Below are 138,065 nucleotides of genomic sequence, written 5' to 3'. Positions count from 1 at the left end.
GTAGCTATACGGTGGCATCAATCTACGGTGTCAATATAAAATGCACTGGAAAATCGGGCGCCTGTACGTAGAAGGCTCCCATTTTCAACGAAGGTGTATTTTAATTGTGGACGCATTCCTATGAAATTTCTAATTGCAGCTCCGTTCCTTTGAAAAGTTATAAGAATGCATTCTTGAAAACAGAAAAGTTTAGCACCGGTGGACGTGGTCGTCATACGGTGGTAAACCTTCACTGGCGATGCCCTTTTTTATTTTATCATGTTTCCTGTTTTTATGGTCGTTTTTGAAAAGAGGGTAAAACAGGCTGGGTGTATAACAGGGTGCCCGCCTGAACATAGCAGGCTGGCTCGCCAAGCACCATATGGTGTTCCGAAAACCAGACACAGAAATACAGGCGAGAATTCCGCGATTCTTTGGTGTTTCCGATGACCGCCGTTATAGAGCGGCGCTTTAACAGCAGAAAGGCGCGCGTGTGTATGAAGGCACTCTAGACTGCAGTGCGATCTCTTCCTTAGCACCTGTGTCGCCTAAAGCCCCTTTATGTCCTAAAAGTAGCGCAAGGTGCGTCGGTGCAACAAACACGTGCAACGTGCGGTCCTTGGGAAGATCATGGCGGCACAGCGCAGCACTGAGCTAGATTTCAGACGCCATGCATGTTCTTCCCAGAAGTGGTGCGCGTCCCGTGTTTCGAGCATTTCCACAACAATGAACGGCGCCACTTTTGCCGGGATAGAGGGGCTTTAGTGTCGCTTGCCAAGGCCTCCTCTTGCTTTGGGAGTTGGGATACTTTATTCCTTCAACTTGCTCCATCTGTATAGGTAGTCCCTCTTTCAAGAAGGGCTTCTTTCTTGCGCAGACCATCTCTCCGCCTTGCGCTTCGGCTCTCCCCACGGGAGCGATTATACCCAACCTTCGTAATTGCTCAGACAGCAAAAAAAAAAAAACTAGAGGATTTTTTTTTGTTTTTTTTTTGGGAAGCGTCATTGTTTAAAATAGAAGCAACATGAAAAAGCCGGCTGGCTGGGTGCTGTGCACAAAAACAGTGCGCTGCGCGTTCCCCCGCACGGCCGGGCCAGTCGGCGAGTGCAGTGTGGGAGGGCCCCAGGACAACGACTATTGCAAGCAGGGGAAGAGAGATCTCCCTACAAACACCGGCTCCCCCCCCCACCCCCCCCCCCCCCCCCCTTTTTTTCGGAGCTGCCGCGTCGTCCGCGGTTTACTGACACTTTGCTTTACTCCGCAATTTGTTTCTGAAATTTTGTGGGCCAACGTTGTGCCGTGATTTGGTGAGTAACCAGTCGCAACAAAAACAGAGCCACGTGCTTGCCCTTAGCCAACTACGTGGCTTTGCGGAGCTGAGCAACAACGGGAACAGGGGAGGAGGGGGGGGGGGGGGGGAGACCAGGGGGGCTATGTTTCACGTTTTGGACTCCCAGGAGACTAGGGAGAAGGAAGTGACGCAGGTGTGAATGAACGTATCTTAGCAGCACCACGCAACGCGTCATCAGCGACTCCACCAATCAACACCCAAAGAGCGTTGTTGACGTCACTTCCTTCTCCCTAGTCTCCTGGCAGTCCAAAACGTGCAACATAGCACCCCAGGCCCGAATTAAGGAATTTTGGGGCCCTGGGCTGTGGTTCTTCATGAGGCCCCTTTTACTGATGATAATACTGACTATGGATGACGGTGGTGGTGGTGGTAACGACCATGACGGCAATGTGTATATATTCCACCACCTTACGAAATACAAATGTGGTTCGTTTTATGACACACCTTGGGATGTTTCTGTATCGGTATTCAATGATTACGAAATTCAGGTTCCACTGGGTGAAAAAGAAGCAGATGCAGATTAGAGGCTCTTTTGGAACAAAATGCAAAGAAATGAATGATTGGGGAAAATGTTACGTGTCACGCACATTGAGCAACCCGTTGAAAGGTTTAATATGATGACTCCGCGTTCCTATGAATTTGTTGACCAGGTCTACAACCTTATTTATACAGTACGTGTCTCGCATAAATTCATCCTGATGTCCAGTTAGAGAGATGGCACATATGTCCCCCTTGTTGTCAAGTGGCGTGATTACTTGGGCACAAACGCAATAATCAGTAACCCAGAGGATACCCGCAAATTTCCCATTCCAAGAAAGACAAAAAAAAATCAATTTCGGTGCCCCTAAAGAGGCTTCCTCTCGCGAGCTAACTTGCCTTAGTTTTTCTTTCCAGGCGATGGCAGTCACTAAACAAACTTGAGACATATGAGAATCGGTCATCCCCTCAACTCAGAGCCAGAACAAGCGGCCACTAGTGCCCCTAAATAAGCTACGCTTCAGAGTAAGGACACTTGGCCATAGTGTGACTTAAAATTATGGTTGCCAATTATCTGAAGCTTTAACTGAAACCACAGGAAACGCTTTTCCGTCCTCCACAAATGTTTAAACAGTTTGTGTGACAAAGCAAAGCAATAATATCACATGAGCTTCCTAACACCGAATCTAATGCTGAGGAAGTCGCACTTTTGAATCATGACGATCGACAGCTGCGTCTGCTCTGCACTAGAGCCACTACTCTGCACAAGCACCAAAATGGCGGCGCCCACGGCAATGTCGGAGAACAGAGTGCCGATACTCTAAGCGCAGCTCATTTAGTGGGTGTAGCACGCGCTGGGGTTGGAAGAGTAGAGAACGTGTGCCAAGCTCCGGGCATTGTTAGAGTTCGGCTACTCTCATCACCACAGTGGTTAGACACGAGCCACTACCCTAGTGCCCGCCGACGCATTAATCGTTAAAGGGGCCATGAAACGATTTTTCAACTTCTTCTTCCTTACCTGTAATCCTAAACTCAAAAGCGAACTGAGACTTCACGTGGTCGTTACAGGCTAGGACACCGGTGCGATGTCTCCAAGTTTCCATAGTGCTTTTTTAAGAACACCGTAGAACTTGGCATTCGCAAGTTATGATAAGTTCCGTCAGGGCATTTATTGGCCACGAACGTGAATTCAAGTATTCGTCGACGAATTGATTGTTGACGAGCGCATACGTCCGAGCGACGCAGTTCTCGCGTCCAATGCGTGAGCTGGGGTCGGTGGACGTCAATTTGGCACCGCTGACGTGCGTTTGGCACCACAGATGTATTACAGTGAAAAGGCGGAGAGCTTTTGAAGGAAAGGAGGCACGAAATAGTGGGCAATATTTTCAAATGTTTTTACCAAAAGGCTGGCTTTTGACTTTCTACCCTCTTTTTTTTTAACCACTAAACGATATGCGATTAGGTAAGACCTAATTTAAATTCGTTTATCCCAGCCACACAGTTCTCGTGTCCAATCCATGAGCCGCGCTCGACTGTCGTCAGGTGTGTGGTTCCGATCCCACACATACGTCATGATTCTTTGCGAAGGCAAGACTGCCAAGAAATAGTCCCCTTTTATCCTCGCAATTTCACCACGACAAAGAAGCTTCTGAATCAGTGGCGGTCCGTGCGAGTATACTTGGGCCAGAATAAGATCAGTACGCCTCTCCAAAGTCATGAACATTCCAACCCGATATCATTTTATGACCCCTTTAATTAATGACTTGAACAATAAAGCAAAACATACAACAAAGTAATCTTGGTGGTTAAAGTATTTAGGGCTCAAACCGCCTCGTCCTCTTTCTTCTAAAAAGTGACCTCTCGTGTCCCAAACTAACAGACTTCTGCATACAAATAATAAAAGAAACAATTAACACTGAATGCGATTATATTATAGCAACCACTTTTATTTTGGGAACATTCATGCGCATCTCTCATGAAGGTCAAGGAGGTATTTTTAAACTTCTCTCTCTCTTCTACATGCTGTTTTAAGGGTAAAATGTTTCAATTAGTTTTGGAAATGGTCTTATTTCTTCAAAGTTCAGTAATTTAGAAGTTCATTTAGACCGATTACTCTAAGCCAGGGGTGGCCAGGCTGACCCGGCATGAGAGCCGCAAACAAAACCACTAAACTTCCAAGGGCCGCCTGAAAGAAAAAAAGGCAGAAGAAAAAAAAAAAAGAGGGGGGGGGGGGGGTCTAAACTTTTTTTTAGACCAATAAATGAAACTTGAACTACTTTAGATCTATCCGAGGCAAAAGCAGTCATACTGTACGTACGTATGGTAGCGGTAGCACAGGACCAAACCGCAGCCTGTCTCAATTCAAAGAGCGCTTCTTTTCTCTTCTTGGGGAAGCGCTCATGTGACTGGGAGGGAGGGGGGGAAGGAGGGGGTAGCTATACTAGGGAGCCCCGAGCCGCACTTTAACACACAAAGAGCCGCAGCTTGGCCACCCTTGCTTTGAGCTAAGAATAATAAGTCATACCTCAGATGCTCCTAAAAAGATTGCAGCGATCATATCACTAGATGGCAGAAAAGGTGTCTCGCAGTGCGACAATGACCTCGGCGCATTTTCTATATAGTCTTTCGATTCTGGCCCTTCCTAAGCCTAAATGAACGCGATAATAGACCAATCTCACCAAGCGTTCGACGCATGCACCAGGCAGCCATAACTTTAGTTCACAGGAGGCCCTCGGCAGTGCACGAGACTGTTCGTGGCCTGCACGCGCAACGCTCCAGCAAGGTTGTCGCACTCGCAGGAAGACTAAAGTTCCCTCGATGCTTTGCGGCAGCGGTGGCGTAGTCAAACTGGCTGGTGAGATCGGTCTATTGTCGGCAAAGCAACGTCTTTGGAAAGTGGATTGACTTGACTCAATCAGCCGGGTATTGATAGCACGCAGAGGCAGACAGCGTCCCGATCAAGGATTTCGTTGGTACCAATAGCCCTTTTGCTAACTTTCACAAGCACCAAGGTGCATGCTAGACTAGTGTAGTTATACGCGCTGCACGTACTGGCAACTGCGGTAGTAACTGTTCTAAAGCAAAAGCCTAAAACAAAGTTTGTCTTGCACGCGCGTTTGTCAAAGCCCTATTATGATTATTTATTTCGAATCTTTTGTACGGGGAAGGCTAGCGCGCGCGGAGCATAGAATTACACTTACAGCGTTCTCCTCGATGCTCGGATAATTTAATAATAAGTCTATTTCACTGGAACCGAATTACACGGTTTTCAATTTCCTTACGTGCTGGCCCACCATGCTGCCGGTGTACCGCCCAACATTGTACCACCCGCCTTTCACTGCTCACAGCTTCCTCGTCGTTTCTAGGACTAAACTTCGTCGTCCTTTTTTGAACTTGTAAGAAAATTTCAACGAGGCTTTTCTCCACTCCAGACAGCCAAATATTTAGAAAATTTTCAAACAAGGGTTAATTTAGTTTTACCTTAACCAATACCTGTGCCACAAGCAACAAAAAGCGTTTCTTAAGCTGAAATGTATGCCGCGCTGCATCGCGAAAACCCAGTAAAGGTGTATCCACACGACGGACCAAATTGCTGTTTTGGTCCGCGGGCCGCGCATCACGTGATCTTACGTCACCGGTTTGCGAGGTCCGCCGGCGGCCCGCGGCCCGCGCTTGTGAGAAATGCCAGCGACTTTTCTCGCCGGGACCTTGGCGGCGGACCGCGGCGTTTTTAGTATAATTGAAGTGCTAAGTGGCAACTAGCTGACTTTTGTTGTTTGAATTGAAATCCAAATCCAAAGTCGTGTTCTTTCGGCGCCAACTGTTGAAGACGAAGAAGAAGTAAGAGAGTAAGATTAAGGTTTTAATGGCGCAGCAGCAACTGAGGCCATAATGCGCCAAACAAAATGTTTATTAAAACTCAGCAAAACACATGCTAGACTACAGAAGATTTTTATAACTTGTGTAGATAACCAGTTTTGTTAAGAAAATTAAAAACTCGTCTAAGTGGTTTCTAAAGCACTGTCACCAAGTAAAAACATAGGATGAAAGGGTAGATAGTCTCTAAAAAGTTCAGGAAAACATGATACGCGCAGTTGATAAAACCTACACTCCCATAGAATGTGTAAAATTGTAAGTAATTCCCCACAATGGGCACAAAGTGCAACTTCTTCGCCACAGAGGAGGTACATATGCGTCAGACGTGAGTGGCCGATTCTCACGCGACAAAGCATAACCTCGAGACGACGGTTTCTGTGAAATGAACTTTCCCAGATGCCTATCATTGGTTTAATCACGTGGAGTTTGTTGTTGGTTTCAGTGTCCCATTCTAGCTGCCAAGTCTTTAAAAGAGATTTCTTTAAAAGTGGCTTAAAATCCTGATAGGGCAGGCCAAAAGATGCTATTGAATCTGTGGCAGATGTAGCCAAGCGATCCGCACTCTCATTCCCTGCAATTCCCACGTGACTTGGTACCCAGCAAAATTTGATATTACTTCCAAGGCGCAGAGCTCTGTTTACTTTAAAACGAACATGTTGTGTAAGTACATTCTTTGTGGAAACTCTGGAAGAGATAGCAGCTAAGACGCTTTGTGAATCGACAAAAATGACTGCGTTCAATACACTGTTATCCAGAATATGCTCAATGGCTAATAAAATACCATAGAGCTCTGCAGTGAAGATGCTTGCCATTGAGTCAAGCTGCACAGCTCTTCCAAAGCCACTAGAATAAACTGCGCAACCAACGGAACATAAAGATTTCGATCCGTCGGTGTAGTATTCGGCGCAACCGCTAGATATCCTTTCTTGCAAAGATAGAAACTCTTGCTGAAGAAACTGTGGAGCCACGGTCTTCTTACAGTATTTGGTAAAAGACCAGTCACAACATACGGGTAGCTCGTTCCAAGGGGCAATTCTCTCCATAGATTTTAGCAAGTTAACACCACTTGTGGAAGGGACAGGGAGGTTGAGAGAGCTACAAATACTTTGAACTCGAAAACCTAGGGGGCGCACAATTGTTGGCTTGTTCTCAAACAAATTACAGAACTGAGGAATTTGTAAAATACTATAAGCAGGATTTTTCGGATCCGAAAGCACTTTGTAATAATAACACAGGCTCAAGTACTGTCGGCGTTTTTCCAGAGACATTTGATGCGTGTCCACATACCAGCTTAATACGGGTGACGTGCGAAATGCCCTAGTGGCTAGCCGGAGTCCGAGGTGATGAACCGGATCCAACATCTTTAGAGTGGAAGGTCGTGCCGAACCATAAACAATCGCTCCATAATCCAGACGTGACCGAACTAAAGCATTGTACAAACGTAGGAGGCATCGTCTGTCAGACCCCCAAGATATATGTGACAGAACCTTAAGAATGTTTGAGGATCGCAAGCACTTTTGCTTTACTTCCTTTAAATGAGACTTGAATGTAAGCTTTTTATCGAAGACCATGCCTAAAAATTTATGTTCCTGCTTCACCGATATTTCTATGTTATTCAATTGTAAGATTGGGTCCAAAGTCAAACCTCGTCGCAGGGAAAACGGCACACACACAGTTTTCTCTGGGGAAAACTTAAAACCATTTTCATTTGCCCACTTGGTCATTCTGTTTATTGTGAGCTGCAGTTGCCGTTCACAACTGGAGAGGTTGCAGGACGAAAAAGATATTTGCACATCATCCACGTAGAGCGAGTATGAAACAGATGACGGTATAACTTGAGCCAGACTGTTTATCTTCACTGCAAATAAGGTGGCACTTAAGACTCCGCCTTGGGGGACACCATTTTCTTGTAAGAAGACATTGGATAAAGTCGAGCCTAATTGGACTTGAAATGTACGCTCACTTAAAAAATTCTGCAAGCAACGAAGCATACGGCCACGCACTCCACAGTTGTATAGATCTCGAAGGATACCATACCTCCACGTAGTGTCATATGCCTTCTCTAGATCAAAAAACACCGACACGCAATGCTGCCGATGTACAAAGGCCTCACGTATGACGGTCTCAAGTCGAACCAGATGGTCCATGGTGGACCGTCCAGCACGAAAGCCACACTGCTTAGTGTCAAAAAAGTTTTTCTCTTCCAAAAGGAACATAAGGCGGCGATTTATAAGCCTTTCATAAGTTTTCCCCAAGCAGCTTGTAAGTGCTATGGGGCGGTAGCTGGTAGCCAGAGAGGGGTCTTTTCCAGGTCTCAGCAAAGGTATAACATGGGCACTTCTCCAAGAATGTGGGAAAGCAGCAGCTTCCCATAGGTAGTTGAAAAAGGACAACAGGTGGGACAAAGATTCATGAGACAGGTGCTTAAGCATCTCGTAGTGAATTCTGTCTGGCCCAGGTGCAGATTGCTTTTTTAGGCTGAGAGCAACTTCCAGTTCACACATTGTGAACGGTCTATTGTATGCAGCAGAGTTGAAGCCTGACATAGTGATTTTCTGCTTCTCAGCGGTAGACCGGTACTTTAAAAACTCCGTACTGTAATTGGAAGAGCTGCAGACATGCTGAAAATGTTCTGCGAGGAAGTCTGCTTGTCCTGTTAGAGATGCTGAGATTGAAGGAAAAAGTGGAATCCTGAAAGCGTGGTACTGCCCACGAACTTTTTTGAGACGATCCCATACTTCTTTAGCAGTAACAAAACTATTTAAGGATGAAACATACTTTGTCCATGAAGCCCACTTGGCCCGTCTTCGCGTCCACCGAGCTTGTGCTCTTTTTTTCCTAAACTCTATCAAATTACGGAAAGTTGGATAGCGACGAAAAGTTCCCCATGCCGTGTTCTTTCTTTTCCGAGTGGAACTACATTCCTCATTCCACCAGGGCTTGCACCTCCGGGGAAGATTTCCTGAGGTCTGTGGAATTGAAGCAGAAGCAGCATTTATAATGCATTCTGTAACATAAAGCGTTGCATCCTCAGGAGTCATATGAAGAAACATGGAGGGATCAAGTGTAGCTTCTAGACCAAAAATAGACCAGTCGGCCTTTTCCAACTTCCATCGTGGAAGGCGGGTTGGTATCGATAAAACTGGTAAAACGCACTCTAAAATTATGGGTAGATGGTCGCTTCCAAAAGGATTGTTTAAAACGTTCCATGAAAAGCATGAAAGTAAAGATGGTGATGATAGTGATAGGTCAATTGATGTAAAAGTGTTGTGGGCAGCACTAAAAAATGTTGGTTCTTTCTTATTGAGCAGGCAGATTCCAGTTGATAATAAAAGCCTTTCAATAACTCCACCTCGAGAGTCTTGATGAGAGCTTCCCCACAAAGGATGGTGGGCATTAAAATCACCAAGAATTAAAAACGGTTTGGGAAGTTGTTTGATGAGTGCTTGAAGTTCGTGAAGATGCAGCGGAACATTAGGTGGTAAGTAGAGTGATACTAGAGCGATAAGGCGGTCAAGAAGGATGCGAACTGCAACTGCCTCGAGTGAAGTTTGTAAAGGAACTTCAGCACATGCCACTCCACTTTGAACCACCACTGCTACACCACCCGAAGGGTTTGAGGAATGGCGGTCCTTCCTAAAAACTTGTTGATGACGCAAAACCTGCGTGTGCGAATCAGTCAGGTATGTCTCCTGTAGGCAAAGAGCAACAGGACGGAGCTCATCAAAAAATGAATTGATGTCATCTATGTTACGTAGAAGGCCGCGACAGTTCCACTGCATAATGCCTATATGCTTAGCCAGTGCAAAAGTGAATATAAAAACTGGTAAAAAAGTAAAATGAGGTGACTATGGCTTAAAATCTATTTTTTTGCGCGGGGCATTTTTCTTTTTTACAGCCTCTTTCTGCTGGCCAGTAGAGTCACTGGTGGCAGAAAGAGAGGAGTCAGATCCAGCGAGGAAACTTTCCTCGCCGGACTTGGGTCCACCCTCGTCCATAGGCTCTTCAGGGGGAGCCGGAGGAAGACCCGGTGGGGTTGGTAGCCTTAACGGCTCACTAGGTCTCTGCTGGGTCGAGACGCGGGGTTGTCCCCGGCCTCGAGGAGGCAGGGAGGTAGGGGCGGCGGGAGGTGCCGCCCCCTGCTTCAGGGTGGACGTTGAAGGAACAGCGTCCACCGTGTGGTTGGGGCGCAGTGCAGCTGGCACCGCTCCCGTGGGCTTTAGATGGGACACTGACGAGAGACACACTCCTTCTGGAGGAGTCTGTGTTCCCGCCGACGCCATCATAGGCCGTGCGGGTCCCCTGCGCACGACCTCGGCATATCCTCCTTTTGATAACAAGGAAAAACGTTTTTTCGCCTCATGGTAGGAGATGTTTTCTCTGGTCTTCAGAGTCAATATTTCTTTTTCTTCTTTCCATTTCGGACAAGAGCGTGAGTAAGCTGGATGACGACCTTCACAGTTGACACATCTTGGATCATTCTCGCAACAGTCAGCGACATGCTCTTTACTGGAGCACTTTGCGCAAGTATCACTTCCTCGGCAGCTCCGTGACCCATGACCGAACCTTTGGCACTTAAAGCACCGCTGAGGGTTCGGCACATAGGGGCGAACACGGCACTGAATGTAGCCTGCCTTTATGGTCTCTGGAAGTGTAGTGGCGTCAAAAGTCAGTATAACATGTCTTGTTTTTCGCTCCACGCCCTCACGACGAAGGGTGATGCGTCGAGCAGCTACTACTCCTTGGTCTGAAAGGCCTTCGACAAGTTCCTCGTCAGATGAGTCCATTAGGTCGTCCTCTGAAATAACTCCTTGCACTGTATTAAGTTTACGGTGTGGAGTAACATTTACTTTATAGTCAGACACAGCATTGAGAGAAAGAAGGGCCTCACTTTGCTTTTTGGTGTTGATCTCAACTAGAAGGTCACCGGACGCCATCTTTTTTGCAGAGTAATCCTTTCCAACGATTCCTTCCAGTACCTTGGCGACCAGGAAAGGGGACAGTTTAGAAAGTGGTTTTTCCTCTTCGGAATGCAAGACAAGAAATTTTTGAAATTTTTCAGGTACAATGGATGTTTCGAGAGTTACTTGAGCTTCGGTGCGACCTCTTTTCAGAGGCCGATCAAGAAAGTTTTTGTTGCGCAGACCCATATGAGATGGGAGGAAAATTCAGTGCCCGGGTGCACCGCCCACCACGGAGCCCAACAAGGGGGTAGGTAATGTGCCATAGCAAGAAGGGCTTGGCTGACACAATTACTCTACCAGTGCTGCCCGGGCACTATACCCTAGTGTGGTTGCAGGGACAGGACCTGTTTCCACTCAAGGTTGGCCCTTGCCGCCTAAGAAGGTGAAAAAGGAAGGAAGAGAGTGTAGAAGAAAAGAGAAAGAGGTGGGAGGAAAAGTGAAAGAAGGAAGAAGAGGGTAGAAGAGGCGACTGACTGAATCATCCTGGTCGGGCCAAGCCAGGACACCCGTCTACGAGAAGCAGAGGTCGAAGCGGTGTATTGCCTCGCCCGGGGGGCCCCGAAGGGTCCAACCATACCCCGGGCTCAGCTCAACCACCAGGGTCCCCTTTTCCCCGAACACGGGTTAAGCCACGCACAGCCAGGCGTGGGTGGGTAAACCCACATGGCTCGGGGTTCACGGTGGCGCCACTCACCAAGCACCTACCAAGGCAGGTGCCCCCTGCGTGCGGGTATGGTGGCCCGCGTGGCTGGGGTCCGTGGTGGCGCTACTCACCAAGCACCTAGCACCTAAGGTGCAGGCGCCCCCTGCGGAGCTCGGGGTCCGTGGAGACGCCACTCTCCAAACACCTGCTTTCACAGGTGCCCCCTGCGGGGTTGAAGACGAAGAAGACGAACCTTTTGTTATACGACGATGGCGTCATGGTGCGACGATGCAACTTTTTACTTCATCGCGCTCGTGGAGCAATTCCCCGCTCTGTGGGACAATAGTTGTATGCCCTTTTCGGTTCACTTAAGTTCTCCTCTTCCTCAATAGTCAACGCCAGGCCTGTCACCGCGGCCAAACATCTCTTTCGTTCAACCTCCATCTTGGCTCCTTACAAATAGCCTCAAAGCAGCTCGCTGCATGCGTTTGGCGGAGCTGTGAGGTAGAGGGTTATAAAATAGACCGGCCCGTTCACTCTGTCGTCTGCTCTTTTGGTCCGCCGTGTGGATGCTCATTGCAGCCGGGCGACCCGCGGGCCTCGCATCACGTGATCAATCGGTCCGCGGCCCGGTCCGTCGTGTGGATACACCTTAACGCGCGTTTTTGGGTCCCCCCTTTTCAAGAACTTTTTCCACGGAAGCCAATATATTCGCTACAACCAGTAGGTGACACCAGCTACCACCCCATAATAAAACATGGCGCTCTCGCTCATTCAGTCCTCGTCAAACTTGGCTAGGTACTTCTAGGTACCTAGTAGGGAGAGGCGGTTAGCAGTTTAAAGCGCGAAACACACGTACGACCAAACCGTCCGATCCGACGTCCGACCGCGCAATACGACGGTCGGAGGCGAGGGTTTTCAACGCTCTCCGATGCTACGGAACCCTCTCGCCCCCCAAGGTCATTCCGGCAGTCCGCACGTCGGATCGGACGGTTTCTTCGTACATGTGTTCCGCGGTTAAAGTTAACCAGCTTCGAGCAGACGGGTAAGGTGAGTTTTCTGGGTCCGAATTATTGTGCAATACCACAATTAGCTAAATATTGGCCTAAAATAAGTAGATGTATTCATCTACCTTATTTTTTTTTTAATGTGTACTCCAACTGTCAATTTATCATTTAAAGGCTTATATATAGGATTATTTTATGAGTTTTTCTCATTTAGATTTACTTATTATTTTCTGGCCCTCGAGACAACGACAGATCCCCAATCCGGCCCCTTAGCCAAAATGTTTGGAGACGTACCCCTGATGTAGAGTACATTTTGACAATATCCTCATCGTCGGAGGTTGCTGCCCGGTGGCGTACTGACGTCTATATTTGCCCCCTATAGTGTTTATAAAACATAAAACAAATAAAGGACGTTCTGAGCAAGTATGGAATCCGTTTTTTGCCAGTTGATCCCACATACATTGTTCCTTATATGACCTTTCTTCTGCTGGGCCCGGCCGTGGTTGTGTTTGTGCACACACATATGTAGTCTTTAGATAGGATGATTAAACTTTAAAGGTCTTTAAAAGGCCTTTATGTAACCAGCGAATCAACTCGTCCTCCTAACTCTGCAAGTTCCCTCAGCATACGCTGGTTTGTCGATTATACAAGTGTATTCGATACAAAGGTCGTTCAATTTTGACCGAGACTTTTGTAAAGTTCTTCTCAAACTTAACGCTGCCGGTTGCTCAAAGCTAAAATGGTAATTGCAGTAGCTGGAATGCACGTTCGTCACTCAATGAGCAAATTTCGCTACACAAATCTGAGCTTCAGCAATGCAGCTGAGTATGGAATATTTTTGTGATTCATTATGAAGACGTAATGAAGGTCGCACGACCCTCGGGTTTTACCCTGAGAGGGCTGGAGAGTTTTAATAATATCCAGAAATATTACCTTTTTGACGGTTTTGAGCGCATTTTGAGGCAATTTCGAAATTAAAACTACCTAGATGATAAAAGTAACTAAACGAATACTAGAGGTGTCTCCTATCTTAATTTTAAGACCCTGACGGGAAGCTTAAATGTCTTAGTGTTTCAGTATTTGTGTAAATAAATTAAACAAGACCGTTTTCGCTAGATATATTTGCAATTGGTTAAACGAGATGGCGAAGCTAGCACCGAATCAACCAAATGCCCCAAGCCAGAGCATTTGTTGTTGTTGTTTTGACGAGCTTGCACGAACGGCGACTCGCGGCACGAGACCTTTGCTTGATACCGCCTATAGAGCCACTAAAGGAGCTTATTTAGTGGATCGAACACCGCCGAGGTCAGTTTTGCCGTTATGCCGGATAATGATCTGTGTGATATGTCTGTCTGCTGCACCACACAAAGTATAGGACCGATGAGAGGCGACGCGTGTATAGACGATTGCAAGCTGGGCGACTGGCCGCCGCCATGTCTCTGCTCGAGCAGGCACGCCCGTGCGATTACGAGCTTGCCAAAGCTAGGGTGCCTCAATGACCTTCTGTTTAGAGTGATGCCACCCTTTGTAGTACCCGATGCCGACAGCAAGCGCTCACGGGGAAAATACAAAGAAATCAACGAAAACAAAATGTCGCCATAGCACAGTCAGCGCCACAGACGCGTGCGGGGACACGCTCTTTCACGCGCTTGTGAACAAAAAATATATGTAAAAGTGGGAACAAAATGGCCAGATGTCTCCACCCTAAGCAAAGCGCACATGAAGGCACCCTAGCCAAAGCTACGTTCACCCGCGCGTTGCACGCGCTTGCACGCATGGGGCACCACTTGTGGCGCCATGCTTGCAATTGTCTATAAAGTAGTGATGCCATGGCAACATGCCGTGTCTTTGCCGCCGCGCGAAGAGCTTTCATTTTAAATTTTAGAGTTACCGCGGCCGAGGCCACGACCTATTGGGCAGGAGATCGAACTACAGGGGGCGCTTCATCAAGCTTGTTATTAGGGTGCCTACATGTCTCCCTGTTTCAGGGTGAAGACATCCATTGTTGCCTTGAATATGCCAGCGCGTGACGTTCTCGCGCATTTTGTGCGTGACCTGGGCGGTAAAATGGCCTCTATGCACTAGCCAAAGCTACGCGCTCGAGCTGACTGACACCGGATTGCGCGTACTTCAAAATGCATAAAAAAACGATTGGGCGGAAAAATGGCTGAGATGTCACCACTCAAGCAAAAGCGCGCGTGTGTATGAAGGCACTCTACTTGTTATACACACAGCCTGCAGTGCTTACTAACACAACATAACAAAGCAATTGAATCTCGCCTAGCACGGTCTGGGCACGAGCGCTTCACTCTGACCAGTGCTTTAGTTGCACGAGGAGCGGCCCTCGAATCGTCATCTTCGATTTCTCGGATCAAAAACAAACAAGAAAATACGGTTTGTTGTTCCCACAGCTGTAGCGTACCACCAGAGGCGTGAATGTTCTATTTCCTCCCCATATTGGAAAGGAGATCGAACAGTGCCACGTAACCTTCCTCTATACTGACAAAGTCTGGCAGATCGTCACGTGACACGGCCGCCGAAAGTGAAAAGGTAGAGCGGCAGACAAGAGGCATGTAACGGGCGCCCCGGGCTACCGCTTCTTTTCTCGTCGGGTTTAAAAACCATGCTTCGGGTCCTCGCCGCTGCAAAGGCTGTGTGCTGAACAGTAGACTCCCCGAGAAATGCTCTGTGCTACCAGATCCTCGCTCTTCAAATCTGCGACCGTGCACTCTATGGCTCCGTCCTCGAACTGCCAGGCTATGGTCACAATGAAGAGTCACACGCCTTCAGTAAAGCCCCTTGATGTGTTTGTTTGTCTTGCGGCTCTTGCCAGGGGCATCAAATCATCAAATCCTCTAATGCAGGAGCCCGTGCCTCGTGCGACAGGCCACTGTAGAGCTGCTATGGAGCGGCCCCTGAAAAGAAATTGCGGTACGGATCTCGCTCGTGGTCTCGTGGTACGTGCGTGTCTCTCGCGTTCACCAACAGAGATCGTCGGTATTTGTAAGAAACGCCAAGCGCTAGTTTTATTTAGGGACTTTAGCTCAGAGCGCTGGTTTGACTTCCCTGGATTCTTGCGGCCCGCTTCACATTTGGGTCTTTTCCTAACCTATCTTACGTTTGAAAAAAAAAAAAAAAAAAAGCTTTGTGGCGTATTTTGACGTAAGAGCTCAGGCCATATTACAATTAATTATCTATCTGTGCAGAGATGCCATGTTTTCCACATTCAGTACGTGCGTACGTGAACCAAGGCGGGCGTTGATGATGACCCCATGACAACTGTGAATGTAGTAATCCAACTCAGCTCTTTGTATCTATGGCGTCGTCTAGCTCAAAAGACGAAAAGATGCAAATTCAGCCGAGTAAGTGCTATGCATGACATGCACGAGGTAACGTCACGGCACCATGCCGGTGTGCATTCTACTTCCTTTTTCAAAAAAAAAAAAAAAAAGGAAAAAACATGGTACACAGTTTACGCTGTAAAATATACATGGTCAGCATCAAAGCCACCACAATGCCAGCTGGCGTGACTTCAGTGCACGTTATAGAACCACTGCGCTCGGGCCTTCGGCTTCGCTTGCACTTAAGGCGAAATAGAGCCACGAGTACATGCATGGACGCTTTAGACTCGCGCCAGATTAAAGCCGTCATTGCTGACTTTCTCTTGCCTTACCGAGATACCGAGCCTTTGAAACAGGCGCTGACGAGCCTTCGCGAAGGTGAATGTCGACCTGTTGCGCTCCCGGCCGTTGCAGCGGGTATAGACCTTTCCAGAAAAAGCTCTCTGGCCGCCGCCATTTTGCGAACAGAGCGACCCCTATCAGCCAGAAATTTCTGCCACCTGCCTGAGCTGTGGAAACCCGGTCAGCGCGACTCCGCAGCTGCATCGTGCCTTCGGAGTTCTCCGGCTTTTCTTGGAAATTTTTACTTTATTTGCCTGCTTAGGATGCGTACCCTTTGTGTGTTGTCTTCTACTGAGAGAACCAGGGACTACCAGGGCTCGTAACCTGCTCAGCCTTCGCAAGAAACGAAGAGAGCGAACGTCAAGCAGCCTGCGACGCGGGCAGTTCGACGTTCTTCGAGGATTATTTCCGTCGAGATAATCTCCAAAAAGCCTTCCCGGCTTGTGTTCCGGGTCTTCGCGAAAAAATAGCTGATAGGGTCGGGTCCGGGGTGTAGGGACGGAAGAGAAACTTTCGTTCATTTGCTTTGAAGCTGTGCAAAAAGCAGCTCCTTTCTACGTGTGCCCAAAACACGCCGGATTCCGTCCGATCGTCGTGAAGTTACTATCGTCGTCACTTTATTGGATATAGTGTGTTATTTGAGACCTTTCTCAAGTCCTGTTCGGATAACGCGGCACTGTGGGGTACGTACAATATATGTCGTTCGATTGATGAGACTCGTTGATTTTTATGTTTTGAATGGGGAATATGCATGCAGTTGGAATATCGTGTGTGGTCAAATATTTTCGACGGTTAAAACCTTTGTAGATTGACACGGCTGAGTGTATGGTGCCGTAAAGAGATCAACATAAAATAAAACGAACATTCCAGTTGCATTTGTTCTGTCGCTCACCGACTCACCAAAACAGCTTTCATTGCTTTGTTTTTGTTCCCAAAAATAGTAGAATGCATTCTTAAAAAAACGCCGAGAAATTCTATTCGCCATAGAACACAAAAGAAAAATAGAACACGGCAATTTAGCCTCCACCACCGTCTGGAAGTGCGCCTACGCAGGCTGCCACAGCCCACTGACGAGAAACTCCACAGCTCAGCGCAGTCGGGCAACACTGACCTACCCTCTCAAAACCAGGGACGCGCGCTGTAAATCGCTTCGTTCAAGACTGCCGCTGGAAAGGTCTCAAAAAGTGACCGAGAAGCGCCACTTCTTTACCGATCCGAAGGATGCTATGCTGATGAAGGTATTGCAGAGCGTGACCCCTTAAAGGGCTACTCCACCGATTTTTTCATTGTCTCCGATTTGCTTGAAATTTTGCTAAACTAACCAACAATCATCGCGAAAATAGTATCCCAAATATTAGGTCAAAATATTGTTTTTTCGCGAAGTTATTGAATTTACAGTTTTGGTCCTCACCGTGTTTTTCAAGCTCGAAGTCTCTACTGGCAACAATGAAAAAGTGACGTCAGTGGAAGGCAGGGGTTCACTCTTTGGGCAGTAGATTTCGTTTTAAACAGATTCGAAGCAGTTTCATGGTGTCAAATGAATGCTTGGGAAGCTCGCTGCAGTACCCGCGCTCCAGCACGGAACAAATGATTGGCATATACTATTTTTTGGCTGCTTGCTCGACTGGCAGGCCTGCCTGCCACTGACGTCACGGCCCTGAAAAGCGCGCGTATATTTGAATGTTGGTTTTTGCATTATTTTCATTTGCCGATTTCGCAATAACTATTATGAATTTCGCGATTCTAGATAGCATACCGGAGAGAGTAAAGGCCGGGGAGTCAGAAAATATAGTTAGTTGAGGTAGCTCAAAAAATCGGTGGAGTACCCCTTTAAAGGGTAACTACAAAGAAAAAAAAGTGTATTTTTAAACACCCTAATTAGGATAAACATGTCACAGAACAATTTTTCCGCCAAAAACAAAAATGTTTACAGCAATATTTATTGCGCCAGACTGATTTTAGTTTGCGGCTGTTTCGTCCGTTTCAAACTGCGCGCCACAAAGTTGGTATTCTACGTCACGGAGTGACGTATAACAGCCACTCCGCGCGCGTCGAAAGAGCGGGAGTTTCAAATGTGGAGAAATTGTGTCCCCGACTAAATTACGTCCTGTGGCGTAAATATCGCTACAAAAAATTTGTTTTTTCGTGTAAGATTTGTTTTGTGACATGCTTGTCCCAATTAGGCTGTTTATAAAAATCTTTTTCTTTTCTTTGCAGTTACCCTTTAAAAAATGTTCACGCACAAATAAAAAAAAATTTATGTGTGCGATTTACATTTTCGCTCGAGGACATTAATCGTCGTTATTCGCTCTTCATCAGTGGTCATCAATCGCACGTCAGCATCAACGCTAGCGGAGGATTCGCAGCGGATCTGGTGGAGCGCTTCACTCTGCGCGGAGAGCTTCTATCTCACGTAAAGCTCCTCTACCCTGCAGGAAGAGTGGCACCACTCACTGTTGTGGAAATGCTCGAGACACGTGCCGCGCTCCACTTCTGGGAAGAACATGGCGCCTGAAATCTAGCTCGGTGCTGCGCTCTGTGGCCACGATCTTCCCAGGGGCCGCACGTTGCACGTGCCTCGTGCATCGACGCAGATTGCGCTACTTTTTAATCATGAAGGGGCTGTAATCTCACCGCGACGGCAGCACCACTATTTCGCCGGCTACCACAGCGGCCCGCGCTCCTTCGGTGAATGCCGCTCGAGTTCAGTTGACAAAGCTTTTGGAGTGCGTGCACCAGCGAGACTTGAGCGCGACTCAAATCTGTACACGCGCACTCTTCACTTTTCTGAAATGACACAAGGAAGCTGGATTGGAGCCCTGGGTCACTCTGCTCGGAGAGCTCGCTGCCATTGCTCGCTGCATCGGTTTTGAAAGTGAAACGGAGGCGCGCAGCGTTGAGGCATTGCGCGTTGTCACGGCATCACTACGTCAATTAGCGGCGAGATGTTTTGGTGGCGCCCTCCTATGGTTCCCCCTTGTGACGTCATTACCTTGCGAACACCAAGTTCGATGGTGTTTGTAAATAGCATGGTGGAAGCCTGAAATCATTGCGCTCTCGAAGCAACACTGCAGCTAACACCGTCGAAATGAAATTTCTTTCATTCCTCTTATTTCCGTCGATGGTATACCCTTTCCGACGTCATAGTCAGCTTTTGGGCCAATCGTGGAAGGCCGACCACAGCGACGCTTTCGGTCGCGCACGTCGCCAACACATGCGCCGTCTCATCGCCTCAGACAAGCCTGTGAACAACTATTTCTTCTTCAACAATACGTCATCATACTCGAGTTGCGCCAACTCACTAATTGGGCCCCAGCCGGACGCTGACCGTCTTTCGACGCGTTGACTGGGCACGACTTCCAGCCGAACGTTTACACTGCTAGTTTATTTGAGCGTGTCGTTATAATGAATAATTAAAAACGAAAGGATAAAAACATAAAGACGTACTCGGACGACCACATTTTTTTCCAATAGCAACGACGTTTAATTCTGGTGACAAAAAATTTACGAAATTTTTACGCAGGTAAAGAGGGGGGGGGGGGGGGCGGGAACCGAAGGAAAGGGAAAACGCCAAAGACTAACGCACCACCTGGTGGCAAAACGCCACCAGGTGGTGCTCCAGTCTTTGACGTCCTAGAGAATTTCCGGTTTATAAAAGAATGAACAAAGGCCACCTTACCACCGCTGCTTGAAACGCAGATGAAACGTTTAACCACCGAATCTCCAGGTGAATTTCGCCAAAAGAACGAAGGAGTGCGAGATCTGTTCAAATGCTTCGAATATTCTTGTAAACCAACTTGCCTCCTCCAAGACGTTAAAGTCTACAGCCAAAGTCTCTCGCTAAAGGGAAATTGAAGCGATTCTATATTTGAGGAAAAACACTTCAATCGTCTTCACTTGGCCTCCAGGATCACGAATATCGAAATTGTTTTTCAATTTGGTGGGCGGAGGCTGCAGAAATTAGTTTTCAAAGTACCGCTGATGTCACTCCTTCCCAGTGTGTGACGTCATATTAGGAGTTTTCAGAATCTCCGTTCTCGCGCATGTACAGCGCCTATCAAAGCTATGCACGCGCGCTTTTGCTATTTTCAAAAAGGTCAGAAAGAGACATCATGACTGCCAGTGCGGGGTGGAAAGTTTTTCGTGTTTCCTCGCGTTTAGCTACATCTTCGTTAAAAACGAACGTGGCATTCAGATTTCCTGGATAGAAATATACCAGAATTCACCTCTAACTTTTTTTTTTTTTTTAAAGTAAGTGTTTCAGCTTCTTTTCAAATCTCCAACATTGTTGTCCGTGTAGCATTTATGCTCTCTAGCACTGGTGACAATTGCAAGCTTAACAGGCTTGCGAAGACGGTGGATCGGAAGTCGCTTGAAACGCAAGCGGCAGTTCATGCTTGTAAACAGCAAAATTGTCTATACCAAATGGTTAACGAAAGAAAAGTAAATGCAATGTACCAAAACTGTTTATATATGAAAGGCTAATGACGTCACTCCCCACGTCGCAAGCTGCCGTCGCCGCGGCAACTTGCGTAACTGTAGTCTTTACCGTGAAACGTATGCGGTGAGCGCTTATTATCGGGAGCGCTTTATTCTCAATTATCTGGTTCGGATGCTTGTTTTGTGCTTATTCTTTACTGAAACGAATGCTGTGCTGTATGTTGTATGCGTGATATGCATTTGTCGCTTCAATCGCTGAAGGTTTTTTACCAAAAGGATCGCCGACACGAAAAAAAAAAAATTCCCTCCTGCGAGTCATAAACAGCTTCGCTGTAAAACACGCGATAAAAATGGCGAGTAGCTCAGCAGAACGCTTTTGTACGAGAGACCCGCACAAGGCACCCTAACGAGAACTCGGGCATGCATCTTTCCACAAAAATAACTTTTGGCAGCTGACAGTTCAGATATGGGTGCGTTTGGCGCTGGAGTTTCTCGCATTCCAAGGTGGCAAGCTCGCTCCGCTTATTCCACGCTGGATCTTTTTTTTTTAGGAAGTATGATGGTGTTTTCCGCGTACATTGTATAACGATATTCTATGAAACGAGAAATAAATGAAGTCACTATGAAGGTATTTCTAATAACACTCCCAAGAATTTATTAAATCAATGAAGATTAGTCTTGATTGATGAGTTTGTCTGATATCTAAATGGCTGAATGACACAACAACTAAAAATGCACAACGCTCTCTTTTACGTTTTAGAGGAATCCCTGAACTCCGATGATGGCGTACCAGGTGTCACACTGGCTCCGAACAATTCTCATGGTGGTGGTGCTCTTGTGATCGAGATGGACTCCAGTAGCTACTACAGCAGCCCATCAGAGTGTCAGTCTGAGACAGTTTTACTCCCCAACAATGTGAGTCTATCGCTCTTTATATTCGAAGCCAAGTGTCTCAGCGATCGATGTGCTTTAGCAAACAGAGTCGTTCTTCCCCGTTCTTATCGGCTAATGTCATGACCTCACTGGCTGGGGAGCAACAACAAGGGGGTCAGAACTCGCCACCACCTGCGGAAGCTGAAGCGGTTTTGTGTCTTCATTTGACCCCTGGGATTTCGAATATCGAAATTATATGGCTATAGAGAGCAATTGAATAAGCCTAATGTCTTTAGCTATACCATAGACTCCTAACCGTGATGGGCAATGTGTTTATAGGGAATGCTACAGAGAATAAGCCGTAAAAATTATTTAACTAACCATACAAAAACATTTAAAGACATTTATAGCTAGTAGGTGATGGGACTATAGGGTGAGCTGAAGACACCCATAGAGGCGACCAATGGAAAAGTTAAAAGCAGCTGCAAACGTTCTAAAGCGGATTATAGAAGCCACATGATATTTTTGTATATCCTTTTATAATCAATCATCGTGCGGCTTACCTTGGACGCCGGCCAGCATCATCGAAAGGATCTTCTGACAAGTTACCCATGCACCAAGGAGCTTGGCGTGAGTGTACGGTTTCACTAGTACATCTCTGCTGCACATGCTAGCTAGCGTCTGCGGCAGGAATAATGTAAACAGCTATAGATGTTTACATTACATTGATGAACGCACGTGTAGAGTGCTGTTTGTATTATAATACAAACAGCACTCTACACGTGCGTTCATCAAGGCCTTATTATTTACTTCGAACATTTCACACAGCTAAGGCGAGAGGTGCAGCACGTGTACCTACACGTTCCCAGCATGCTCGTTGGTGCTTGGGTGTTTTGGTAAAGGTATACATTGAACCTAACTGGCAGAAGTTACTAATTACAAGAGAGTAACTCAGCATGCATTTCTTGAACAAGTCTCAGAAGACGTGCATGGGCTAATTTTTATTTATGTCTGCGAGGTAAATTGATAATTATCAAAATTCAACACTGAGCAATCATCACATTTCTCATTCTTTCTAATGGGAGCTCGTAAACTGTATCCCTTGTTATTAAAAAAAAGTAAGGGGTTTGCTAATTTAATCTCAGAATAGGACCATCCCTTCTAGTCAAGACAGAACTATACGATAGACACTTCACCTTAAAATAATATACCTAACTGGACATGAATTATATTATTATGTTTTAGTTTGATTGCCACTGGAGAATTTTAACATTCGTGCAGCGTTTCATTTAAACCTGTGGGAGGTTAACCTTCGTCACGGAACATTGTATAGGGACGAGGTACTCTGGTCATACCCGTCTCCAAACTGAATAATCGCCTTGCTTTTGTGCAATATTTTTTTATTTGAACTTTAGCTCAAGTTTGCAGGCATCAAATTTAAATACTCCTGTTGACAAGGAAACAAGATGACCTGGGAGGCTCGCAATGCCGGGCGGATAATATATGGCTTGTTACGTCAAAAAATAAAATCACGCGAAAGGGATTTATATTTAGATCGAAAATATATCTACTAAATGCATATATCTTCGCCAAATTTCTGCAGTTAAAATGGTTAAAATTTGTTATTTTTCCCAAAATACGTAAGAATTTTACGTTCACACAAACTTATGTTTACAGATCGGGCAGTCATGCAATCGAATCTTCATTCAGAGTTTTGACTTTCTAAGAACTACATTGTGTGTTGGCAAAACTTCCGGAAAAATTAAGATAAAATAGAGCGCGTGTAGCAAATAAAATAAAATTATTCCAGGTGATTATGTTTATAGATTGCTTCTTTCTTCAAGGCTCAAGCTCTCAAGGACTGCACGTGCGTATCTGGGTCGGACTACGACTACGTCGACGAAGGGCGAGAATGTGTGGTACGTTGGTGAATGTTAAAGAGAAGTTAATTGTTATCTGCAAAACATGACGTAATAAGGCAGACTAAACCAGAAGTAACCCTGTAAATAAAGTCCTAGTTGCACTGCACTCATATTCCGTTTATTCAACACTGCTCGTGAACCTAACTAAAGAAAAAAAAACAAAAAAAAAATCGAGGTACATCTGAGCACTTATGAGTTGTGAATTCGAAAGCATGAAAGCCGCTCGTCCGCTCGCTTTTTCGTCTGCTGCATACTTTTCGTCGCCGGTCGGTGCACGTGCTCCCCTGGTGACCTTGGACGCGCCGCCCTGATGAACACGCAGCGCCATGGGGTGAGCGGTCGTGGAAACCGACGAGCGCAGCGGCCAATGGGAGCCCCGTCGACGCGCGCAGCGGCCAATGGGAGCCCCGTCGACACGCGCCAGCCAATGGAACCGAAGGAAACTATCTGCCGTTTTCGTGCTTTAGACTGATGACGTCAGCACGCTACATAAGACAGTTAATGCTTTTGCATTAAAAATACACGTCCAAGGATGTACAACAATCTAAAAAGTCATAAGTTTTTTATGTTTTATTGGTTAAATAAAATAATCATGCACCGACAATTCGCGCAAAACAAGAGCGCGTGGCTTCTGGCTCAAAAACCTCGTCTGCTACTGCCGAGGTCGAGAACCGTCATACAAGCAGACTTGTACGTAGTTCAACTACTCTACTCAAGTTACTGTAGTTTAACTACTTTTCTGAGTAGTTTAGTAACTTTTAATTACGTTTTTATTTCGGTAATTAGTAGTTTACTTTAATTACTTTTTCTGAATAACTATTACTCAAGTTACAAATTACTTCCGAATTTTAACGGTTGTTCCGCCTATCAACAAACATTCCTGCACAGAAGAGATAAGATTTTGGAAGATCAGTTGAAATTTGCAAAGATGGGGAAGCATGTGGCGTAGGAAAGAAGGGGGGGGGGGGGGAGAAGAAAATGTTTTGGAAGGTTCGAAACCCGCCTCAAAATTTTCACAAGACCCCCCCCCCCTTCACTACAACACCACCGCTACGAGGCGCGGGGAGCGAACAGACACGACGCAAGAGAGGCCGAGTAACTGCGGGATTAGCGCCGGAGACTGGCGTTTTTCTGTCCCGAAGCTCAAGGAGACTTATAGGGCAACGCAAAGATTACTCTTTTGCGTTGCATTTCTTCCCAAAACACAGAATATGCAGATCTTCAAAGATTCAAAGATCGTTCGAGAGACGTATAGTAATTCGCCCAACGTTTTTATGGAAGAAATAATAAACAAGCAGTGTTGGAAAGTACTTTGCGTACATGACACTTGAAGTACTACTGTTTTTAAAAGTTGTACTGTACTTGAAATAAAGGTTCTGAACATGTACTTGCATTTTCCGAGGAAAGTAAAACTCCTGATTTCAATGTACATTCTCCGAATTCGAAAACAAAAAATGGCCTATCGCCGTGTGAAAACGCGCTCTTTCGAAACGTCGTCTAGTCATTTCTCTGAATGAAGTAATGGCGGCTATAAGACCGCAACAAATAAGTGCCATATAAATTTATTGTGTCAAACAACTCGTCAGCGAAAGTAAAACAGCTACTCTGCGGCGCCTTGACCTTATACAATATTTACTGCCATTTCAGTAACAAACTGATGCAGCTCCGATTACCCTTGGAGCAGTGCATACCGGTTAAGAAAGCACTGTATAGAGAATGAAAGGGCATCATGATAGATTGTGTTAAAAGGGCTTGTACTTAACCTTGAAATATATTGTATTTTTATACGTTACTTCAAGTGCATTGCACCCGGTGTCCTACTACTTTACTTGAAGTACCTAAACTCTAATTGTCTTTGTACATTACTTCAAGTAGTTTTTATATGTACTTCACGCAACACTGTGAACAAGCAATCACTGCCTAAAAAGTCAAGCTGAGACAGCTCTCAACCTCGAAGTAGAAATGACACATTCGCGCTACATCATTGAAAAAACAAACAAGGAAGTACAACACAATTAGGCACAAGAAGCAGAACCAGCTATTAAAGCATTTCTGTGAAAAAAAAACAAGCCGATTCATATTTGGCTAGCACAATTTAGCTAAAGGATCAAAACCTCTGCACTTTCTTTTTACCGTAAAAAAACATATAAAAGTAACTTCAAAAGTAACTTCAAATAGTAGTTCGCTACTTTTTACGGTAATTAGTAATTTTCTCAATTACTTTCTATTTGAGTAATTGCTACTCTATTAAAATTACATTTGACGTCAATACTCAGTAACTTAACTTAATTACTTTTTTTGAGTAACTTGTACATGTCTGCATACAAGGAAGAAACACGCGTCAGACAGTGTCTCAAGACTGTCTTTTGAATGACGTACTAGCAGTTCCAGTGTGACCGCGGCCAAAGAGCAACTCACCGAAACATCTCGTCATCAATACCACTAGAATTGCAAAAAGAAGGGGAGGGAGAGGGGGAAGGAGGGGGGGGGGGGGGGGGCAGGTGCCAGGTTGCAACGCATCGACCACGCCAAGTGGCAGAGCTCATAACCACGCCAGCACCCAAGCAGCTTTGCCCGTGCTGGAACAGTTGACGTCACGTCTCCCGTGATGTTCACCGCGCTCTTTAATGGCTGATCTTCGAGCGTTCGCTGGAATCGGTCCTTCGAAACGAGAAATATAGCCATCTGTTTAAAATACAAGCGTGCGATTCTCATTAGCAGGTAGAGTTGACTGTGCTTACATTATTTCTGAAAGTGAGAGGTATATTTTGCGAAACCCTCTGTTTCACTTTACGTCCGGTCGAAGCGGACGCTATACGAGCCATCTCAGTCCATGTAGTTTGTGTATACGCAGCACGTGACTGCGCTTCTCGAGCGTCACGGCGCTTCTTCCCGAAGATGATGGGAACCTCACACGGCCTTGGATTGGCTCCGATGGCTCGTAGTATACGCCCGGGCGTAAAGCTATTCACACTTTCACATCAGCTAGCTCTCTCTCCTAAAAACAAAGGGAGCTAGCTGGTGTGTCAGGAAAGATCCGGGAGCACTTTCGGTAGCCTTGTGTGCGAGATTGAAGGGCGATGGGGATCATTTCTGCTTCCTTGTCACAGTATTCCTCAAATGCTTCGGTGATCCAAGTTGGTACATGTGGCGACGGAGAGTGCACCGGGAAGAACTTGACGACGCACGAAGTTTCGAAGAATCCTCGCAAACAACGTAAGTATCGTATAGAGATGGACCTAAGAAGCTCCATTAATGGGATTGTATTTTGATATAGTTCGGAAGAAAGCCTGATTATCGTAGCCTTAGGCAAAGGCAGGCAAAGGCCGGCAAGGGCAGGCAAAGGCAGGCAGAGGCAGGCAAAGGCAGGCAAAGGCAGGCAAAGGCATGCATGGGCCTGCATTTCGGTATAGTCTCGAGTTAAGCATGATCAATACGGTAGTCACTGATAAAATGGGAACGGCAGGGTGTGTCTTTTGAACGCCTGTCCTCCAGCTCGCGCTTCATGCTTTCCGCCGTGCTTCGGCTGCGCGCTGTATCCCAAATTTGTGCACAAGACGCCGAAATGTTGTTGCAGGTAGGATGCTCGCGCTAGAGGCGAGAGGCTCGTCCATGCCGTTCTCAAGTTGTGAATGACTACACGCCTAAGGAGATGGTTTTGCGGTCTTCACACAATGTTCGTTAGACTTGGTTCTTCTTTTCGACACATAATCTCACATGAGATTTGACTCGTTTCGTTTCGAGCACGCGAAACCAGTTGGTTTGCTCACTTTAATCCACTTGCTTGAGGTGATAAGCATCGAATAATAACAAAAGAAACCTTAAAGCCGGGGTCATACTGCTTATACATCATACAAGAGACAGACTGCATGCAGATTGGAACGGGAGTCACCACGGAGATCCGTGCTTAGAATGCCGCATGGCAATGAGTTCAAGGTGGAACCGTGGCACGCGGCATGCGAACCGCGGATATTGCGGTAACTCGCATTTGCAGACTGTCGTTTGTGTGATGTATGAGCAGTGCGAACACAATCGGATCTCCTCTTGGTGCTCTCATACGTTTGTGTCGTGATCTCGGCATATTAAAAAAGTTCGATCATAATTTCAGTGAAGGCGCCAAAGCTACAAAACGACCATGTTGAACATTTGGCCTCAAAGTATAAGGACGAGAATTCCAAAGCTCGTATCGTCACACAGCGCATGTCGTGACGTCATGCCTTTTGCGCATCTTCCTGCGCAAGTGAGAGAACATTGTAGGCGAGGAATCGGTGATACAATGAAAGACTTGAAGGGGCGCTCGCGCTGACACCACTCGCAGAGTTCTACTAGCAAAGTTACGATTGTATCACTACTTTTCAAAGTAATTTATACTCTGTTTCACCTTATGATATACCGCAGAAAAGTCTACATGCGCGAGCTCCTTGCTCTAGGGCACATCTCGGCGGCACAAGCTCTCGTGCGATAAGAGCAGCTCCCAACGCTGAGCTCGCGCTTCGGGCCTTCTCTGCGGTACAACATAAGGTGAAACGGAGTATAGTATCTAACAAATACATTTTTATATTGACATTTAGTAGTTTAGTCTAAATACTTTTTCCCAGTAACTTCTACTCAAATTACAAACTATGAAAATTTAGTGGTAGATTTTGCTTATCAACAAACATTTGCGCACGCAAAAAGTTCTCGGGAAATCTGCTGATATTCGCAAGGAGGGGGAAGACCTCAAGTCACGACAATACAGAGAGAATGCTAACAGTACTTTACTAGGGGGAAAGGATCTCAGTGAGACGTTTGGACGGCTCGGTGTCACAACGTCGTGTTTTTTTGTTGTTGTTGTTTTTTTTTGGAAGGGCCGGTAACCAGCGCCATCTTTCCGTTCGGCTGCTTCGCCACTGGCCGCGTATTTGCAATGGTATGCGTGCGGTTAGGTCGCGTCGTCCTGGTCTTTTCTAATCGTAAAGTATTTTAGCGGGATTTCAAAATTCAGTTAAGCGGCTTTGAAGCTGTCGGACAAGGACACGCGACAGCGCTTGTGTGTGTAATTAGTCGCAATCACGCATTACGGCAGTGCAGAATTAATGTAAACTGGAGACGCCAGAGGCAGATTCAGCGGGCAAGTGAACAGTGAAGTAGTTGGTACTAAGCGTTTCAGCTTAGGCACCGACGCAGCCGACGCTGCGAAGTAATGGGACCAATCAAGCAGCGTCAAAAGCGCAAGTCACATGGCCTTTTCTGTTTATGATTGGTTCAGCGATGATAGAACACGCACAGAAACATAATGAACACCATGATGGCGCGCATTTGACGCTGTATACGATTCGTCCAATTAGCTCGAAGTGACGGCTACGTCTGGACTTGAACTGAAACGAAGTAAAGCTCAGTCCAGTGCTGGGCCCCCTTTTGCTTTGAAGGGCTACAAGCAACTGTCACAATAGCCTGTTTTAGAATAGTGTACGCAAAAAACGGCGTTGCCGCCATGCGCAAAATGGAAACGCGGTTTGGGCTCGGCGCGCGCGCAGTAGTGACGACGCTATTTCTTTACTAAAGCGGCAAGGCGGGAGAGTTGGTTCATGACTTCTAAAATAAAAAGCGCCAACAATAGACAAAGACTCAAAGGTTAGTTCAGTTCATTTCTTAAACAATGAGCTCTTTTACGTGTTTCAACGGCAACGTCAATAACGTCTGCGTCAACCTCATAGCTCTGTCAACATGTCACGCTCAATGCCTTTCCTCCTGCATCAAGAACGGTCAAACACCGGCAGAAGCAAAAACCTCTTCGGCTGCCTACAAGCATCAAGCGGCCATACCAAGCGATCTGTAAGATTTTGAGGTCTGAGTGCTGGAGGCAAGTGTGGTTCCTTCCCGACTACCTCAAGGCGCTGTGTTTGCGATAACGCTGCCACTACAGGATATCGAAAGCACCAAGAACACCTTCGACAGGTAGCAGAATTCCTGTGGCAACGCGTCAGACCAGGAATTCCCAAAAAACCTCGGTCGACAACTCTAGTAAACATGGCATGACAATTTGGGGAGATTCTCAAGAGCCCAAAGACGTTACGCGTATACTCTTGTTGCGATGTGCGCCAAAAACGTCATCAGTGTCCAGTGGAAGCATGCTAAATAATGTAGTAGCGTATTTTAAACGTAATCATCTTGGCTTATTGCAGGCCGATAAAGATGGAGGTTCTGCCGTGTTCCCGAAAGACATGTTAGAGGTCAAGTCTCGGGACGCTACCCAAAAGAACTTTAGACGTTGGAAAAAAGCGTCAGGCAATGCAAGACAAAGCACCTCGATGTGGTGTTCTCCGCAAAACATGGCCGGGAATCCGAGACATTCGCTTTAGTTCGATTGCGCGACGACACGTGGCGTCCAAGCCCGAGCGGAATTGAAGCCCTTCTATCCTGGGAAAAGTGGCGCCATTCATTGCTGTAGAAATGCTCGAAGCACGGGCCGCACGCCACTTCTGGAAAGAACATGGCATCTGAAATCTAGCTCAGTGGTGCGTTGTTCCGACATGATCTGCAGAGGGCTGCACGTTGCGCGTGTCCCTTTCATCGACGCACTTTGCGCTACTTTTAAAACTTGGTGGGGCTTACTCAGGAAGGAAGTGTAGGACTGTTTCAAAATGTCTATTCAAAACTATTTTCACGTCCATCACTAGTATTATTCGCAGCAACAAGTTTGACATCAACCATCAAAAATAATATTCACAAAGTTTATAATGAACACTTGTCCACATTTTTTCTCATGTCCACAGCCAGAACGCAAGTCCACAGCCAGAAAAGTCCAAATACAATCTGTTTGCTTTTGCCTCAGATTGTCTTGTGGAATCAGGAATACAGAAAATTGCGAAATTTGGTATGGAACAACTTCAGGATATACAGGTTAAGTACCTACAGCAAACAGTCAGATCTATGATGTACGAAGTAATTATAAACTCCCTAAAACAGTATTAGACAAAATATAAAAATACTGTCCCAGACTAGCGCAATATGTATAGTGAGCTACGCTATAGTAGCGTAGCTGACTATAGCGTAGCTACTATAGCGCCGCCAGCACCCCCCCCCCCCCCCCCCTTTTAACTGCTGCGCCGCCAGCTGTTCTGCTGGCCCCTTAGCAACGATGACCCCGTCGCTATAGAGCCACACGACGCGTCGCACCCAATGGGAATTTAGCCCTCGTTACACTCGTCCAGCGGGAATTTAGGTGGCGTTTTTTGCCGGCTTCCCTTCATGTGACAGTTAAAGGTTTCACATTAATACATGTTTAATCTGTTGAAATAGTAAATATTCGCGAAATTTTTTGAGCGGGAAATCCCTGATGGACCAACCATGTTTTCACGCTATTACAAGCTCTCATCAATGGGGCAAAAGGAAGTCGCCTCTATGTGACGCTTGCAAGGTCTCAGAAGACGCCGACCACATGCTTTGGGAATCTCCTAAATACAATTCGTTCAAAAGCAGAGATCCTCCCAGCAGCTTCCGGACCTTCGTCTTCCACTGGAGGAAACTGATGAGATTATTTTTTCCATGGGGCTCTCGAGCCCGCCGCAGACATATGCAGGTATACTGCTTTTGCGTTTTTTAAAGGACTCTGGACTTTTAGCACAATTTTAAAAGCAGCCAATTCCAGAACAGCACGTATGTGTGTGTGTGTGTGCGCGCGTGCGTGTGTGTGTGCGTGTGCGTGTCTGTGTGTGTGTGTGTGTGTGTGGGTGGGTAGATGTGTATGTGTAGCGACAAGTGATTACTAACACTGCCCGCCGGCTTTCCTCCTCTTTCCTTCCTTCCTCCTTCCCCGTCTATTGTTTCCTTTCTCTGCTCTTTACGTTTCCCTGTGTTTTTCGGACGGGACATCGTAGACGTTTTTCCCGCATGACAAACTCCGTCCTCTCTACTACTTTACGGAATTCCTCCTCCTCCTCCTCCTTGCAAGCTCTCGATTATTACAGAACTTCGGACCTCAATAACTCAACATTGAACATGAATTTAAAAAAAAATTATCTCCTGGAATCAATTCAAGCTAAGATTAATAAACTAATTGTATTTGACTTGAAGTGTTTGTAGCGCCAAGATTTTCTTCCTGGGAAGTGAATGTCATTGTCTCTTTTTCAATGGGGGTCTATGGGAAACCGGTTCATTGATTGAGGAAGGAAATATAATGGTCGTGTGGCATTGAATTTCTTAAAATAGGCGGGCTATTAGGTCAATATTATAATACTCCGAATGCAAAAAAAAAAAAAGGTTAAGCTGGGGCGCTTACGTGACTCGCGAGAGATGGCCTAAGTGGTAAGCCGCGGCGTGTCCCGGATTCTTGGGGATGAGTTCCGAGAGCTTGCCGATGATGCCAGATGTTATTGATGTTATGATTGTGGGTTTGATATTTGGTAAGTGTTGCAGAGACGTTTCGCTGGCACGAAGGTTTTTGGTTTTGCGATGGGTAGAGGTATGTACGTATTGCGTTCGACATCGTTGGAGGATGTATTCGTTTCGCAATTGTTTCCCACTTTACACTCTCAAGAAAAAAGGGTGTAAAAGGGCGTATCGTTACACCCTTTGTCCCATACAATACACACTAAAACTTCAATTCGACGTACAGCGCGCCCTACAGTCAAACAGACGGCCCCAAGTTTTACGAGGGGCTTGATAGCTATGTGCCACAACTTATCAAAGTAGCTAATGTACAGGTCCCGTCAAAGTAAAACGGAGCGCCGGAGCGGCAACCGAACTGCACCGCCGCGCTATCTAGCAGCGCCGGCTGCAGCTGATAGGTGCCGTCTGCGCATGCGCGCGTGCCGTTCGCGGTGTCCTCCGCCTTTCTTGTTTGATCCTCGCATTATCGGCGTCTCGAGTTGCCAAACGCTGTTCCGATAAACACCGCTAGGTGTTCGGCTCGGGCTCATACGGGGAGATAACACTAAAGGCAAGTGGGAGAGAGGGGCGAGTGTTATCGATGAGCACCGCCCCTTGTGCTATCAGGCGTCGATTTTAGGAAGAGCGTTGCGCCGCTCGAACCACCGATAACGTGTGGCTGGGAAGAAGAAAGCGGAGGCTCCAGCGGAAGGCACGTTCGCATGCGCAGATGTAGCCTATCAGTTCCAGCCGGCGCTGCTAGATAGCGCGGCGATGCAGTTCGGTCGCCGATCCGGCGCTCCGTTTTACTTTGACGGGACCTGCACGTTTTACTGACTACAAAAAAAAAAAAAATAATAATAATTGGGTTTTTTTTGGCCCTACTGCAAAACCTCGGTGTTTTCTTTATGTGGTCTTTGATACGTACTTTAGCTATTTGATAAGTTATATCGCACCGTTATCAAGCCGCTCGTAAAATTTGGGGCCGTCTGTTGGACTATAGTGCGCTGTACGTCGAAATGAAGTTTTGGGGTGTATTATATGGGACAAAGGGTGTAAAGGCACACCCTTTTACACCCTTTTTCCTTGAGAGTGTAGTTTCGAGTGGCGAAAATTGTCATTTACATTGTCGGCAGTGTTTTTCAAGAAACGCAGCCGACAATACGGCGAGCAAGTGTGTCAAAAGGCGTCTTTGGCGCATGGGGACGCAGGAATGGGCACGCCAATCAGAGGAAAACAGAGCGAACACGTAGGAATGCGCGATGACGAGGCAGCCAAGCTCGTGTCCTCATTGGTTGAGGTCGGGGCTAAACTAAATCACGTGGGCGCATTTGGCGGGTAAACAAACGCGCGAGGTGCGCAAGCAGCAGACGAACTTGCACGGCCGTATAGTTGCCTAATATCTCCCAACGCACAGAAAAATGAAAGGTCGTTGAGGCATTGAGGAGGCATCGCATCCCGGTTGCCGTTCGCGTCCGTGTTCCCCCATTTACCCACTTCTGGGGTCGTCGATAGTCCAAGTTTTCCGGAGAGGGGGGAAGTAAGAACGGAAGAGGCGGAGAGAACTCGGTCGCTGAAGCGGCCGAAGCATGCTAGCCCATGAGGGCAGGTTTCGGCGCTGCCATCGCTCCAAAGACTCGTTCACACACTTGCGTTTGACGACGACCGACTTCGACACGACCGTCTTTTTCTTTTTTTTAAGCATCTTGTGATGACTTACGAAAGGCTGCGCTGCTGCGGAGAAGGCTGTAACTTGTAAGCCTCTCAGGTCCTCAGAAGTCGCAAGCGTGTGAACGGGCCTTAATGCAAATGCGCTAAGTAGTTTGTCAGAAGGCTGTTTTTTCAGGGCTCTGTAAGCTTTTTTGTCTGCCTCAGCGACAGTTGGAATTGGACCCGAAACGCGAGGAATTCGACACGAAACGCGAAGGTTTGACTCGGGTGCGTTATCAACAGGCTGGCTAACCTCGGTTTTAGCGCGAAAAGTTGGCGTTTCTTCGTGTTCCTAAGCTCCCGAAGACAAGCACTTCTTGCAATTAAATCCCCCCCCCCCCCCCCGCCACCACGAAGGGACTTTCGCTCATTACAGGAGGTGTTGCCATTACCCATTGCACACTACATTCTCACCAAAAAGAGGCAACAAAATGCAACACTCGCTCCAAAGCTCGTGTGGTGCTCCTGTGCTTTGTGCCGTAGTTCAAGAAGCGCTGCTAAAAACCAACGCAAAGATGACCTCTTTGCGTTGCATTGCGCCCCAGAATTCAGAATATACAAGTCTTCCAAGATTCGAAGAAGGTTTAAGACTTAGCAATTCCCCCAACTTTTTGACATAAAAGAACACTAAAAACACGAAGACTGCCATCAAAACCAAGCTTAGAGAGTACAAAGCTTTATTGTAGAAATGGCACATCCGTAGTAGAGAACCCAACAAGAAACAATAAAAAATACTAAGGCACCGAGTAGCTGAACCTTCAGACGATAACGCCAAAAAAAAAAAAGGCTGATAAAAAGTAGCTTGAAAAAGTAATTCAATACTTTTTACGCTAGTCATTAGTTACTCAATTACTTCCCAAATGTGCAATTTCTACTAAACTCAAATTAATTTTGAGGCCGAAATTCACTCAGTAACTACTAAACTAGTCTTTTTAATTATACCTTGTGGATGTCTGGCTCGCAGCAACCTGTGACGTCGGGCAGAGCTTCTGGTGGATGTTCTAAAAGGCACGGAGAATGTCATGAAAAGTAACTTGAAAATTCCACCCTCTTGTGTTTTCTAAGCCAAAATGTTTGATATCCAAGGATTACGACAACAAAAATTACTTTTGTTTGGCTAGAGTTTTTATTTAACCATTACTCCTTGTCTGTAGTGCGCCCTACAGTCTAATAACTCTATTTGCGTAATTTCAACTTTGCCCTTTACCCGGTGTTTGGGATCAAATTCCCTTTCCATGTTCTGTCGATGACCTGCGGCAGCAGCCGAGGCACTGTCCATTCTGCTCTACACATATGACAAACAAATGCACGAAGCATTTCGATCTTCACTAAATTTAGCGGGGAAATTTGTCCTCCACATTTATCAGGCATTTTTTCGCTAAACATCCCGGTGTTACGTCACACTGTGACGTCATGATACACCATGACGTCACGTGAAAGTGTGAAGTCAGGCGACCTGATTACGGGACATCACGTCATGCGATACCGTGAGGTCACGTGCAACGGCAACCCTACATGAAACACGTCCGGCGTTGGGGATCCGGTCCGAATCCTAAGAAACATGGCGCTCGGGAATAAGAGCCGTCCCTGTAAACGTTTAGCGTTTCCTTCACCGCACAAGTTGCGTAAAGCACGAAACACATGTACGACGAAACCGTCCGATCCGACGTCCGATCAGGCAATACAACGGTCGGACGCGACTTGTTTGGTCGTGTCGCAACGTCGGAACGGCGTTGCGGCACGCGATGATGCGACCGACTGTGCAGAGGTGGTTCCGTGATCGGAAGGCTGCATGGGCGCGTTCAGTAGCGGCTCCAGGAGTCAAGGAGTCACTGCTCGTTCCGTTAGACGGCAAAAACCGACTTCCGGTGCACGTTACTCCGAGTTTTCGGAGTCAGGCTCTTGTGCACCGTCTCCTGTGCATGAAGAGTGAACGGAGCGCAGCATGACGTAATTCCGGATCGCTGACGAAGTTCCGGCGCTAAAAGAGAGACAAAAAATGGCGGAATAAGTTGCGTCGGTTGCGTCGGTTCTGTCGCGGGTGTGCGGTTTGCTCGCTTTTGTTAATGAAAAGTGCTCAAGGTAGGACGAATCACATTTCTTTTCCAGGTAAGGCTCTTTTCGGAAAATGCATTGGATCGTATTTGATTTGGTTTGAATACGCTAATAAACAACGTAAACGTTCACTTGACGACTTGTCTTGGTCGCCGTTGCACGGAAACTCGGTGAATGTCGACAATAGTCCTGTCCGCGCCGAGCAGAGCAAGGCAGGGTATGAACGTGACTTTGGTACTTTGGTAGCCGGTTGGACACTTACGCAGAGCGTGATCCAGAATAATGTTTTGTTTGCGTAGCTAAATCGGGGTGTACGTTGGCCGACGCTCGCGTCGGCCGACAAAACCTTGATCGCCGAGCGCGGCTCAACTTCCCGTGTGCATACGAATACTATAGAGTGCCTTCATGTGCGCTTTTGTAGGAAGTTCGTTACGAAGGGCAGAACAAACGTATGGCCGTATAAAGGTATCGCAACCGGCGGCGGTGTTTCGCCGAGCTCTTTATTTTGCGTGTGCTGACGACGTTTTTGTCGGTTTTATTTATTTATTTATTTTTATCAGAAGCAGCCTTTGCACCGCCGAAGGGCTCGATCGCATTGGATCGCTTCGAACAGCAGCGCTGATGTGTACAGTCACTCGCTTTTTTTAATCACCTTGTCAAGACTTCTATACCGGCGTCAAATAAAAGCGATCGTACTCGTCATCGTCTGCTTCCATTTTATTCGGAGACCGTCTGGCACAGGAAAGGAAGCGGAAATTGCGTAAAAGCAGCTGAGAAGCCGTGTTTTTCTTTTTATTGTCGTTCAGTAGGCGCTCCGAGGACTCCCACTCGAGTTAAGCGCGAAACACATGTACGACGAAACCGTCCGATCCGACGTCCGACCGCGCAATACGACGGTCGGAGGCGAAGGTTTTCAACGCTCTCCGATGCTACGAAAACCCTCTCCCCCAAGGACATTCCGGCAGTCCGCACGTCGGATCGGACGGTTTCGTCGTACATGTGTTTCGCGCTTTACTCCGTTCGGAGCTGAGATAGCCGCTACTGAACGCGCCCAATGACCACGCAGGTGGCGGGAACGTCATGAGGACGTCACGTTTTGGGGGCTATTCAGGAGCAAGGGTCCAGTTGCGAGTCCCTCTTCCTTTCCTTCGCATTTCCGGCGAGAGGAGGAGAGCCCGCGCACGGCTTTATTCTGCGCTCAAAATGGGAGGGGGAACGCGTGGGGGGCCCGTACCTTCCACTGCATTGCCAAGAAAAGTTGAAGTCAGGCAACACGCACTGGTCACGGAACTGGACGGAGCCGATCGGCACCGTCGGAACGACGCGTGGCAAGCTCGGTCGGAAGCATGTGTCTCGATTAATTGTTTGCGGCGAGTCAGAGCAGCGCTTGGACGTCGGATTGGACGTCGAATCGGACGGTCTCGTCGTGCATGCGATTCGCGCTTAATACCGAAAGCTACATGTCTCCGCCTAAATGTAGCGGTTCGGACCGGATGCTCAAGTTTCGAAGCCTTTCCTTCTCTAATTCGAAAGTTATAAGCTATTTTAAGAAACTTGCAATGAAAGAATGACGGCCCACAAAGTCCGCTAATACGTGGACATGAATGGCGCCGGCCGACCACATTTTCATATTTGAAGATGTCGAAAATTGGTTGTCACTTTTATATCCGATAACGACAAGCTTTAAAAAAGTTTTGGCATCTCGTCTAGACCATTAGCGTTACGTTTGAGCCGGGTCTGAGCGTTCGACGAAACATATATATTTAGGCAGGGGTTCTCAAGTATCGATATTTCGCGAACCCCTTGTGTATCAGCGGAGATGAAGGAGGACCCCGTTCGTGGTGGCGGGAAGTGAAATGTATCGGTTATATATGATAATGACTTATTAAATAGATATATCTAAGGGCTGTGTGAGGTAGACTTCTCTCATTTAAATACACTCGAGCAACCACATCCGAAAATTGGAACGTTTCTTCTCAATTTGAAGAAAAGACAACTTTTATTGCCGGGCTTGACTGACGAGGCAGGGCTTCGCGGACCCAGGATGCCTTGCGCACCCTTTGGTGTTCGCAGACCCCATTTGAGAACCACTGCTATAGTGTATTATCGAGATAAAAAGGGGGTAAAAAAACAGACGAAAACATTGTAATATTTTTTTGTTCCTCAGACACCCGGTAGAAGCATCGTATACTGGACGAACAAGGATCCCACTTACATTTCGTGAGTCTAAATGTGAGCCACTGCTATTTTATCTTCAGATTACAATCCGGAGGATGACCTATGCATGCAGTTGACGACGAAGGTAAATCAGGATGTGAGTTGTGATTTTTATTTTCATTTAACTACCGCACTGTTTATGAAGAAAACCTGAGGGTTGCCTTTTTTGCGGAGCACGCAGATTTCCAATCACCGCAATGGACAGCATGACTCCAGCTGCTTACAGGACAGAGATAACGTCTACGTGCAAAGATACCATCTGTGAAGATTGAATTTGCATGGACAACCGTGTTCTCCATCTGGTTATTCGCTATGTTATTTATGCGCAACGCAATGATTGGCTGTATATGTGTTTTGTGGGAAAGTAGGCGCAAGAGCCTTGTTCATAAATAGTGCGGCTATTACTCGAGTAAATACGGTAGTGGCCACCGAGAACGCATTTGCCCTTCCGGCAGCGCCCCAAAGACCAACCAACTACATTAGGGGGGAACAAATGTGTTGCTAAGAGCTACTCCCTTGGAACGCGGGCTCAAATTATGACTGAATTTACTTCTTGTTGAAAATTTAAAATATTATAACTTATTTCGTGAAAATAAATTAAACTAGAGTGGCACATGTAGATAGCACATGAATAGGTCTACAGGCATATGGTACTTAATAGGCAATATGTATAATGAATCCTAATATACAAGCGGCTCCAAATATGTCACCAAACGTCAAAGAAGCGATGTTTGGCTTTTTTTTTAGCATGAAATATAACAAAGCAGTTGTTTAAATAGAAAAAAAAAGCCATGCGTCTTGTTTGCATTTTTACCTATTTATAACAACCGACAGAACGGAGTACAAAAATCAAGCAGTCTAAAGGTTGCGTTTTTTTTTTTTTGCTCTACTTCAAAATTGTTGTGGAGTGCTTCGTCTCACCAGCGCCGAAGCCAACTGGTGAGAAAAAACACAATCTTCGGCGCCCCACTAGATGACGCTGTGCATTTCGCATATGCGCATATGGTCTATTCAAGGAGTGTCTTTTCACGTGACGGACGAAGGACATATATTCCGGCATTAGCCTCCTCTATGCTCACAAAGCCTGGCAGTTGGACGACGGAGCCATAGAGTGCCCGGTCGCAGATTTGGAGCACGAGGATCTGGCAGCACAGAGCATCAAAGAGCCATTTCTCGAGGAACCTGGACGTCAGCGCACAACTTTTCCAGCGGCGAGGACCCGAAACACACTCGTTCGCTCGGGCGAAGAGTGTTTCGGCGTCTCGCCGCAGCGGGGCGCCAGTCACGTGGCTCTTCTCTCATCCGTTGTCTGCCGCTCCACCTTTCCCATTTGGGCGGCCGCTTCTCGTGGTGATCTGCCAGGCTTTGCCAGTATACAGGAGGCTATGGTCCCGGTGACTCGCGTTCAATTCATAACGTAACGTAAGAAAACGTAAGCAAACGCGCCTGTGTGAACTAGAGTAAGGCATGAACTAACATTTTAGACAAAACCCCGAGACTGGGGGGAAAGAAGGACAACACAACACGAAGTCAACTTTGTGTTGTGCTGTCCTTCTTTCCCCCCAGTCTCGGGGTTTTGTCTAAAATGTTAAACCTTCACCAGCTTGTTTGCGCTCTAACTTTCTGTGCATGAGCTAACCTTTACAGACTTTCGCAAACCTTCTTTTCTCTCTCTCCCCTTAACCCAAATGCGGTTCAGCTACTGAAAAAGGACAGATTCGTAAGAATTGTTTTATGAGCATTTTAAGCGACACAAATAAAAGAGAAACATAGAAGATGATCACAGAGGGCCTCAGTCGTGATTTAGGAAGTTTATAAATTTCCCACTCTAAAAAAAAAAAAGAATCCAATGGAAAAAAAGACGAAAATATTGGCCAATCTTTCTTATTATTAGTAGAAACTATTACCTTCGGCCGCCGTTTGTTTTTCTCTTCCCGCATTTACATCTGCTGTATTGATATTCGATGTTTCGGAGCTGTTAGCGGATGACGACAGCAAAGTGACCAAACTAACTTTGTGCCGTTTTGTTCTCGACAGTTTTTTCCGGTCAGTCGTTGCCAGGTATATTGCCGAGGCTGGGGAGTTCGTCCTTTGAATGACGGAAGACAGTGCGTGGTAAGTATGTTTAATATATACACTAGGGTTCCTTGTTTTCTGAGTTCATTTTTCGCAAAATTCGTTTTTTTTTTTTCGAAGTTTATTTTTTGCCGAAAATTCGGAGTTTATCATAGTTTAATCTCGCATCGTTTTTTATTAAATATAAATAAATAATATCCGGGTGTAAATGTATGTTGGACAAAAAAATAAAATGCGATTGTATCAATTAATATTTTCTTCAGTTGTATTTGCCGTTGGTGCCGTTACTACTGGCAATACTAATTTGTCCTGCGACAAAAGTTGCACACAAGTGTTGCTTCGATAAATGTCGATACCTTAAAATCAATAAACTCCTGGTCCTGGAGGTAGTCGCTGGGAAGCTTGTATTCCTTCCATACTATTCCATCGGCCTACCGCGCGACCGCGCGAGGTGGAGTGGTAAAGGATGCAATAGAGAAGTTTCAACTGTCCCTCTTCCCCACTTTATGCAATCTTTATGCAAGGGAATGACATGAAGGTGTCATTCTCTTTCCCAGTTGGAAGTGAAACGGGGGCTTCGACGCAGGAATCTCCGAAATCCACCCGAAGCCGGACCTCTTTGGCCTTCCAGCCGAGGCGACGGCGGTAGCGAGGTCAACGAGCCGCGGGAAAAAACCAGTAGCAGGTGGCGTGTGACGTCAAATCTGACGAGCACCGACGTCAAAGAAAAGTGGAGGACAGCGGCATTTTTTGACTAAGGAATTTATGACTTGGCACTTAAAAACACACAAAAAATTAAAATTTAATTTTTTTTTAAGTTTTAGGAAGTAAAGTAACGGTAACGTAATTTCGTTACACGTCACTCAAAATAAGTAACGTAAGTACGTTACCCGTTACTTCTTTGGAAAAGTAACGAGTACGTTACTACGTTACCAAAAACAGTAGCGCGTTACCGGTAACGCAGTTACTTGTAACGCGTTACCGCCAACACTGGCTAGAACCCGCGTTTGGTCACTGAGAACGCAATGGTCGTTATCACACCGGGAAATAAAAGGAAGTTTTGCGCATCATTCATGCGCTGCGCGAAGTAGTTCTTACGAGATTTGGTCGTTAAAGAAAGGAACTTTGCTTTTAGCGTTTGATGCTTGTATATGTCTCGATGAAATAACGTAAAAGCTAATCTAAGACGCACCTACATATATTTTAATTCAACCACGAAGGGGAAAGTTAGTAACGTTCCGCAAAAGGCTGGACTTTTTTTCTTATTATACGATTTTTGATAAGGTTACTGGAAGTAGAGAAGGACTTTCGCAGCCTTCTAACTTGCTGCTTCCTCAAACCTCCTGATAATGCTTCCAGCCCTCGATTTATTTTCTTTACATGTGGAACCGAAACCAAGATATATGTATGCTTTGTTATAGTTACGAACGAAGGAGATAAGGTCTGTGTTCGGCAAGAAGAAACGGGTTGTCACGAAGACCGGCGTCTGCAGACTCGGTGTTTGCGTGGAAGCCAGTAAGTATAAAATGAGCCAATTTTCAGCCGCACCCTGTTGGTCATCATGCAATAGTCTAACGTCAGTTAGTCAAGATCAGGGTGTAAGATAGACAGTTGGGGAAACGGCCATAGAAGCGTACCGCAGCGCCTTGACCGGATTGTGTACTCGTCTGCTTGCGGGTACCTCCGATTTGCGACCGATGGCGCTGCGGCGAGAAGAAAAAAATCGGAATCGGATTTGCATGGAACTCTATGGGAGAGTGCGCAAAATAAACCGAGAGCACGACAGTCCTCTATTGAAAATCCACGAGAAACCATCTACGTCAGTTTAGCCGGTCGCCACCGGTCGCCCAACCGGAGTGAGGGTTCGCGGTGCTCCACATAGATGGCGCCACAAAAAAAGAGAAAACCGAGGGGGACACAATCTGGTCGCTCATTTGGCTCTTGTTTTCCCACCTGTCTATCTTACACCCTGGTCAACATGCAGATAGCGCAAATACGCAGCCAGATAACCTGGATCCTAGTATCGTTGAAGTCATCGAGTCGGACTTCTAGCTTCACCAAAACGCTCATTTAACAGTCTGTTACAACGGACGAACTACAGAAGAGGCTGCGCACGCACTCAGTCAGCTCACTGTGCGCTCATTTCCCAATGCGCAGAGGCGATTGAGGCATCAGGCAATACTTTGTTTTTTGTCGGCGCCAAGCTCACAAAAACTCAGAGACGGCCCCTGGCCGCAATCATCGAATCTGATCTCGGGCTCGAAGGTCCGAGTGCCGTGCAAAACTGTGACGCTGTGCTCGTGCCTCGTTCGGTGGCGTGGCCTGCCCAAAAGTTGCCCTTTTTTGCCACCAGCCCCACTAACTAGCAGCCGACCGAGGCGCCTCCTATCCACTGTCCTGGGGCTATAATAACGCCATTTCTCCTCTCCCTGGGAATGCGGGGAGGGAGTCTTTCACGTAGCCCTCACGCTTTGCTAGCCGGGGGCAATTTTCTTTTTGGTCATCTCTTGAACCCGCCATATCGCTGTCTTTGATAGCTCATGCCCACTCAAACGTTCACCGAAGGTGCCGAGGCGCTGCTCAGTTGTGTTCAGAAGTGTCCAGCAGTGTTCAGAAGTTTCCAGCAGTGTTCAGAAGTTTCCAGCAGTGTTCGGAAATTATATCTTGCTGAGTCGAACTTGTCAGCCTTCTAATACGTATTATTAGGAATGAAAATAAAGAAAAAAAACTTTTAGGCAGTGATGGAGAGGAAAAAGCTGAGAGCTCTGCATCATAATAACTGCAACCTAAAGTAAATTAAATCCTTTAAATATTGACTCTAACAATAAGAATTTGTGTTAAACGGAACTCAGTTCAACGTGACGCAGTGATATGAAATCCATAAGTTGTCACTTTGGAGAGCGAGCAACAATACGCGATACATAGCTGAATGAAGATACGGACGTCCCTAACCCTCTAGGTCGATGTTCAAACGATGCTTACCAGTGATCTCAATACCCGAATGTTGGGACAAGATATGCACCGCAAATGTTTCAGATATGACACCCTGGAGGCATCCTAAAGGCTGCAAAGACAGGAACGTGAAGCACGGCGGGAAGGTGAGAACTTCCGTTAATCGTAGTCTACAAGGAACAGCGAAAGAATGATATCTAGATGCTTCTCATTCGACTAATCTTTCTAGTGCAATCGACATGTTCCCAATTTCTTCTAAGCCTTATCGGAAAGGAGATCCAACCATCGAACCACTGGGAGTAAAATTGAGAACTACACCCATAAGGACACGAATTATTTGTTTGTGTTTCTGACGCAACGTTCGGCTGACGTGCACCGAACGTTGCGTCCGCGTTTGGATAAGCGAAGCAACCTAACGAAGCACGTCTCCCAGCCGGACGCTGGAACGGCCACTCATGGCCCGCCTTTGCCCTGCACCCGATCGACGAAGCAAATAGTCCAGAGGCATTGTGCAGTCTTGCGCACGTTAAAGGCTGGTTCACACAGCCCAGTTTAGTAAAGCCACGAAAGCTTACACCACAACTCACCGGGTCATCAATGCCTCATCATTAGAGGGGCACTAAAGCGCTTCTTGATCTCCTCGTTTTGTTATCATGACTCAATCTACGAGCTCTAAATATAATTAAAAAAAAACGAAATTACATTTATGCGCGGCCGATTTGCGTATTAAAAAAGTGATCAAAGATCCCAACACTTACCCTTGGCGCAGAACGGCAGATGGCGCTACCGAACCTTGCTGAATATGGTCGAACGACGGACGGTGCTTTTCAGCCTATTCGAGCATCTTCAACAATAAGGCGTTGTATATCCTGACTTATCCAAATACCGTCATCGTTTGATCTAGAGTTCCTGTATAGGTTCCCTACGGGAGCCAGAGTTGCGCGTCCGTTTTCCACGTGCCGTCGCGCCGCTATTCGCCGAGATCCGATCACGTGAGGAGCCGGATCAAGTCCCTTGCAGCAAAGTAGACGCTGCATGCGCCCCGGCGCATGTTCCCCTGCTTTTGAGCGCACCGCTCGCCTCGAACGCGCGGCGCCGCTATTCGTCGAATTCAGTCACGTGAAGAGCGGGATCAACATGGCCGTGCAGGAAAGACGGTGCTACGGAGATAACGCGCAACTCTGGCTCCCGTAAGGAGCCTATACAGGAACTCTAGTTTGATCGTGCATGCCGCGGGAGCTCCTATCGGATGCTGGTCAGGCGTCGCCATTTCTGGCTCATGGTGCATCCCACATCCAGACGCCTACACTCCTACTGGTCTGCTTTGGCTGCCGGTAATGTGCCGCCGTTTGCAACCACGCTCACATCGGTCTACTGCATGGTCTACTGTACATGCCAGCGACAAACTTGATTGGCGGCGACGCTTCGCCATTTTTGGCTCAAGTGCGTCCCAGCATGCACCAGCTTGGCGGTACTTGTTTATGAAGTTCATCCAGCGCTTTATTCAGTAAAAGAGTGCCTTCATATTCAGTAAGGTTTGGTAGCGCCATCTGTCGTTCATGCGCCCACGGTAATCGTTGGGATCGTTGAGAAATCTTTCTTTATATATACATATTGTGAGGAAGATAAAGGAGAAGTGTCGGCACGGGCGCGGGGCACGCGCCTGGTCGACCGAGGGAGATTCGGATCACACTCAACCGGCGGAACAGTTCCCTTTTGGCCATTCATTGCCATTGTAGTAATCTCATTAAACACCCTCACAATATCCCTTTTGACCATTCATTGCCATTGTAGTAATCTCATTAAACACCCTCACAATATATATATTGTGAGGGTGTTTAATGAGATTACTACAATGGCAATGAATGGCCAAAAGGGAACTGTTCCGCCGGTTGAGTGTGATCCGAATCTCCCTCGGTCGACCAGGCGCGTGCCCCGCGCCCGTGCCGACACTTCTCCTTTATCTTCCTCACAATATGTATATATATGCAAATCGGCCGCTCACAAATGTAATTTCGTTGTTTTTTTTTGTTTTTTTTAAGGATGTTTAGAGTTTGTATATTGAGTCTGACCATAAATCGAGGATCTCAAAAAGCACTTTTGGCTACCAGTTCAAGGAGATAGCCTGGCTCACGACATTTCAGACACGAATGTTTCCTTGAATTGTGCGTAACGTGAAGGTTGGTTCCTACAATTGTGTTGGTTGCGTTCGCAGCAACCGAAACGACAGCAGCGCAAAGGCTCTGGGATAAGTGTCCTCTGTGCACAACGTGGCAAGTGATGTGAAAATTGGTTTCGCGATGTAATCATGAGTCACGGTTGTTCCGGGGTTCTGGTCATTTCTGTTCTTTTGGTTGCATGTGAACGCAACCGTTGAAATGTGTGAATAGACCGATCTCACTAAGCGTTCGGCGCATGCGTGACGCTGCCATAACTTTAGTTCACAGGAGGTAGATGACCGTGCATGCGAGGGCTCGTGCACGCCATCTTGTGCTTAACGCACGCAGAGCTCCAGTGGGGTTGTCGCACGTGCGGAAAGACTAAAGTTCCCTCGATGCATTGCAGTAGCGGTGGAGTGGTGAAACTGGCTGGTGAAATCGGTGGTTGGGTAAACCAGCTTAAAGGCCGGTTCACACAGCACCATATTTTTTTTTATCGTTTTCTTAGGTTACGTTTACGTCATCCAAACATTCGTGCCTTGAATGTCGCGTGCCAGGCTATCTCCAGGAACGGGCACGGATGTCCCGGTGACTTGTGTCGTAAGGAAACTCAAGCTTTCGTAACGTAACGCAAGAAAACGGAGCTGTGTGAACCAGCCTTGACTAAAAAAAGTGATCGACTACAATTACAATTACTCTCGATTAAATAGCATTCAATTAGATTGCTTGATTGCTTGTGAATTAAAAAAAGTAACTCACTTTTTTATTACTTGAGGTATAGGGGATATTCACTCGACGACATAGTTGAGTGCGCTGCTCAAAGCGCATGCTCAGAACGAACTCGCATTAAATAGGCTACTACGACCTCCAATCTTGACGGTGTGGAAAGCACGTTGCAAACGAACCGTTTAAGCTCGCCGTCAACACGGGCTCGGCAGTCGCGCACACAGCTATGGCCGCCAGTGAATTATTAGCGGCGAGATGTTTACGTGGCGCCCTCGTACGGTTACCTGTCGTGACGTCATTACCGGTAAGAACAAGGGTATTTGTAATGAGCATGATGGAAGCTTGAAATCATTGAGCTCTCCAAAGCAACACTGCCAACACCGTCAGAGTTAAAGTTCTTACATTCCCCTTATTTCCGTCGATGAGAAATCCTTTGCTCACGTCATAACCAGAATTCAGCCAATCGTAGCAGGCCGACCACAGCGACTCTTTCGACTGCGCACGTCGCTAATACGAAACGACAGATTTCTCTGGCGGTTTGAAAACGGGCCTTTCATATTGTCCATTATTGGATTAGAATAACCAGATTACAGGCTGGTATACTTACTTTCCAATCGATCGATTTTGGTAGACCATCCTTCTGTACGAAGACATATGGTTCGAGGATTCCGTGGTATGAAACCTGTAGAAACGAAGTACGCCATTTAAAAGGGTAGGGGAAAATGGTAATGGTTACAAGTCATTTTAGTACTTCCAAAGCAATACAAATAATCAAATCGTTACAAAATCACTAAAAATGTAATTGATTCCGAGTAATTTGATTACTTGTAATGAGTACCGTACAAGTCTCTAATGATTAGGGAGTTTTAGGGAACCGTTTTTGCGCATCCGAGACGGCACGATGGGCTCTCCGGTACGAACTGCGCGTGTGCGCATATCTTCTGCTGTAGCACATGCGCAGTTCGTACCGGAGGGCCCACCACAACGTATCGGATGTGCAAAAACGGTTCCCTAAAACTCCCTAGTACCGTACAAGTACAGTACAAGTAAACACCGAGCTGTAGGAAAAGCAAGCTGGACAATGATCCCCCTTATACGTAGTAATCAGTGGACGCCACATTTGTGGGTGCTGTTTAGGGCGCATGCTCAGAACGAACTCACATCAATAGACTGCTAGGACCGGCACTTTCGATGGTGCGGAATGCACGTTGCAAAAAAACTGTGGAAGTTCGCCATCAGCACGCGCTCAGCATTCGCGCACACAGCTATGGCCGCTAGTGAATACTCCCTATATATAATGGGCCTTATCGTTTATCCTTTACCAACTTACAACGATACAGGGTACAACCGTGGGCTCTCTAGGGCTCTCTCTGCTTGAGCCGCCTGGTTGTTGCCGGCTGGCAAATTAAAAAAAAACAAAAAAAAAAAAAACAAAAAAAAAACGGGGTATGACTTTTAACGAATAACATCCCTATATACCTTTCATGTTTGTGTTCTGCCGGGAATAAGCTACATACAGACTTCAAAATAAGGACGGAAAATACGATAGATTAAAAAAAATAGTTTAGCATAGTTTCCCGTTAATATCTGTTTTATTTTTAATAAAATCAAACATACGTCTTTCGTCTGCAGAAAACCAAAACGCCGACCAGTGCACAAATATTGACTGCGTGTCTTCTTTCCGGAAGTGCACGCACAGAGAACCAATATCTGATAGATACGGGGAATGATCCGTGAATCACGAGAGAGATTGCATTTCCACGAAGCCCACACTCAGAGGAGTGACGCAGTACAACGCGTCACTCCTGCGAGTTAATTGTGTCTTTTCCAGTTAAACTAGTAACTGGTTAAACTAGCAATTGGTTTATAAAAGAAACCGAAAGGGTAGGTCCCCGTAAAACAAAATGTCTTGAGTTTGTCTGGGCAAATTTTTTGATGTCATCTATTTTCCAGGGAAATGTGTGGAACAAAATAGGTGATAAAAATTGAAAGACAAGCGAAAGATTACACCTGCTCGAATTGTGATCATGCTAAATTTTATTCACGGTGTGCGTTCTTTTTTCCGCTAGTTCCTACCGTTTGATACCTATGGTTCAGCATCCTGTTTGTCATGGAGACATCAGCGACCTTTGGGAACGGAAGCCAGTAACTGCGTGCTTCTTTCACAGATTCTTGCCGAGAACTGCACCAGCTTCTGCGATAATGGAGTCAAAGAAGAACGTGAGGAAGGAACTATTTGCGTGGTATTCCCATTCTTGACAGTAATTCAATTTGCGCATACACAGTGGCGGATGAATAGATGCAGTGTCTTTGGATTTTGCCATTTAATTTGACCGCGTGTCTCATCCCGATACATTTAATAAAATTCTGTGTATCCTTAAAAAATACTTAAATAAAAAAAAAAGTTTTTTTTTAGAGCCTACATGGGACAGGTACTTTTTAAAATTTTCTACGAAAAGTACTTATTTTTTCGCGCAATATTTACGCTGTTAGACGCAATTTAGGTGGAGATTACGGCCCGCTGTAATCGCCGCCCACAGATCAGTGGCCCCGCCCATTACTACTGGATTGGCTTGGCTGCTCGTCCGAACACGCTCGCAAGCCTATAGTGTCTCCCTGTCTCGACGTCCGGTGCATCTATAGTCTGGTGCCTGACAGCGCCTGCTAGTCGTGCGGGCAGACGCGTGGCAGCTTCCGGCATCGTCTGCTATTCCACCACCGTTTGTCATCGTCTGCAACGCCCGCAAGACGCGGCCGGCCATGGAAGCGGCGCGTCGGCGTCCGCCATAGCCCGGGTCCGTCTGCTATTGCGCCCCCGTCTCAAGACGTCTGCAACGCTCGCAGGACTCGACCATGAAAGCGCGTTTTAGCGTTCCATCTCACACAAGCCACTGTTAAATACAAGCGTCTGCTAACGTCTGTCGGTATGCGCTAGAAAGCGACCGAGAGGACTAAAAAAAGTCCTCTCGGTCGCTTTTTCAGAAAGATGAAAAGAGTGTCTTTCCAGCTTTTTTGTTCTTGTTATTTTTTTTCTATGGCATCCGCGAGCAAGGTGGGGGAGCGTCATGACGTACAATTAAAACGAGACCTAAAAATATTCGCTTTGGCGGGCCATGCGCGCTGCAAAACTTGAGAGCTACATGCCTTTTGAAGCGACGCGCGTCACTACTGCGTGATGCACGTAAAAGAACCCAGGCTATCGGTTGTACTGCCCTGGCTAAATTCCTCATCCACAGCTGAGATACAAGACGCCTACTTATTCTGAGCTTCTGGCTGTATAAACAAACACACAGAATTATTATTAAGCAAAATGACGGGAACATACCTAAACAAACTTGATCCGAGGCGAACGCCCGCGATTGCCTCCAGCCAAAAGGCTCGCAAATTGGTACCTGTATAGGTAAGAGCTGCGGGGACACTTTACGGGAACCGACATCTGTATTCTGCATCAACACGCGGAAACGAACAAATCAAGCCGGATCAATCAAAATAGTTGATGTGGGACGCTAGGCTTAATTAGGCCTGACACGAAAACAAGCAGCCTCACAGCGCTTCCCAAAGCGCGTAGTTGACACAGTTATTTTCTGCAAGCTATAGGTTGGTCGAGGAGATCTTCCTCTAAACACGTCGGTGAACGCAAAACGACTCGCACTCATAAAAGTAGACGAGCTCAACAAGGTACGCTCGTTGAGCGCGCCGTCACGCCGGCAGCCATGTTTGTTATCGTTCGTAACCAAAGCGGAAAAGGCAACCTCGGAATAGTTTTGAAAACAATAATGACTTTATCTAGATTATTTATTTATGAAACGTAGAAAAAAATATTGTCGATAAAAATCCTATGACGGCACGGAAAAACAATTTTGCAACGAACATTTCCCACGTCAAATATCGCTCTAAACAATGGGAGCCGAGAAACGGTGCTTAGCCCAAATTCGTCTTTCGTTACGCGGGCGGGGCCTAGACCACGCCTACCTCCACCTAAATTGCGTCAAACAGCGTAAACATTGCTCTTTTTGTTTTGTAAAAAAAAAAAAAAAAAAAAAGATTACATGAAATTATGTGTCCCATCTAGACCCCATAAAAAAACTTTTTAGTGTAAAGTGTTAAGCGGAAGGTGTTAAAGTGTTAACAATCATCAGAATTTATTTCTGTCATTTCTAGAAGCATATATACGATTGGTAGAAAACAGTTTGTGCGTTGAACAATGCAATATCAAATACCTTTATCAGACATATCAGGAGTGCATAAAAAGATCTTCTCTTAGACGGAGACAAAATCAATCATTTTACCGTTGATACAATTATCTGTTTAGATATACGGGCATACAACAATAATGAAAAATAAATAAAACATACATGAATTCTAAAGCTATGTCGTTTAACGATAAATAGAAACAACCAAAGGCAAGACTATATATAGGATGTTTTTTCTAGCCTTTAAATATTTTTTTAAAGCCGTAAAACCCACAGAAAGTAAACCAGATTTATTTGAATTTAATCGGATCTATTTCGTATAAATGAGATTTATTTCATTTTAATAAGATTAATATGATTTTGAATCATTGTAGGTAGGAAATAATTAGTCTTTCTTTACTAGATCTATATTTAAACATTACAAATTGATTGATCAATTTGTCCGATCATTAAAAAATACGGAAAAAATAGTCACTCTAAATTTAAAGCACAGTCTAATTAACAACCTCTTATTTTTGATATGCTAGAACAAAAGCTTTATTCACTTTTTTTCGCGTTATGATTAGCTTGCAATAGCACATTACGTAGCTGACAGATCAGTGGAATATAAGAAAGAAAAAAAAAGATAAACGTTGTCACTTGCTCAGAAAAGCAGCGCCTGTTGCTCGTGTTCTTCAGGTATAGATATATCTGGCTTGATAATTTTTTATTTAATATTTATATACAGAACAAATGCCCACAAAAAGCGTAAAATGATAAACGAAAAGTTTCAGAATCATTCTTGTGGGAATTGTTTGATATAAATCATCACATGCACATTTAAATCACAATTTAAATTATCTCGATTTTCATTCTCCACCCTGGACATAATATAGGGGGGGGGGGGGGGGGTTAATTGTCACGATAAGGGAAATGAAATAACTAAAATTTGATAATTAAATTTTTATTTGGTAAAAATCACCAGATTGCTACAATTAGGAGTTTGCTGAGCGTCATCAAAATCTGCTATATGTCAATCAATTTTAGAATGATGAGCGGATGATAAGCGTGCGATGGTGTTATCATCCGCGTTTTCTCCCTCCAGCCTTGTGCCTGTTGCATGAGTGGCAACTTCAGCGCTCCACCACGCTACGTTCGTGCTCCAAACCTGCCTATAATTTACTGCTTTAGTGATTTCTAAGGATACTGAGCAAGTTTCCGATTGGAACCATATGTATATTGTCACTAATTAAAAAGCTATTAAACAAATTCTTTACTCCGTTCACCTTAAGCTGCGACTAGAAGCTCCGCCTTCAGCGCGAGCTTTCTGCCCTTGCTAACACAATTAGTGTGAACGCGCAGGCACGCGCAACCAAAGCACCGTGGAAGCCAGCGAGCTCGCGCTGAAGGCGCAGCTTCTAGTCTCAGCTTAAAGGTGCCCTGAGGAGGTTTCCGAGATTGCCTGAATATGTCGATAACTGACTCTGCGGGCTCTAAGCATCCTAGACATCAATAAATCATAACAATGTGTGGCCGATTTCCCTATTTAAAAAAAAACCATGAGCCATTCAACCTTGTGAAGGTGAATTACCAGCGAAGCTGTTTAGCACGCGACACAGACGTGACACAGCATTTAGCGTATGCTCCATTAAAGTTTTCCAATTTAGCAGCATGATACCTGCGTCTTTTTGATGCGTTCTCCGCCCCGCGACGTTCGTCGTCTCGTCTGGTTTGCCGCGTACGCTTGACGTTTTAGACACGATCTCCATCGGTGGTGTTTGCCGCCAGCCGCCGCCGCTAACATTCTTGGTGCCGTTCCCGGCGTTGCTCTTCGCAGGCGCGTTGCTCTTCAGGAGTACTGGCTATACCAAGGAGGTTAGAAGTACTAGGAGGGGGCACGTTGCAATATCGGTGAAGCCTAGTCATAAAAAGTTTAAACGATTCTGTGCCCAGCGTGACCGCAGATCTCCCTGGCGATTGGTGCGCGTGACATGTCACGTGTGAAATGGATGGTTGATTGTAGAAGGACTCCTTGCAGGCTTGCGCGCGCTCCGTCCGGTAGGTTTTATCAGATCGAAGGCTAGACTGTGGTGTATTCTAGTAGCCTATAGTAAGACGAAGGCTAGCTACGGTCACGTGATGTGGTCACGTTGGCATGGTGAGTGAGGAGAGTAAGGAGGAAATTGAGAAAGAGGAGAGGCGTCAAGGGAGCATGGCTTGTGGAGGCTACGCGGCCGACGTCATGCCCTCTCCTACCCTTCTATTCTCCATGGGCTATACACTCCGTGCGACGCGACTGGCGCGCCGCCGCGCGGCCGGTACCGAAGGTAGGCAGTGAGCACCCCAGAGAAAACGAAACCGAAACCACGCCGCGTACGTTGGTACGCGTTGAAGTCGGAGTGGTGCTGTTGCGCTGGGTCCACAGCATGAAGTGCTGCCTGTGCTGCGTCATTAAGTGCTTCAATAGTTATGCGTCGTATCTCGGGGGGACAAAGTTTCACAGCTTTTCACCTCGCCGATGTTTTGTGGGACAGCGACAACGATGGAGTACCACGCGAGAAATTTGGTCTCCCGATCATGTCTGCCACTGTGTCGGCACGGCTGACATATTCTATACACTGCCGCTTTGCGCTCTGCGTTTGTTTTTGTACCATTAACGCCTACATGTGTCAGCGCCGATGGGACGAACTGAAATGCCATCCCACACCCGCGGGTAAGCAGTGCCAATTTCGTTGGAGGAATGCCCTCCAAAAAAGTTTCGTCCCCATCGTACGTGTCGATGATATTTCCGGACAAATATGGCACGCAATCTGTACTTTATGAAGAAAGATTTGAACGGTAAAGAAAGTGACAAATATAAATCTAAAGAAAACAACCATGAAACTCGGAATCACTGGAGAATCGGCGTTTGAGTATGGAAGTTTATGTGGTGTGCTTTCTTTCTTGGTCAGCCTCCTTTTGAATGTGGAAACACTGACACCCCGAGTTCTGTAGACAACATTTTTTTTTCTCGGCTTTAGAGCCACCTAACGCAAAGTGGTTCGAACTGGAAGTACCGTCCACTGGTCCCTTCCTACCTGTAAAGTGTGCACCTCCCACGATGAGTGATATTTTCTGACAGCCTTTGACGGTCAAAGCCAGTTCCCATTTAGTTACTCCGCCCAAACTAAATTTCCACTTGGTTTCGCTATGCCAACTATTTTTGTTATAATAAGTGTTGTGCCAAGTGACGGTCATGTCAAAGTACCTGTGGGCCGAAAATCAGCACCTCGCATAACACGTTATTACACAACAGCTGACCGCAAAAGCCCTTGGCGGCCAAACCGTGTGTTGGCCGACAACTTCGTTTTCTCGGCTTCGGAACCACCTTTCGTAAAGTTGTTTCAATTGGAAGTACAGTCCACTAGTCCCTTCCTACCTCTATCTCCACCTCCCCCGACCAATGATATTGTCTTGACAGCCTTTTCATGGTCAAAACCGGTTCCCCTTGAGTTACGCCGCCCAAACCAAATTTTCACCTGGTTCTCTATGCCACCTTTTTTTTTTGTATAATAAGTGCTGTGTCATGTTACTGTCAAGTCCAAGCACCTGTGTGCCCAAATCTGCACTTTGCACAGCCCGCTATAACACAACATTTTGGGTCCAATATTAGATATACCGTACAGCTTTATTTCTTTATTCGTTAGAAACAACTTTCACACCTGCTGTCTTAATGAAACTTGGCACACTTCGTGCAGAAACTTAGTGGACATCTCACTCGCCTCCAATATCATCGTTCCAGCAGTCCTACGTTTACAGCGACGAGCGAAATAAATTTCCCACTCAGAGCAATTACGGTGGCGGCCGTCTTGCTTTTCGGAAAATTGCTCCAACTCTTTTTTTGGCCGCAACTAGAGAAATCCCCCCGAATAACGACTAAAACTCAATATATAAGAAAAGGAGAACAGCTAAATGCCCTTCTTAGGTCTGCCCCAGCACCCATGCAACGCCAACATCAACGTATCGGCTCAAAAAGCAAAAGTTTCGTCCGTGCGCGCTTCCGCCGCCACAGCTTGGCATGCGAAAAGGCGCCGTAGGCTGCTGGACGCGCCTCACAGTCGAACGCTAGCTCCTCCGCTAGCGGCGCTGCGCGCGTTTTTCAAAGCGCCCCCTACAGTTCCCGCACGGAGTGTATACACGGCCTCCACATTACGACGAGAGAAGTGAAATAAACATGGCTGTATATACCCAAGCATCAAGGAGAATGCCGGGAATGGTGTTCCACGCGCCGCACGCGCCGGCGTCTGCAGCAGTAACTGTTCTAAAGCAAAAGCCTACACTCTAAAAAAAAAACGTGCCAACTAGCACCTTTTAGGGTTCTTTCGCTTGTCCAATGGGCGGCACCGTTAAAGGTGCAGAAAAGAACCCACAAAAAAGGGTTCTTTCTAATGAACCCTATTTCGGGGCTCTTTTCGGATCGTTTATTGGTTCTTCTTAATGAACCCTATTTTTGGTTCTTTTCAGAACGCTTCTGGGTTCTATTTAACGAACCCTATTTCGGGGGTCTTCTAAGATCCTTTTTTGGTTCTTCCTAATCAACCCTATTTCGGGTTCTTTCCCGAACCCTTTTCGGTGCTCATGATGAACCCCATTTCGGGTTCTTTCCAGAACCCTTTCTGGTGCTCTTAATGAACCCTCTTTCGGGTTCTTTCCAGAACCCTTTTTGATGCTCTTAGTGAACCCTATTTCAGGGTTCTTTTCGTATCCTTTATTGGTTCTTCTTAATGAACCCTATTCGGGTTCTTTTCAGAACGCTTCTGGGTTCTATTTAACGAACCCTATTTCGGGGGTCTTCTAAGATCCTTTTTTGGTTCTTCCTAATCAACCCTATTTCGGGTTCTTTCCCGAACCCTTTTCGGTGCTCATGATGAACCCCATTTCGGGTTCTTTCCAGAACCCTTTCTGGTGCTCTTAATGAACCCTCTTTCGGGTTCTTTCCAGAACCCTTTTTGATGCTCTTAGTGAACCCTATTTCAGGGTTCTTTTCGTATCCTTTATTGGTTCTTCTTAATGAACCCTATTCGGGTTCTTTTCAGAACGCTTCTGGGTTCTATTTAACGAACCCTATTTCGGGGGTCTTCTAAGATCCTTTTTTGGTTCTTCCTAATCAACCCTATTTCGGGTTCTTTCCCGAACCCTTTTCGGTGCTCATGATGAACCCCATTTCGGGTTCTTTCCAGAACCCTTTCTGGTGCTCTTAATGAACCCTCTTTCGGGTTCTTTCCAGAACCCTTTTTGATGCTCTTAGTGAACCCTATTGCAGGGTTCTTTTCGTATCCTTTATTGGTTCTTCTTAATGAACCCTATTCGGGTTCTTTTCAGAACGCTTCTGGGTTCTATTTAACGAACCCTATTTCGGGGGTCTTCTAAGATCCTTTTTTGGTTCTTCCTAATCAACCCTATTTCGGGTTCTTTCCCGAACCCTTTTCGGTGCTCATGATGAACCCCATTTCGGGTTCTTTCCAGAACCCTTTCTGGTGCTCTTAATGAACCCTCTTTCGGGTTCTTTCCAGAACCCTTTTTGATGCTCTTAGTGAACCCTATTTCAGGGTTCTTTTCGTATCCTTTATTGGTTCTTCTTAATGAACCCTATTTTTGGTTCTTTTCAGAACGCTTCTGGGTTCTATTTAACGAACCCTATTTCGGGGGTCTTCTAAGATCCTTTTTTGGTTCTTCCTAATCAACCCTATTTCGGGTTCTTTCCCGAACCCTTTTCGGTGCTCATGATGAACCCCATTTCGGGTTCTTTCCAGAACCCTTTCTGGTGCTCTTAATGAACCCTCTTTCGGGTTCTTTCCAGAACCCTTTTTGATGCTCTTAGTGAACCCTATTTCAGGGTTCTTTTCGTATCCTTTATTGGTTCTTCTTAATGAACCCTATTCGGGTTCTTTCCAGAACCCTCCTTCGTGCTCTTAATGAACCTTATTTCAAGGTTCTTTACGGATCCTTCTTTGGTTTTTCTTTATGAACCCTATTTCATGTTTTATTCGGAACCTTTCTTGGTTCTTTAAATCAATCCCGAGTTCTTTAGATTATGTTAGCGTTATTTTAGTAAACCATATTTTGTATTTCTAACCCTCTTTTATGACAAATCGTTTTTTTTTTCACATTCCTAGTTAGTTTTAGTAAATCGAATTTTGTATTTCTTACTCCACAAGGTGATTTTTTTTCTATCAACCAAAGTGTCTTTAGATTGCTCATTAATCGCTAGCACTGGGCCTTTTCGGCAGGTTGACAAACATCAGTCTGGCCAGCGTTAACACAGTTCATTCCTGTAGGTAATTAACTAGGTGACAGGCAGAAAAGTAAAGATCATGTCCATTCATATACTTTATTGAGGTCGCGAAAATTGGTTCTTCTGTTCGCAGTAAAAAAACTAACAAAATTTAAAACAGTTTTAAGACGAGACGGGTATCACTGCCAGCAATGGGCACACAGTTTCTACTGTCGTTCTGATGCCGCTCACTGTCAGGACACCGTCCAAAAAGATGTCAAATTTATTTTCCTGGAGATGGATAAGTGGCATCAGTGTCTGGACTTCCTAGAACAAGAAAGCAAGAATATAAACACATGTATTTTCCTCTGTATAATAATGCTGCGAGTTACTCATTCGCCGCTCTTTCAGATCAATTATAATTGTATAGGTTTCACTAAACATTTCATTTCTCGTTTAGCCTTACGCTCTAAAACATACCCGCAGATGTGATTTCCTTTAAAACATTTAGTGGGTCAATCATGTGCGATCTAGAGAGATCGCGGCCAGCGGATGACGAAGCGTCCCCTTCGAAGCCCCTTCGCTACAACACTGTAAAAGCGAAAAATGGCACGCAGCATCAAGTGTTCCCTTTCCAAGCAAGAAGTAGTAAAGGAAGAAAATCGGAAGTCGATGAGTTACAATATATGTACAGTATACACGTAAAACAATGCCCACCGTGCCACCGCATTTTCTCTGCTCTTAAAAATGCCCGTGGGTCCACTTCTCCTGAGAATACTCGAGGGGCCGATCAATGCAATCTACGAAGAAAGCTCGGCCAATGGAAAAGCTGAAAATATGTTTTGACTTAAAAATGAAGTCTGTAACGTGACAATGAGCATGAAGTCAGTACGTGAAACGTCATGCTCAGTGACATCTCTCGCTTCATTCATATGTCTAAACATGCTTTGGCCTTTTTATTCGCCGAGCTCTCTTCGTGGATTGGTGTGATTGGCTTCTCGAGAATTCTGCGGGAAAGTAGATGCACAGGAATTTTAAGCATGCTTCAAGAAACGTTGGTTTTACCCATATTTCATGCTTCTTGCCCTGTAGTCAGTAACAGGTTAAGAAAAAAATCTACAAGCTGGAGAGGAGGAAGCGAACAGGAGCTTGTAGGAAAGAGGAGAAACCTTCTCTCCATTTCAAGCGTCCGTCGGCTTTCTTCTTTTAGGTTTTTCTTAACCTGTCATTGACTTTCCTCGCTAATATTTTCTTTAAATTATTTTCAGAAAATAAAGCAATGATTTGCTTTATATTACTAGCTTGTATATTGAAAATATAACCCTGACAAGCTTGCATTACCGTCTGTGACAATGGACTATACTCGGGGGTGACTTGGGCAACTTTTTTGTCAATGTAATCGAAGTTAAAAACGCCCGCGCATCTTGAGCGCCAATCAAGGCTATGCAAACGCACTCTTCACTTCAGAAACGCCACAGAAAGTTCTTTCCGAGTGTAAGTTAACCCGGTCTTAAACGAATGGCCCCGATAAACGGTCATCAGTTCGTAATGAGGTAGTAAGTTAACCCAGCATATTTATGGTGGCCGAAGGTAAACCTCTGTGCCGTCGCAGTCTGAAACTTGTCATTGATTACAAAAACACCGACTAAAGTGTACCTTCAAGCAGCTCTTCGAGGTTCAGAGCGACGTTCTTTTCCTTTGAGGAACACCTGTGTAGAAGCTGTAAATCCCTCCCTCTTGGCTCTCATGTCCTCCGGATGTCTTTGCCGAACGGCAGTTTAACGTCTTGTAGTAACTGAAAAATAAACAACGAGTAGAGAGTGTTGCTGGTTTACAAAAGTACATTTATGCGCTATAGATTTGTACACACGGATTGTTTACACACACACACACACACACACACACACACACACATATATATATATATATATATATATATATATATATATATTAACTAAATGACCACTTACTTTCACTATAGTGGAGTAGGGCTGGGGGTCAATTAAAATAATTTCGATTTATGTTTTTTTATATTGATTAATTAATCAATTTATAGGTCGCGCTGATCTCCGGGCATGATATTGTATCTCAGGAAAGGCCTAAAACAACCGATGTTTTCTTTGACAAGTTTTTACTACATCTTATAATGGGTACTACACAGCAACTTGTCATTGTGCCTCATACAGAAGTAAGGCATGGCAAACATTTAAAATAAAATATCCGTACACATTCGTACAATAACATGTAGGAGCTGTGCAACGATTTTAACGTTGAAAGAATTGGCATTTTCTGCTTTTGATATTGTTCACTGTGTCACAAATGGCAGAAAACACACCTCCTTTCATCGCAATGTTGCGATTCCGCCGCATAATAGCGAGGCAAAACTTGGAATATTTCCCGACCTGCAGCCACGAGCGGCGGCCATGAGAAACAAGCGGCGTGACGTCACTTGGGTCGTTGTAAGAAAGATAGCAAGTTGTGCGAATACCTGCTCGATAAAAGGTAACTCTTTTTACAAATCTTGTCGTTCCAACATATATATAAATGCGTCAACACCCTGGTATCATCGACAACTTTTATTATACGGAGTTTTAGTGGCGCCATCTATCCTAGGTCCACAAAACCGCGAACAGCCGCCAGAAGCCGGAGGGGGAGGGGGACAGCGCCGGACGGGCAAGGACGGGTGGTCACGCGGTCGGCAGCGGATGAGTTCTCGCTGCTCGCTGATGGCTCTAAAGAGAGAACTTTTCCGGAACTCCGCGCCTACTCTAGTGACGTCACTGTGCACGTGACCCGGAAGACGATGCACGAGTTGAGAGGCGGCAAAAACCTGGATCTTTTTCATTTTTTTAAGTAAAAACTAGGGTATCCAGGCAAAATCTGTTTTCTGTAGTTCACTGCAGAAGTGTCAGGCATCAACTTCCACAATTATTTAAGCAAAGCCCTGAAATTGTTGCACAGCTCCTTTAAATAGCAACTTGCCATTGGGCCTCATACACAAGGAAAGGATGGCAAACATTTAAAATAAAATATTTGTACGTTATTTTTTAAACTTCAAAACCACTCTAGATAATAATCATATAAAGCACTTAAGTAGCCATGAGAGACAATTGTGTTATAAACACACAAAAAGAGTAAAATGAGTATTCTTCTTACTTTTTTTGTTTATAAGACTTTTCGTAACTCTAAATTCAACCAATATGCCGATTAAACTCACTTGATTGAGAGTAAAACAATAGTTAATGAATCGGAATGTTAAGTAATTCATTGCCTAGCCTTATTACGAGGTAAAATTATATCATTTAGCAGGTATCCAAAGCCTTTATCTCGTTCACAGGCGATAAAACGGGTAGTAAGGAACTTTTGAAGTTCTGATGACCTGTAAAAATCGCGAAAATTTATGACTAAATATAAAGAAGACAATATTTAATCACCATTCCGGGAATCGTCATTGCCGGAAATTCCTCAAGGACTGTGAGGACTCCAGCCTCGCTGAGGATCAATTCTTGGCTAGACTGAAACGTCCGCATCATGCGGTCTTGTATCAGGTCGACGTTCAGAGGCACTTTAGTTATCTCTTCTTTCATGAGCAAGACATGACGGCGAACGCTCACGGCGTCTTCATATTTGTCAGTACCAACGAATCCCTAAAACAAAAACAATTTGTTACGTTGATGCGCCGTTTACGCATGTAAGCTATTTACATAATAGTTGCAGCACTGACTATAGGACCAAGTAAAACAGTTATTTGTATCAAACATACGTCCACATTTGTGCAAACATAAAATGCACAAAAAGTTCGCGCTTGTCGATTTCCGCACAACACTCCGAGAGCCAATTGTTGCAACCTGCGAAGTCCGCTCAGCGAATGACGACGCGGAACATACGTTTAGACCAAGAAATGCAGTCTGCACTGTTACATTAAGCAATGCAAGCGGGACGTTTTAAATTCCTTAATGTCACAGCGCAGACTACATCTTTGGGTCTAACCAAATGCTCGGCATCGTCATTAGTTGAGCGGTGCCGTAAACTGCAGTGACTGGCTCTCGGAGTGTCATGTACCTGGCCGGTCAAAAAACAGAAACGTTTACAGCACCTATTCGCTCGCGTTTATTGGGGCCACAAATACGGATATATTAGCTAATTAAAGCCCGGTAACATAAGCTTTTACATTTACGGAGAGATATCATTGCTCATTTGATTCGCGCTGTAAATTCGAAGTTTTCTTCTTGAGATCTTTCTGGCGGAAAGCTTGAACTCAGTATTTTGTCATATTATATAAAGTCAGTATTGTAGTAATGAGATCAGTGTTCGCTTCAAAAACGTTTTTTTCTTGTGTAGTTTAATATACAAGACTGTCAAAATATTGTGTTTTTTTTTTTGCAACGTGCTTGTTTGGACAACTTTAAGCCAAAATAGCATAAAAACAAATTTCAAACGACAAGTTGCTTAATTAATAAGAAGCCGCCCCCTGTCCTACTTATTCTGCCTATGCATCAGACAATTTCCGGCCATATTGAGCACTACTGTACTTATAGCAATTTTCAAGATAAATTACAAATACTGCCTGATTAAGAAAAAGTTTTACCTTGAAATGATGAACAGGCCGATTGCAGTTCGTTTTCAAAAAGCCACCTGCAGACGTTTCCAATCGTCCATGTGCTCACGTCCGCTGACATGTTGCAAGTGATGGCTAAGAGGAAAGGGAGGAAGGTACTTCCTTCTAGAGCTTCAAACCCAAAGGGAGAGGAGGTCAAACATTGTTCCGATCCTCCACTCGTACGAGCGAGTGCTGGCACTCCCTCGAGCAACGAAGCTAGATCCTGTTGGCTCTATTGACCTTCAGCGACCCATCCCTGTCCACCGCTAAGCTGACAGCGTGGTGGGAGCTACGTGCTTGCCGAACCAATTAGTAGCCTGGTTTTTATCACCTGACAGATTTCTCAGCGGTTGTGATCACGTGGTACAAGACAGAAGGTTCACTGGTCAAACGAGCATGACGATTCCACCGAACTGTCAGCCTAGTGGTGAGCAGATTAGCCCCCGAAACGTCGCTTTTCCGTCCCTGTCTGCCAGGAAACAGGGCGATCACATCACCAAGCATGCCCGACAACCGTCGGTAAAATTGTTGGCGGTTTACTCTTTTGCCCAAAAGAAACACAAAATAAACAAGAGCGAAATTCTCGATTCGGTGTGACACCTTCCGGCAACGGAAACAAGCAACAAATTGTGTTGAGTAACGCGTGTTGGCCTATTTGGTGGCTGAGCGACTTTTGTGCCGGCAATACGACAACGCACCTAGATTCGATGATTCAGTGTCCGGTCAGTGACGCGTTTTTTTTTATAGGAATTTTCCAAAATAGAGGCCTGGAAAACAAGATTGAATGATAATGGAGCCTATTGTGGAACTGGAAAGAGAAGTGATAAAGCAATCAGACAGAGAGAAAAGATGTCGTTGACAAATAATTTTTATTCCAATCGGAGCGACCTCCGAACCGCCAATTGCCATTTCTGAACAAATATTAGCTCAGTTAAGCGCCACGTCACGCAAATGCTTGGGCGTGCAGTCGGCGCTTACCCCTTTTACACTAGAAATGGGATTCGAAAACACAGAACCAGCCCGAGAACAGAAAAAATGGCCCCGGACAAAATTGTTTGAATAGTAAACCCGGACAAAATGGTCCAAATAAATTTTGCTGTATTTTTTCTTGCTCCTTGTTTTTATTAGCTTTAGTCGGTACAATCCCAACATATAAAAACATAAATATTCGCATAATGCAATACATTTTTTTTTTGTGAAATAAGCATTTAATTACTCAAAGAAACTAGTTGTAAATGTGCGCTACGTATGGCTTCACTCGAAACGTCTTGTTGTAGCTCTGTTGAACTAACGAGGGAACTCCTTTAAAGTAAAACATTAAGTTCACAAAATGTAACTGTACCGTACCGATTCAAAGCTTCGAGCGGGATATCGGAAAGAGTTGTATCAAGCAGTCAAATAGTTGTTGTTGTTTGTTCGGAATAATAAAAAAGAGTGCAAAATAAACGGTACGAAGTCGAAGAAAAACAAACACAAGACAGGTGCCTGCCCTGTGTGTGTGTTTATCCAACATTGTCACGTCTATATTGAGCCTCTTTTTTTATGGTCTCTACAAAAGTTGCATTATAAGAGCATTGAATGTACGCTTAATAGAACTTCATAGTAGCTCCTCATTAAAAGATGAGTGTCTAAAAATCACTTCGGACCATTTTGTCCGGGGCCATTTCGTCCAGGGCCATTTCGTCCGAGGCCATTTCGTTCTGCATCCTACCATGCCATCTTGCTCGCGAAAACTACAAGAACAGCAGCGACCACGTCTCTGTTTTTTTTTCCTCATGCCGTACCATTTTTCTAACTTTTGGTGGGCGACCTCGAAGTAGCGAGCGGGGTTCACCGGCGGACGGAGCAGTCATTTTGTACACTGCGTTATTGTTCATAAATTTAAACGCACTACATATCGAAGTTTAGTTTTGCTTCACTCAATACGCACTTATAGAATATGCCTATGAGATTATTTCGGGGTATCGTTATCGTTATAGACATAACTGCCCCTTGAAATCTAAAAACCACCATTCACAGGCTGATTTATTTCTGAAGATAAAGATGACTGGAACAGACGACACTAACCTTCCGCGCAGCAGGATTTTTGATGGCACTCCCGGATTGGTCCCAACTCTATTTTTGCGGCTTGACGCGTGCCGCGAAACAATCAGAGGCGCCGTATTGAGACGGGCGGTGTCATGACCACAAGCGAGGATAACTGCATTCTATACTAAAAAAAAAAGACAAAAAAAAAACGTTTTTCTGTTTTATTTATCTTTCATTCATACGCGCAGTATATGTACATTGTTTAAACACGAAAGCAAGTTAAAAAATGGCTCTTGTTACTAAAAAAGCGCGACGCCGCTTAATCACCGTATCACTCATTCAACACGACACGCACTTTTGTGTGTGTGTGTGTGTGTGTGTTGATCAATCACGAAGTTTTACGCCTTTGCAAATTTGTATACAGTTTTTTTGGGAGGAAATAAAGTACACATTCGATTTCCGCAGGTACAGATTTCTTCAAATAAACTTTAATTCAATGACCCGTTTGGTTTAACAAATGAGTACCAAAGATTAGCTTTATACTAACATTTCTTACTAAATAAAACACGGCTAGCAGTTCCGTTTGCAAACGAACGCCAGTGTTCAGACCGGTGAAGCAGGTGAATCCCGGAGAAAAGCTCACCGGAGAAAAGCTCACCGGAGAAAAGCTCACCGGAGATAAGCTCACCGGAGAAAAGCTCACCGCAAAACCGGCGGATGCGGAGAAAAGCTCACCGGCCATTGAGCGTATGCGCAGAAAGGCTCATCGATATTTTTTCTTCTTTTTATGTGGAGGCTGTTGGATCGTGCGTAACATATATCAATTTATTATCATTAAAATTCGTCAGCTTTGTAAAAAATAAAATGTCCTCTTTTGTAATATTTGTTAAGCTTAATGGGTATATTGCTCCCAAATTAATAATCGCGGGTCAGTGTTTTTTGTGGCTTACTCTCTAGGCAACGAAAGCCTAACTAAAATGTTTGTGAACTTGAAGAACAGGAAAAAGTTTAAAAAAAGGTAATGATGACTGCCTAAAACCTAAAAATCAAAGGTGTAAATGCCAAAAATTCAAAAGTGCACGCTCAACACCGCGGTGCCTGAAATTCTCTTTGAAGCTTTTGTTAAAGGGGTCATGAAACGCTTTTCCAACTTTTTCCTGTTGTAGCTTTCCTCCTCAACTCATAAATCGCCCATTCCACCAAACAGTTAAAGAAGACGAAAAGAAGAGAGGCCCCTCTCGCTCGGAATCTGGTTTATGTAGCCGGACAGAGCCATTGTCCCCCTAGAAGATTAGCCCGTCGTTCAAAATTCAGACAAAAGTTGCTTTCCCCACCCCGTTCATCCCGAAGCTGACAGTGCTGTTGAAGCTACGTGCTCGTTGGGCCAGCCACACTTGCCACGTGAGCGTGGCAAATGTGGCTGCAGAGAATGAAGTCAGGTGATGAAAGGGAGGCGGCTGATTGGTCCGGCAAGCGCGTAGCTTCCAGCACAATGTCAGCTTAGGGGTGAAGGGAATAAGTGAGGTCCGGTTGCGTGTGACGTCAGTTTGGACCCGATGACGAGCTTTTGGGACCGCGGATGTATCACAGTGAAAAGGCAGAGAGGTCGCGAAGGGGAGGAGGTACGAAATAGTCCGCTCTGTTTTCAAATTTTCGCACTGAAAGTCGGGCTTTTGACTTTCTACCTTTTTTCTTTTGGTCCACTGAACTATGTGCTATTAGTAAAATCCCAATCTAAAATGATTTATCCCAACCCAAAAATCGTTTCATGGGCCCTTTAACATTTGAAAACAGGATAAAACAGTCAATAGGATATCGAGGCTTCTTTCTTCCACGGACATGCACGTTTTCTAGCCGTTCGTGCTGGTGTTTCCACAAGTTTCCTTTGTGTGATAGTGCCCTTCTACGGTGAGCCACTCATGACCTTCAGAGCGGCACACTGTCACCGTTGTTACCCGCGACCTATATACGAAGTAGTCTTCTGTAAGGTAGCGAAGTGGGTGAGTTGGTAAACGTTATGCATGATGAAAACTGCTCAAACGACGACGACGGAGTGAAGACAACAAACAAGACAGGACGAACCTGTTCTCGCAACTAAAGTTTTGTTAGTGAAATTAACATAAAGAATACAGCGTAGCCGACACTGATTACATTAACAAACATCTACTTATCTATTAGGCACTACACAATATTTGGACCTCAAGCGATTCACACACCGCTATTCATATTAGCTCGCAAAAAACAAACCTCTTTATCTGACAGAGCTACCGACGGCGCACCCTCAGCTGTCAATAAATTGTTGCCTTTTTTACCAGTGTACGATGTTCTGATTTTATACTTGCGGCTTCATTAATTTACAGAATGGGTGATTTCTAATTTCTGAGGAATGAGTAAATATGCCCAATGAACCTCAAGAATATTACAAAAACGTGGAGATATTTTTAATGAAGTGACGAATGCGAATTGTGTTAAATTTCCACGTTTTACGCAGAATCAAGCTAAGCTAAAAAAATATTGGTGAGCTTTTCTCCACATCTGCCGGTTTTGCGGTGAGCTTTTCTCCGGTGAGCTTATCTCCGGTGAGCTTTTCTCCGGTGAGCTTTTCTCCGGTGAGCTTTTCTCCGCCGCCCGAAGCAGGTGGCCCGGGAGTCAAAGGCATCGAAGCCTGCTTCATCTGTGGTCGGAGGCGAACATTATCTCGGCCTCGAATTGCACGCGACTTGGTAAATAACTACGACATTCCACCTCTCTAAGCTTTCAAGGACTTGACAGCTCAGACGGGCAGCTTTGTTTCCACAGAATGGCACACCCAATTTCTCGCGTGCAAAGCCTTTCGAGCCTGGTCATTGTGTCCCTCTATCCGGAAGAAGACTTAAAGGGGCACTGACACCCCAAAGGTCGTATTTATTTTTGTTGTCTAAAACGATGCAAGTTGTAGTCATAGACACGCAAAAAAAAAAAAAACGCATCGCGAAAAAAAATTTTCCCGCGCGCGCGCGCGCCTTTTTATTTTTGGCGTTTGATTTTCCCGCCTCTCGCATCCTCGCTTCTTTTGATCGGTGACGTCAAAAATCAGGAAATTTAGAAGCTTTGTAGGCGACATCTCTATAACATTTAATTACGGCAATCCTAAAACATGTTTTTTAACGCAATTGCGAACGCACTACGGCCCTTCTTTTTGAAATACCAAAAATCGGGAGTTCGTTGTGGTGCCGTCTCCTGGATTTGTATCCTCCAACGGAAAACAGGCGACACCGCTCAAAACCGGTCCGCCGCAACGCCGGGCGCTCGCTCCTTTCCTCCTCGCTTTGGGTCGCCATGGCAACAGCAGGGAGTGGTGAAAGGAAGTGGACTCTCAGGTGTCCTCAATTTTTGACGTCAAGGCACCGGCGCCGATCGCGCGGGAACTTCGAATTCGGCATTTGGAAATTGTTTTTTTACTTCACGAATACTGAATTCCCAAATCTCAAATTTTGAGGGTAATGTCCCGGCATCGTTTTCAATCGCTTCGGATAATAAAAAAAAAAAAATATGATTTTGATGTGTCAGTGCCCGTTTAAGCGACCTTCGTTTTCCAAAGATCGCTTTATCTCTTTCCTGGCTGCAACAAGAAGCCTTTTCGCTCTTTCCAGGCCGGAAACTAGCTCTGCATTTCTTTTTTTATTTTCCATGGGATGATTTTGCTTGAGAAAGCACGCTTCATAGGGATCTTCCCAAAAATCGGTTCTTTTTTAGCGAAAAGAACCCTTTTTTGCTCATTTGGCTCCTTTTTTTCTGAGAGTGTATTGGCATCTTGCACGTGCGTTGACGCTTTATTTGGTTATTTACTTCGAGTCTTTTGTACGGGAAAGACGTGCGCGTGCGGCGCGTGCTGCGGGGCGAGCGTAGAGTTTTTGGTCACGCACACAAAAAAATCACGTAACCCTAGCCAAAAACAGCTTCGCTGTAAAAGCAGTAAAAAATCTAATTTATCTCCGGCGATGGGAGGAACATTGTGCCGGCACCAAGGACGGCATGTGACCAATGAAAACACAACATTTTGTTGAGATTGCAAACGTTATTACAAAATGTTTATGCATTTCTAGATGATAGAAACAAGTAAGAATAGTCAAAAAATGTGTTTTTTTTTTCGGAGAGGTGACATAATGCTACAATAATTGTCTAAAAAAAAACTTTTTTTTTTTCTTTTTTTTTTTCTTTTTTTTTTGCGGGAGTGATGTGCTCGGTTGTTAGCTCTCGGCAGCTCGAGAGTCCGGTCTCTATGGGCAATGAGCCGCGCGCATTCGAGATATCACTCCGCGGTTCCACCGGTCGGAAGCAGTGGTCCTGGTTTCGGATACTTCTCCCATCGCCGGAAATGAAATCGGTGTGTTGCGATCGTTGATTTCCTTTTTAGTAGGGAAAGTGGCCGCGTATCGGCATGATTTAGGGATTTCTAGGATGCTTAGAGTCAGCAGAGTGAGTTATCGTCATATTTAGGCAACCTTAGAAACCTCCACAGGGCACCTTTAAGGTTGAACGCAGTATAGTTGACTATTCAACTCACCCTCTTATATGTCCCCCTGACCGTTTAACTCACCTACACAAGCCGGATTCGTGTAGGTTTGACGATTTTTTTTAAACAAATTTATAAAGAATTTAAGAACAGCCTGCATATATGAATGACACACACACACACACGCATGCACACAGAGAGAGAGAGAGACACACACACACACACACACACGCGCGCGCGCGCTTGCACCGTAATAACAAGCACACGCACGCGCGTGCTTGTTATTACACGCGCGCACTCGCGCGGTGCCCAATGCACGCGCGCGTGTGCGCGCGCGTGCACCGTAATAACAAGAAGATGTTATTACGGTTCAACTATAGTGTGCAATGCAATGTTCGCAATAAAGGGCTAAAAAACTTTGGGCACCATCTGCTTGTTGGACACGAAAAATAAAAATAAAAATTTCCGTTACATGATCATAATGTAGTAACCGCTCTTAGAAATTAATAATTCCTGATTTGTTTTGCTGACAGCGAGTGCCTAAGAGCTAGAAATATGTGCGATGCACGTTGTGGATAACAGTTACAATACTACATTTGTTTCTTGAACCGATGTATAATGAAGTAGTTCCAATGTTCTCATGTTCGCATAACGCATAACACTAAAGATAGAGTATGTGAAGCATTGAAAGCGCAGAGATCATGTAGACAAACACACGCAGAAAAAAAGAAAACAGTCGCAGGAATTTTTGACGTCGCGTGGTACCTTTGGAGGATTGACTCGAAGTACTCTTTCAAATACTTTGCATTTATTTAAAAGAAAGTACACCACAGGGCTACGCGCGCTCACGCCTGTACTGTCCTATAGTCGGTGACATGTAGCAGATGCTCCGCCTCTGCCGCGAGCAAGCTATTGCGCAAAGAATGAGGGCACATATATTCTGGATAGCATTTGTTCGAATGAAGTCAAATTGTTTCAAACGTAATCCGAAGTTTAAAAAAAACGAAGAAAGAGTAAACGTTTTGGATTCAAAAAAGAACAATTTCAATGGGTGATGTCAAAATCATTCACAGCTTATGATGTTCATGACAATTGTAAAGAGCGTACTTAAACGGGAGGTTCGAACAAGTCCAATAGGACTTCCGAATGCTTTTAATGAAGTATTTTGCAAAAGTTGCGATTATTGGTTTGTAATCTTAATGAGGTTTTGTTTATGTATTTGAATGCATCATCTTTGTATGCGCTTATTTAACGTCATTAAACCCTGTACATGACACTATTGCGATTGCAGAAAATAGAAAGCATCAGCACTGGCGTCGTTTTGAAACCCTTTTTCTTACGTGTTTACAGTTAGAGAAAAAGAGCAGCTGGATAAAAGACGTCACCATCAAGGGAATATGTAGAAGAGGAATGTGCATAAAAACGCGTACGTTGATATGCATTGCGATATTAGCACAATATTCGTTGATCACAGAGTGAGGGTGAAACCGTGAACTGCGCGAAAGAGGAGACGAACGAACCTAGAATACTCACACAACAAAAGACGAGAATGACTCCCAGGTAGTACCATTTCTTGCGCGAATATTGGATATTGTACGGGCAATCCAGAAAGTTAGGATTCTAAAATCTCGCTTGGAAGTTGCGGGCATCTTCCAGCTCCGATTCCCACAGACCCTGTCCCCGGATGAATATGACACTGCAATGCTTCGCTCTCGGCAAAAGGGTTTATTCACTCACTCATTGCCTTGGGGGGTTTCGGGATCGGGGGACGGTCATCAGCGAGGCCGCGGGAGAGCCCGCTGCCACAGCAGCTTCTCCGAGTCCCAGCGGTGGTCGTCCACACCGCGTCATGGGAACATCGTCGTCCAGGGTCGCTGTCCGGTCCGCTTGTCGAGTCCGCCACTCGACGTAGTGCCCGCACTCCCTGCGCCAGCGTCCAGCGCCGTCCGAGCTCGCCTCCGTGACCGGTCCCTTGTGAAGTCGGCAGCCCAAGCCCTCTTCCTTTGTCTCCGTTCCCCCTTTTAAGACCTTCCCAAGTCCTTGTCCCGCCGACCGTCCAATCGGGAACCTTGCTGCGAGCCGACCCTCCGACGTCAGCGCTGGGTGAGGGGGCGCTTGCCCCGTTCCTCCCGGAGAGCTCGGACGTTCCGCGACAGGACGGCGACTGGAAACGGGAAGGTCACAGGGAACGAAGGAGCGCCCGACAATAAGGCGGCGGGGACCGGGAAGGTCACGGAGCGCGGGGGAGCCAGGGAGAGGGACCCCACACCTCCCCTCCCTCAAGGCTCGGACCCCGGGGGGCTTGAGGTTGCGTGGTCCCCAGGACCCTTGGCAGGGAGCTCGCTCGGCTGAATGTCACCGATGACGACGAGCACCCTCGATGATGATGATGGCATCAAACCATGCAGGTCAGCGGTGAACGTTGATTCACTGGGAAGCTCGTGACCGACGGAGCACGGTCCACGAACTGGTCCGGAGCACCACAGCTCACAACACGGACGGGCACTCCGGCACACACAACACGCCGGCACTTAAAGTTCGCTTCCGTCCCTAATGTAACAGACAGGGATCGCGCAAAAACGAATAGCGGCACGCTATATGATCAGACAGCGCGACGAAACCAAAATCTTTCGATCGTTGGACATGCCACGAAATAAAAACAAAACTTTTCATTTCAATACTAACGGGCAGGCAATCATCAAAAACGTCACGCTACACGTTCAAGGGGTACATAAGAGGAAAACCATTCCTTAACTAAAAGGTATGAGCACTCATTGTATGCTCAAATCGTACATACGCCCACTATACAACATTTGCTCCTATCAAACTCAACCGCATTCTTTTAAAACAGTAAGCAATCTACCAGAGCGTCAGAACCGCACACCTCTGACAACAATATTAATCTCCAACACACTCGCGAAGAACGCACAAAACCTCAAAAACTAAGAATAACCTTCCGTAAAACAGAAACGGTCACAAATCCAGTCCCGTTCGCGAGGTGCGACTCGAAAAAACACGCTGGCAACGGTAGCAATCACCCAAGACAGGCACCCATGCACTCGGCGTTCGCGACACCCGAGCCACAAACACGCTACAGCCAAGCTACGCAGCACGCCTTCATCAGAAGGGGTAATCACCTTACTGAGAGGCCGTTGTTCCCTGGTACCGGCCACTTACACCAGTACAAAGGGAACAGTACCTTGATCGTGCGAACAGCAGATCTCATTGGACAGCCTATTTACACGGCTATGTCCGTAACGTCTGGGCATGTACCAGACGTTACCGCTTCACCGCTCGGAGGTAACCACCCAACAGGAGCGACGAGCGCGTAACGGCGGTCCGCACCCAACCCCGCACGGGCTCGACAACCGCGACAAGCGCATCGACGCACGTTAGAGTTCTTCCCCGGCCAAACCCCGACACCGCATAACTAAAAAGTCTTCCAGCTGATGTCAAGGCCGGCCGGGATCGAGCAATAAAGGTACGCCGTCAACGCGTCTCGCGACTCTTCGACGTTCTCGAATCGAGCAACGTGTCCACACACAAACGCAGTAGGTTACGCACAAAGCTCGCCCCCAGCCAAGTCAACACGCCGCATGACTGAAAAGTCTTCTTGCGACTGTGAGGACAGGCAGGGTTCGAACAATGTAAGTATCCCACACACGCACCTCTCAACTTCCGCGCAGCGAGCGCGATACCAAAATGCCAAATAATCTAACCGGCCAGTCTTGGAGATGGACGAGCTAATAAACTATATTTGCTCTGCATAAACAGTTACCGCAGCGTCGAAGTGTCTACCGCATTTACCGCCGCATTCCAACACCCGCTACCCATTCATGCAAAGGCTCCAGTTTGTACAGCGACGGGCTGACCCAACGCACAACAGTTATAGGCCGCCGACGGCCATGCCGCTGCCATAATTTCTAGGCTTCCCGGGCACGTACCCGCCGACGTGAACCGTACGTTTTCCCGGGCCAACCGCGCATCTGTACAGGATAAAACTATGAACAACTCGTCACATCATCGCAAGAACGCCACTCCCCTCGTGCAGGTTTTCACTGCATGAGCCCAGCTCTTTCCTCACCTAGCTGTCTTTTCTCCCCTAAATTTATAATTTATCTCTAATCCAGGCCTCTGCACGACCAATTACGCTCTCTACGCCCTCGCGTCCCAACGCGCACCAAAGCACGGCTACTGTATCCGGCGGCAGCGCAAAGCGCGCGCTTGCTGCCGCTCCTCCGGAGACGGAGAAAACGAAATGAAAGAGTAACTCCCGCCGCAAGGCTCAACCCTCGATATGGCGGTGTGAGGATCCGGAACCAACTGTGCGCGCAATTAAACGGAATCAACCTCACGACTCTACAACCAGAAACGCACGGGTCATGCCCATCGCGTCAGACTGGACTCCACAGAGCATTACACACGCACAGCCACTGATAAAGTGAAAACGGAAACTCTGTGGTTTTCGGGATTCCGATGCCCACGCACCGGACATCGCGTACCCGGCACGATTTAGTGGGCTGAGCCCCTAAATGTAGCCTCTGGCCACAAGGTACTCGTTCAAAGCGATCTTGGTCGGAACCACAAGAGCGTATCCGTACCTTAAAACGCTGTCAACTAACGATGCTCAAAACTGCGCCGACAGCTCAAGCAAGGCCATCTGGGAGCTAGCATGCGGTCAAACCGAGACGCTAGTCTCCTCCCGGACAAAATGCAATGCGGGAATAATTTCCAAACACAGTCCATGCAACCGCCATCCGCAATGGGAGCGTTCTCCACCCAAAGCGATGCCTCTTTAACGCGTCCGATCAGTAACAAGCGTTACAAACCATTACATCGATACGCGAACAAAGGCGGTTAGGCGCGTCACATCTCCCAAACCGTGAGCCGGCATCTTTCCAGCAGACATGGACGGCCGGAGGCGTAGGTGGGGGGACGCCCGACGCTACAGGCCTCGAGGGGTGCGGTAATTTCGACGCACAGAGCGCTCTTGCTCAGCAGGATCAACCTGCCAGCATCTAACCGGGCGCTGAACAGCAAATACTCATGGAGCGTCTCGCAACGGGGATAAGTGAATTCCGGACCTGCTGGGCAAAAGGGTTAATCCCTTAAAACAGCGGTCAAAATCCGCGCCTCCTAGTCAGACAGGCGATAATGTCAGGGCCTCCGTGCGGCGCTCCCGCAACGAAACTTCGTGCGGCGCTCCCGCGACAAAGATGACACCCAAAAAGAGCGCGAAACAATGCCCCAATTCAACCGGAAACAGGTTAGGAGTCGGAATGCCTGCCTGATCAAAAATCAGGCCCCACGTTGCGGCGCCAGTTTATGCGGGCATTTTCTAGCTCCGATTCCCACAGACCCTGTCCCCGGATGAATATGACACTGCAATGCTTCGCTCTCGGCAAAAGGGTTTATTCACTCACTCATTGCCTTGGGGGGTTTCGGGATCGGGGGACGGTCATCAGCGAGGCCGCGGGAGAGCCCGCTGCCACAGCAGCTTCTCCGAGTCCCAGCGGTGGTCGTCCACACCGCGTCATGGGGACATCGTCGCCCAGGGTCGCTGTCCGGTCCGCTTGTCGAGTCTGCCACTCGACGTAGTGCCCGCACTCCCTGGGCCAGCGTCCAGCGCCGTCCGAGCTCGCCTCCGTGACCGGTCCCTTGTGAAGTCGGCAGCCCAAGCCCTCTTCCTTTGTCTCCGTTCCCCCTTTTAAGACCTTCCCAAGTCCTTGTCCCGCCGACCGTCCAATCGGGAACCTTGCTGCGAGCCGACCCTCCGACGTCAGCGCTGGGTGAGGGGGCGCTTGCCCCGTTCCTCCCGGAGAGCTCGGACGTTCCGCGACAGGACGGCGACTGGAAACGGGAAGGTCACAGGGAACGAAGGAGCGCCCGACAATACGGCGGCGGGGACCGGGAAGGTCACGGAGCGCGGGGGAGCCAGGGAGAGGGTCCCCACAAAGTACACATTGAACCCGAACCGTAGTACGGTCATATTGGTCATTATTCTCCAAACAACTGACAGAGCTTGGCTTTGCTCTCTGTTTGATGGCTTTGGGTTTGAATTTTTGAACAAATACACTAATTAGGACTTTGAGATTGAAAAAATGAGGGAGCCTCTGCCGGTCCCTTATTGCAGAAAACAATGAAGTGTTCGGGTATTGAAAGCCAGAGATGCCGATACTCAGTGATCGCAATTACTTGCGTGATGTTTGTCTTTAGTTAATTTACATAAAAACAAACACTTTGAACACCAAGGCACGGTTTTACAATTTGTTTTCTTGTGCTTTATTACAAAAACAATATAGAGCATGCATTTTCTTGAAGCTCCCGCAAAAAAATAATAATAACAACAATACCAGCGCCATATAACGCCAGGTTCACCATTGTAGTCACATACATACAGCTTTGTATGGCCTGATCAAAACAAAACAGCGCAAAGACCAGGACGAAGTAGAAGAAACCACAGGACACAGCGCTGACTTTCAACTGAAGATATATTCGTGTAGGCGTCTGTTATAAATAGCAAACTTGCCACCAAAAAAATCAAGGAAAAAACACAAAAGATATATAACATGTCACGTTTTCAATACAACACTGTCAATGCTTTGCCCTCATCGTTCTAAAAACTGCCGCTCCTTATCCGAAAGTAAAAGTGACGGGGCACTAACATAATCAGGACCCAGTCGCGCAATATCACGTGCTTATATTATTTCCCGCGTCTCTCTGTCGTTATTCTTAAAAACCACTTGGCATCCCTCGAAGGCGGGAATGCACCTGCAATCGCTGCAGTGCACGCCTAAGTGCCCTGACACGAACGTTGTATCGATGTTCTCTGAGTTGCCCTATATAACGACGGCTGCAAGATAAAGGAATGGAATAGACCCCTCCTTGCACACAACAAACGAACTGATTTTGGTTTTTTTTTTTTTTTTTTTTTGTGCACACGATCTTGTTGTTAACATCTGAATTTACTTTTCTGCAAAACCCTGCCAACTTATTAGGTGCCGAAAACACAACCTCAACACCTACACTTCCCACTTTCGTCAGGTTATGTGAGATACCATAAAGATACGGTACAACGGTGACGTTTTTGCTCACTTGTCTAGCCTTCAGGGTGGAGTTATTATGCCTCTTCTTTAGTAAGACCTCAGCCACTGTAGTTAATAATAGATACACCGGATAGCCAGCAGTCCGGAGTAGAAGCTTGTTCATTAAAACTTATATCAACCTGGTTTGAGCACGACTTGTCCAGAGCATTTTGAAAACACAGGTTAACTATCCCTCGTTTTACAAGCTTAGAGTGCGCTGAGGTGAACGGCAGAAGTGGTTTATTGCTTCGTGGTTCTTATCCCCAACACATGTGAGCATCACAAAAGTGAAGACGGAGGTCTAAAAACCTAATGGAGCTATTATAGGCAGCTCATGCGTCAAAATGAGCGGTTTAAGGCTATCGCTGAAAGTAGTCAAAACAAACGAAACCTCTGCTCCGAAGGCTTTTTTGTCACAATCACACAACCAAATAATCATCCACAAACCTAAAACTTCTTGCGACCTTAGAACCTACAAGTCTTGTAACAGGGACTCTATTATAAAATGCGAGATAAATGTCGCTCAGCACGGGAGCTATGCACGACCCCATACAGACACCATTCTTTTGGATAAACACATTGTCATTCCAGGTCGCAAACGTCGACTTCAAATAAAACGCCAGAAGCTCTAAAAACTTGCTCGCACTAAGGCCTGCTTCATTTTGAAACGCCACATAGCCATGCCTGACAATGCATTCTTCAACACTTGCCATTAGCTTGTTATGCGGGAGTGAATAATACAGATCTTTTATGACTATCGAGGCTAGGCCAAAAGACTCCTGCTAGGATAGTCTTTTAGATACCCAATTATTTCTTCTGAATTCTTAACTCGAAATGGGTCATCTATCACAAGCACATTCAAACTCTTCTGTAGGAAGGCAGCCGTGGATTTGTGCAGCGTCCCATTTTCCGATGCAATGACACGCAGAAGGCAATCTACTTCATGTGTTTTGGCTGAAAAAAAAATAATTTTAGACTTAACCCTCTACATTTTTCCACAGATAGCGCAAGTTTATTTAAACCTGGCCTCTTCTAGCTTAACTTTTGAAAATGGCGCATCGTCCTTGTTAGAAAAAGTAGCATAGACAGCATCAGACGCTTTTTCCAAAAACATGCCCTTTGGTGCAACAACAAAGCCCCCTTTTTTATCTGCTGTTAGTAGCGACAGATTGTTATCCTTTAAAAAGGAGACCGTGCTCTTTAGAGGAATCTTATGACCGGAAGGCTTACAGTTCATGAAGACATACACTCCTTCAGACACACATCTTTCGGTCTCTGATTCCGGAGCTCTTGCAGAGACTTGCTTCACCATTGATAGAAGTTCAGGAGACGATCTCTTCGGCTCCACGGCGAACTTGGGGCCTTGGCACAGGACCCTTTCCACTTGCTTCGGGAGATCAGTTCCATCCAATTTGTGGATATTGTTTTCTGCAGCTGGAGTTGTCTTGGCCACGCTTGCTCGAAGGTGCAACAAAGCTTGTTGCCACAGAAAGTCAACAGTTCTGTCAAGTGTACGTAAAAATTCGCGCCACCGAGAATCACTCCTGTACGGATTGGCCCTTTCTTGAAGGCGGTATGAACAGGCACTCTCTGTAAAGTCGTGTCTGTCGTTCACATTCTGAACGGAGGATCCTGCGAACCCGCATTCCATGGCCTTGCGAAGGACCGTACGCACCAAACAAGACCCGGACTTATATGCGGATCTTGTTTGGTGCGTACGGTCCAAACAAGATAGATACGATCCGGACTTCGATCCGGATCCTGTCTGTCGAGCAGGAGTCTTTTGGCCTGCCTGCTCGATAGAAATAAAATATATGTATTATTCGCTCCCGCATGACAAGCTAATGACAAGTGTTGAAGAATGTAATGACAGGCATGGCTATGTGGCGTTTCAAAATGAAGCAGGGCTTAGTGTTAGCAAGTTTTTAGAGCTTCTGGCGTTTTATTTGAAGTCGAGGTTTTCGACCTGGAATGACAATATGTTTATCCAAAAGAATGGTGTCTGTATAGGGTCGTGCGTAGCTCCCGTGCTGAGCGACATTTATCTCGCATTTTATAATAGTCCTTTTGACAAAACTTGAAGGTTCTAAGGCTGCAAGAATTTTTAGGTTTGTGGATGATTATTTGGTTTTATTAGATTTTGACAAAGAGGCCTTCGGAGCAGAAGTTTCGTTTGTTTTGACTACTTTCAGCGATAGTCTTAAACCGCTAACTTTGACGCATGAGCTGCCTATAAATAGCTCCATTAAGTTTTTAGACCTCCGTCTTCACTTTTGTGATGCTCACACGTGTTGGGGATATGAACCACGAAGCAATAAACCGTTTCTGCCTTTCACCTCAGCGCACTCTAAGCTTGTAAAACGAGGGATAGTTAACCTGTGTATTCAAAAGGCTCTGGACAAGTCGTGCTCGCACCAGGTTGATATAAGTTTTAATGAACAAGCTTCTAGGACTCCGGACTGCTGGTTATCCGGTGTACATATTAACTGCAGTGGCTAAGACCGTACTAAAGAAAAGGCGTAGTAACTCCACCCTGAAGGCTAGACAAGTGAACAAAAACGTCACCGTTGTACCGTATCTTTATGGTATCTCACATAACCTGAGGAAAGGGGGAAGTAGAGTAGGTGTTGAGGTTGTGTTTTCGGCACTTAATAAGTTGGCAGGACTTTGCAGAAAAGTAAATTCAGATGTTAACAAGATTGCGTGCACTAAAAACACTAAGATCAGTTCGTTTCTTGTGTGCAAGGAGTGGTCTATTCCATTCCTTTATCTTGCTACCGTCGTTATATAGTACAAATGGGAAGATGCTTAAACGATAGACTTAAGAGAACATCGATACAACGTTTTTAAAGTCGTGTCAAGGCACTTAGGCGTGCACTGCAGAGATTGCGGGTGCATTCCTGCCTTCGAGGGATGCCAAGTGGTTTTTAAAAATAAGGACAGAGGGACGCGGGAAATAATAGAAACACGTGATATTGCGCGACTGAGTCCTGATTGTGTTAGTGCCCCCTAGCCGCCTCGGTGGCTCCCGAGGCGAGAGCGCCGGCCTTCGGATCCCCATGTGGCGGGTTCGAATCCCGACCGCGGCGCCCGCAATCTGACGGAGTCTTATTGCGGAGAAGGCGCCGTGTAACCGAGCTCTCGGTTGCACGTCAAAAGATCCCCAGGTAGTCTAAATTAATCATCGGTCCTCCACTGGGGCGTGCCAGATGCCCGTCGTTGGTTTGGCACGTAAAACTCCCAAATTTGACTTTGACTTCGTGTTAGTGCCCCGTCACTCGTACTTTCGGATAAGGAGCGGCAGTTTTTAGAACGATGAGGGCAAAGCATTGACAGTGTTTTATTGAAAACGTGACATGTTAGATATCTTTTGTGTTTTTTCCTTGATTTTTTTGGGGTGGCATGTTTGCTATTTATAACAGACGCCTACACGAATAAATCTTCAGTTGAAAGTCAGCGCTGTGTCCCGTGGTTTCTTCTACTTCGTCCTCGTCTTTGTGCTGTTTTGTTTTTATCATGTCTATATACTTACCAACTAGCCCAAACTTCTACGTTATTTAACTTTATATGGCACTCATATAACCTTATATGTTAACTTTTCAGGTGTATACAATTTGTATACGATCTGACATTTCCCAAATATGTAAATTGGTTATTTCAAGTGCCATTTTAGAGCGCAGCTCTTAGGGGCCCGTTTCCAGCCTGAGCGGCGTCGCCGTCGCCGTCGCCGTCGCCGTCGGCGTAACCGCGCGTTGCATGCAACTCAGAGGAGATGCAACAGGTTGCATGCAACCTGACAAGCAGCAGGTTGCATGCAACCTGTGATGCAGCAGCTCATAGGAGATGCAACAGGTTGCATGCAGCCTGAGATGCAGCAACTCAGAGATGTAACAGGTTGCATGCAACCTGAGATGCAGCAACTCGATGAAGATGCAACAGGTTGCATGCAACCTGAGATGCAGCAACTCAGAGGAAATGCAACAGGTTGCATGCAACAGGTCACGTGACTCCCCAGGTCACGTGACCCCCCGGTCACGTGACCCTGAGGGGGTCACGTGACCACTCTGAGGTCACGTGACCCCCTCCCCCGAGGTCACGTGACCCCCCCCCCCCCGATGGCGTCATCGTCACTGATAACGTCACCGGCATCCGCATCGTCATCGTCATCATCGCTGATAGCGTCATCAGTGACGTCACTTATGACGTCACCGGCATCCGCATCGTCATCGTCATCATCACCGATGACGTCATCGGTATCCGCATCGTCATCGTCACATGAGTGACGTCACTGATGACGTCATCAGTGACGTCACTGATGACGTCATTGGCATCGTCACGTGGCCCCCCAAGGTCACGTGACCCACCCACCCCCCTTACCCTTCCCTCCCCCTCCTCAAGAGCTGCGCTCAAATTCGGCGTTACAGGTAGTTGTAAACGGCTTTCACTTTTTTTTCTTTCACTTCTCAACCCTATTCTTAGGGATTTTGTTTTTAATGCTTCGCTAAACCCTTGGTATATTGAATATTCGCCAAAGGTTTTTTTAATGAATATTATTCATTCAATCAAAAACACCCTGCCTATCATATATCACTTTCTGATAAAACATTTCTCTCTTACAATGATCTTTAAACAGCTCCACTGGATGGAACGCTAGTTGTATGGGACCCTAATGTCAGATGCGCTGTTTATCAAGAACAGGTCACCACAACGGTAAGTTCTTAGTGTTACATGACTCATTATATTCTTGTTGGTGGACTTGCAAACACGCAAGTCCACCAACTTGCGTGTTTGCAATATATGGGTAAGTTTGGGTGTTTTTGTGACTTCCCACGACACAAATTAATGCTAATCGCATAGCAGCAAGATTCGATCATTATGCAAGATGAGATAATATACTGAACTGAGTTTCGTTTTTTTTTTAAAGTGCAGTAGTATTTTTTGTTTATTCGCTTAATGATGCAACAGACTGTATACAGTCTGTTGCATCACAAGAACTGCAACAACGGTGCTGTTTACAAAGGAAACAAAAACAAAGTTCCGCTCAATGCTCAATGCGTTTCGACGCAGTAGCTTGGACGGAGATTTGTTTTGTGGACGCCAGTCATTTAGCAAAGACTCCTGGCGGATGCTGTTCCTTATCCGTGACGCAAGAAAAATGTTGCTTTCGCACTAATTAAATATTGTGGTAAAGCTTTTTTTTTCTGGGGATTTGGAGCGGAGCTTGACCTGTAGTTCTCCAGTATTATAAGTCATTGCAAATACTGCATGGAGCATCGAGGATGATTTGCAGGTTTTCATTTGACTCCGCCACCGACGGCGTTAGGACCACTATAAAACTGCTTACGACGATAATCGATAAACCACACTGAGGCTACAGCTATCGGGCCATCCGGGGACATTCGCGATCTGCGTATGTTTACATCTATTTTACCCGTCATTTTCTCCCCATGTGCTCGAAAATATCCCGACAGTGTTATAACCTACCATTCCTCATATACACTGCGTAGATTTGATCTTGCCCGCTAATGATACAACGCAGATCGGAAGGGCTCCGGGTCTACCTCATAGATGGCGCCAGTGTGCCAGTGTTTTATCTCGTAAACAGTGACAGGCGGTTGGTCGGTTATACGTTCACCCAAATGTGTGAACCGGCTTTCAATGGTCGTAGCGTATACGCGCAGAGCTTGTACACATACGGCATATCAGTAATGACGACAACGAAAGTAATGAAGAGAAAAAATAGTAACAGGAGCATGACCGAACCGCCACCTTATGTTCTCCGAGATAATTTCGTCCTTTACCTCTCCAGAAATTTGCGGCTCCTATGTGCTCAATGTACTGCAGCGGAAGATTCAAACCGATGCAAGATGGGACACCCTGCGTGGTAAGTCTGCTCTTGGGTCACCGTAATTAATTATCGAACGTAATTACCGGTTATGAAGCTCTCTTTTGATTTATTTGTCACTTTGACGGCGACCATTTCATCATCACAGTCAAGTTTTCTGGCTTTTATGTGGATATGTATGTTGGGAAGTGGCATTTTATCGAATTAGTTTTAGTAAGCTTAAATTGCTGTCCCTGCAAATCTCGACCTGGTACTCTGCTGAGGAGAAAGTTGACAAGACACCATCGTATGTTTTTTTATGTTCCCCTCTTGTATTTATGTCTACGAAGCAGATAGAGGTAAAACATTGCAAAAGCACAAATAAAGCAAACAAAAGCGTAAAAAAGAAAGAAACTTGCAGGAATGTTTGACGTCACGTGGCACCTATCGAGCTCCGTGCGTCTCATTATCGCTTGGCAGCCAATGAGGTTTTGGCATTGGCTGATCAGAACGCCGATCAACCGGTCACAAAGCAGGAATCATTAACGTCATAAGCCACGCCCCGAGTTTCTTGAGCTGTCGGTGACTGTACACTGTCAAGTACTTTGTCTGAGCAAGCATTGGCTCAAAAACAAAGCACAATCCAAACATACACGCTGCAACTACTAAGAGCTCCTATAGATGGAGTGGCAGTATACTAAGTGCGCTCCACCGAGTAGCTGCTGCGCAAATTACAGGAGTCTGCCATATCGGATCCAGCCCCGTACCCAAGAGTTGAGAATCGCCAATGTTGTTCAATGGACGTCTGAAAAAGGTTAATTTAAGATTAACTATACAAGCGTCGAACCGATCAATAAAAACAGGGGGAATACTGGGAGCCTTTACATTATATTTTTTTCGCATCGCGTGATCATTTGTCGGGTATTGTGCGCACGCTGGAATGGGTTGTCTTAAAGGCTGACGAGAGCCGGAAAGGAGGAAACTCTTTCTCGGATCCTCCTTTCCATTCGAGAAAGAGGGAGACCATCCTCCTTTTTGTGAGTAGCAGCTCAGAGACCCGCTCCTGTGGGGAAAAGAGGGGAGAAGAGGGCGAGAGGGAGTGGGGAGAAGGAAACTGGGAACCGATTTTCTGCCCATCAGAAGGCGAATCTGTAGGTCGGCCTTTAAGTTCATTTTAATATCTTTTGCAGCTCGAGCGTTCGTTTGATTTTTGGTGGAAATCTAGAGTAAAGCGGCTGGGCGTATGCAGATTAGGAACGTGCATTGAGAAAGGTAAGGGACCAAGGTCTCCGTATTATTTTGAGAGACTGAATGCCATTTTGCGAATCGGAGAGAATGTTAGCAGATTTGGTAGAAGTTAGTGAAGAACGACATTAATTTATGACTGATTGATTTATTAATTTCAGTTATGCTCGCTGACGATAATCGAAAACCATTACTTCTTGACAGAGGTCGCTGCCGAGTTTCGCTTTATAATTGTTTGTTCATAACGAAAGTAAACCTAAGCGTTCAACTCTTAAATTCTGTGGATGAACTTTTGGTTTACGTCTTATTCTCCAATTATATTTGCGGTGCCCTTTAACTGAATCCTGATGACGATCATTAGGAAGTTTTAGAATAACGCACGGAATTTTAGCGCTTGCATTCCACTACGCAAGAGTGTTTTGGTATCCTATCTTCGCCGCGACGCAAAAGCCCAATCATCTAGAACTTGCAACGCCACGACGCCGCCAAGATACAGTCACAATTTTTATTTCACACAAAATGCTCGCTGTTTCTTAAAAAAAAAAAAACTTTTTTATTTATTTTTTTATTTAGAGTAAGATTTTAGATTGGATCAAAATGAGAATGCGACGGGTGCGGTCGATCGGTCGCGTACGTTTGCGTCGCCTCGGCAAGATACTTTCGTGTATATTACTGACCTTCGCACACCGTATACCTCGCCGAAAAATTTTCGCGCGTCGCAAGCATCAATTTCTGAAGGTTTCCAGCTGAACGTAGAAGTAAAAACCGAAGAGTGGAGTAAAAATCACTCCTTGGTTTTTACTTCTACGTTCAGCTGGAAACCTTCAGAAATCATGTCATACCAACCGGCTCAGCTCCAGGCAAGCATCAACTTGCCGGCAATCGTTACCCGCTTTACAGGTCTTCCAAACCGAGTGCAATGTCGTCCTACGTTGAAAATCGTAGTCGCGACGCCGGCGTCGCGCTGAAGACGCCGCCATAGCGGTCGCTGCCACCGCAGCCTCGGGGCCGCGGTCCTGGGAGCCACCCTTTTTTAACTGAGCTCGTCTTGGCTTTAGCCAACGTTTCATCACGAATCCTCCTTAGAGGAGCGCAAAGACTCTTTGCGTACGCACGCAAACTCTGAAAAATAGTGTACGCTAAAATAGCGCACGCAACGCGCAAACTGCACTTAGCGTTCGGCGCATATGCGCACTGGCGATGGCGCTATTCTTGTTATACGCAATATCTTGGCGTATTCTATTCTAAAACTCCCTATTATTGTAAACCCAGGCAAAGTTAGTCAACATTTTGTTTTCCAAAAATATTGAAAAGAATTCAACTGGGGTTCCTGAGAAGCCCGAAAGCGCTGTGCATGGGAGCTTTCTTTTAAATAAGTGCAGCTTATTTAATCGTCAAGCGAAAACATTTTTTTTTATAGAAACATAAAACAAGAAGCCGTGAATTTTGTCTTTATTTACCTCCTCTGTCAAATTAACAAACACGCTCGTTTGTTCACTTCAAACCCCCGTTAAATTCTTCATTAGACACAGTGTGGTTTGAGATCAGCATTTGTTCGCTGCATCGTATACCGGTGTGCGGTCGTGTTAACACTCTTGCGAGCTTTTCTAGAAGCTCGGGCCAACAGTTTTGCCAGCCTATATATATTTGACACACACGCTGCACGCGTTAAAGACACAAGGCTAGCAGTCGTACTGCACTGGCCAAATTTTTCATCCACTGTGGTAACAACACCGCCATATTCTAGCGCACTAAACTCGTTGTCTAAACATCGAACGACTACTTCGTTCGCAAAAATCAGAGTGCTGGAGTAGAAAACCTTTATGCTGATGTGCGGTGATCGTGCAATCAATCACTACGGCGTGACTCATATCAGGGACAACAGCTCAACAGCAGTACTGTTTGGTCATTGAACCAGTATAGCGAATCTCAATGATAGATAGATCCGCCGTCGATGAACAAACTTTCGCAACTAGGAATGACTCGAACCGGTCGAGGCTGGAGTTTGACCAGGTTCTCCTAAAATTCAACATGTGCGTATATGTAAAAAAAAAAAAAGGAATGTTTTTAGAGGGTTTTAGCAGCGAGCACGTGACATCGATTTCCACGTCAAATTGATCGGGGTAACTGCATTGGTGTATATGTCTCATGACGCCAGGTCACGTGACATCAATTGGCCAGGCAACTTTAGTGGGAGAACTGACTTAGTGTATAGCTCACGTGATGTCAGTTTCCCTGCTACATTTAGCTGGAAATGTACGGACGAACGGGCGGATAGAGTTTGGGGATGTGGGGGAAGGGGGCCGGGGGGGGGGGGGGGGGGGGGAGGAATCCCGGAAAAAAGTTTACCGCAAAACTGGCGGGTGCGCAGAAAAGCTCACCGGCCTTCGAGCGGACGCGGACAAAAGCTCACCGAACATTTTATCTTCTCATACCTAGACTGTCGGATCGTGCGTCCCATAATTAGAATTAGAACTGAATTTGTACTCCCTGAACTCGTACCATCAGGACTTGACTACATCCGAGACCATGGTCCTGATGACATGGCCGACCTACTCACGTATTTCGATGCGACTTACGAAAGCGGAATCTTTCGCACCTTCCGACAGCGGAAGGAGCTGAGCAGCTGACAAGGACCGAGCGCAGCCGACGCCCTGAGTTCCCTCTGGAGCTCTGGAATGTGATGGATGCTACTCTTCAAGGCAAGGGCCGCACCAACAACGCCTGCGAGGGGTCAATGCATCCAAGCACCTCGTTGGACATTGCCATCCCAGTGTTTTGACTCGAATTCCTCCAGCAAGACCAAGCAGTGGCCGTTGAAGTTGCTGCAAGTCTGTCGAGCAGAGCCACCCGCCAAGAAGACAAGGAAAGAGACAAGCCGCCTGCAGAACAGACTACGAAACCTCTGCAAAGAGTATCTGCAGCATAAACACCTTTTTGTACGTCTTGAAACAGTGGCTGACTGCATTCGCTTTTGAGGCAAATTGAGAATAGCTCTGTGAAATGGAAGCTGCCGATAATGAATTCTTTAATCTTTACGTTTATCCAATGTTCTGATTTTATACTTGCGGCGTGAATTATGGGAAAAAAGTGGGTGATAGCTCATTTGAGAGCGATATGCTTATAAGAATTCAAAAATATTAAAAATAAAAAAAAATTTAATAGTCTTACTAATTTTAATTTGGGACGCACGATCCGACAGTCAATGATAAGATAAAATTTTCGGTAAGCTTTTCTCCGCATCCGCTCTAAGTCCGGTGAGCGTTTCTCCACACCTGCCGATTTTGCGGTGAGCTTTTCTCCGGTGAGCCTTTCTCCGGTGAGAATTTCCTTCGGTGAGTTTTTCTCCGCCGCCCGAGGGGAGGCGGGGGAGGAGCGGTGGGGGGCAGGTTCCGTTTCAAAATAAAAACGTATGCTCTGTGGAACATCACAAACACAAACATAAAAAGGTCCGCTTCCAATGATACATTTTGACTTTAGTACTGAACATGAGCCAGCATATGTATGCAGTCGCCTCACTTATCTTCAACCAGTTTCGCCACTCTCGACTGCATGTCGACCCACAGACGCTCCGAGCGTCATTATGACTAAGAATAATTTCAGCTCTTTTTCGCTGACATGATTTTTGTCATTCCTTTAGTTTCCACAATATTTCAGCTGACGTTAAAAAATATATTAACGCTAGAAAGGCAGGCGAGTTGTGAGGAGTGGTATTTTACCTTCTTTTTTGAGTTTCGTGTATTCTAGCCTTTTTTTTTTTTTTTCTTAATTTCAAGGCGTTTTATTTATTTTTTTTTTTCGCGGAAAAAGGGGGGGGGGGGGGGTTTACAGATTCGGTGATTTCTTTGCGCCAAGCTTGGGTCTCTCTCATTCAAGGACAGCCTCAATTCGATATATTTCGGTTTTCCCGTACTTTGTTTAAACCAGCACGGAGATTAATTTTGGAGGTTCATCAGCAACTACAAAATATTAAAAAAAATCACAGTATCATACATAGAGCGTCACTGTATGTATTTTCTTTGTATTCTCTAACGGCTCGTTTCTTTTTGCCTTACAAATACGTGTTAGGTCCATCGGTGCCTGTCGCTCATCGCGGGTTCCATCGCGGCTGCGTAGCCCACAACGTCCACGTCGAAACAGGAAAGGTATGTATGTTTATCCTTGGAGAGGTTAATATATATATATATATATATATATATATATGGGTGATTTCATCTCAAATCGTGCAGGCAAAAAGGGTCGAATTTTTAATTTCGCCGGAAAAAATATATGTTATGTCAATATATGTTGAGACGTTGCCTCCTCTTTTACTACCTTCTGTTGTGTTCTCTTCCTGCCCCAGTCTCAGGTTTACAATCATGTTCATGTTATGGCGTCGTCTCTAAAAACGCAGTAGCCACAAGCTGCAAGTTCGTCGGATTTTTCGTTCTCGACTTACGAATTTTAAAAGAGGCCGCGGCGGAAAGCAGTGTTTTCCACATCCGTCGTGGGTCGGATGTTTCGCTCGATCTTCCGGCATGGATTTTGAGTCCACATTTTATTCACTTTTTTCAAGCATTCTGTGAGCACATTTGAAAGATTTTAATATCATGAAATAATTTTAGGCGTTTTGCTTTTTTTCTGTAAAAATGTCAAAAACGCCCCCTCGGTTAATTGTTGACGAACTGTGATAATTAAATCGGCTCTGGACCGTGGATCTTAGACTGACTGCATCTTTCTGGACTTTGCAAAGGCTTTCGATAAGGTAACACATAAACTACTACTATACAAGCTTAGCCTACTCAGTATTCATCCATATATCTTATCTTGGTTAGAGTGTTTCCTCACTAACAGATCGCAATTTGTAACTGTCAATAACAAAAACTCGTCATCGTCCCTCGTTAAGTCCGGTGTACCACAGGGTTCTGTCCTAGGCCCCCTCTTATTCTTAGTATATATAAATGACCTACCTACTAGCATTTCCTCCTCCATAAGCGTATTTGCGGATGATTGCGTTGTTTACCGTGAAATTACTAATGACTCTGACGTACACATAATTCAATCTGATTTAAATGCAATTTCTGCCTGGTGTGATGCTTGGCACATGAAACTAAACACTATGAAGTGTAAGACAATGAGGATTTCTCGCAAAGCAGCACTCTGTCCTAACTACTTCCTATCAAATAACATCCTTGAAAACGTATCAACTTACAAATATCTAGGTGTTCATATCTCTCCTGACCTATCATGGAAAACTCACACCGAATATATCGTTAATAACAGTAACCGCATGCTTGGATATTTAAGACGTAACTTTTCTCTAGCTCCATCATCATTAAAATTACTACTTTATAAAACACTGGTGCGACCAAAACTTGAATATGCATGCTCGGTCTGGGATCCCGGTACAGAAAGCCTCATATCAGCGCTTGAAGCCATCCAAAACCGGTCAGCACGTTTTATATTACCAAACTACCATCGTACATCAAGCGTCACATCCATGAAAGCTAGTCTCTCACTGCCCCCTCTTTCCCCTCGTCGCACTATCTCCCGTCTCTGTTTATTCCATAAAATTTACTATGCCAATTCACTCTTGAAAGAACAACTAATCAGTGCTCCCATCTACGTATTTTCTCGCCTCGATCACTGCTGCAAAGTTGGTATACCTACTTCCATTTCAAATTCTTTTTTCAAATCTTTCATCCCAAAAACATCTCGTGATTGGAACGGCCTTCCCTCACCCATTGCGTCCATTGGCGATTTTGTCCTCTTTAAAGAAGCTTTAACAAGTTACTATTCATGATCTGTGCCGGACTAACCATTTTCAGCGTTTTTTGTACTTCCGTTGCCCACCCCCTCTGTAATGCTTCGGCCCTGAGGGTATAATAAATAAATAAATAAATAAATAAATAAATAAATAAATAAATACTGGCGACCTACTTGGGTTACATCAATATTTTTTATGTCTACAGAGAGCCCGAAACACACTCTTTATATATATTATAAAATGTCACGGGCTGTATGAAATATCCTTTGCGGGAAGTTTACGTTAATGTTATGCAAAAACCAAAAAGTACCAAATTTGAAATCAATTTTCTCAAAATAACTATTTTTTTTATGTTTTTCTTATTTTTTTGTTAAAATGTAGATATAATAGTTGTCTATTTGAAAAGAAAGTCGAGAAAGTGTGTATTTTGTTTGTATGTTCTATATTTAAGCCTCAATATCGGAAAAAGACCTTGACGGCTAGTGACGGAGATTTGTCTCGCCTCCGGTCACGACGAGAGAAGAGGGGAAGGAGGAACTCCCCTCTCCTCCCGAGAATGCCTTTTGTGTGTCGCAGAAGTCGCTATTGTCCCCCTAGAAGATTAAAGAAGATTAACCCGTCACTCCAACTTCGTACAAAAGCAGCCGCTTCGGTGTCTGGAACGACTAGGCCATCCTCTCGACGTCAGCCTCGCCGTAGCTTTGCTCGTCCCGAGACGACCTACGTCACGACTGCGTTGGATGTCACGTGGTCTCCGCTGGGCCTTCCCGCCAGAGTGGGCCGTTTATAACGAAAAATACAGCCTACCAGGCTCAAAATACAAACGTGCGATTGTCATATACGGATATTTTGGATTATATTCAACCTATTTTTGAACACGACGGGAATATTTCAAATTTCGTTGAAGTATCCCTTTAAAGGGTTCTGCAATCCTATTTAAAGGGATTGTCCGGTCAAATTTTGTATTCGAGAAAATCATTGAATATCATTGTTATTGCCTCGAGAAGCATCGTACGTGCAATATCTGAATTTTATATGCCTCTCTGCGTGAGTAATTGAATTTATACTGCTCCAATCCCATTCTAGCGTAAGCGCTGCTTTCGCTGGCAACATTGAAACTCTGACGTCACAAAACACAAAGCGAGCAGGCGAGCATTTCTGTCTCGTCGTTTGCCTGCGAGTGAACGCCTCAGCGTGCTTCGTTTTTGTTGTTGTGCTCGACTTATTTCTTGGTTGGGTGAGATTTTTGTTGTGCGGTTGGGTGCCACAACCACCGGACAGCACATGTGAGCCAAGACATAACGTTCCACACTTTTCCGCGAGACGTGCAGTGACGAGCAAAGTGCATCGTCGCTGTGCGTAGGAACTGGGTTCCCGTCAAGATCGAGATCCCGCTTATGCAGCAATCACCTCACAGAAAAGAGCTACGAGCTGAGCTCTAAGCGGACAGAAGGCTCGTAAGCTGGGGTGCGATGCTGTGCCAACGATATTAAACTACGTTCATCCACTCCTCGCCCAAATCGGATCAATCAATTTGATTATGCAGCGAAACCGAAACTGTCACAGTTTCGATTTCCCTTTGACGGTTCTCCCGCTGGCCCTCTACAACGACTGTGAACAATATTTATTTTTGTTGAGGCCTGTCAGCCGGAGCGGTTGGCGCGTGTGTACAAGTTGGGGAAGGACGGAATGAGCTCAGGTGGACACAGAGTTTGAACAACAAACAATATATTTACTTGAAAACAAAAATATATATAAACATAAATTTCAAGGTTTGGCGCATCGACAAACAATACACAACAAAAAGAAAACCCCAAGGTTCCACAGGAACTTCACTAAGTATAAAATAGAAAGAAGCAATAAACAAAACGGTCGGCGCGCTACAGCGACACTACGGTTCAGAATACAAACAACAATGAAACAAAGGAACCAAGCCACGGACGGAGAGCAAATCGATATAAAACGTCCGCAAAAGCGAAGTCCGAAGTGTACGGACGGGTCTCACTGAAATCTGGTGTCGAAGTGGTGAACTGGCAGGAAGACTGCGGCGGTGACGATAAAGACTCAGAAGATATCGCGTCGCCGGGACGCCATTCCCGCCGACTTCACCCCGCAACCATGAACGTCTTGCCCCCTTGACGACCCAAAAAGCTCTGCACAAAAACCATCGGCTGATTCGGCTCCCCACGAAAACCGTCCCCCTCCACGGCGACGTATTTCGCGCCTTTGTCGGCGCCGAAGGCACCCCCGGGGGAAAGAAAAGGAGAAACAAACAAAACCGGGTTTCGTCTTCCCGTTTGTGGTCGCCGCAACGCAATTTGCCCACTGAAAAGGCAAATTGGCGAATGGGCACGGCGAGCAGCACAAAATCGCAAAGAAAAAGCTCCTGGGAGAGTCGGCCGGCGCCAGAGTTTGTGACAGAAACCAACAGCTAGGCCGTCTGGAAACAATGCCAGAACTTGTATTTAGCACGCTTGCAGCCCGATTCTCTTTGACCCGTGTGTGAAAATGGAGCGTGACTATACGATTAATTCACCAAGCTCGCCCAAGTCAAGTGACGACATGCATTTGAACGATTCGCCGTTTGCCTTCGAACCGCGGACATCGCCTCTGAGGGAACGTCCCGCAGCCTCATCACAGATCCAGCGGATCCGCCGACATGTGTACCCAGATACCTCTTCGTGTACCTAGGTGCAGCTTCAGAGGCGAAATCTGCATCCTTTGCCACCTTTGCTTTGCAAGCACCCCTAGTTCGATCGGTGGCCGTCGCAGTTGCACAGTTGTGTTTGCGCGAAACGCAGTGGCGTAGGCAGAGGGGGGGTTTGGGGGGTCCAAACCCCTCCCAAAATGCCAAAGCTACCCCCCCCCCCCCCCCCCCAAACTGGGCCCGCTCGCTCCCCTGCTCACGCAGTCGGTTTTGCACGAGGCACGGAGCAACGCGGGAGCACGGACCATCTCCAACTTGTATGCTTCCGGGAAAATTGCTTGTGGGGTAGGGAATGCTCAAATTAATAAAATATGCAATATTGCTTAATTCATGTTTATTCGATGGGATGCAAAACTTGATCTCAAATATAGAGAACGGATATTTCGAAACATTTGTGGGGTGAAGGATGGCAATTTCAACGCGAAATATGACAAACTATCCTCACTGAAATACACAGTTCAATCAACCCCCCCCCCCCCCAATGTGAACATAATAAAACGAACAGACGGTGATAATATAAAACAATGTCAGTGATGTAAGGAATAATAAATCAATTGTAAAAAAACAATCGCACTGTAAGCAACGGGTGGCGCTGCGCTCACGCACACGTTTTCTGATCAGAATTACGTGCTTTCGACTAGAAATTACCGCGAATAAAAAGGTAACTGTGACTAGTTATATTAGAATTCAATTTACAGGTCCTCTTTATCATCTCATTTATGCCAAGCGCCTACAGATTAAAATGAAGCCGCCTGGGCGTTCACGGGAAAAAAAAAATATCTCGGACGTCCTCCGCTTGAATTTTAATGTCGCGGTAAACATTCAAAAACGCTATACTTCGTTTCAGCTTAGGTACAGATGTAGCCGATGCTAGAAGTGCGAGCTCCGGGCTTTCAGCGTCTCTGCCGAGCACGCGCGCTCGTGCAATGCGAGCACTGTTCAGGGTTACATGTTCACGCCTGTAGCATCGGCTGCGTCTGGAATTAAGCTGAAACGAAGTACAGACCGAGCAGTCGCTCACTCGAAGTGAACGCTCTCAGGTATGTTTTCATCTTTCGTAGAGAAGAGAACGAGCGCTCAGTTTCCGCCGTTGTTAAGGGCAGAGTCGCTAGAATCTTAAGGAGACGATGGACGTTCTGAAATAGGGCCTCGGCCCCTCCGGACAGAGGGCGACCGCCTGTATACCGCAGACGTGACGGGCGCTTCACGTTTCTCCCTCTTGCATCGGACGCCTAAAATTTCCCTATTTTCGGCGAAGTTTCCCTCACTTTGCGAAAATCGTCGCTCACGGATGCGATGAAGTCTGTCTTGCTTTCTGCTTTATATGTCGAGGTGGCATCCGATGCAATTCGTTATTAGATTTATCTTTTCGTTGCACGGAACATTAGAAACTTGAAGAGACAAGCCTTCATATTCTCACTACGCACAGGCGCAAGGGTAGTCAAGTTCCTTTCCACGTTCGGCGTGTAGTTTGTTTGTGGTGCGTCAAGTCATTTCTCCGAGTGACGGAACGACGAGTTCGGACTGATGACTTCTCCTTACCCCGAGGATATGCTGCTGCTGCCTTTGGACCAGGCTGCAAGATGAAGCGGTCTAGCAAAGATAACGCTCTTTCCTTCGGCATCTGGTTCTGTAGCACGAATTTGTTAAACCTTTAATTGATGATAAACTTTGGTATTGTGATTGTTTAAAATTACCTTCGCCCTAAATAGGGGCCCCTGCTGTTAGTGCGTGGTCGGTTGCTCCTTATTTTCAGTGTTAAAAAAAAAATTTTTTTTGCTGCTTAATTTTTTTGTTTTTAAAACTATAGCTATCCTTGTCTTTTGTCTGGCCTTCACGCGTTGGTATTGCAGTGCTACTTCGAAAAGCGGAGGTAGTTGTGTGTTGTGAGGAAGCTTTTAAAGTTGGTGGGCCGCAATTACGACGACTGTAGAACAGTGAGCCACCCCGCCCGTATTCGTGTAAATGAAGCCTGCTCCGTTTTGAAAAATGACAATGCAGTGTGTACCGTTGCCCGTTTTATCTTAACAGCGCCTCCCTAATCTTTGCCTGAGCGTCCGTGTCGGCGAGCTCACCCTCCGTCATTTGGGGGGGGGGGGGGGGGGGGGGGGGGAGGGATGCCGTTGAACCCCTCCCGAAATAAAATCCTGGCTACGCCACTGGCGCCGAAACGGCATACGTTTGCTCGAAGCTTATGGCTGTTTGCGAGTAATATCCTGCTAAAAGGCGTGACTTTTTTTGCACATGCTTAGGAACTGCATTCAAAGAACCTTATTTCAGTAGGGTACACCCTAGAAGATTATATAATTCGAAACAAAATACAAGACATCCATCGATCAACGCTTATTACCCCGACCATCCGACAAAACTTTGCGTTCTGTGACGTCACGCAGCACCTACGGATGTCAGCCATTGACACTGGCGAAATTCGGGGTGCAGTTTCGTACATACGCTCATGAAAGGTTTAATTAATAACGGGAGATCATATATTTAAAATAAAAATAACGTTTGTCTACATGGAGGCTCCCTCGACACAACGAGCGCAAAAACTTAAGTACTTCCGGTTTCGACCGGACACTCCCTTTAAGCGTCTACCTTTTTTGCGGTTTCCACGTCTCTTGGGATTCGGGCAAGCCAGCGCGGGCACGGAGGGAGTAACTAAATATTACTGCGTCATATTTTAACAGGACGACGCGGAAACCTCCTCCACCGACGAGGGCGACCCGCGTTGCCGAAAGCGTGTGATATGTGACGTCTTTGGTCCTGGGCTTACTACTGGTCAGAGCCGCTAAAAGGCTTTTCTTTTAGTCGAGATACAAAATATAAGTGTCCCGAACCGTTTCAATTATGGATGAAAGTAGTTTTTGTTCAGTATTTTATATCAGAAAAGAAACAGATACAGTTTATAAAGTACGGAAACAAGAAAAGACCCGTCGACAAACCCGCCATCAAGCGGCGGAAAAAAACGGCGCAGACTAGAAAGGGCTAGTGGGATGAAGCGCAAACGAGCTGCGAGCGTAAAAAGGTCCCGGATGTACGGGGCGGCGCTGCGGTCATATACCGGCTCGAGGATCCGACCGGTTCCAAGCGTTCCGAAGGCTTTCGGCGCGGGCTTGGCTGGCGATTTGGCCATTTGGCGGTATGGCAGCGCGAAGTGGCTCCCGTTCTGAACTTGTCTTTACCCCGCGTTTGCTGTCGTTTGTGGCCAATGAAGTGTTATGCCGAATCAGTCTTTAATCGCGCACCAAAAGCAATGTCAGCCGACACCGCAAGGAACTTCTCATAAGGAGCGGAAAAGGACACACCAGCGTTTGTTTACCTAACTGGTGCACTTTAAGAGGCGATGCAAGTACATTTTTGTGGGCGCGGGTCCGGTTACGCAGGAATTCGTTTTTGTTTGTAAGACGAAGATAAAATAGTTATGGTTAGTGTCACGTGGCTAATAATACGATAATGTTCACGGGAATGGCGGAATAAATTCAGATGGTCACGCCATATTAAATTAAACGACGTGTAAATAAATGTGAAGATAAAAACTGTCTCGTATTTGTATTGTGAGTGACTAGTGAACCGCTCATTGCCAAATTTTCGTGACAAACGGATTGATGTGTGACGGCACAATATTGAACATAGTCACTTTTTATGGGATTGAAAAAAAAAGTTTTATGTTAAACTGATAAAATTTTCAAACACACTCAAAGTAAAAAAATAAATAAAGGTAGAGTTTTTATTTAGCATTGCTGCTTCACGTAATCACTTTAGGTGGTTTCATCTGAATTAAAATAACCTGAGGTGAACAAGAAACTCAATAAAAAAAATAAGCAGATTGAAAAAAAGTGACAGCAACCTTTATGACTAAAGTCCTATGCTATAATGTTCAACAAATGCATTACAGAGTCGTTTCGGGGAGTGGAGACGAACCTATATTTTTAATAAATCTCCCGACAAATATAGCGGGGAAACTGACTTGGTACAAAGATCCCGCGACGTCAATTTTCCCGCTAATTTAGTCGGAAAATTAATTGGTGCATAAGTCGCGTGACATCAATTTATCCGCTACATTAGCTGGAAAACTGAATTCATGTATAGGTCACGTGACGTCAGGTCATGTGACATCAATTTCCACGCCAAATTTAGCGGAGAATCTGAATTGATGCATGGATTACATGATGTCAAATTTATTATTTACCCCTAAATTTAGCGGAGAAATTTAATTCGTCTGTAGGTCTTGTGACGTCAGGTCACGGGGCATCAATTTCCCTCTAAGCTTAGCGGGGAAATTGAATTTGTGTTTAGGACACATGATGTCAATTTTCCCGTTAAATTTAGCGGAAAATGCGAGGACGGGCAAAATATTGGGAGGGGAGGGGGAGTATTTTATGCTTTAAAACAAAACTCAGTAACTCAGGGAATACATTGTATTGTGAGTTCCCTGAGTTCATGCTACTGCCTGGATGTGTACATATGTGTTCGTCTACGAAATCAACACGTACTTTTTGTATTGCAGCTCTCAGTGGCTGCATGTTGTCAGGTGGAATGTGCGAACTTTGTGTTCGAAAATCAAATGAACGGAACTTTGTGTCTGGTAAGCTCACATTGATTAGCGCGACAAAACCTTCAAATTGACGAAAATTATCATTATAAAATATTTTGCAAGCTCTAGAATTACGGCCCAGCTTTCTCGATGCCTTGTTTGAACAACCCCAAATTATACAATAAGAGAAGCTCCTAAACTGTCGTCATATTATTGATAACCTTACTTTTCCATGCAGTGTCGCGAATGGCGGTAGTCAGGAGGACCTCGAAGAAACGTAGGCTGTCAGTTTGAGATTTCATTGGAGGTCTCTATTTAATCTTTCCGATTATCAACTTCTGCTAACTTTTCGCTTTCTTTGAACCACGGTCATAATGCGGCGATTGTTCCCATTCGCTCACAACGTTGGCCGCCTCTCTTTGTCGATCGATTCTTTGATTTGTGTGCATGCGAGCAAGGCTGGTGTTAAGTTTAAATCAAATTTAATATTTATGAAAGAATATATCGTATTATTGTACAGTTTCTCGAATTAACAAATATATAGTCGACTTTCTCTAAAATCTCGGGTTTACAGCGTTATGTCCCTCTTTACTAAACAGCACTAATTTGCGAGTGTTTTAATTTTAAAAAAAAATGATTCGAGTCTTAAATTTTTTGTATACGAGTCCACTAATTTTCTAAAATAATTATAGGACTCGCGTGCCTGGAAGTTCGTTATGCTTCAGTAAAATTCAGCTTTTAATATTTCAGTTCAATCTAATTTTACCACTAACACGGCATTGAGGGCCCCCAGACGAAAAGCTGTCGTAGACAGCTTGAGAGTGTCTGAGTTCGTACAAGCAACAGCGTTTCAACTAGAAAGTATGATGACCCGTAGAGTGCTCAAATAATAGTTGGCATCATATATGTTTGTACAATACAGGTTTGACACTTTTGTCACTTATTGGAGGGGGCAAACAAACACGAAAAAAACGTTTCCGTATTTGCGACATAAACAACGTCCCAAGGCATATCACTCAATTCCTGGATAATACTAATAAAGAAAAAATCTGACCTTATTCCGCTTTGGTACGGAGCTCACGCTCATTGAGAAATATCAACGACATTAAATAGAAGCTTGCTTTGAGATCTACCCACTATCCTTCAATCATAGTCAATCAGCTCGGCGTTCCGTTGTCACCACGACCCCTGGCTATAGGAAGCAGACGAATTTGCGCTCCGCTAAGTATGGTGCGGGAGCATATAACTACTTATAACCAGTACCAATCCAACTCGGAGAGTTTCACGTGGCAAAGTGAGAGAATAAACAAAACAGTAGTGACTCGAATATACAGGGTATTTTATGTTTTGTTTAGGCTTTACAGAATTGTTGATGCGGACGATGCGGGCGAGTTATACGGTTAGGTGGACATAATATAGGGAATCGTAACGATGAATCGGAAAAAAGAATAGCCAAGATTTGTTAATTACTTTTTATTAGAAATTAGAAATTTGCTGAGCATAATCGAAAATCACTACATCAGACAATAATGGAAAAACTTGGAGCACGTGGAAAACACGGTGGCGCGCTGAAATTACAACTCGTGCAAGCGCAAATGTGCGAGAACACCGACAGCGTAGTGTTTCCGTCTCTTATCACCCGCGTTTTCGTACCACCAGCCTTGCGTCTATTGTGCGAGTGGTAACGTCTAGCGGCACCACCGAACTCCCCAGCGCTCACAGTCTCTCTAAAATTGAGCGATTTAGGGGTTTTCGTTGACGGTCAGCGAGTTTCTAATTGGAACCTTTCACTAATTAAAACGTTAATTAACAAATTTTAATAATTTGACTTACCGTGACGGTTAACCCCTTGTCTTATGTGCCCCCCGTACAACTCACCTGCACAAACCGCATAAGTGTGGCTTTCACGTTTTCTTTTTTTTCTTCAAACAAATATCTAAAGTTTAAAACAAACACCCTGTATATTTTTACAACATAGAGACAAAAAAATGCTAACTCTTGTTTACAAAATATCTCGTCTCTTCTTTCGCGTGAAAATGTTGAAATCAATATTTTATTCGCCATATTTATTTCATTGTTTTAGTATTTGTATTCTGCTTGTAGACTGGAACCCCGAGAATAAGTTAGCGTTTTTTCTATAGGAAGTATTCACTGGCGGCCATAGCTGTGTGCGCGACTGCTGAGCGCGTGCTGATGGCGAGCTTCAACAGTTCTTTTGTAACGTGCATTTCGCACCCTCAAGGTTGCCGGTCTTAGCAGCCTATTAATGTGGGCTCGTTCTGAGCATGCGCTCTAAACAGCACCCACAAATATGGCGCCCAGTGAATACTCCTTATAAGTGTTACGTGTTGATGTTATTTAAACCTGATAACACGTTTCGAATACCGAAATAAACTAATATTGCTTTAATTTGTTTTCAGCTACAGTACGATGCCTTCCGAACATTTTTAGGAAGATGGAAAAAAAGATACGTCATTGGCGAGTGCCATTCAGGAAGCTGTGTACTGGGGCGATACTCTCGCGTGATAGACGCACCCTGATCACAGTAATACCAAGGAGAAGCAAGAAAAAAAAAATGATTTTTTTGTATATTTTGAAGACACTCTCAACGCATTTCATTAAAATATCATCTGGGACATCACGATGCCTTGTGACGTTACGCCATATGACACCCTCATGTCACACTATCACGTGACGTCATAATGTAAAGTAATGGCCAACGTTAACATTAGATTAACTCAGTTATGGAACTGCTCATAGACGCTCCATGCACGAACAGTACCCCCCCTCATTCCCCACGACTCGCCTGGCGTCGCTCGGCGCGCCGCCGGACGGCTGCTTTGGTAACTGCAGTGTGGGATACGTACGTTTCAACGTTACTAGAACCCTCAGTTGGGGAAACTCACCGTCGAAACTGGGGCCGCTGGCGTCACCGACACCGAGCTATATACGACAACAGCGCCACTCTTTATCATTCGTCTGTACTGTGGTCACCTTGAGCTTTTAGAAAGCATGTTTTTGCGTAAAAACAAACGAATAAAAACTCTTTTTGTAGTAACTTTTATTGGGGTTTAGTTCTAAATGAGGGGCGCATGATGTTTTCTAAAATTTTAGTTTGCAAAGTTTCAGCACAATTAATATTGTTTTTATACAACCATGCCTCAGCGGTGATTTCAGGTAGCGATTTCAGGACCTAGGCGCGTCTTAACTTCGGAGGTATTTCGCGGCGCGTGCGCTTGGGAGATGGGGGTGGCACCCCTGAAACCGTATCTGTTTTGGCTCTGAAATGACCGAAAGCCAAAATAGATGTCACGTGCAGTTCCTCGATGGGCCGCTGCGGGAGAAATGGCGGCGTTGTGATCGCCATTAGCTCTGTCCGTCTATGCTGAAAAAAGCGGTGGAGAAACTGCATCGTGACGTCGCCGGTGGGAGGAGCCTAATCTCCATCGCCAACAAACTACATCGGAAGAGAACTGCACCGTGACGTGTCCGGTGAGGTCGCCGAACAGTGGCGATTGAGTTGAAACTACATCGTTTTTCTTTTTTTTTTCTTTTTTTTTGTTTGTTTTTTCCCCTACAGGGAATTTTGGAGAATCGCCGAGTAGGCTAGCTCGGAGCACGTAGAGATAAAGCTCGCGCTGCAGAACCCCGGGATCCTGGGCAAACGAGAAATCATAGAAGCCTTCCACATGGCATCAGGGAAGCACGGCACGTGTGTCAGTGATCCTTCCATTGCACTGAACAAAAAGGAAATTGAACTGCTGAGACAATACATAGCATAACGAGGCGGACACCAGCACCAGCTTCAAGTTCCCCTCCCACACCACAAAAACCGAACGTTTATCAGAAAACGGGAAAAACACCACAAAAATCGAAAGTCCACACATCTTCATGAAGACATTTATCATTATTTCATAGCGTTCGCTCCTTTTCAAACTCACGCATTGGGAAACTCATGCATTGAAAAGGAGGAAAAAGAAAAGAATAAACAGTTGTTAGTCTGCGCCAATTTGTGTTCGTTGTGTTTCTCCTCATATCAATGTAAACTCATCCTTTTCATTTCAATTTTTAGTCACGCGTTTGTTCAGTAGAACTTCGCAGCGCAGCACGTCTATCAATGTACAACCAACTAGCCCAAACCCAAGTCCAAGCTTTATTAATCCTGGGCTCAATCTCCGCACCTGCCCGTTTCGATCTGGATGAGCATCGTACCGGCGTGCGGTCGTGTATCACTACTGCGTGGTGCACGTTAAAGACCCCGGGCTAGCAGTCCTACTGGACTAGCTCAATTGCTTATCTACAGTGGGTAACAATGTCGCCCATGTTCAGGCAGACTAACCTCCTGCGGTATAAACAACTAACGACAAATTTTACTTTTTGACTATGTTTGACAGCGTTAGTGCAACTTCTCTCGTGCTGCACGAGAAAGAAAAAAATATTCCTTCGGTGGTTAAAATTTTGGTGAAGCAGGAAGCAAAAAAGAAGAAAAGAGAGTATTTCCCTCGAGTTGGGTTCGTGGTAGAAGAGGAGGAAAAAGAAAATCAGTTGTTATACTTTGTCTCACCTTATGATGTACCGCAGGAAAGGCTACAAGCGCGAGCTCCTTGCTCTGGGGCACATCTCGGCGGCACAAGCTCTCGTGACTTAAGAGCAGACTTGTACCGTACGCATTACAAGTAATCAAATTACTTGTAATCGATTACTTTTTGGAGTAATTTTGTAATCAGTTGATTACTTTTATTAGGTAGTAATCACAAGAGTAATCTTATTACTTTTTGAAGTAATAAAATTACTTGTAACCGTTACAATTTGTCCACGGGACACCCGCCCCCCCCCCCCCCCCCCCCCCCCCCGGGCACACGCGTTTTTTTTTTATGAAAGGACAAAGACAAAAATAAAATGGGCTTTTTTTTTTTCGAACGGGAAAAATAATGATTTTTCGGAGCTGTAGGAAACGAGGTCAATCTCTTTCCATGTACAGTTCCTGTGAAATGTCCGTTTTTTTTTTGTTTTTGTTTTTTTTTCGAGCTGCGACTGGGAGTGGGAAGCCCCAGGGAAGCTACAGTGCGTGACAAAGGCCATTCAGGGCGAAGTTTGAGGAAGCAGAATGTAGCTTTGTGAGTCCTTCGTTCAAACTAGCCCCCTCACGCACACACACACATAAATTAAAAAATTAAAAAAATCCTGCTTAGGGTACCTACTCGAAGCCCGTAGGAGAACCAGAACCGAAGATGCCTAAAGCGGATGCAAAATATAACAAAGGCAGTTGAAATATTTCCCCATTTCCCGTAAGTGGTCTTTGTGACAAGCAATGTTTCGAGTTGAGAAGTGGTCGGGGCGATCTCCTGGTAATGGATGCTACACATGATCCGTTTCAAATCCTGGAGCTGCTGCTCTTTTGTATAACATGCGAGCTCATCCACATGTGAATAATAAAATTAGCGACGCAAACTTTGAGTGACAACTCTTGCTCAAGCTTAACAAGATCTAGAACCCCCTCCGCCGCCCCCCCCCCCCCCCCCCAATACACACACTGGCGAACGGCCAAATCATTAAACGTCTTCAAACGAATTCTATGCTTGTGTCCGCATTGTGAAAGTGCAACCCACGACCACGAAGAGGGAGCCAGTTTTTCTTCTTCAATAGTTGTGCAAATGTGAAATATAGGTTGGAAGTAGTTCATTGTTATGAGCGCTAAAGATGTGTCTTCACACAATAAAGTAATCGGAAAAGTAACGATTACTTCTTTAAGTAATGTCCAATTACTTTTGCCGTCGAGTAATCAAGTAATCTAATCGAATACTTTTTAGCCAAGAGTAATAGTAATTGTAATCGATTACTTTTTTATAGTAACGTGTACAAGACTGCTTAAGAGCGGCTGCCAACGGTATGAGATCGCGCTTCTAGCCTTCGCTGAGGTACAACATAAAGTAAAACGAAGTATAGTCCCAGTCAGTTAGTCAGAAAACGATTAATGCCATAGAAGAAGAAAAGTAAAAGAAAAAAAAAGGAAGAAAAGAGTGAAGGGGGTATGAGGGAGTGCGCCGGTGATATCAAGATCTGGACGCTGGCACTAAGGAAAGGTAACTAAATCTAAATGAATATGTCCAGCTTGGCCTCATAGATAAAATTCAGGAGACCTTTCAAGACTCTTCGTCTGGCACTCTCGAAGCCTGGTGGATGTGTCCACCCCTCCATAGATGCGATGTCTGTTGGTCGATGTCTTGCCCTTATGTCTTTGTACTCTGGACACCCCACACCAAGTGAAAAGTGTCTGCCTTGACGCCCATGTTGCACTTGGAGCAAGTTCCGGATCTTTTTCCTTGGCTCCAAGATGCGATGCGCGCTGGTGTTAGTGCGGTGTCCGTCCTCACTCGAGTCAGGAGAACTCTCGCCCGTCTTCCAAAACCCGTGCAAGGGAGCGGGTCTGGGTTTTCGGGGAGTTTCTCTCCGAGTTTCGCTAGAGAGTCTTCTCTGATCTTGGCACGAACCTCGCCTGGATCATATTCTTGTGGTTCCCAGTAGGCCTGTGCCCGATCGCGAGCGTGGCCGTACCCGTGGTCATTTTGTGATGCAGGTATGTCGTCCGAACTACGGGGAATAATAAGCGACGCGCGGGCCAGGCGATGTACCTGTTCGTTGCCGGCTATGCCCGCGTGACCGGGAACCCATGCAATTCTTGTGGTGGTGCCTCTTGAAGCTAGTTGAGAAGAAAGTTTCTTTATCGAGCGGGCTATCCCGCTTGGACTGTTTCTTATTCTACATTCCTTCACCGCTTCTTGCGAATCTGTAAATATCCGGAGATTCGTTGTTAGCGGGTTGGGGAGTGCGAGGACCGTCTCGAGGGCGAGGCGGATTGCTGTGAGTTCTTCTCTGGTCGAGGCGCCTTCGGGGAGCTGCTTGGTAGCGCTGAATTGTAGGTCAGGGATGGCTACAGCTACCGTCTTCAGGGTGATGGGGCAGTCTAGCGATGCGGTATCCGTGTAGGCAGCCATGATGCAACTCGGATCCCATGCTTCTACCATCTTGGTGTGCGCCTTGGCTTTACGTGTTAGCTGCTTGGTGTCCCTCTTGCGTGCACTAGGCTGTTGTCGGTGATCTCCGCGAGGTCTTCCTATGGTGGAAGTTTCTCGGGTAGTTCTGGGAGGTTCTCTGTGGGCCTGTGAAGGAGCTTCATAATCTCTCTGCCTTGTCCAGTAAGCTTGAGGCTCTCACTGTGAGCAACCGTGCGGGCCGTCACTACGTCATGGAGTTCGTTGATACCGGCTTGTTCCCGCAGTTTGCCGAGCGGGGTAAACTTAGGAAGGCCGGTAATTACACGCATTGCTTGATTGTTTAAGGTTTCCAGTTTCTGCCACTGTCCCTTGTTAAGCCACTAGTGGAGGGCTCCGTAGACTACGCGTGAGACTACGAGGGCTTTGACCATCCGTTTGGCTATGTTTTCAGTCGCGCCTCCTCTTGCGCTGCATATACGCCTGATTGCGTTGAGCGCGGAGTTGCAGTAATTGATTGTGTCTTGTAACCAGATGTCTCCCTTGCCCGTTTCTTTGATCGTAATCCCTAGGATCCTGACTGAAGGGGAGAGTTTGATTCTTTTACTCGCGAGTACGAGATTAAATCGTTCTGCGATCTTGGCATTTGTGTGTTTTCTTGGTGCCACCAGGGTGTAGTGGGTCTTTTCTGCAGATGCTTGCATTCCTACCCTGGCTAGGTGAGCGTCGACTGTCGAGGCATGCTTGAAGTGTGTCTTGCTGCTTTGCAATGTCTTCTCCTTTCGTCTACATTGCGATGTCATCCGCATACACGGTAAAACCCAGTCCAGGTATTTTGGCGAGCTCATGCGGCAGGGCTGCCATTGCGAGGTTAAAAAGTGTTTTTGAGAGGACGGAACCCTAAGGGACCCCAACTCGGTTCATCTTCGAGTCGCTGTCATGCGTGCCGCAGCGGACCGAAAACGTCCTTCCTTCTAGAAAGCTCTAATTGATGAAGTTCAGCGGCCTTCCAACTATGCAAAATTGTCTGGCTTCGCTGATGATTGAGGTGTGGGGTACAGAGTCAAACGCTTTTTTGATGTCAACCGCCACGACTGTTCTTATCGACGCGCGGTTGAGTCCTATATTTCTTACGACTTCTGCCGAGATGAGGGCGAGGCCTTCCTATGTTCCGAGGCAGGATCGGAAACCAGTCTGGCAGGGATGGAAGGTGCCAGTGGATTCTAGGTGCCAGTCAATTCGTGCCAATACCATCCGCTCCATGACCTTACAGGTACATGAAGTTAGCGAGAGGGGTCTGTAGTTACTGAGTGATCCCTTGTCTTTTCCGGGTTTTAGAATGGGAACGACAAGTGAATGCTTCCACTGCTCAGGGAGTTTTCCGGTGATCCAGATGTGGTTCATCCATTCGAGGAGCTGTTCTTTTGTGTTTTCTGGAAGGTTCTTAAGCTGGTGATTTTATCTGGCCCGGGCGCCGATCGGGATTTTCCTTTGTGTAGCGCCCACTCGAGTTCTCCTCTCGTAAACGGTCGGTCCATGCCGTCGTGGGGGCCAAGATTTCTACGTCGTACAGAGAATGGCAGTCGTTCACGTCTGGCTGTGGGAAAAAGAGATCCCCCGCCATTCCTGCGAGCTGTTCTTCCGTCTTATTCATCTTGAGAGCGAGCGTGAGCGTCGCTCCTTTTACCTTCTTCTTTTCAAGCAGAACCCGATTTTTAGCCCATAGCTTCGTAATCGAGGTTTTGTCGGAGAGCGAAGAGCTGTAGTCTAGCCATCGGCGTGTATCTAATTGTTGGGCGTATTCCTTGGCCTCTACCGTAGCTCTTGTTATGGCGTGTCTGCCTTGCGCAGTTTTGCGACCCTTTTGGTACTTTTGTACCACCTGCAGCCGTTTAGCCCAGAGCCGTAATAGTTGGAGGTCGGGATTTGGAGCGTCTTCTTCGACGTTCGCAGTAAGCGTAGCTCCTTGCAGGGCGCTGTTTAGGAGGCTCTCGAAACTGGACCCTTCAAAGTTACCTTCTTCCAGCGTTGCCCTGAACGTGTCCCTGTGAATGGTTTTAGCCACTCTCCGCTTGGATTTGTCTTTGATCTTCTTTGTAGGCGAGAATTCAAAGAAGATTGGGAAGTGGTCGCCGCCCCAAGAGTCCGGAAGGCACTTCCACTTGTGGTGATATGTGTAGATTTGAGGTCCATGTAAAGTTCAGGGTGGTGTCCTTCCGCCTGGCGTCTCCGAGCCTTGTCTTGGTCCCGTGGTTATTGACTAGGTTGAGTCTGAAGATCTGCATCTCACCAAGCAGCTCTTCCGCTCCTGTCGATACGTGGTTGTATCCCCAAGCATGATGTTGGAGGTTGAAGTCTCCACAATAGAGCTTTTGTTCTCTTGGGTACAGATCGTGCAGATGAGCGATCCAACCGTGGTTTCTTATTGGTGTCTTGCTTTTAAGAGGCCTGTAGCATGCGGATGTGAATGCGATGTTCTGCTGCCGGACCGTGGCTCTGACTGCAACGATTTCTTGATTTTCATTACAATAGGGGGTTAGATCTACTTGGTGCTGGGCTCAGTCGCACCATACATAGACGAGCGCTTTCCCTGGCGGGGAGGCAGATTGCCTAGGCCGTTTACTAGTTATGGACGGGCTTGAGTAGGTAGTGTAACCATTGAAGTCGATGCTTGTAGTATTAGTCTCCTGAAGCAGTAATACATCAGGACGCTCGTCAGGCTTGTCCAACAGACGCACTCGGAGCTCGGTCGCCCGCTTGCGGAGCGCCTGGCAGTTCCATTGGAGCACCCTTATCATTAGCGTTAAAAAATATTCGCTGTAAGTGCCCTCATCTGCCTGAGGGTGGACTTGTGGTGGTTGTTCTCTTCTTGCTGGGCTTGGACAATGGCCTTGAGCCTGTCAAGCTCGGCTTTGAAGTAGTTGCAAGCGTTGCGTAGTTCTTGGATCTCCGCCTGTGACGACGGTGATGGTGGTGGAGCGACGATGCCTTGTTTGACTCTGTCAGCCCACAAGGTGCCGCTGGAGGGACCGGGGTCTTGACAGCCCCGATCGAAGTCTCCTGCTGCTGCTGCTGCTGTTGTTGTTGCTTATAATGTTCTAGGAATTTGTTTACGTCTTCCCGCATTCGCCTGTTGGTCTCTTGCCATGTGGGGCATTTGTGGTCCGTTCCCAGGTGGCCCTTCTTTCTGCACCTTTGGCAGTAGGGTGTGGAGTCGGGGCATCCAGGTCCTTGGGTAGGATCTGTAGAGGCTGGATGTTGAGTTCCGCAGATGGGGCACGCGGCAGCATTTGGGCAGATGTCCGGTTTGTGTCCCAATCGGTGGCAGTTACCGCAAGTCACCGCTTTTGGCTTGAACGGGAAGACCCGCATATATCTATTGCCGTACAAGACGGACCTCGGCGTCTTTTCTGCATCAAATGTGAGCATTGCCGTATTAGTCTGCAGCAGCGACCACCTGGATCTTCTCAGGTTCCAATTCAAGGTTCAGGACGTTATCTTGGGGATTCTCTTTTTTTGAGTAAATGTCGTAGATGACCCCTTTGCAATAGGCGGTTCCGTACGTTCTAAAGACTTGTACAGAAACTGCTTGTCCGCCAATGTCGACCTCGGTTATCTTCTCGAGGGTTTCGGCCAGCTGTTTCGAAACCGTACGGACTGAAATAGTGTTGGCATAATCTAGTAGATGCATTGTGAATGCTGTTGAAACGCTCGAGAGGTGCGTTTTCAGTCTTGGTAGTAGTGACTTTATCGAAACTTGGGATCATGTTAGGCGGATCTTGTACTCGAATTGCCAACGCCGGGAGGGCTTGACCTTCTCAGTATTTTGTTGTGTCGGGCCTCGCGAGCCCGTTTCCTTTTCTTCCTACTCGTGACGGTGGTGAAGCTGTCCTCTTCCGTTTGTTCTGTAGTAGGTGGCGCGGCGGCCACAGGCTTTTGTGCCGGTAGTGTCTTAGCAGGCACTGAGCGGTCGCCCTGGCTCCCTGCTGGTTGTGGTGTCTTGCCAGATATAGGTGCAGCGCCGGCTGGCGCTGGCAGAGTTGTTGTTGTGCTGCTTTTCAAGGCTTTCTTAGAAGTCGCAGACTTGTTCTTCTTCTTCCCCTTGGTAGTTTGCACGATTTCGTGAGATTCTCCAAGGACACTTTTGAAAATATCGTTAAGGCTCTCTTTCGATATACTAGAAAGGAGAGCCCTTCAGACTAGCTCGACAGATTGGGCTGTGCTTGGGACTGTGGAGGGCTCACCAAACGGGAAGACTGTTGAGCACCCCATCGTCGATTTGTTTAGTATCGAGGCTGGAGCAGGTCCGAACTTGGCAGCTCGGGGCTGAGCTTAGCGCCGAGCATTTCCGAAAAAGTCGAGAGCTTAAGAAAACACGTCCGATCACATCGGCGGCTTCTCCTTTCTCCTGTTAGTCCCACGGTGTGTATGGTCTTTTCTTTGTGTGTATGTTTATTCTATACCCGTTTTCACCTCAAGAAAAACGCAAGTTTTGCGCATTGTTCATACGCGGCGCAAAGTAGTTCCTACGAGATTTGGTTGTCAGGGGAAAAAGCGATGCTTTTAGCGTTCGAAACGCTTACGTCTTGGTAAGATAGCATATATGTAATCTAAAATTCATCTACATAGATCTTAATTATCAAGATAAAGAGGGAAATTAGTAATGCTCCGCCTGGAGCCGGACTTTTTTTACTACGGTTCTTGAGGTGAAAACGGGTATAGTTCAGCTGGCCTCGCCTGAAGTAGTTGCTTTAAAATAAAGCAAATTTCTTTTTCTCTCTACCTGAAGTATGAACGAACTAGCTCAACTTAAGCCTGTTACCGTTGCTTGCTTGACTTATCGCTCAGCCAAATCGTTTATATGGGGTGCACTCAAATGAAAACACAATCGTGTTAAATCGTGTAAGAGTATTTAGAATATTTATCAATAACGCCGCGAACTTGCATCGCTCGAGGAACTTCCTTTTTGTGAGCGCCTTCCCTGCTTGAGTTTGTTGGAAACACAGCCACTTCGATCCGAGGCAATCGATAATAGCGTTGGTGACATCTCCAAGTACGCGACTCACAGAGCACTGGAGAACACCAATGTTTTCGTCGCTCCCGACGTCGGGAGTGACGGTACGGTTCCCTGGAAGCCGCCAGCGGCGTAAAAACGTAGAGCTGCAAGGACTTGTTGTTCGACCGTCAGCACATGGGGCTCTTCACGACAACGCTGGAGCTTTCCGCGAAGCTGGTCACACAGCCAGCGAGTCACCCCTTTGGTCAGCCGGTATTCGCCCACAAACCTCGCATCGTTCGTCTCGAAAGCATCCCGGTGATCTCTAAAAACTCGATCCGCTGGCGCACCCAACAGTAGTGATGCATATGTTAGGGTCGCCATCTTTTACGATGCAGATTGATCTCTGGCTTCGTATCGACCACTCAGTTAACTGCATCGTCAAAGTGCATCGTGACGACATTTTGACGTCACCGTCAACTGCATCATTTTACGAGCATAGAGAATAGCCAATCAGTGCCCGATGCAGTTTTCTACATCATTCCAGCATAGATAGACTCTTCTCGAGTGCAGATCGTTGCCACTATTTCAGAGCAGTCTCTGTGAGAGTTTCCCAACTGAATGGTTCTAGTAACGTTGGTACGTTTCTAAGCACGGCGTCTTTATTTATTTATTTATTTATTTACAATTACCCTCAAGGCCCCAAGGGGCATTATAGAGGGGAGTGGTTGGTTAGTACAGTTCTAAATTTCGCGTTATCGGTGATGGTGACGATGTCATCGGGAAGGCCATTCCAGCCCACAATAGCTTCTGGTATGAGCGAATGTTGATGGGCTGCTGAAGTGGTCTTGGGACGGGCGATCTTGCATGAATGACGTTTCAGCTCTGCTTTCCGGAACGCACAGTTATGAAACAAAAATCTAGATGGCGCTTCGAATGACGGCAGGCGGATTGAAGTGAGTGAGTGAGGGGGTACCCTTTTCCGCGAGAGTTCCCCAACTGAGGTAATCCAGTGACATTGGTAATGACCGTCACGCTGATGTCACGTGGACACCGTGACGTCATAAGCGTGACGTCACCATCGAGGCTATCATGCCACGTACGCTAAAGGCCCGTTCAGAAACTTGCGACTTCTTAAGAGTGCCTTGGAACCTCTTAATATTTCTTACGACGAGAAGAAACACTGGCACCATCAATTGGGTAGCAGTGGAAACTTGGCGGTGCCATATATTGCCTTTTTCTCTCGCGCATCATCCTTTCTTTCCTGGCTGGAAAAACTTTTGTCAACGTTATAAACGAGCCTTTCTCATAGGTATTACGCACATTTGACCCCGGAAATTCGCTCTTGTGAAATGCAGTTCTAGGGTCACCGATGGCGCCAGCGTACCAGTGTGTTCTCCCGTCCTAGGAAATTTTGGGAGGTTTCAAGGCACTGGGTTCTAAGGAGACGTCAGTGTGTGAACGAGCCTTTAAACGCTAAGAGCTAATTCTGTAAATACTCTGCATAAAAAATGATCCATATCATCCATGTTCGTCACATAATGAACAATAAATTAAAATATCTGCTTCGGCAAAACATATATGGCCATTTATTTTAAATGTCGTCATTACTGATTTAGAGTTTAGGGTTCATGCTGGGGCTGTTAGCCCCAACCAGGCTTGTATGTAACACCTTACGTTTGCAACCTAAACGCTTCGTTTCTGAGAAAATACCACCGCCTTGCACACTTTAAGATAAAAAAAAAAAGGAAAAGTCATTGCCGATAGGCGAATTTCCAAGTGTGCCTGCCTTGCACCATTGGTGCTGCCCCACAGGAACTGGTAATATTTGCCTGGAGCCGGCCCCAGAGGCAATGGCGACAGTAGCACAGTGTGCACAAATCCGACGAAAAACAATACAGCTGAAAGCGATAAAAAAAAAATGTGGCAAAATCTGTTTTTACAAGTATCAGAGCAAATAAAGCTTATTTATACTGACTAAAAAAGTTAAGGCGGTCCTTGATTTATTCTGGTGTGGTTTAGATCAGCAACAAAAAACGTTCTTAATTAAACTGTACTTTATTATATCATTCAATGGTTCATGTATTTCACTTCTACCCTAGAGCTCTGTCCCAAATAAGACTATCGGTCCGATGATCTTGAGCCAGCCAAGATTTCGACAGTGCCGCCATGGAGACTTCCTGTGCCTAATGAGTCATGACACAATTCAAATGGAAGGAATTAGAAGAAAAAATAAAACAAGCACACCAGTATTTGTAATTGTGCAACTTACCTTCTAATATATTGTGTAATAATGCTTCGACGAGTCATGTTTATACCGATGAATCGACAAGTTCAACAGGATGTGTTGTTGTTCCAAGTCATCGCACAGCGAAAACAATTAAGCTTAGCCAGAAAACATCGTCTACAGCATCATAATTAGCCGCAATACATCAAAGTCTCCAATACATTTAGTCGAAAAAACCCGATCATAAACAATAGTAATAAAAAAATTCCCCGATATTTTAATAAATGTTAATATATGTTTAGACGATCTAATTTTAATGAATACCGAGTCACTGCCGCAAATATGGGAACGATGCAGCTGATACTGGTCAGCTCACTCCCTGCTGCTTCCAGTATCAGTAGACCGTGTTGTAAAATCTACATTCCTTCGGTCATCAATTACCACGTCTGCAGTAAAAAAGAAGAAAAAAAAGAAAGCTGTTTTAAATTAGTACGCAACTTGCTAACCTCGCCATATTGTCACGGGTGGTGACCAAAAGAAAACAGAAAATGAACAAGAAGAAATAAACGTTTAAAGGGCAACTCCGGTCCATACTTTCGATTTTAGGATTTTGACTGTTTTTAGTGCAGTCAGGCGTCCCTGAATTGCAAGGTGCAATTTTTTTCTCGTTATTGTGCGTAGTTTTAAAGATATCGACGCCTGAAAGTTTTGTTTTGGGGCGCGGCCAACAAAACCGAAACTAGCCGCTTGAGGCCCCGGCAACACTGGAAATCAGCCGCTATGTGAACGTGACGTCACGATCGTTCTCGTTCAACGAGTACGCAGGCCGAGCGCCACCTACCTCTGTTGCGCTAGCCGTCTAAAGATAGGAGGTAAGCTGATTTTGTTTTAATTCTGTATACGTGGTAGTTATCGACCATATGTAGCAAGAGTTAGTGCGTATAACCAAAAGCTAGCGACTGGAAAACCCGTGAACTCGTACGGTGCCGTACTCGGCGGCCACCGCCGTGCGTGCGCTATGCCGTACTCGTCACTTGTATACGCAAAAGCTAGCGACTGGAAAGCAAGTGAACTCGTTCGGTGCCGTCCTCGGCGGCTGTCGCCGTGTATGTGGTCTTCCGTACTCGTCGCTAGGCCTAAATTGTCATCTGGGCTCAGTAGATGGAGCGGCGCTGCTTTACGCCGCGCTGCCAGTGACGTACAGTACTGGGGCCCTCTCGCTTTCGCGCTGCGGGTCAGTCCCAGACACGAAGGTTTGAGGCTCCGGCGCGGGCCGCGACGCCCAAACACACGTGTACTGGGCTGAACTCGACTGCTTTTCGTTCTTTTTTCCACGGGTGCGTAAAAGCCGAAGTCCAAGGTCCACTTGTCGAACAGCGCGTTCACCCACACCTTCTCCAATTTCTGGCCCGTCGGACACTTGTGAAAAAGCACCTCCGCGTTGCGCAGATTGTTGTTTGAGCAGCCCACAGCGCTACAAGTTGCACTCGGCATCTTTCGAGAAACAGCTGGGCAGTCTTGGGCGCACCGAGTTGCTCGCTAAAACGAGTCTTAAAGTCCTCACAAGCAAATAAACAAAAGGCTATCCAAAGCTACACGGGCTACAGATAAAAGCAACGGCTAAACACGCCAATCACGAGCCAAAGTAGCGGCGGTAGCGGCTCAAAGAAGCGCACTCCGCGCAACGCCCGCACCGGATGAAAAAAAGAGAACGGTACGGACGTCACGGCCCAGTGTTGCTTTAGCAATCGGCAACCCGCTGGCCGCCCGCTAAGGAGCAGCGGCTCGCGGCAGGTCGCATTTTTGTTATCGGCATTAGTTGAGAATGCGGCGTCCTACGGACGTAATATTTTGGCCGGAGTCATATTCTGTGTCACTACAGCGATGCCAGTAATTTATTTCATTTTGAGTTTTGGCCGGAGTTGCCCTTTAATGTGGCGAACTTGTGCCAAAAATAAAAGGGTACAAAAGAAAACAGCAGAGCGTCGCGGGCGTCGATATCGGCGAAACCGCAGGATCGAGCGCAGAGGCGAGACTGACTCCGCTCGCTTTGCGGAATCCCTTATGTACCCTCGTGGGTTTCTGGATCGTTCGGCGTAGAAGGTTCGGCGCGTGGAACATTCTAACCTCGAATCAGCTAGACGGTTCTCGATTTCACCAGAACATCACATTACAGTGTTAACAAAAATGCATAGTCGCGGCCAGGAATTGAACCCTGGCCCCTCGCGTGGGAGGCAAGCGCGATAACCATTAGGCTACGGCCGCGCTGCCTACTTGGCGCGCGGCATTACTCCCCCCTTAAAAAGTGCATCGCCCCGATGCATCCCAAAACAAAACAAAGCACATAAAAAGAACGGCAAACTAAAGAGTCACTTGAAACACATAAGATCCACAGTCCTATCGAGCGTAGTACGGCTTCAGGCGCACGACGTGGACGACTTCAGGTCGTGGTGGGCGGCGTGATGATGTTCTTGTTCCGTCGGGCATCACCTCGTAGTTCAGCTCGCCGAGGCGACGAAGTACCTTGTATGGTCCAAAGTACCGTTTCAGCAGTTTCTCACTGAGGCCGCGGCGACGGATGGGCGTCCACACCCACACCCTGTCTCCGGGCTGGAAGTGAACGTCCCTACGAAGGTTGTAGCGGCCCGCGTCGACGCGTTGCTGGTCTTGGATCATGAGTCGGGCGAGCTGGCGGACTTCTTCGGCGCGTTGAGCAACCGCCTGGGCGTCGTCGCTCTCGTTGTCAGATGGCTCATGGGGCAGCATGGCGTCCAGCATGGTCGTTACCTTCCGACCATGTACCAGCTGGAAAGGGGTAAATCCAGTGGTCTCTTGAACCGCCGTATTGTAGGCGAACGTGACGTAGGGCAGCACCTCGTCCCACGTCTTGTGCTCTACGTCGACGTACATAGAGATCATATCGGCGATTGTCTTGTTGAGTCGCTCCGTCAGCCCGTTGGTCTGCGGGTGGTACGCAGTTGTACGACGATGGCTGGTATGACTGAGTCGGAGGATTTCTTGGGTCAGTTGTGCCATGAACGATGATCCGCGATCTGTAATCAGAACTTCTGGAGCGCCGTGCCGGAGGACGATGGACTCAATGAAAAACTTGGCAGCTTCCACAGCAGTCCCCGAAGGAAGAGCTTTCGTTTCGGCGTACCGTGTGAGATAATCTGTGGCGACGATGATCCAGCGGTTCCCCGACGTCGAAGGCGGAAAAGGACCAAGTAGATCCATTCCGATCTGCTGGAAGGGTGCAGTTGGAGGAGAAATAGGCTGCAGGAGTCCGGCCGGCCTCGTCGGAGGTTTCTTGCGTCGCTGGCACTCGTGGCATGATCGTGTGTACAGGTGGACGGTCTTGGGGAGCTTGGGCCAGTAATACTTTTCACGAATACGGGCCAGTGTCCGGCTGTATCCAAGGTGTCCGGATGTCGGGTCGTCGTGACATGCTTGAAAGATCTCCCCTCGAAGGTCGGTCGGGATTACCAGCAGCCACGGCGAGTTGTTGTCCCCGAAGTTCTCTTTGTAGAGTACACCTTGTCGAATGGCGAAGGTCGACACGGCTCGTGAGAAAATACGGGGTACGGTACCGCCGCGCCCTTCTAGGTGCTCGATTAAGGCTCGCAGCTCTGGATCGTCTCGTTGACGTCGTGCCATGTCATCGGTGTTCACTGCCCCTAGAAAGCACTCGTCATCATCGTCGTCGCTGCTGCCGGAAGGTGTTTCGACAGGGGCCCTGGACAGGCAGTCAGCGTCGCTGTGCTTGCGTCCTGACTTGTAAACCACAGTCATGTTGAACTCTTGTAGCCGGAGGCTCCATCGAGCGAGGCGTCCTGACGGGTCCTTGAGGTTCGCAAGCCAGCAGAGCGAGTGGTGGTCCGTGACTACGCGGAACGGGCTTCCGTACAAGTACGGACGAAACTTCGTGATTGCCCAGACGACCGCAAGGCATTCTTTCTCAGTCGTGGAGTAATTTCTCTCTGCCTTGGTCAGTGTCCGACTTGCGTAGGCGATGACTCGTTCGGTGCCTTCTTGTACTTGAACTAGTACCGCGCCAAGTCCTGCGTTACTTGCGTCAGTGTGAATCTCGGTGTCCGCATCCTGATCGAAATGTCCAAGAACCGGAGGCGTCTGGAGTCGTCGCTTTAGCTCGTCGAATGCCTGCTGCTGTTCCTCGGCCCATTCGAACCTCTCGGCGTCCTTCGTGAGGTTTGTGAGCGGTGCGGAAATCCGTGCGAAATCCCGAACGAAGCGACGATAGTAGGCGCAAAGTCCAAGGAATCTTCGCACGGCCTTTTTTTTCTGTCGGCGCTGGAAATGACGCGACGGCGCGAGTCTTCTCAGGGTCTGGGCGCACGCCTTCGTTGCTAACCACGTGACCTAGAAACTTCAGTTCGTCATAGGCGAACCGACACTTTGACGGTTTGAGGGTGAGTCCAGCGGTCCGTATGGCTTGAAGAACAGCTCGGAGTCGTCGCAAGTGCTCCTCGAAGTCGCTGGAAAACACCACGACGTCGTCGAGGTAGACCAGACAGCTCTGCCACTTCAGTCCTGCCAGTACGGTGTCCATAACACGCTGGAAAGTTGCTGGAGCCGTGCACAGTCCGAAGGGCATCACCTTGAATTCGTACAGCCCATCTGGCGTGACGAAAGCTGTCTTCTCTCGGTCCCGTTCGTCGACTTCGATCTGCCAGTAGCCGCTCTTCAGGTCCATCGATGAGAAGTATCGAGAGTGGCGCAGCCGGTCTAACGTGTCGTCGATTCGGGGGAGTGGGTAGACGTCTTTCTTCGTCACCGCGTTCAGCTGCCGGTAGTCCACGCAGAACCGAAGCGTTCCGTCCTTCTTCTTAACCAGTACGACTGGAGAGGCCCACGGACTGCTTGATGGCTGGATTATGTCGTCGTTCAGCATCTCTTGAACTTGCTCCTGGATCACCTCCCTTTCTTTAACGGAGACTCTGTACGGTGATCTATGCACAGGGCGCGCGTCGTCCTCGGTAATGATGCGGTGCTTCGCAACGGCTGTTTGGCGTACCTTCGACGACGTCGCAAAGCAGTCACGGTATTCGGCGAGGAGGTTAATCAGCTGCCGTCGTTTCGGGTCCGGAAGCTTAGGGTCGATGTCGAGTTGCGCTGGCGACGTACCGTCTTGCTGAGGTGGCGAGGATTCATCAGTAATGGCGGCGATTTCGGCGGAGTTTCGGAGATCCTCGACGTGGCCAACGGCTGCACCTTTTGTGAGGTGTTGCGTTTCATTCCGGAAGTTCGTCACGAGGACCACAGTGCGGCCATCCTGAAGTTCAGCTACTCCTCGTGCGACGCCTATTCCTCTTCCCAGGAGCAACTGGAGGTTACCTTCCAGAAGAACTTCGCTACGGGTAGCTGCATCGGTCACGACGGGTACGACAACACTTGATCGCGGCGGCAGATTCACGTGGTCGGCAGCGACTCGGACGGCGGCTGACGCAGTTTGGAGTTTCTCTGAAGGCGGAACAGGTGTCCGCAGCGTCAATCTGTTTTCTCCAAGGTCGATGACGGCGCCGTATTCACACAAAAAGTCCATGCCGAGAATGACGTCTCTGGAACAGTCTTGTAGAATGACGAATTTCACAGGACACGTCTCGCCGTGAATTTCGACGCGAGCGGTGCACCTTCCAACAGGCGTGATGAGGTGTCCTCCGGCGGTTCGTATCTGCGGTCCATCCCACGGCGTCGTGACTTTTCGAAGGTGGCGGGAGAGCCTCCCACTCAAGACTGAGTAGTCTGCTCCGGTGTCCACCAGTGCCGATGCGTCGTGGCCGTCGATGATGGCGTTTAGGTTGTTGGACACCGTTTCAGGAGCGTCGTTTCGGTCTCCGGTAGCGTTCGAGTGGGGGCCCTCCGACGTTCGTGGAGGATCTTGGCGTCGGTCGTCTTCGGCAACTCCACCTCCAGGGGTTGCCGCGCCTAGTTTCCCCGGCGTGGAGCGAGGGGCGACAGGCTTTCACGTCGGGGTCGGTGCATCGGCGAAGCTGGACGTCGTGGTGAAGGCGATCGGAACTCTCGGCGGGACGCAGGCTCGGGGGACTGGGGTCGTCGCAGGTACTCGTCGATTTCCCGAGGCCGTTCGCCATAACGGGGTCGCGGGTCGTTCGGGTGGAACCCGCGCAGCCCGAGTCGACGGTATGGGCATCGGCGGTAGGTGTGGTCTGCTTCCCCGCAGTGGAAGCACAGAGGGCGTCGGTCGGGCGTTCGCCACACATCGGTCTTCCGGGGTGCACGGGGCTCCTGACTGGCGTACTGGAGCTGGTCCTCACGGCGTCGGTCGTGCTGCGGCGCAGGAGAGTGACGTCGGGGCGGCGCAACATAGGCTCGAGGAGGAGGCGGTGGCCGTCGGGCCACTGCGGCGTAAGTCAGCGTGGGCTCCTCGGTGGCTGCCACGGCGACGGGAGCCTCTGGTTGGATGGCTCTCTGAGCCTCTTCCCGCACAACCTCGGCGATGGAGAGCGTCGCTGGTCGGTTTGCAGCTGGCAGCAACCGGCGGATTTCCTCCCGGACGACCTCCCGGATGATTTCGCGGATGTCCGTACCAGGAGCGTTTTCGCCGCTAAGCAGAGCGGTTGCAGTGACGCTTGGATGCCGCTGGTAGTGGGAAGCGCGCGCTTGGAGGGCGCGCTCGATGTTTGTTGCCTCGGGGACGAAGGCGTCGACGGTTGCCGGCGGGTTGCGGACGAGGCCTCCGAAAATGTCGTCTCTCACCCCGCGCATGAGAATTCGTAGTTTCTTCTCTTCGGTAGCCCGAGGGTCGGCGCGGGCACTCAGGCGCAGAACGTCTTCTACGAAGCCGGTGACGCTCTCGTTGGGGCCCTGGGTTCTGGTTCGTAGTAGGTCCTCGGCTCTCTCTCGGCGGTGGTGGTTGCTGAACGTAGCCTTGAGGTCGGTCTTGAAAATGTCCCACGACGTCAAAGAGGACTCATGATTCTCGTACCAGTGCTTGGCGGTACCCTCAAGCGAAAAATAGACGTTGTGCAGGCGCTGCTCGTCGGTCCAGTAATTGTGGCGGGCAACGCGTTCATACTGGTCAATCCAGTCTTCGACGTCTTCGTATTGCTCGCCGTGAAATGGAGCAGCCGTCCGTGGTGCGACGGGCAGATAAACGACGGCTGGAGCGGCCGGGGTCTCCGACTGGTTGGCCATCGTCGTCCTTTTGGTTTGCCTGGTCCTGGGTGGCAAAGGTCCTGATTCCGGGGGTAGGCCAAGGTTCCGGCGACTTAATCGGATCTCGGTCTGGTCTTCATTGGGTTCTTGGGGGCTTGTGTTCGGACTTGCACTGCGAGAACTCGGGGGGGAGCGCTGCACGGGCATGCGGTTACCCCGCACCTCCACCAAAATGTCACGGGTGGTGACCAAAAGAAAACAGAAAATGAACAAGAAGAAATAAACGTTTAATGTGGCGAACTTGTGCCAAAAATAAAAGGGTACAAAAGAAAACAGCAGAGCGTCGCGGGCGTCGATATCGGCGAAACCGCAGGATCGAGCGCAGAGGCGAGGCTGACTCCGCTCGCTTTGCGGAATCCCTTATGTACCCTCGTGGGTTTCTGGATCGTTCGGCGTAGAAGGTTCGGCGCGTGGAACATTCTAACCTCGAATCAGCTAGACGGTTCTCGATTTCACCAGAACATCACATTACAGTGTTAACAAAAATGCATAGTCGCGGCCAGGAATTGAACCCTGGCCCCTCGCGTGGGAGGCAAGCGCGATAACCATTAGGCTACGGCCGCGCTGCCTACTTGGCGCGCGGCAATATATTAGATACACATCTTTTGTTTTATCTTCCATGTGAAATGCCAGGACAGATAGAGACAGGCATCCATAGACCAAGACTTTATGTAGAATGTATACACAAATTTCTTCACGGCATTGGTCAGGCCACAACGCCAGAATGCCCACGTGTTCACAACGGCAAGTCTCAACTTAAAAAAAGTCTTAAAAAAACTTCTTCGGCGAATGACGACGAACGAGTAGAAAGCGTGTTTACAGCACGCTGGAAAACCGCAGCAAAACGCTGGCGAAACCGCAAATCGTATCCCAGCCAGGTTCCGTCCGGTGGCTTCACTTGCGGGAGCGGGAAGCGCGATCCAGCAATTGTCATTGAGATCAGTGCTTGTACCGGTGCAGTGGTTTAGGGCAGTGTAGTTTCGGTCGTATTTCAATAGACATACAGGAAGTACGCCGCACTACACTTTTCTGCACCAGCGCAGGAGGCGCAGGTAAATCGAACGAGCCTTGTGTCGCGCTCTGTACAGGCACCAGTGAACTTCGACATTCACAAAGGTCACAAGCTAACGTACCGGTCCGATATTGTTCTATTGGACGTTTCCAATCTCATCGATTAGTTAGTGTCTACGGGAGCGTTACACCCTTGTCGGTCACACTTATGTTACGCTCAACCACAGTTGTCACACTATACGAGTACTTGCGGACAACATTGTGCGGCTATGCAGTCAAAGTCAGTGATCAAACTATGGGCGCACGCGCGCTTGAGCATCTAGAGCGCCCATCAAAGCTGTGCACGGGAACTACTTTTCAGTCCTGAAACAGCTGTACGAGAGTGGTGAGAAACTCGCGAGGGGCGCTGCTGTTTTCCTCACTATGCGTAGTGCACGTTCTACCTACGCAGTTTTGTTTTATTTTTCATTGTGCATAGAAGCTGGGAATTACACGTGCTTGCACCAACAAAGAAAGTTAAAATCACTCTAGACTATACAAAAAAAAAAAAAAAATTAGGCGGCGATATCCGAACCTGTTACGAGCAGAGCGGTAACTGTGGTGACGCGTAACTGGAAACGACTTACCCGACAGTAGAAAGCTAACATTTTTTCATGCACGGCCGCTAGGACTTACGAGCCTTGGATTTAATTGCAAGCTTAATGTCAAACCTTAATATATCGTACTCTTGGGCAGACACGTTCCGACCAAAGACGTGCAGAAATTCGACACTTGAAATGATTCGCGAATAGTGTTCATATTCTATTCGATTCGCACCAGACTTTTACAGCTTGAAGCATTTGAGTTTTTAGAAGGTGCGAACAATACAGTTAATGTTTTCGGGTTTTCTCGCGCCAAGGTTTGGCCGTGAAGCTTCATCGCTTCGTACCAGGCTCCAGCGCTCGCGCGTCAAGCTTCACTGCTTTGCACTGGTGTGCTCGGAGAAACGGCTGACGTGTCAGAGCATCTCTCTGTGGGTTTGATGGGCTTGGAAAGCCTCATTTGGTTTTTATTATATCTGGAACCTTTATCTTAATGGGCGGTGCCGGAAAATAAAACATCAAGCTATAGACGCTTTACACACGCGCCAAATTACAGCCGCCATTGCTGACCTTCTCTTGTCTTACCGAGATGCCGAGCATTTGAAACGGTAGTTGACGATCCTCTACAAAGGCTGATTCTTTAAAAAAGGACACAGTAACACTTAAAATGGCAATAACCTGGCCTGCTATGGTAATGATGAAGTGAAATAAACGGAATAAGAGGAAACAAAAACTGAAGGTCAGTTATGGCGGCGTCCATGCAGAGCTGCTGCAAAGCGTCTATACATTCAAATAAATAAGGAAGTCATCGCTTTGCTTGCCATGTTCATTGTGAACCCAACTTGTCTTACTAGGGCCTTCCGGCAAAGCTATTTCGATTCATACGTACGTTTCTCTATGCTCAATTCACATGAAACATTCACATTCAATTCCGATTAAACACTAATCACGGGACAGAACCGTATATTGAGAGAGTTTGGTCAATGGGAGGAGCCAGCGGGAGCCGGGGCAGAGCGGCGCCGGCGAAAGCGTCGCCGCCGTCAGCGTCGCATATTCCCCCCGTGATAATCCCGCGAAGTAAAGCCGAGATGACCTTGAAGGAGCCGCCCACCGCGGCGAAAGCCTATTTTTCTTTCTAGATGAGGCTGAACGTACAGAAAATGGATACTTGTGAGAGATTGGTGGAAATAGGGAGAATCAGGGTGCTTAGTGCATTTACTGAGCCAGAAAAGGTTACATTGAGAAGAAACGTTTTCATGAACATGAGGCGAAAGTGCGAACATGTGGTGCGCGTTCGGGGTTAGGGTCAAAATTCCCACGGAGTCGTAGCCACGGTTTCAAACATCCACTCGGTCGTTGCCGCGGCTGGAGACCAGTCTGAATGTAGCTGTGACGTCAACGTGACGCGCGTTACCCTTTCAGCTACGAAGAGTCGCAAATTTCAACTCAAGCGTGCTGAAATTAAATACTTGAATACATAATTACCTAAAAATTGTGATTGGAGGGTATTGTGCTAAGCTCATTGCCTCCGCTAGGGTAATATTTGTGGCTAGTGGTCTGTCACAAGAGCTGTCAATCATCGCGCCCAAGGTCATTGGAACAATTTCGCCCAATGACGTGCCCTTATTTTCGCCTTATTCTTACCCAATGAATGACCAAACTCTCCAGATATACGGCTCTCTCACGCACGTTGCGAAAGCAATAGTTACGGCGGCTGCCGTCATGCTTGAAGTGCTCACGATGTTTTCGATGGACGATGCTTCGCAAGTCAGATTCAGATTCAGACAACGTTTATTGAGAACAAGAAAAGGACTGCTTCGATTAAGAAAGCGTCGTGATGCGGTCACTGCTTCGGTGGGGCATCTTTCTTGGATGGAGTATGTATGGGTGTCGAAGTGAGAGTATGAAGGGGGGGGGGGGGGGGGGGAGGAGGGGTTCAAGGCTGTGGTGACTCTAAAGTGAGTTGCTTAGTCCTCCACTGGTGATGAATTCCAACAGAGAGCCCAGAATTCTTGTGCGGCGTTCTGCGTCACCGATGGGGTGGGTCCATTCCCGTACGCTGCTGGGCACTTCATCTGGAAGGAGTGTGGCCCAGACTGTTTGGCGAGTCTCTCGGAGAGCTTCGCATTCCCAAATCAAGTGCTGAAGTTTCGGGAGCTTGTCGGGGTGTTTACATATGTGGCAGCGCGGGTCTGTCGGAACAAAGTATGGGTCCGTCTTTCTCTTGCGGTTCAGCTCGAAGATGTACGTCTGGTGGGGTGTGATTGCTCCTCCGGTACGCACTCTTCTGAGTAGAACGGTCTGGTGCCGTTTGAATATCTTTTCAGGGATCGGGTACGGTTCCGCCGTCCAGGTGTTCAGAATCTGTTTCCGAACCTGGGCGCGAATCTTGCGTATTTCTTCCTTGGGATCGTATGCTTCCTCGATGGGCTCCGTCCCTGGTATCAGGTTCCTTGCCGTCTTAGCGTGGCCATCTGGGAGTGCTGCTGTCTGTAGTACCTCCCTGGCAGCTCGATGGGCTGCCTCGTTGCCCTGTATTCCAGCGTGTCCGGGTACCCACCGTACGCTGGTTTTCGTGCCGTGTTCCCGGTGTATCCGTAATGCCGATTGGAATATAGCCGCGATTGTGGGGCTCGTCGTCGTGGTGTGGTGTTTGACGAGACTTCTGATTGCCTCTTGCGAGTCAGTGTAGATGGTCAGGTGGTTGTGAGTGTGGCTGTTGCTGGTAGCTAGGTTCTCATATGTTTGCAGGGCCAGGAGTATCGCTGCTTCTTCAGTGGCTTGTGGCGATGTGAGTTTCGTGTAGACCCTACGAACCGTAAGTGGGGCGTCTTGTGCTTCGCGAACAAATACCACCGCCGCGGATGCTGCCGTTGCATTGGTAGCTGCGTCCACATAGACAACTTGGTTGTCTTCGTGGTTCAATTGTGACACTTCTGCAAGGTGGAGTCGGGCATGGTGCTCTCTACGTTTTTGATGTTTCTCTGCGTTCATGTTCCTGGGTAGCGGCTTTTGGGCAATGTCTATTAGCTCCCAAGGCGGTTTGGCTCGTGGCATGGGGTTCTTAGCTTGGATTTGAACGCCGAGGTATTTGGCTATTGCTCTGCCTTCTACCGTATGCTCCAGTCTTGCGACTTGCATTTCCCTTTGCTGCCTGAGAGAGTCTTGCACGCTCGGTAGAAAAACACATTTCCTAAGTTCGTTAAGCCTAGTCGTTCTCGGTAGGCCAAGAATGGCTCTTCGTGCCTCGTTGTATAGGGTGTCAAACTTGTTGAAGTGTTCGCTCCTGAGTTTGTAGAAACGGGCCGCGTACGTGACCTTAGCCATCAGGACTGCGGTCACCAGAGTCTTGGCCGATTTTTCCCCAGCACCGCCAAGTCTGCTTGCGATACGTCGGACAAGCTGCAACCCCTGCCTCCATTTCTTTGTCGATTCTTTGACCCATTCCGTTGCCAACGAGCGTTTGTAGCCAAAGTTTATGCCGAGGATTTTCACAAAGGGCTCGCATTGTAATGCGTTCCCAGCATAAGTGAGACCGAGGTCTTTGTTCTCGTGGCCTTTTCCGAAGGTGGTATATTTAGTTTTCTCCGAGGATGGTTGCATGCCCACTCTTTGTAGATACCTGTCTATGGTATCTAGGCCTCTTTGGAGTGTGCGTTTCTGTATATCTTCTGTTCCTATGTGAGTCCAGATTGTGATGTCATCGGCGTAAGCCGTAGCCTTTAGTTGTGGAATCTTGTGCAGCTCCCAGAGCAGCGGTGCCATCACGATGTTGAATAGAGTTGGTGATAGCACAGCTCCCTGGGGGACTCCGATGTTGTTTTCCTTAGTTGGGCCGTCTTGGCTATCTTTTCCATACCCAGCTCTGATTAGGTATCTCCGGTTGTCAAGAAAGGATTTCACAAAGTTGAGTTGCCTCCCCGTGAGTCCAGCTTCTTCCATGGCTTTGATAATGGAGTCGTGGGGTACCGTGTCGAAAGCCTTCTTAATGTCAATCGACACTAGTACCCTGAGGTGAGGGCTGGATTCGTGCAGGCTGGCCACATCTTTGAAGATCATTGCTAGGCTGTCGTGTGTGCCAAGATTCTTCCGGAAGCCGGTTTGTGTCGGGTGGAAGACGTTTAGCCGTTCAGCGTTCCATTGAATTCTTGCAAGGACCATCCTTTCCACGAGTTTTCCCATTATGGAGGTGAGTGAAATGGGTCGTACATTGCATGGTTTAGTTGGAGGCTTCCCCGGTTTAGGTATAGGGGTTACCCACGAAAGTTTCCACTCATCGGGCAATTTGCCAGTGGTCCAAATCTGGTTGAACCATCCTAATATCGCCTGTTTGATGTTGGTTGGTGCATTGCGGAGCATAGAAGCGGTGACGCCGTCTGGGCCAGGGGCGCTCTTTGTTCTGCTCTGGTGAATTGCTGCATGGAGCTCCCACTCTGTAAGTGGTTGGTCCCAGGATTCTATGCCATCAAATGTCGGTACGTTCTCTGGAGCATAGATCTCTGGGTTGGGCTTGCTGGGTGGTTGGGGAAAAAAAACTTCTCCTAGCTGATCCAGAATTTTGGCGGTGGTTTCATTCGAGATGAGTGCAATGACTGGGACGGGGTTGGGTGCCTTGCGTTTACCGTACATGGAGTTGAAGGTGCGCCACATGTGTCCCAAGGATGTGGTCCTGTCGAACGATTCACAATGTTCCATCCATTTGGAGAGGCAGAGGTGCTGGGCATATTTTCCGGCTTGTCTGGTGAGCCGGTTTACTCTATTGAGATATATCTTCCGTTTGTTTTTGCGATAACGGTCAAGTGCTGTGTTGCGCTTGTCCCACAAGGATAGGAGGTGCATATCGGGGCTGGGGGTTGCCTCGTTGATCATCCTCGCGTCGACTGCCATCTCTGCCGCGTTGGTGAGAGTGGAGGTAATGTTGGTTGGGGTTAATGGAGACTCGAGTTTCTCGAGAGCTTCTCTATACCTGTCCCAGATTACAGTTCTACTTTGTCTTTGAGTGTTTTTTTTCTTGTCGTCGATGTCGAGCTCCACAATTATAGGAAAGTGATCACTGCCCCATGTTTGTTCTAGGATCGACCATTCTGCTTTGTTAGCTGCTATGGTATTCATGAGAGTGATGTCGATGACGCTGTCCTTTTGTTTAGACGTCGTGCCATATCTCGTTGCTTTGCTCGTATCATTGACAATGCTAAGGTCCGTTTGGTCTAGTATTTCAAAGAGGTCTTTTGTCCTGGCGTCAATGGGCTGGTCGTTCCAGGGTTCGATGTGCGTGTTCAAGTCTCCCCCCATAATTATGATGTCCATGGGGTATTCGCGCCGGAGCGTATCAATCCAGGAGAGATCGTACGCCTTTGCAGGTGGTATGTATGCCGACACCAGGAGCAGTCTTTTCGGAGTGCTTTCTAGGGCAACTCTCACTGCAATTATTTCTTGCGTGTCGTTGCACCATCGGTCAGTGTCTATCTTGACGTGGGGCAATTTTCGATCGATGTATATTCCTGCTTGGGCTTGAACTTGATGGCTGCCGGATTCTTCTTTTTGCTTCTTCTTCACTGCCGTATGTTTGATGCTCGGTGTATAGTGTGCTTCTAGTCCAGGGAGTTTTATGTCATCGGTGCGGGTTTCTTGCAGGAGCAAAACGTCAAAGGCGTAATCCTTTATTCGTTGGATAAGTTCTGCTTTCCTTTGGGCTAGACTGCGGCAATTCCACTGTAGTATACGAAGTGGTTTGCCACCTAGTTTGTCCTTAGTGGATCTCTGGTCCATGGTTGTTCTTAAGAATGGAGATCGCAGGTGAGGTAATGGAAACCTTGGTGAAACGCTCTGGAAAGGCGTGGATGATCAATTGCTCGAAGTTATGGAGTCTTTGTTGCATCTCTTGCTGTTGAGCGTGTTGCTGCTGTTGTAGCCGCTGTTCCATTTCTTTTAAGTCTTGCTGCAAAGATGCATAATCTGAGACAAGGGGTTGCTTAGGCAAGGGTTTTTTTGCAGGGCCGGCGTTGGCGGTACCGCAGACGGTTGGGCGTTGGTTTCTGGTTGGGGTCTGTTGGTGGAGGCGGTTGGTGCTTTTTGGTTTTGCTGTTCCTTCTGGCAGTTTGCCTTGGCTGCTAAATCCGCTTCTTGTATGCGCTTAAGGAGGATGGCTCGTCGAGCCTCAGTTTGCTTCCTTTCTTCATCATATTTCTTGCATTGTGTTTCGACCTCAGCCAGTAGTTTTGCAAGGTGTTTGTCATTGGCTCTGTTTCTTTCTTCCATGACTTTAAGTTCTTCCTTCCAGCTGCGGACTTCGAGTTCGCTGCTTGTGTAGAAGCCTTTAGGTGGAGGTGTGATGTGGGCACCGGGTTCCCTCCTTCCGCTGGACACTGATCTTTCCCGCTGTATGGCTTGGGTTCTGGAACGGCTCCTGCCTCGTTGGGGTTTGTCTTGCCTGTGCACCTCTTTTCCTGCGGCGCTCCTGCTTCGGCTTCTGCTGCGAGGCTGTGCGGGCGGGGTAAGAGCGGCGAACCTGTTGGAGGACGAAGTTAGAGGCGGATAGTCGTCTAAGGTAACCTGGGGTGGTGGTTGCCTTCTTCCTGCTTGGAGGGGTGTGCCTCTTTGGTTGGTTCTGCTTCTGTTCCGGCTTCTCCTTGGCTGGTTACGACTCTGTAACTTTTGGTCTGTTTGTAGCTTTGTAGGACATTTTGGGTCGGTGGCAATATGAGTCAGCGACCGGCAATTTACGCAGTATGTGCGCTCGCAGATATGGTTTTCTTTGAGAATGCATCCGCAATCTGGGCATCTCTGTCGGCGCGTGCAGACGTTTTCTTTATGTCCTAGACCATGGCAGCGTCTGCACACAACTGTCTTCGGTCTGTACGGGGCGACTCTTGTTATGCGGTCCATATAGAGCACAGTGTATGGCGGTCTATTGCCTTGGAAGGTGACCAGCGCTAGACCGTTGTTACCAAGCTTTCGGGCGAAGAGTATTTCGTGCGACTTGCAATCGAGTTCGCTCATGAGCTGTTCCGGGCTGTATGTAGGGTTAATGCCTCTGATAACGCCTCTCGTCGTATTGCTTGGCGGTAGCTCGTGGGCTATAACCGACACTTCTCTGTCTGGGGCTCTGATTGCCTTTATCTTGAGCAGACCGGGAACTTGGGCTCTGGTCTTGGTAATAACCGACACTGTGTTGGTCGTGCTACCAGTCCGGATGAGCAGCTTCTGTTCATCTTCGCAGTTTCGTCTGTCTAGGCCCAACGCTCCGTAGAACGCTTTCACTAGATTTTCCAACGGTAGCGTGGCTAGGTTGTATCTTTCGGCTGAACGGAAAACGACTACGAATCTATCGTTTTCCTCGCGATGAATTTCTGCCGTCATGTTCGTATCGGGAGTTGTTTCGTTGCAGCGAGACCTGCCATAGCGCAGTTTGCCTCTTTTGTAGTATACGTCCTGCCAACTGCAGTCTTCCGCCGCGTCTTGTGTCGCGTCGAGGTAGTCGGTCGCCACCACATCTAAGGATTCGACACCAGCGCTATCCTGCGACTGCGGTTCGTCCTCTGTTTCCATCGTGTCGGTTGCCAGGAGTTCGGACCTGTCCGTCAAATTGGTGCCTGTGCTGCTTGCGCTGGGTCTACGAGGGCGTTTTGAATCCGAGTAGGGCAGTGCTAGAGTCCTAGCAGCCGATTTGCAGCGGGCGGCAGCGCGGCTCGGCGGTCTCGTTGGTTGCGTGGACGGCGGCTGCATTGAAGCGGCCGCGTCGGTGCTGCCTCTCTGGTCGGCATGCTGATCCGTATCGTTAGAATACGTCGGGTAGTCGTGCGGGCTAGCCACGGGCTGGGCTTCAGCGGTCGCGAGCGTTTGCTTGGGTTGGGGTGGCTGTGGCTCTGCCATGACGGCGAGCCTGCAAGCCGTTAGGCCTAGCTCGTTAAGCTTAGCTCCTGCTTCTCCGGCTTCGGCAAAGAACGTTTATAACAGCAAAAGTACTCACTCGCTGGGCGAGCGTTCCCAATATTTGGTGTCGCCGGTCTCTCTGGGCTACCTCGGAACCAAATCCGTGTCCAAGTTGGATCCGAAATCGCTGGAAAGGACTCCACTCGACAGAGCTCCGGAAACACGACCGTCCACACCGGCCGCCATCCAAATTTTCGCCCTTCGCAAGTCAAAACCCCACAGTGTGGGCATCTCGCATCCGATGAGCAGCCTCCCGCTCCCCTACAAGGTATTTCTCCAATCTGCATTTTATCAACAGAAATTTTATAAAAAAAAAAAAAAAACAGCAGGATAAGATTGGCATCGATGATTCACGCAAAAAAAGTCTTAAAGGTGCCCTGAGGAGGTTTCTGAGATTGCCTAAGTGTGGCGATAACTCACTCTGCGGGCTCTAAGCATCCGAGAAATCCCTAGATCATAACGATGCACGACCGATTTCCCTATTAAATAACCCTCGTGACCCTCGTGAGGGTAACTCTCATAACCCTCGTAACCCTCGTGAGGGTTATGAGGGTTAGTAACCCTCGTAGCCCTCGTGAGGGTAACCCTCGTGAGATTAACCCTCGTAACCCTCGTAACCCTCACGAGGGTTACGAGGGTTACTCGCGGTTACGGCGACGGCGACGGCGACGCCGACGCCGCTCAAGCCGGGAACGGGCGCCTAAGAGCTGCGCAATAAAACTTGGGCTCTTTAAAGGGACACTGACAGGGTATTTATGCTCGCCGAGGTTTTTAGTTGTACGTGACATATGAGAGCTCAACTACCCAGAACAGAATTTGCGGCTCGAAATTCGGTTTCTTTCCGCCCGAAAACCGCCGATCAAGAACTGGCCGGTTCGAGTCTCGCTCACTCTCTTTTCCGCGGTCACGGGCCGTTTTCTAAGGTATCGATGCGACCACCAAATTTAATCAAAGTCGTGGGTCACTGAAAGCACACACTCAATATTAAAAATAGAAAAAAATATGAAACCCATTTTTTGTGGCTTCTAAAAAGCTGCAAATACGCTGATTGAAAAAAAAGTTTCACAGACAACCGGAAGCATTCTGTGCGTGCGTCGTTTCGCGTATCGTGGGACTCGCAGGGACGGCGATGGCAGCGGACGACGGGCGTGGGACCTCTATTTCAGAACTGTCGTTCGCGGTACCGGCGAATTTTGTCTGCCTTTAAAAGAGAAATTTGGGACTGGTCAAAAGAATTAGTATTCATCCCGTACGACACGCCCGACCACCAAGCCGATTTGCACGAAGACGTCGCCGAGCCGTCGCTCCCTTCTTGTGGCTGAAGACATCGCTCGCGCAAACGTCAAGCGCGACGTGTCTACTTCGACTTGAATATGCACGCGTACGATTTCTTTACTAGGTGAGAATGTCGCCAATGCGTGGTGCATCCCGACTTCGACCCGGGAGTGCTTTTGCTAGAGGAAACTCGGCAGCAAACTTTCCCACTTACAGTTTATCGGTTGAATTATTACTAAGGAAAGAGATACCCCAGTTTCGATGTGCCCCAGTAGCGCAATGGGGAAGACGTCCCCATCACACGCAGTAGGACCAGGCTCGATCCCCCGTCAAACTTTTTTTTTTTTTTTTCAAATATTCTTTGATGTTTACATTTCTTTTTTTTTTTTTTTTTACAATTATCACCGAAGAAACAAAAAAAACAATATAAGAAACAAATGTTGTGGACGACACGTCGCTGAATTAAATGGTATGAGATCTCCTTTTTGACACCTGCGAACTCAATGTAATCACTTTCCACAAAATGCAAGGAGCATATAAATCAGGTAGCGTCCGCTTTCCGAGGTGCCCGTAAATGGTCTACAGGAATTGCAGCCAGCCATTGGTCCCGATCCCGTTGATCTTTCGGAAACTCTGTCGCACAATGCCACTTCTGTTTCGGGCGCGGGACATGTGAGCCAGCTCTTCACGCAACATCTTGGGTGTATTCTTTTCGGAGCCGATCATGGAAATTCACCACGGGCACTCACTACTCATCTCCAACTTCTCAATGTACAAAACAACTCATCTTGGAGTACAGAACAACGAGCGGAACATACATAACTGCAAAAGAATCCCACGGCGACCAGTTCCCATACGCCGCATGTCGTCTGCTACCGGGAAGGAGAAAAAAAAAAAAAACACACGGTCGGGTGTAGCCACGTGACTTCCGCCACACACTCTCTTCTCTCCACTTCTCCGACCTCCGTCGGGTTTCGGTTTCGATTTCGAGCAGTTGCGTCTTTTGGTTTTATTAAAAAAATACGCTACTCTGTTGCAAAATATTGATTGGGTAGTCTTCCGACACCATAATGAAGCGCCTGGCAAAAAATTAAAAAAAAATTTTGGGGGGTGTCAGTGTCCCTTTAAGCTTCGCCTTTAAGAGTGGAACGTGATAGCGTGATCGGTCCCCGTTCGCATCGCCCTCTCATGCGCTTCTCATGCTCTTCCTGCCAGGGAGCAAGAAGTGCGGCTGACAGGGCCTATTCAGTACCGTGCCAGGGTCGCACCCGAAGGGACGTGGGTTCGAATCCCGCCTCCGATTTTTTCTTTAAAGGCCTACGTACAACCTCGGTTTTCTGCAGGGAAGATAATCCTCTTAGCGCTCCCCCTTTCCTAAGCTGCGAGGGGAGCTAAGTTGGGGCAAGGTAAAAGTGGACAGGACACAGGAAAGGAGGAAGCGGACAGAAGTGGAAAGCTCGAAAGTATTTAAGGCAAATGAATTACTTTATAAAGTGAAATCATTTGAGACATACGGCGACCTTTAATTCGCATTACAAGTTATTTTTTTAAGCACTTTCATTCCACCCTTTACGTCACGTTTCACGTAAAGGCTGAGGGTTGTTTGAAATTCCAAGCGAGATGTGACGCCATGACCCTATGTATCGACCAATCAAGATTTTCGCGTCACGCCACCGACGCCGGCTTTTCTGCCACACCACCGATTTTCTGCAACACGAGCTCCACACACCGAGGTCATCTCCGACGAAGGGAAGAGCATTGTTCCGGATGCGAGGACGACATGTGACCAATGAAAACACGACGTTTCGTTAAAATTGCAAACGCTGGTATTACAAAATCTGTATGCTTTAGTAAATGATAAAAGCAAATAAGAACAGTCGAACAATGTTAATTTTTCGCCGAGAGGGAGCATAAAATCAGTGCCATCTAGTGGCTGAAATACCAGTCCAAATTGTTGCATCATGGCCTCCTAGATTTTTCGCGCGCTGGCTGTACTCCTCAGGGAATTGCACTCGCCCTCTACATGCTGTTACTATGGGGCGCCTGGTGGCGTTCGCAACCAAACCAAACAATACATTAAGAAAGAAAGAAAAAAAAAAAACGAATTATCATTACCATCATTATCGTCGGTCCACGGAACTTAGGTGCAGCGCGAAATGTGCTCCCCTGCCTCTCGCCGGAACACACAGTCCTTTGGCAAGGAAGAAGTTTTTTTAAATTTGGAGGTTCATCTTTTCGAAGCGCGAAAAATGTAGAACAAATGCCCACGATGCTGTTTTCAAACAAAATGTGCGTCGAATAATTTCACTAAAGGCAGGAAGGCGAGTCAAAATATAAATTCGCACTAAATAGGGATAGTGATAGTGGTAGTGATTTATTTCGGCTCAGGAGGTCCGCGTCGCCGCAGAACTTTGGCAAGTCGCCCATACCGTGAAGGGCCGCGGCGCCGCGTCCAACGATGATGAGACAGTATTGCAGACATGAATTTTTAATAGAAATGGTGATGTTGGTTTAAATGGGCTTGTGGACGAGGGTGAGGGGTTGATGCTGCGGTTGAAAGGGTGAAGAGCGTTAAGCGTGTTTCACATGCAGCGATTTTGGCCCAAGAGCGGCGCGATTTCTGCCGTCGCGGCGCTATGGCCAGCACCAGCGGTTGAGCGGCACGAGCGCCGTGGCGGCAGAAATCGCGCCGCTCTAATGCCAAAATCGCTGCATGTGAAACACGCCTGAGGCTTGCAGCGTTTTCGCGGCGGTAATCTTCGCTCGAACGCCATGGGCTGCTGACTTCCAACAGTCCAGTCTCGAGCGCGTGGCGAGGATTCCCTGCGTGCCCAGCTTGCAGACGAGCCGGCCAAGTTTTCGGTGACGCAGGGAGTTCAGCACCTCCGTGGTGGAGCTCCAGGGGTTGGCGCCGGTGGCGGCCGGGTGGCGGTCTTCGCGAAAGCGGGCCTTGATGTCTCCCAGCTTGCGGTCGACCTTGTAACCGAGCAGCTTGAGCACCCTGTCAATCAAAAACATGGTGGGTGCCACTAGTCCGGCTCGCTCTCTGGAGATGGAAAAGACACGCTTTACGCCCAGCCGGCTCCTCTTCTGCACGGTTCTTTCCCCCGCACCGATATGGACACTTATCTCTACCTAGCCGCGCTCCTGCCATGAGCGATCCATCGTGTCCTCATGGTTTACGAAATTGGGATAAAGGAGTGAGATGACGACGATCTCAACGATATTGCTTCACAGGTCCTTACCACACGGCATTACGCACGCCATATCCAGCGGCCTCCAAAACAGTGGCGCTTCGAACGACGGGAGTCGAACCGTGGTGAGGTTTGGGTGGGTGGGGGGGGGGGGGGGGGGGGGGGGGGAGTCGCTTGTGGCAGAGACGTATATATAGAGAGTTTGGTCATTCGTTGGGAAGTACAAGAGACAAATGAGGAGGCGCCATTGGCCAAAAGCGGGCTGGGCGTGCTGCAGGGCGTCTTCTGAAATTCGAATGTGACCAACCAGAAGCCGGAAATAATACCCTGGCGGTGGTCGCGAGAAACAAACCTGATAAGCGCATCGGAGTAGCTCTTGGTGACTGAAAATATGGTACACGTGATGTTTCAATCAGGCTCATCCAAAATGATGGTGGAAGAGTGCGACTACCGGAACGATCGACATAATCCTTGCCAAGCGCCGAGGGTCGGGAACCTGCCATCCGAGCGGTCACACTCTGTCCGAGCAGAACAGAGTTCGAGCGGCGCATTCGTTTCTTACATCTTTATGCATGATCATGATCGAAACATCACGTGCACCCTATTTTCAACCACAAAGAGTTACTACACTTCACTCTTACGCGCTTATTAAAACCATACACGAACATAGACTTTTGATCAGAACTTTTTCCCGCTACCACCGCTAGGGAATTCTTTTCGGCTTCTGGTTGGTCAAGAGAGCGTGCCAGGCACAGATCAGTGGTGCCAGGCCTTCTTTCCGGGTCTCGTGCACGCCCTGGCTCTGCCCGCGCCTCCCATTGACCAAACTCTCTGTATACACGGCTCTGGCTTGTGGAAACAGCGTCTATGAGCAGTTCCGTAAACGTAATGAGACCTACAGACCAATTCAATTTCCCCGCTAAAGTTAACGGGAAGGTTGACGTGACGTGACCTAGGCACCAGTTATGTTTCCCCCCTAGGTTTGGCTGGAAAAATTATATCACGTGACCTGAAGTCGTTCTTCCCGCTAAATTAAACAGGGAAATTGATATCATGTGACCTGGCGTCACGTGACCTATACACCAATTCAATTTTTCGCTAAATTTGGAGGAAAAAAAAATTGGGGAACGCTTAAAGGGACACTGACAGGGTATTTATGCTCGCCGAGGTTTTTAGTTGTACGTGACATATGAGAGCTCAACTACCCAGAACAGAATATGCGGCTCGAAATTCGGTTTCTTTCCGCCCGAAAACCGCCGATCAAGAACTGGCCGGTTCGAGTCTCGCTCACTTTCTTTTCCGCGGTCACGGGCCGTTTTCTAAGGTATCGATGCGACCACCAAATTTAATCAAAGTCGTAGGTCACTGAAGGCACACACTCAATATTAAAAATAGAAAAAAATATGAAACCCATTTTTTGTGGCTTCTAAAAAGCTGTAAATACGTTGATTGAAAAAAAAAAGTTCCACAGACAACCAGAAGCATTCTGTGCGTTCGTCGTTTCGCGTATCGTGGGACTCGCGGGGACGGCAATGGCAGCGGACGACGGGCGTGGGACCTCTATTTCAGAACTGTCGTTCGCGGTAACGGCGAATTCTGTCTACCTTTAAAAGAGAAATTTGGGACTGATCAAAAGAATTGGTGTTCATCCCGTACGACACGCCCGACCACCAAGCCGATTTGCACGAAGACGTCGCCGAGCCGTCGCTCCCTTCACGTGGCTGAAGACATCGCTCGCGCAAACGTCAAGCACGACGTGTCTACTTTGAGTTGAATATGCGCGCGTACGATTTCTTTACTATGTGAGAATGTCGCCAATGCGTGGTGCATCCCGACTTCGACCCGGGAGTGCTTTTGCTAGAGGAAAATCGGCAGCAAACTTTCCAACTTACAGTTTATCGGCTGAATTATTACTAAGGAAAGAGATTCCCCAGTTTCGAATTGTATAAGCGTCACCGCAACGAAGCGTAAAAGTTTTTTATTAGATCTAATTAATGAGGAGGGCGCGGACGTCATTTTCATACAAGAGACAAAGATCTGCTCCGCTGAGAAAGCAAAAAGTTTTGTTAGTTTTTTTGGAAACGTTTTTTGGTGCGTTCACACGCTCACGGCTAGCCCCTCCGGGGGAACCGCCATCCTAGTCAAAACAAATACTGGCATCCGAATGCTGGACCCCAGACTGCGCAAGTGGGCACTTTGCACTTGCCGATAGCGTCCTTGGAGACCAGCTGGTGCGCCTTATATCGGTCTATGCCCTAGCCGGCCGGGGGAGCGCAAAAACTTTTTCGTCGGACTGCGCGCACTTCTTGACACGCCCGCCACCCTCGTGGTCGGCGGAGACTTCAACTGCGTGACTAACAGTCGCGATAGAGTGAGCGGGTCGGCAGTGGGGAGGAAGTGGCCGAGTGGGCTAACGCGTCTCAGGTCGGAGTGTGGAGCGAAAGCTTGCGCTGGGAACCTCCTGGGCTCGATCCCCGCCGCCCCCGCCCGTTTCGATCTGGATGAGTTTCGTACCGGCACGCGTTCGTGTGACCACTACTGCGTGATGCACGTTAAAAACCCCAGGTTAGCGGTTGTACCGCACTGGCCAAATTTCTCATCTACAGCTAAGAGACCGATTACCCGTTGAGGCGCATCTCCATCAAGGCTGTATAAACATAAAGAGCAAGCCAATTTTTGAGCGGGTCGGCAGTCCCAAGAGCCGACGCGGCTGCGCTTCGCGAAGCCGTGCGCGATTTCGACCTTGTGGACGTGACGGAGACGCTTTACAATTTTTCGCCGCGGTTCACGAGGTGGAGGGGCGCGTCGCAGGCGCGGCTGGACCGCGTTTACGTCTCTGGCGAGTGGTCCGGGAGCGTCGTGTCCTACGATGCGAAGATTGTTCCGTTCTCGGACCACGGTTTCGTCGCGGCTGAGATTCTTGCTGGGGGCCCCGGAGGTGTGCGGGCAAGGCGCGACACGCCTTGGAAGATGAACTCCAGCATCCTCGAAAGCGAAGATATTATTGAGGAGACGAGGCGTGTTCTCCAGAACCTGGAGGAGGGCGGCGCGGACGCGGTCTCGTGGGAGGAGTTCAAGATCAAGCTCCGGGATGCCGCGTGCGCGCTCGGCCGCCGCAGGGGCGCAGAGGAACGTCAAGCTCGGATTCACCTCACGAACACCCTCAAGGCACTGCTGGAGGAGAAGGAGAGCAGTCCAGGATCCTTCAGTGACGACATCAAGCTCTGCCAAGAGTACCTGCTGGCCATGCTGGAGGAGCGCTACAAGGGATCCCAGGTGAGGAGCAGAGTTTAGACACTCGAGGGAGAGACGCAGCCCTCGAAGATCTTCCGCACACACGAGCGGAAAAGGGCAACAGAGAACACTATCAAGGAGCTGCGGCAAGGAGATCGTGTTTTAACCTCAAGAGAAGACTTCGCGGGCGTCTTCGAGACGTCCTTCGGGGAGCTCTTCCGGGAGGAGGGGGGCTTGATGATGTCGCCTTCAAGCCCTTTCTCCGGGGATCTTCTTCGGTTCCTGAGGGGGCAGTTGACATTTTGAACTGCCCAATCCGGGAGGCCGAGGTCCTACATGCAATCAAGCACCTGTCCCGTAACAAAGCTCCCGGCCCGGACGGCATCGGGTCAGAGTTTTACAAAATCTTTTTTGACGCCTGCGCCCCATCTTGGCTCGAGTCTTCAATGACATCCGCAGACGAAGTCTACTTCCTCCGACCATGCGACAAAGCTTCACGGTACTGATCCCGAAGAAATCTAAAAAGGGCCCTATTTCCGAGGTCGGGGACTTTCGGCCCATCAGTCTTCTTTGCTCTGATTATAAAATCCTGGCCTAGATCCTCGCAAGGCGACTTGACACAGGGCTCAAGTCCATCATAGGGCCCCATCAGACCTACGGCCTTCGCGGGAGGAAAATATCCAGAAACCTCCACAATATGCGGGCGATCGGCGAGGCGACGGCGGAGGGTCAACAGCCCCTGGCGGTCCTGCAGCTAGACCTGTGGCAGGCCTTCGACCGGGTGTCCCACAGGTTTCTCCTGGCGGCGCTGGATCGATTCGGCGTGGGGGAGGAGCTGCGGGAGTGGATCGCGCTCTGCTACCGAGACATCTCCACGCGCCTTCTCATCAACGGCCAGAGGGGAGGTCCCATCTCCATCGGGAGGTCGGTTCGGCAGGGCTGCCCCCTCTCGCCCATCCTCTTCGCGCTGCAGTTGGAGCCACTCTGCCGGGCAGTCAATGCGAACCCATCCATCTCAAGTTTACGGCTTGGGGACGAAGACGTCCGCGTGCTGGCCTTCGCAGACGACGCCTCGTTTATCTGCTTGTCCAAGGTGCAGGTGCAGACCATCCTGCGACACGTGGACCGGTTCTGCGCTGCCTCAGGGGCCATGATCAACCGACAGAAGTCGGCGGGGGCGTGGCTCGGTGAATGGGCGACTACGCCAAGAACTTTCAGAGGTATAGGATGGAGCACTTCGCTCGACGGCTACCTGGGTGTGCCGGTGGACCCACAGCAATCAATGACCGCAGTGTGGAGACCGACCGCCAACTCCGTTGCCGCCAAGCTGTCGCCCTGGCAGCAGCAGCAGCAGCAGGCAACCTTTAATTGCGCCCAGAAAGACTAAGCGATTGGTCAGAGGCCCATCTAGGAGTCCCCTCCCAATCACCCCTTAGGCGACGGCCAGAATCCCTTGGACTCCAGCGGCGTCCTCGGCCAGTCGGACGACTTGTTCCTGCACCTCAAGGTCGGTGCAGAGAAGAAGAGCTTCCCAGCTCTCTTGGTTGGTGATCTTTTTTAGTAGTGGCTGGGCTTTGCGGTCGAGCCGGCTGCATTCCCAAATAATGTGGCGAAGAGTCGCTCTTGCACCACATAGCTGGCAGTCTCCCTTGTAGCGATCCGGATACCATCCGCTGAGCTGGGCAGGACTATGGTAGGTGCCTGTCTGTAGTCGCCGCCAAGCTACCGCTTGCCTTTTGTCCAGCGAGGGATGCGCCGGAGGGTAGCGCATCCTTTCGCCGGCGTAATGATCGAGGATGTCTCGAAACGTAACCAGTATGTCGCCCCCCGTCGACGATTCGATGGAGGGGTCCGACGTTGCTCCGGCCCGGCGAGTGAGACCTCGGGCCGCGTCGTGAGCCTCCTCGTTGCCGGGGAGCGACGAGTGTGCTGGAGTCCAGATCAGCTTCACCTTCGCAGTCTTTTCAGGATCACCTAGTACTCGAAGCGTAACCGGCGAGATCCGTCCCTTGGCGTATTGGCGAATCGCCATCTGTGAATCGCTGACAATGATTTTAGCGTCTTGCAGCTTGAGTGCCAGAGCGATGGCCACTTCCTCGGCTACCTCCGGTTCTGTCGTCCGGACACTGCAGCTCGCAACGATCTTCCCTTGCTTGTCAACCACGGCTGCGGCTATGGCATCCCTGTCGTACCTCGCAGCGTCCGTGTAGTAGACGCCCTGTTCCTTCTCTAGTAGTTTTCGAAGGGCCTTGGCCCTTGGCTCTCGCCGTTCGTCGCTCCACATGGTGCACGGGGTGCATGTGACGTGGCAGGTTTGGGATGGTAAGCTTCTCCCAGACCCGTCTCGGCACGTCTATTTTCTCGCCCGTTTGTCTTTCGTAGCGGATGCCCAGGTTTTCGAGAATGTGACGCCCGGTCGCGCTCTTTGTTAGCCGTTTGAGCTGAGACGTCCGTTGCGCCTCGACGATCTCTTCCACGGTGTTATGCAGGCCCAGCGCCGCCAGCTTTTCGTTTGACGTAGAATCCGGGATGCCAAGTGCTCGCTTGTAGGCCTTCCTAATCAAGCAGTCAAGTTTGGCTTTCTCCGCCACCCCGAGCCGTAGGAAGGGAAGGACGTATGCCAGCCGGCTGACGACGAAAGCGCGGACGAGGCGTACAAGATTTCCTTCCCTCATTCCGAAGTGACGGCCTGAGATGCGTGAAATAAGCCGGGTGATCTGGTAAATTGACGCCTTGAGCGATTTGATCATCTCGTAGTTGTTGCCATCCGCCTGGACCCGCAAACCCAGGATGCGAATGCTCTTCACCGACGGGATACGCAGTCCTTGCGAGTAGAGCGCGATGTCCGACGGCAGCTGGCGGGACCGAACAGGTTTGAGGAGGAGGAGCTCCGACTTTTGCGGAGAGCAAGTTAGGCCCCTCGGAGTGACGTACTCCTCAATCGTCCGTATCGCTTCTTGTAGCGTGTCTTGGATGAACTCGTCACAGCCGCCGGTCATCCAGAGCGTGAAGTCATCTGCGTATATACTGTGGTGCAGCCCCTCGATCTTGCTGAGCTTCGCAGGCAACTCAATCATCGCCACGTTAAATAGATATGGCGACAGGACCGAGCCCTGAGGTGTGCCTCGCCCGCCTAGATTGATGTCGTCGGACGTGACGCCACCGATGGAGATTTGCGCCGTCCGATCGCTGAGGAAGTCTTGAATGTAGTTGAACGTGCGTCGCCCTACGCCCAGCTTCTCCAGGTTCTCAAGGACCGCATCATGCCTGATAGTGTCAAAGGCCTTCGTAAGGTCGAGGCCCAGGATCACCCTAGTGTCGAGATGAGAGCTTTTTTCGCCATCTATGATTTGGTGCTTGAGCCTCAGCATCACGTCTTGGGTAGACAAGTGTGGCAGGAATCCAACCATGGTGTGAGGGAACAATTGGTTCCTCTCCATGAAGTCGTTGATTCTCCGTAGAACGACGTGCTCCATTATCTTGCCCACGCAGGACGTGAGCGAGACTGGGCGCAGAGCGTCGAGCTGAGGCTTCTTGCCTGGTTTCGGGATCAGGACCACTTTGGCCGTTTTCCACTGCCGTGGTAGCTGGCCTTGTCTCCAGCACTCGTTGATGTACTTTGTGATGCCGGTTATGGCTTCGTTGCTCAGGTTCCGCAGCATCTTGTTGGTGACACCGTCCGGTCCCGGAGCAGACTTGGTCTTCAAGTTGCGCAGTGTCTCGGCAACTTCAAACTCAGAAATGTCCGCGTCTAGCACCTCGTTGTCTGCACCGCCGTATGTCGTGGGTGTTCTCGGCGGGTTGTCACCAATATATCGCTTACGGATCTCCTCTACTAGGTCGTCCTCGTCACCCTTGTGACTTCGAATGATCTCGCACATCTTGCTACGCTGAGCCGTCTTACAACCGTCCGGATCCAGTAGGTGCCGCAGTATGTTCCAAGTTTTGGGTACATTGGGCTGACCGTCGAACCCTTCGCAGGTATCCTGCCACTGTTGACGCGTAACCTGGTCAGCGTACGTCTCGATCGTTCTGCTGAGTTCAGCGATCTTTCTTCGAAGGTTCCGATTGTTACGTTGCGTACGCTGCCGCTTCTGCAGACTAGCCTTAGCCTCCCATAAGTGTAAGAGTCGGCTATCCGCAGCGGCCACGTCCGCTTCTTCCGGAATCACCTTGGTCGTCCGCTCGGCAGCTGCCAGCAGGCATTCTATCCACTCGCCAATATTTGTAACGTCTTCCGTCTCGTATTCGCCCATCAGCTCTCGGAACTTATCCCATTCCGTGATCTTGCACTTTCTGCCCCGCGGCTTTCCAGGGCCCGCGCGGATCGTTATCTTTAGCACATAGTGGTCGCTACCCAGGTCTTCCCACGTGTTTGTCCACTCTGCATCCTTTGCATAGCGCACAAAAGTAAGGTCTGGCGTAGTGTCTTGTTGTCGGGCGGCTCCTCTCCTCGTCGGATGATCCGGATCGGTGATCAGGGATAGTCCGCATTCGTGAGAGTCGATCCACAGTTTTCGGCCCTTGGGTCGTTCGATCTTGTATCCCCAGTCCGGATGTTGGGCGTTGAAGTCCCCAACCACGACCAGTGTCTGGCGTCTGGCGATGTTCAGGGTCGCTTGGAAGAGGGAAGCGAATCTGTGCCGTTTCGCCGGGCTGCTGTAGGTGTTCAGCACGAAGAGGCTGCGTTGGTCTTTCTTCTTCCCCGAGATTATCTCGATTAGCACGTGTTCTACTGTTGAAACGCCTGTGTCATGAACGACGACCGTTATGTTCCTTTTGACCAACGTGACCACTTGCGTCTTTTCCTTGGTATCCATGCCGTAGGACTTGTAACCCGACAGTTTGGCCAGTTGTTTCGCCTCTTGTAAGGCAATCAAATCCGGTCGTTCCTTTTCGTCTTTGTTATTCACGTATTGCTGTAGGTCGCCCCTCTTTTTGCCAAACCCGCGGCAATTCCACTGCCAAATTATGTACTTTTTACTGTTCACCATCTCGGTTTCTAACAACTCGTGCCGTACGTAGTTGTTCCATGTGCCTAGCCAGCTGCGTCAGCCACTCGGGGTTGCACATCAGCTCGACCACCTGCTTGTTAACTTCCTGTTGCAGCGGCGCCTCGGCCTTATCCAATGCGACCGTCTCTTGCCCCGGTCTTACGACCATCTTCCTCTTCGCGGGTGGCGAAGCCTTCTCCGGTTCCTTCTCCGTCTCGTTGCTTTTCTGCTGAAGCTGTGTCCTCAGCCATGCGTTCTCCTTCTCGGTCTTCTCTACCATCACG

General features: G+C 47.4%; 1 non-coding gene and 1 pseudogene across 1 annotated transcript; one reads left to right on the top strand and one right to left on the bottom strand.

Annotated features, from left to right (window-relative positions):
* Positions 1–18,831: 18,831 nt before the first annotated feature.
* On the top strand, positions 18,832–96,770 carry LOC115322706 (the record flags this gene model as incomplete). Its single annotated transcript, XR_006077738.1, has 16 exons — positions 18,832–18,855; positions 21,183–21,335; positions 23,138–23,212; positions 26,326–26,431; positions 37,588–37,643; positions 39,584–39,661; positions 41,044–41,137; positions 42,659–42,720; positions 47,628–47,702; positions 68,358–68,433; positions 78,726–78,802; positions 79,902–79,976; positions 81,107–81,188; positions 85,230–85,306; positions 94,122–94,199; positions 96,569–96,770. It is a non-coding gene; the product is annotated as an uncharacterized LOC115322706 (transcript).
* A 37,409-nt stretch (positions 96,771–134,179) lies between these two features.
* Positions 134,180–135,462, bottom strand: LOC121835970 (annotated as a pseudogene).
* Between the last annotated feature and the right edge of the window lie 2,603 nt (positions 135,463–138,065).

The sequence above is a fragment of the Ixodes scapularis genome, unplaced genomic scaffold (genome assembly GCF_016920785.2).
Source record: "Ixodes scapularis isolate PalLabHiFi unplaced genomic scaffold, ASM1692078v2 PGA_scaffold1__304_contigs__length_218370807, whole genome shotgun sequence".
In the NCBI taxonomy this organism is placed as follows: Eukaryota; Metazoa; Arthropoda; class Arachnida; order Ixodida; family Ixodidae; genus Ixodes; species Ixodes scapularis.
Note: the sequence above shows the minus strand (reverse complement) of the source record. Positions and strands in the feature narration are given on the sequence as shown.